This window comes from Myodes glareolus, chromosome 5 (genome assembly GCF_982192425.1).
Source record: "Myodes glareolus chromosome 5, mMyoGla1.1, whole genome shotgun sequence".
Taxonomy (NCBI): Eukaryota; Metazoa; Chordata; class Mammalia; order Rodentia; family Cricetidae; genus Myodes; species Myodes glareolus.
In genome coordinates this window covers 60,602,165-60,746,343 of record NC_142030.1, presented here as the reverse complement: position 1 = coordinate 60,746,343, position 144,179 = coordinate 60,602,165, and the positions used below count along the sequence as shown (strand labels likewise).

At 40.0% G+C, this 144,179-nt stretch overlaps 2 long non-coding RNA genes across 7 annotated transcripts; one reads left to right on the top strand and one right to left on the bottom strand.

The window, feature by feature from the left end:
- Window positions 1–6,273: 6,273 nt before the first annotated feature.
- LOC125391773 (uncharacterized) lies at window positions 6,274–24,891 on the top strand. Of its 5 annotated transcripts, XR_015001355.2 has the most exons (6): window positions 6,274–6,347; window positions 6,780–6,899; window positions 8,633–8,777; window positions 18,039–18,157; window positions 20,606–20,849; window positions 23,226–24,891. It is a non-coding gene; the product is annotated as an uncharacterized LOC125391773 (long non-coding RNA). The 5 variants fall into 5 exon arrangements; XR_015001354.1 differs by lacking the exon at window positions 23,226–24,891 and having other exon boundaries at window positions 20,606–21,029; XR_015001357.2 differs by lacking the exons at window positions 20,606–20,849; window positions 23,226–24,891 and adding an exon at window positions 18,637–20,031.
- Window positions 24,892–54,127: 29,236 nt separating this feature from the next.
- LOC125391582 (uncharacterized) lies at window positions 54,128–126,733 on the bottom strand. Of its 2 annotated transcripts, none has more exons than XR_015737893.1 (4): window positions 126,473–126,733; window positions 81,732–81,884; window positions 60,186–60,269; window positions 54,128–59,707 (listed from the first exon to the last, which is right to left on the bottom strand). It is a non-coding gene; the product is annotated as an uncharacterized LOC125391582 (long non-coding RNA). The 2 variants fall into 2 exon arrangements; XR_015737894.1 differs by having other exon boundaries at window positions 60,186–60,255.
- Between the last annotated feature and the right edge of the window lie 17,446 nt (window positions 126,734–144,179).

The window sequence follows — 144,179 nt, the reverse complement described above, 5'->3', positions numbered from 1 at the left end:
TTTTGACCCATCACCATGTTCATGAAAGTGTCCATATGTTTTACTATACTTAACTCATCTTTTTTGAGGAGCATCCAAGAAAACTAGTTTAATTTGCTTCATAATCACACCCTGTTTAGGACCCTCAAAGCACGTCACCCCGCTTGGTCATTTTCCTCATTCACCAGGCATGCTTCTAAATGATCGTGACAGCTGTTAACACACACATCCACTCTCAGAGTGAATCTGTGCACCACTGAGCAGATACCAAATAATGCGTTAAAGGCCCCAGTGGCAGCACACAAAGAGAACTGCCCAAAATACTTTTGGACCAAGAAGCAACAACATCATTGGGATAAATATGCTCTGTCTTAAGGCAATTCTTTCTCCCACACATACATGGGGAACAATTTTCTTTAAACACGCTAAGCTTACATTTAGAAAAGGAGCTGTCAAACTGGTATGGAATCATTTAGGACCTTAAAAGAAAGACCAGTTTGCAGATACCATGGGCTCTAAGTTTCAAAAAGTCTGATGAGCCTGCAGTGGAGTTTCTTCACCTGTGAACTTTAACAAGCTCCCGCAAGGGATCCTTGTATGGTGACTGCTAGTCTGGTGCCCACAGGGCGCTGAATTGGCAACAACACTCATTACCATGCGCTATGTGACCAGGAATGTAACTTTCTAATGTATGTTTTCTTTCCTTAAACCACTTTGATATAGCTTATGACTGTGTTTGGGAACTAAATTATTTCAGTTTCAACTCAACTATAGAAGTCAAACATTTCTGTATGACTTTCAGCGAGTAATTCCTCTAGAATTACAAATAAACCCCTCAGATCCAGAGTTGAAACGTCTCCATATGTCCAGGACTTTGGACTGATGGCTCAGTCCCTGTTTGATGTTTTTGGGAAGGAAGCATGATTCTGTGGAGGAAGGGGAGTAAATATGAAGAGGTCCTAGCTTGGGGAGCCCTTCTGTTCTAAACAGGGAGATGAAAAGTATGTAAGGAAACCAATAAACCTTACCACAGCATAAAATAATGTCATTTCTTTGCATTTGTAAGTATGTGGGGTGTGTGTGTGTGTGTGTGTGTGTGTGTGTGTAATAGCTGTGTGAATATATGTCTGCACACATGCTTGCAGAGGTTAATGGAGGAAGTCAGGTCCTGGTCAGGTGCCTTGCAATATCATTGTCCACCTTATTATCTGAAGGTCAAGTCTCTTACTGAATTCGCTGTATCAGATTTGGCTAGGCTGGCTGTCTAGGATCTACTTGTCTTTGCCCCTCGGCACTGGCATTATGACATATGCAGGCATACCTGACTTTTTTTGTACATGGTGATAAGTATTGGATTCCTGGTTATTGGGGTTTCCTCTGCTGATGCAATAAGCCAAAACAGACTGAATTAATAAATACAGATTTAATAGACAGCAAAGCAACTCCCAAGTGACTCTCAGAAAGGGAGAAGAGAAATCACGTGGCAGGCCTGGCAAACAAATCTTAAATACCCTGTATCTGTAGTCTTGAGCTGCTCCAAGGTGTGCTCTCTGAGAGTGAGGTTTGGGATGCCAGGAGTGAGATTGACACTTGCATCCTCATGTTTACCCAGCAAGTGTTCTTGGCATTGAACTTGGCCTCAACACAACAATGGCATTTCAAAAGGGCATTGGCGCCTCCTGAGAAGTGTTCTGTTTTGTGGTTTCCTAGCTCTTTGTCCCCCGAGGTGATGATAGTTGTTGCGAATAAAACTCAGGCCACATATTTTGGAAATACTGAACTAACCTTAAAGAGTTTGTTTTGAGACATCTGTGCTGGTGGTCAGTGCAGAGACTTGACTTGCAAACCAAGCACTCTACTAAGGTGCTACTGCTCAGCCCTTCCTCAGAATCCTTAACATGGTGATTAGCCCGTCACCCTGAGTTTAAAGATCTCATAGATTTTAGAGGCCTCCAAAATCTTCATCATAGGAGGGTGCAGAGAAGGAGGTAAGAAACAAAACAAAAATCCCCAGCTTCCTCAGTGGGGTTAGGAAATTAGGGCTGTTGTTATGCCTCAACAGTTAAATGGCCTCTCTCTCTCTCTCTTTTTCTCTCTCTCAAAGTAAAGAAAATACACACTTTCAAACCAGGAGGTGGTGGCACACACCTTTAATCCCAGCACTCAGGAGGCAGAGGCAAGCGGATCTCTGTGAGTTCAAGGCCAGCCTGGTCTACAAGAGCTCGTTTCTAGGGCCGGCTCCAAAGCTACAAGAAAAAGAAAAAAGAAAAAGAAAAAGAAAACAAAATACCGCTTTCTCTGCGACAGTCCAGAGAAGATCTCTAGGAAAAGTAAAGCACTTTTCCGTGTTTTAGTCCGTATCACAAGGGCATGATCCTCCACATTGCGGACTTTGACATGAGAGTTACCAGTCATAAAGGGAAGGGGCAGATAAACATGTCAATGCCCCAGAGTAGAGGTGGCAGCAGAGATGAATGGTCATTTAGTCGCTAAGAGTATAAAGCCTGGATCTGAGGATGCTGGCTGTAAACCTAGCCTTTGTTTGATTACCTGTGAAACTCTGGACAGTTTTACTTCCTGAATCTACTTTTGTCACCTTCTCCTATTAGTGCGTGATCTACATCGCTGACACACAGTGAGATCAGGCCTAGAGGACTTGCCACAGTTCTGACTCGGCTAATGTTGCTGGTAAGTTTTTAGTTTTCTCTTCTGGCAACAGATGTTTGTAGCCATTTCAACGGTTTGACCCTACATCTCTAATAAGTTGCCAAAAGAGAATTTTCCATCTCTGGCCCTTTGAACCACACCCTGCTTTAATCATGAACCAGATTTCAACACCACCTCTGAAAGGTCACCACCCACCACAGATTTCTCCCTGTAGTTTTAAATTTCATTGCATTAAAAGCAATCCATCAGCCAAACGGATACTTAGTGCCTCCACTAAGATATTATATTGTTATAGGATCTCACTTTAATCATAAAGAGGAAAGATGTGATTGAGAAATCGAGGGAGTGAGGACATTTATAACATCCTTGATAACTTCAAGACAGCATTCCACACGTCCTGTAAGGGAAGGGAAACTCACACTTCATAAAGCCATCTCTCCAGAGACTACAATATCACCAAAATGTCAGTGTTACCCAAGCCCTCCATCTCTCCAGAGGCTACAATATCACCAAAATGTCGGTGTTACCCAAGACCTCCATGTGTTCAAAGACTACAATATCACCAGTATGTCCTTGTCACCTAAGACCTCCAAGTAAGCTTGCTCCCTAACCTAACCCGTCCTGCCTCTCCCCCTCTCCTGTTTCTCTTACAAATTGCTTTCAATGATGAAATATTGTAGCCTTAAAGTTCTTATTCTGATACTTAATGATACTGTTTTATTCCATTTCAGTTTTGCTTGTGAAACACACCACACCCAGTTTATAATGTAATTAGCCCAGAACACTGGAAACTAATTCTGAATGGGTCTTGTAGACTTAGTTATTTACCAGCTATGTGTTTCTTGTGCAATGATGGAAAACTAAATTCATATTAAATTAAGGAGGAGGAGGAACAAAGAAGGAAAGGCAGGCAAGCTGGAGAGCTGGGAGATAGTTCCGTTGGTAAAACACTTGGTTTGCAAGCACGAAGACCAAAACTCAGTCCCGAGAACTTGGGTTAAAATAAACAAACAACCAATAACAACAAACTGAACTTGTAGTTCCTGTCTGGGGGAGATGGAGATGGTCACATCTTTCCTCCTTGGTAGCCAGCTAGCTTCTAGCCTAATTGTTGAGCCCAGATCAGTGAGAGACCCTCTTTCAGAAAAACAAGGTAGATAAATCCTGAGGAATGTACCTAAAGCTATCCTGTGCCCTCCAAATTCACACACATACACACACACACACACACACACACACACGAAAACAAAAACATAATAATGCCAAAACTTCTGGAATATAATGTAGGCAGTTCTAATAAGCAAGTTCATAACTCTAAATGTCTTCATTCAAATATCAGAGAGAACTCAAATAAATAAACACTTCAATACTCTGAAAAATGTGAATAAACCAAATTGAGAACAAATGATGGGAATAAATAATTAAGACCAGGACAAAATTGGTGAAACAACAACAAAAACTCAATACAAATAAACAGTGAAATGAAGAGTTTGTTCACTGAAAGGAAAAAAATTATGGGTAAACCCTCACGTAACCAAAAAGAAAGTCTCTATTTGATAACATTGGTGATTTGACTGGACATTATGATAGATATCAAACAAATTTAGAGATTTATAAATGCATACCTTGAAAACCCATATTTCAGTACATTGAAAAACCTAAAAAATGAATTTCTAGGTGCATTTGACCCACCAAACTTAAACCTAGATGAAGTCAACAATTTAACAGACCGGTATCAAGTAATGAGATTATGGAAATAATAAAACACTCTTATGGTTATAAAAATCCCAGTTCCAGATGAGTTCACTGCAGAATTATACCAAAGCTTAGAAAAGAATCAAAACTAGTGTTTATCAAATTATTCCATAAAATAGAAAACAGAGAAACACTGCCAGCCATCTTTTACAAAGCATATATTTTTCTAATAATCAAACTAGGCTAGAATACTAACCCCAAAGGAAAACTATTGACAAATAAATAAGAGTAGATTGTGAAGTTCTCAAAAAAATACAAACTGAATACAGGAAAGCGACAAAAATATTATTCACCATGGCCAAATTAGCTTTATTCCATAAAAATCAAAGATAGTTCAACCAGTGCAAATCAATAAATGTACTAAATCATATGCAGAAGTCACACAGTCATCTCAATGAATGGAAAAAGGACAAAATGCAGCAGCCTTTTGTGACAAAATCTGGAGAATCTAGTTATACAGGAGATACATTTCAAAATAATAAAAGCAGAACATCATAGGATCACAGCAAAAGTCATACTAAATAGAGAAAAGCTTGAAGCATTGTCTTTAAAATCAGGAACAAGGCAAGGACGTCTACTCTTTCTGCTCTTATTCAACACATAGTACTTATAAAAGATAAATAAAATAGGAAAAGAAGTCAAGGTACCCCTATTTGAGACAATTTAATTCTAAACATAAAAGACATCACCTGAAAATTCCTACTACTGATAGACACAGTCAGCAAATGGACTCAGGATACAAATGTATATACAATTTTTTTTAAATATAGCAACACCAAACATACAGAGAGAAAAACTGGGGGCAAATCCCAATTTACAATAACCTCAAAGAAAATATAACATCATAGAGTAACCTAATGAGGAAGTGAGAGACATCCACAACGGAAATTCTAAACCTTAAAAACTTGAAAAGATCCTAGAAGATGGAAATACCTCTCATGCTCATCAACTAAAGATTAATATTCCTCTAGGTCTTGGAACTGGTGATGTAAATGCCCATTTAGTGCTGAAGCACTGTTAAGCCAGTGGGCTGAAGACAACGTGTGCTTCAGATGCAAGACAGAGAGATGGGGACAGATCTGAGCTGGAGGCTCCCTCCATACTGAACAGAGGCCGTGGTCCCAGAGGATGTTTTGCACGCTGTTGGGGCAAGGAGACAAGTCATAAATGATCTAACCTAGAGGGCCCATGAGCTACAATATGGACCTGCCGGGCAAGTTAGACCTACTAGTGGTGGGTTAGCTCTTCTGGAGGTAGGGAGCTTCATCCTGATTGGATCTGAGACTCGCTGCACAGGAAGGAATCCATGCCTGACACTGTAAGCACAGGCCCTAAGCACAAGAGGTGAGTACACACTACTGATGCTTTACTAAATGGACATGGTGTCAAGGTAGTGGGAGTGAAATCCAAGAGGAGTTAGGCAGAGGAGTGATCAAAATACTTGGATGAAATTCATGACATTCTCAAAGAAAAACGCTATATTAAAAAAAAAAGACATCGGAATGAGACCCAGGAACACCTGGTTATAGAAAAACTAAGTGGAGATTGCATTTGTTTGGAAAATGTTAAGCTTGCATTGTGTTTAGCATTGTACTATACATCAAAAATTACTGAGAAGCAAAACCCAGAATGAGTTATCTTCCTTGGTGAGTGTGGGTTTATGACCCTGCATGGGGTTCTTCAGAGGCCAAATTCTAAACTGATCATCAGTGCATTTAGTTGTAACAATGGGGTGGGAGAAAAGGATAATTTTCGTCTTTGGATTGGGACACACTTTTTTTTAAAAATTAAGTCTGACTTTGATACTTGATGATAGGAATTTGGACTGTGACCAGTTTGGGGAGCTTAAAATAAACTGCTGTAAACAGATGGGTGCACGTATCTGAGTAGACTTGCATTTTTGTTTCTCTCAAGGAAAGACGAACACTGGGCTTGCTAGGCTGTAGGTAAGTACGCACATGCTTGACCGTGTAAGTTATTTGGCTAACATGCAGGAGTGACTGTGTGATTTTACATCTCGCCAGCAACTTACGAGCCCCACTTGCTTCATTCCCAAATGTTTCTCGTTCTAGCGGATATGTATTTGCGTTTTTCTAGTGCCCCATATTCCTGAGTGCGGCTAAACGCTAAATTTGCCATCTGCAAATCTGTTTGATGAAGTGTTTTTTTAAATATTTTGCTAGCTAAAAAATGACATTATCACTGAAAGACAAGTGTTCTTTACATATTTTAGACATGTGTCATATTATTTATTTACTTGAAACTATTTCTCCCAGTTTATGCCTTTCCCTTTTCTTTAAATACATATTTAAGTATACATATAAATATATATTAGATATATATGTCTTATATTTGTGTTTCTGTGTATGTGTACATAGGTATTGTGTGGACAGATACACTGCTGCTTGAATGTGGAGGTCAGAGAATAACTTGAAGGAGTCAACTCTATCTTTACCATGTGGACGCAGGGGACTGAACTCTGGTCATCCGTCTTGGTGGTTAGTGCCTTTACCCACTGAGCAATCTTGCCTGTTTCCCAATATTTTTTAAAAAGATCTTTTTATTAATAATGTTTTTCAGAGTACAGGTTTTTAATTAAAGTGAGTTCCAGTGTGTTAATTGTGTTTTTAATTAAAATGAGTTCATTGTGTGTTTGTACATGTGTGCACATGTGTGTTCATTCAAGTGTATCTGTGTTTAGTTGTAGATTCCAAAGAATTTTCTCACATATTTTTCTAGAAGTGTGTCAGTTTTTATGTGTGTTAGGGTATATGATACATTTCAAGTTAATATTTTTATATAAATAAAGTAATGGTTATATTTTTGTCTGTTTTTTGCATGAATATATAGTTGTTTCAGTAACATTTGTTGATTAAAGATATATATTCCCTGATGAGCTATCTTGGGACCATGGACATCACATACACAACATTAACAACAACAAAGGATAGCCTTTTGTCCGTCTTTTGTTTCTAAACTTCCAAGTCTGCTTCATTTACATATACATCTATGATTTGATAATACCATAGTAAGTGTAACTTTTTTAAAAAGTCTTATAAACAGGCACTCTAATTCTTGTATTTCTTACTTCTATCAATATACATGCATGTTAGTAAATAATATATAAGCAGACAATATATATGTAATATTCATGTTGTCTATGTATGTAGCTATATTGCTATTTTAAACCCTTTTATTTTATTCTAAAGTAAGTATTAAATAATATAACTTTACCATAAGCAATTCTGTAACTGAGCCCCAGGAAAAAAAAACTTTAAGTTTGGGTTAATTAATACATAATAAGAGGTCTGTATTTCAAGTTTATGCTTTGATAAATTTGTAGTCATATTTATACCAAAACCATCATTACAACCAAGAAAAGGAACATAAATTCCCATTGTCTCCAAGTATTTCTGTATTCTCCTTGTAATCCCTTCCTGGGCCCTTCCTTCTTTTTCTGCATTCTACTGGGAAATCACTAATCCGCTCTTTGTAGCTAGAAATTGACTCCTTTTCAGTACACAATACCTAACTTTCTTTCATGGAGTATTACGATTTGTCCATGATTCAGTGTTTACTAATAGTTCATTTTTTGGATCATTTTACCAGTGTTGATTGACATTGGGTTGTGATTATTTTTAGGTTATTACATGTACAGTTGACATTAGTATTTGTTTATTAAAGATGCATAAGCCTCTGTGTCCACGAGTACATACTCTAATTGGTGAGCTCAAATACAAACCAGAAAAATAGAACCCAGAGCGTCTTAAATGGACAGGACAGATAGCAGCGTGCTGGTACGTGAGCCATCAGGCAGCTTCTACGCAGTACAACCAATATGAGACTTGTCAAAGCGAGAAGCCGTCGCGAGCCACAGAGACAGAGAGAATGTGTACTGGTTTCTCTCTTTCTGAATGCCTTCTTTTTAAAGACAGTTCAAGGCATGTATACCATTCTTGTCTCTATCTGGCAATCTAGCGACTGATACGTTTTAACTCCACATTAAAAAAAAAAAAAGTCTTGCCTCACCTGTAGCCTGAGTACAGACCTGTGCTTGGCTCTTCAGGACAGACTGACCTTCTAACAGGTCCCTTGGGTTAGTGTAGGAAAAGCTTCCACCTATTCCGACTGTAAATAAAGCCTCTAGGCTCAATGGGATTCCACCTGTCTCCCTTGCCTGACACATAATACAGCAGAGACAGAATTGTCTGTTTTGTTTTCGTTTTTTAAGAAATGCCCTAGTCTCTTTCTCTGGAGCACCAGGCGTTTCATGCAGACTCCGGGCATCTGGTAAAGCTGCAGATTAACTGTGTTCATCAGTTTGGATGAAGAAGACCCAAGCATCACTCTCTGAAGAATTTTAACTTGGAATTAAGGTGCATTACTTCTCTTTCTTGTGCATTCAATAATATAAGGCTTGTCCTTTTCTGTTCTAAGGGTCCACACGTGAGTGGATCTCAAGCAACTGCGCATATGCTCAGAAACTCCTGTTGCAGTTTATAATTGTTTGTTCCTTGGCCTATTGCAGAAATTCAAAGCTGGGTTTTATCGCTGTCAGTGGGTTCTTACGTGAGTTTTGTGTCTTTGATATTTTCTCAAGTCGTTTACACGTTCAAGACTTTCTCACAAATAAACCATGAAAATTTTAAACAAACTGGCCCCGAAAGTCTTGGGTCCACTTGGGAACAATACATTTATTCTTTAAAAAGTCCAATAATAACTGGCGTGATTGAAAATTGTTTCAAAGTATTGACGTGGTATATGTGATAATTCTACATAATTTGAAAGTGATCAGCTATGGAATACGTTTTCTATTGCTTGTCTGGACAAACAAAGAGGATGAATTTATGCTTGATGTGTTGTTAACTCACGCTCAAAACTTTTATTTGTGGCTTTCCATTTAAGCGAAAACCAAACAGAATCCTGCTTACTGAACATCATGAAATACTAACAAGTTCTCCATTTTTGAGTCTAGTAGATCATCTTGACTACATCTTTGTTTTTCCTCCCAGGGAAAAGTCAGATTAGCAATTATAAGTGCATTACACAGGCATTTATACAATTATGACAGAATAATGTATTTTTAAACCACAAGCCCAGTAGAATAATTTAATAAATATCACACATAGAACCTAAGTATCTGAACACCGGAGTAGCTAAGGGAATGAGAGTGATGGAAATCTGCAGGGTACGTTTTGCAGCCACCGAACTTGTACAGAGGATAAAGTTCAAGGCACTATTAGAGAAAACAAATTATCTCCAACCTGACCACCACAATCAAGTTGTAGCTTTTTCATACACCCAGAGTCTGAATGAACCACAGATACCCAGCGGAATTAAAATGTACCACTTTGGCAAAGGGTGGGGATGTTTAGCGTTTTGTTTTCTAAAAGGCTTACAATGGAAAGATACAAGGAATGTCTTAAAACAGAATGCTTAAAAGGGTCATCAACTGATCATACTGTTCAAAACCTAACACTAGTCACTTTATGAACTTGGTTTAAAGTTCAATTTGATAAAGCATGCTGAGCGTTCATTGTGTTTATTCAAAGCATGGAGCCAATTAACACTATCATCACTCCAGCTTTCGAGCGCTCTGGGCTAGTGGAAAACAGAGAAGCGTTTCAGAAGAGCTATTTAGCTGGACAGAAATCCAAGAGAACTCAACACATAAGGGTAGGAATGCTTTACAAAACAACTTTCTGACTTTCCTGTGCTTGTTCTAACAGCCTCTGGGCCATGTGGGAAAGCTAATGGCTAACCGTCTCAGGGCAGTCCCGTCCAAGGATGAGAACAAACACTGGCAACACAGAAACCATCCTCTCCTTGGCCGTTCATGTCACACAACAGACATGAAAAGGCCACTTGGGTTCCTATTTGAAAGTCTATCCTATATTATTCCAGGAGAGAAAGCCAGAATATAGACGGGCATAACACACTCTGGGTTTACCAATGAAAGGGGCAGAAACATGTCTGGAATGGGATCATAGTTCCAACAAAAGGTCCCTGGAGGCTCCATTCAACTCTAAATGGCAAAGAAAAGCTCAACGTCAGTGGTACTTGACCTAAGCCCTTTGGAGCTACAAGCCTTACACCTATTAGAAACCTTGAGGACTAAGTTCTGCCTGTAGAAATTTTGTGGTGATGTAATGTGCTGGACCCAGCGAGCACTAAGTTGTCACTGATATGCTGGGGAGACTTTCAGGGAGAGTGTGACAATTTGGAGGTGGCCCCAAGAAAACTGGCATGTTTACATAGTCATGTCCAGTTTACCTATGTCAGAAGACACGTTGACAGACCCGAGAGAAGGAATTACACATGGTTGCTGGTTATCCAGGCTGCTGGAAATGCCACTAGCCTGGCCAGTCAAAGAAAAACACATGTGGCTGCCAGAAGTAACAAAGTAATGGGTTTTCCACGTGAAGCCATCGGTTCTGGACAATCTGGTATTTTTAGAGGAAAGACTCATGCATAGTAGGTACTGTGGCTATTCAGTGCTGAACTCCTGAGGCTCATGGATTCAGGATGGGGTGGACTGGTGGCTGGTGAAGAAATGAAGCATCAATGCAGAGAATTTGTGCTCCCAGAGGAGCAGTAAGTTGCAAATATTGGGAAAATATTTAATAACTCGTACTTTGAAGCATGACATGTCAAAATCTGTGGATTCCTTATGGCACCAATACCCTGGAATGAACGCATGTTTCAGAGTGAGAAGCAAGAGCTTAGGAAATGTAAACATACTTTTCCTTCAATTAACAGCCATAACTATGTTACTTAGAAATGGAAACACAAGTTATGTGTAAAGTATACAAGATTTTCACACAGATGCATATGTCCTAAGGGTCTTTGGCCAAACAATGTTAAGTTGGGATCTATTAGTTCACTGTGACTGCCCATATTGCTAGAACTTCCTGTAGGACCAGTTTAATACTTGGATGCCATGATTTCTCTCTCTCTCTCTCTCTCTCTCTCTCTCTCTCTATATATATATATATATATATATATATATATATGTGTGTGTGTGTGTGTGTGTGTGTGTGTGTGTGTGTGTGTGTGTATTTCAAAATATTTCTAGTTTGATAGTTTCTTTTATTTTTGAGATAATAATAGAATTACACCTTTCCCCCTTCCTTTCTTCAGATTTCTTTTATGAAAATATCTTTTCACAGCTTACATTGTAAAAATTTTCAGATACAAGCAAACTAAATTTTTTAAAGGTATATAGGCTTAAAATTCCCCCAAACACTAAATATCTGACATACTCTTGGAAATGTGGAGTCTCATAGTACTCGCTAGACTAAAGCAGAACATTTTGCAACAAGTCAGTGCCTAAGAAAGCCTCAGACTGATCTATAGTACATTTTTTCCTCATTGACAAAGCTTATATAAAAGATAGTCATAGTAATCTGTTTTATTTCTCTTGGAGCTAGATGCACCATTTAGTCCCAGAGTGCTAGATGTCACCATTCAATAAAGTAGTCAGCACTCTCTCTGTCTGAATATTCATGATCCCAGATGCCTAGGAAATGTGACATCGTACAACAGAAACCCCTGAAAGCTTCTTTTCTGTGGAAACTAGTTCCAGGCTTGAGTCTGGGATTTTAGGCAGTATTTAGCTGTAGGTCCACTGCCCTAGCTAACACACTCTTTGTTATCAGCACTGGAAAGTTTCATAATTCTAGTGTGTTCCTATTATGTCAAATTGTTCATTTAGAACAGAATACACTGTGCATTGTATTCTCCTTTCTTAATACAACATCCTAGATAACCTCCCATTTCCAGTCACTGTCAAAGGTCAAACACATCTCCTGAAGCTATTCCTTTGGATTAATACCTATTTTGCACATTCATGAAAGTTATAATAGACAAGTTTTAGAAATTATTAGGTTGGGTAACGACAAGCAGAAGAAAGATTTATATTTACCAGGAAAGATTTGACATGAAGAACCATGATAAACAGACAAGCCTATATATGTATAGATCATAATGCAACATGAATTATGGATTTTATTATTGTAATGCCATGTTTAATGATGAATATTCACTATAATTCAAGACAGGCTATATGGGAAGAATATGACTATACCCAAGGTTAAGTGTCCAGTGGCTAAACAGACGAAACTATGATAAACCCTAGATAGAATAAAATCAGGGGAGAAGCTTAAAAGATTGTGAGAAGCAAACAAATCTAAGTAGAAGAGAATGACTTGGTTTCTAACAAGGGTTTGGATCTGTTCTTGCAGTCAAATTATCAAACATTGAATTGTAGTGAAGAAAGCAAAGGTGACATGTGAGGTCGCACTGTCGCATGGCTTCTTAGCATGTTTCGCAGTGTTGCACAGCTTTTTAGCATGTTTCAGGCAGTATCTTACCTCTTTAACCACTGCCGACAGAGGTTTCTGCTGACTTGATCAGTCCCGTCTGGTTCTGCTCTCTACCTTCTCTGCTATGCTCTAGCCTCAGGGCCTCCTTTCCCCTGGACATGTCCATCCTTCAGGTCCTTCCTTAGGCGGGTGGCAAGTACTGTTCTCCACTCAGTGATCCCTGTGTTTCCTTCACACTCTGTCCTCTAGCGTTGTGACTGGCTCCATCACATTGTAAAGGCATAGCTACACTTCTCTGTAACACAGTCTGGAAGTCTTTCATTGACCTTCTAGAATCCCAGCCACTGCCTAGACCTCTCTCTTTTTCATTCCTTTCATTTTCTTCATAACATGTATGATGTAACTTTGTCGGTTCTCTGTTTCCTACAATTATATGGAAACTAAATATTGAACTCAGAAACTTAGTCCATCTATATCTTTTTTTCTGACAGTTGATGTCAGGTACATGGAAAATAGCCAATAAATATCCACACAAATAAAAGCATAAATGGGTTAAATAGATTCTAATGTGGGGAATCCAAAGCCAGTGTTGAGCCAACAAAGCCAGGGCTTTTAAGAATACAAGCAAGAAAGGCCTGTATTCACATTGTCCGTGCCACAAGCAACCCAACAAATCCATAAGGCGAGTCTGCTTTGCTTGCCCTTATTTATCACTCACAGCAAGCCTTTCATCTTACGGCTCCTGTAATTTCTCTTGGACACGCTACAAAAGACACATGGAAACCTGAACTCTGTCCATGGGAACCAGCAGACGGTTAACCACACTTCCACTAAAATTGCTTGGTTTTTTTGACTTGTTTAGACTGGCTATTTGTCAGTTGGTCACCCTGAGAACAGAAACTTTGCATTCAATGGTGATAGTTCTCCCTGCCTGAATCAGTGGCTGCATTTAAGTGGTTAGAGAGACATAATCTTCAACTTAAACACAGGCATCTCTGAGGGAAGAAAGGCAGGCCATGAAGGTCATTGCTCTGTGGTTGGAATCAGATACCTGGGTGCAGAGGGGAAGACTTAAGGGAGACCATGCAGAGAAGTTTAGGAGTTTAAGACAAGAGGTGGTCTGGGGCTCACATAACAATCGAGAAAGAAAGAAAAGTTTGCAGGATGGGTGAGAGAAGTATGGGTTTGCTGACAAAATCCTGTCATTCAATATTATTTAAAAATATTTTAGGTTAGGCAAGGTTTCAAGTGAAAGCCATTCATTTTTTGTTTGTTTTTATCCATCAAAATATTTAACAATAAACCTATAAAAGTGGGCTATGGAATCCTCAGTCCTAGCTGCTGTTCAAATCGTAAAGACTTCCCTTCACATTTCTATGCATCATCCAGAGTCATATATATGTTCATCTTACTGAACTAGATACGAGGAACTATGGGAACAAAGAACAGAGTACTTTTTTTGCTGGGCCTTCCTCCTGCCTCCTTCCTTCACCCGTTCCTTGCTTCCCCTTTACTTTTCTTCTCTTCCTCTCCCCATCTTTTTTCTTCTTCTATCTCCCTCCCTATCTTATAAGTTATCTTATAAGAATAAAGTTTTGTAAGAACTTTAAATGTACAGATTTGAATATAATAACATTTTTCTCTTAAGCAGAAGAGAGGATTGAGTGTAATGCAAGTAAAGAGATTTTGTTCATCAGCACCTGTGTGCATTCTCCACCCAGTGCTCTGAGGGAACAGGGGACTGAAAGACATCTGTTAGCCATCTAATAGTCATGTCTTCTTGATCTGTCTCTTAAAATTACAGTTATTAGAAACCTCTGCCATCCACTTCCTGTTGGCCAAGACACCTGTCATGAGCGCTTTACATCCAGAATCAATAGACACTGGTTTGTAGAACACGCATAACTTTTCTATGCCATTCATAAAGATAGAAGGTTCAAGAGTCAAAAGTGAGGAATTCTTGTCTCTGCCACTCATGTTTCATGATCTTCAAAACGTTAATAATATCATCAACCCCATGAGACTGTTGCATGGCTGAGGCCATTTAAAGTGTGTAAGCATTAGCCAATCGATAAATGCAACCATAAGGAAGAATTAAGGAAGGTAATGGTTTCTAGAGGAAGTCTTTACTAGGATTTCACAAATGGATTTCTATAGATATGTTTATTAATTAAAAGAATTCCACATGTGTCGTTAAGTAGCTTACACATATTCTATATTGGCTGTGTATCCTATTACCAGGTCTAACATTTCACTCCTTCTCAACAGCTTTGTAGTGTCAGGGTAGAAAAATGCCAAGTGCATTTGTTGTTCTAAATCGGAATGAATTTGTTCCACTTAGGATATTGGAAGAAAAACTGTGCTGTGCATTTGTAGCCTTGGTAGAGTATGTCAATGTGGGTAACAAGAGAATGAACCTCTTCTCTTTTGCCAGTGTATTAGTTTCTTTTCTTTGCCTATTACTGGGATACCATACTCTGACAAAGGCTACTAAAGGGAGAAAGGATTTGTGCTCATAGCTCAGGGTGGGAAAGTGAAGGCAGCAAGAGCTTGAAGGAACTGATCACATATCATCCACCTTCAGGGAGCAGAAAGGGATGAATGGAGATTGCTACTCACCTCCCTTTCCCTACTTACAACTCAGCGTCCTAGAGAGGAAATGGTGCCACACACAATGAACAGCACAGAAAACAATCTTCCCACAGAAAACAATCACAATAATAACACCCCCTCAGGTATGCCCAGAGGCCCGTCTTTCAGGTAAGTCTATATTTAATTAAGACAACAATGGACACTAAGAATCATGCAATCATTCAAGAACCCTATGGGGACCAAGGTGACTAAATGAGTAAAGGTACCAGTTGCCAAGCCTGATGACCTCACTTGGGACCCACAGTGTGGAAAAAGAGAACCTACTTCTGCAAGTTATCCTCTGACTTCCACACATGCTTCATGGTCTATTCATGACTGCATATATGCATGTGTGCACACATACACACAAATAAACAAACGGCTAAATCTAAAAATGAATTCTGAGAGACCTGTACATTCTCTTTATCATGTTTTTAAAAGTTATCTTTTTATCTCTGGCCAACATTTGCCATCAATGACATGTTCATTGTTCAAGAACACTTATGTTCTTGGAAGTAGACATCTTTGCTTTTTTTTTTATAACACCCTTGACTTCTAAAATTGTTGTTGAAGCTGGATATCTCCACATATCTCCAATTCTCTGTCTAGTTATATCAAGAAATCAGTATTCTTTGAGTTATTGTCACTATCCAGATCACTGAAAAGGAAGAGGCCACTGGAAGGTGTTGTGTTTATGCCACCTAGATCTATAATCTCTGCCCTCCCTCCTTGCATGGCTACTTACACATACGTGGTGGGTTTGGGTGAGAATGGCCTCCATTGGTTCAAATATTTGAATACTTGGTCCGCAGCTTGTGGAATTGTTTGGAAAGAATTAGAAGGCTTGGGTGTGACCTTGTTGGTGGAGGTGTATCACTGGAGTGGGCCTTGAGGTTTCAAAAGATTTGAGGCATTCCCAGGGCTCTTTATCTGCCTTGTAACTTGTGCCTCACGATGTGAGCTCTCAGCCACTGTTCGAGTTCCACGTCTGTCTGCCCACTTCCATGCTCCTGACCATAAGGACAGTTAAAAACTCTAAACATCTGGAAATGTAAGTCCAAAATAAGCTTTTTCTTCTACAGGTTGTCTTGGTCATGATGTCTTACCACAGCAATAGAAAAAGTTACTAACATAATATTATTTCAGAACTTATATCCTAATCTCATGAAATCATGTACCACTAAGGCAGTAAACAGCTTCCAATCCTCACTCCCAAAACATCAATGTCTAGAGCACAAAGAAATCTATCCTTGCTTCCTCAAAAAATCCCAAGTCAAGAAAACAAAACTCTTATCTAATTTAAAATAAGAAAATTAAGTACTTATAGTTGCAAAACTTGATAAAAATCAACATTAATTTATTTTGTTTTATAGCCATCAAGCTGGCCATTGTCTTCCTATTCCATTTTTCTTTTTATTTTAGATGCTTAGTACTGTATAGTATGTTACAGGAAACATTGTATTAAAAAATCTAAGGAAACTTGACTTAAGAGTAAAAGTAGAGATTATTGAGGAATTATAAACATAAATTCCTAAAAGCTGGTCAATGAAGGTCAAGGGGAATAGCCTTGTAGACCCTCTTTCTATACAACTCATAGGGTAGTTACTTATAAAGCCTCGATGAGTAAAATGGAAAGTTATGGAGGAAGACTTTGCAACATCAACTTTGGGTCCAAATACATGTGTGCTCACATTTACTTGTACCTATACACGTGTGTGCTCCCACACATGCAAACATACACACACACAGACACAGGCAAATGAGCATTAAAATAATCTCAAGTTGGAAAGATGGCTTGGCTGATAAAGCTATTGCTTTGCAGGCCTGGGGACATGAGCTCGGATCCCTACCACACATGTAAAAAACCTGGCATGACAGCACACACCTGTAATCCCGATGCTAGGTCAGCAGGGGAAAAAGAGTTCCAGAGGTTTCCTGGATGGTCAGTCTCGCCAAATAAGTGAACTCCAGGTTCAGTGAGAGGCCCTATGTCAAAAGAATGAGGTGGAGACTAACTAAGGAAGATGCCCAACAGTGACACCCAGTCTCCACACACGCCATGTGTGCTTGCATACACACATGGGCATGTACACATGCACAAATGTTAGTTCCCCCAACATGCACACAAATGCATTCAGTTCATGCATTTAATAAAAAGATGTCAATCAAATGTCTTGCATATGGTGTCCTGCACTGGGCAATATGGGCACAAGTATAAATAAAATCTAATTGTTTTGTCTCCTGAATAAGGGAGACAATTTCACTTCAGGACTATATTCAGAGATAACTTATTATCACTATTATTATTATTTCTATATATAATGTATATCCACATACATAAATGCATGCATATATTTAGTGCATGTGACTATGTGGGTAGCCATGCTGACAATAGCCAAAGATGTCTATTGCCTCCCTCTGTCATTCATGCCTGATTGCCATGAGACAGAGTTTCTCAATGAAGCTCTTTCAGGTAGGCTGGGTGGCAAGAGAGCTCCTGGGATCCACCTCCATGTACAAGTTCTGCCCAGCATTGGGGTTACAGGAAAGTGCAGTCACACCTAGCTTGTGACCTGGGTGCTGGAGATTTGAACTCATGGCCTCATACGTGCACAGGGAGTACTTAAACCATTCTTCCAGATTTCCTCTTAGTAGATTATTACACTTATTGTGTTTTTACAGGTGAGTCTGCACGCAAGTGTACACAGGTGTTCACACAGAGGCATAGATGTGGAGGTCAGAGGCAACATGCGGGAGCGGTTCTGTCCTTCAGCCATGTGGGTCCCAGGGATAAAACTCAGGTAAGAGCTCTTATCCTGCAAGCTGTCTTGCCCAGCCCTGCTCTTGACAGGACCTTGTTATGCGGCTCAGGCTGCCCAACAAACCGTGATGGCTCCATGTCTCATCAGAAACCCTATTTATTATGTATTTTGTTCCCCTGATGCGTTGAATTTCCACCACATGGGGTCTTCTCTAGTTACCAGGTTTGCCTTTCTCATAAAATAATTTCCTGGGCAGATGCAGGATGTAGTAAACATTTGGTCTGTCTGCTTAGAGCTGTTCTCCCAAATCAAGCACTGTGATGCACCATAGGTATACGCCACTGACGTCTGCTCTGAGAAAGATGGAGACCCAAGGATCAGAAAATAACTGTGTCCATGTCTCCCTTTCCTTCTCTAAATACTTGGAAAGTTCACGTTTCACTTGCTATTTTAGCCTTAGACAGAGCTGACCAAACTTTGACAGAAGCAAGGCGATAAGATCCCTTCACTTCCTCCAGATGGTGAGGCTATGGCCTGGCAGTGGCTTCTGGGTGTGCTGATTCACTGAGAGCATCAAGGAGCAGTGACAGTCGTGGAGGAGGAGAAGAAAAAGAAAGGGAGGAAGTGGTGGGGGGAGGGAGAGACAACAGTGACTGCTCTGGCCTGCTTCTGAAATGAAGGCATAGTTTTGTTTTATAGTCTGCTTAAAGAAATTTCAGAAAGAACTCCAGAATAAATGTAAGTGCACACACACACTGAGCAACCAAGGAGCATTTTCTCAGACTGTGTTTCCTGAGGAAAATTTGAAATTTTTTGCTTCTGGCCAGACTGGCCTCTATCCCTGCCCATCTAACTTTGCCAAAGCTTTGATCCTAAAGAAACACCTCTGTATTTCACGTCCAAACCCACAATAGCAGACCCTGAGGTAGATGGATTTCACATTTGTGATATTCCTAGTTCGCACGGACTTTCCCAAACCACACTCTCTGGGCATGAGGTGCACACCTCACGTCTACCCCCATCTTCTAACTTTGGCCAAAATTTCCATCACACACACCATACGCTATCTTCTTTTCCCCTTCAGTCAAACTTCCTGTCTATTAACCGTGCTGCAAGAGTTTCTAAGATTTCAACTCTTTCCTGTAAGTATTTCCCTCTGAAATCAGAACCAAGATAGAATTATCTTCCATACTTGGAATTTGAAGATGAAGCCCCCACCTGCACTCATACCCCAAATGACAACTCCAACACACTGGGTTCAGGTGTTGCCTCAAACAGTTTTGAAAGAACTTTGCATTTCTTGGTGTGAAATTGTCTACTTATTTTCTAAAGAGCAAAAGCAGGTTAGGCAGAAAGATCCATGCCTGACACCCCACAGTGGTATGCAAGAGGCAGGACATGGGAGAACCTGCTGATTCTCCAAGAATGATTGATGGACCCTGCACCCAGAGCTTCCTTGCTGTGTGGACTTCAAATAAAATCTGGCTTCTACGGTATTTTAGTGGTTACTCCCTTTATGACCATGGATTTCTTTTTGTTCTTGGTCTGAGATGGATGTTAAAATAGTTTGAAAATACTTCTTCTATTCTAATACTTAGCCCTTCCATTCAGATATGTTTTCCCTCCCCCACACACGAACAAGACATACATCGTGAACAGAGCCTGGAGGGAAGGGACCTTTCTGCTTTCATCTGACCTGAGATGCATTTGCTGTCATTTATGATCCACAACAACCTTGCCTGACTGTAATTTACTCTCTGTAAGACTAAGTTCTGAATGTATGTCCTCAGCTTGTACTCGCAAGCTGAGCTGAGGACACAGTCCACATATTGTTTCTGCCCCTTTTCCCCGAAGTGTATTCAATTTAAACATGAAAATGAAGTCAAGGAGTGTATTTATTTTTGTAATGAACACTAAGGATTTAAATTTTTATCTGTTCCCTTCTTCCCTTCTTTCTTTCTTTAATTACATTTCTCACTGCTTTTTAAAGATTATTTTTGTTTTGTTTTTCCTCAGCTTTATGTTGGAGAAGAGGAGTAAGGTGGAACCTAAGAGTTTAGCATTGCCTCAGAGATTCTTTCGAATCATATGAGTTCCCTCTCCTTACATTTTCCTTACATTAAAGTGGTTAGTTATTTCATTATTAGTCACTGGAATATTTTTTTGAATGGAAACAAACCGTGTGATTCCTCAGAGGAATATGAAAATTGTTACCAGCATAAGCAGCCTGTGAAAAACATGGGTAAAAACCCAAGTGTCCAAAGGAAAATTTCTAAGAAGCTCCTTTTAAAAAATTGTTAAATACAGTGATTGGCTTTAGGATATTTATTCCCTTTCATCTCTTGAGATCGTTTCTGTTCAATGATATTCAAAAATAAATGTTGGTTTCTTTATTCACAATGTTTAGGCTGAAAACCAAGCAAGATAAATACTTACAATTCCTCCTAACCTAAAATGGAAACAAACATTTGACATTTTAAATTCCAGGCACCTTCTCTACCCAGATAATTTAGCATAAACAGGATCAACGGTGTTGTGCTTCTCAGAAACATGCTGTTTATCCTGCTGTGAGAGTCATTGACACCAATACAGAAGCAGCTACGGTGCAGAATAGACCACCTTACAATGGGATGCTGTTGCATTGTGACTTGTTCACACTGTCCTCTAGGACCAGACAATAGGCGGCCTTAAGCACTGGCGCAAAGGGCAGCTTTGGAGAAGAGGACAACAGGTGAGAACAGTGTGGCTCTGGGAGTAGCTGGGCTTTACAGGCAGAAACACTTTTCAAACCTTAATGGACGCTCTCAGGTGATTCTTCTCAAAGCTGAACCAACATAAATGTGATGTAATACTGTAACCATTTCCCGAAACCGACAGATTGGCAGAAATAAATGTCATTTCATTCTTCTGATATGATTTTTTGTTTTCAGCAATGTTGAATCATCTTTTTCTCTACCCTATTGACTATGTGTCTCTTTTAAAATGAACTGCTAATCACCTTCTTTTGACCATGATCATATATATATATATATATATATATATATATATATATATATATATATATATATATATTTACCCCTAGCGTCATCTCCTGATTCATGGAACCTTTTTCTGTTAAATATAGCAATTCATCTTTCTTCCTCTGAATTTTATTTATGATATTTTTACAACGAACCAAAGTTTTGCACTGTCTACAGCTAAATCCCCAGCAGTTCTTTTTTTTTTCTTTCCTCCTTTTATGGAAGACCTCAACAATTTTGAGGAAATTAAGTCAACTTTGCATAAGTCAGACTTAAGGGGTGTAAGAACTCTTGTAGGATTTCCATGTGTCTCTACACACATGACGCTTACTATCAAACTGCTTCCATGGACCAGCGTTTTTTCCAGAGTTTTAGCCAGGAGGCTGTGCTATTTCATATGAATTAATTCAGTCTTTCCAATTTTTGAAAAAAATAGACTTAATGGAATATCTTCCAATTCTAAGGTTTCCTACCACATTTTTTCCCTCAAAGGTTTGGTGCTGCTGTTCATTGACTTTATTAGAATCTAATAAAACCTGGTGTCATATTATATATTCTGTTATTTTAAATTTAATATGTCAATATTAAGCAGTGTTGTGCAAAGATCTCTATTACTTCCAGATGTTCTACCAACTGACAAGTTCAAGGATCTCTGGTGCATGTTATGTTTGCCACAGTGAAAACTAATAGGAGATAATGTTCAAGACAGAAAATGAGATCAGCGAAGACTGAGAGTTCTATCCTAAGCACCACTCACACGTTGCTTTCATTAATGCCCCATCCTTCAGTTGTAAGCACCGCTGATGCCTGTGTCCTGTGTGTAGGACGGCCACACTTTGCAAAGGCAAAGGTCTCCTGCCACAAAATTGTTATTCTTTACATTAGATACATAGAAGGGAAAAGGAATCTTATTTATTTATCTTGGTCATGTTTTAAATGCATCCAAAGGCAGGCTTTATTGTTGCATTGGGTTTGTGAAGAACACATATAAAGTCACCCGCCGGCTGGCCCACAAAAGAGACTTTGAAACTGTGTGCTATAAAATACATGCTTTGCCTAACTCAGTAGCCAGTTTACTCAACAGGTCATTAAAAGCCAATTCAGAGGATCTCTCATGCGATTAGGTCCACAACAGGTACTTTGCTGGTGATCCTAGAAGAAGAAAACAAAACAAAACTAAACAAAAATAAAATAAAGTTTACAAAGAGCAGAAAGCTCACTCCTGAAACCCAGATTTCCTACAACACTAATACTCCTATGGAGAACAGGTAACGTGATAAAACGGTCCCACTTCCAATCCCCCAGCCCAAATCCAGTACCCCTCCTGCCCTCCAAGTATCAATCATCGGCCCAGCCAGGCAAATGAACTTTTAATCAATAACAGCTACTGTTTCTTGTACCAAGACTGTTTATGATTTAAAAGGGGGGGGGGGAACTAAATCAATCCTGATGTGAATGTTTTCCCTCTTGAAGAGAAAAAGTAACACCCAGTGTAAAGACAAGGGGTGTGACAATATATGTGTGTTTGTGTGTACATACACACATATATAGGGATATATATGTATATTTGAATTTTTGTTCACTTTGACTTTATTAATAACAATAACAGAAAAATAACATTGGCTCCATGGACTGATGAGTCATGTCAGCCAAGTGCTTTCAATCTTTGTCTCCATGCCATTCTAATTCCTGTTTACATTCATACGTTGGCATAGACAACTAGAAGTACAGGACAATTTAGGAACATCTGCTGAGAGACAGCAGCTGTGTTGGGAGAGTCTGCAGCTGTTCAGATGTAGGTATGAAGGATTAATCAGCTTCAGTGTAGGAGAAACAACAGAGGGACGTGTAGACTATGTTGTAGATGAGTCTGATCATATATGCCACACTGGCGATGTTAGTGTGTCAACCCCACAAAAGCATTTCTACTCTAGTTGGAAATTCTTGCCCCTTTCTCTATCCATTTTCCAAAGGTAGCCCTTTCAAGGTAAGCCATTCAAGGCTGGAGTTCTGCCAATAAACACCGTACCAGACCTTTAAGCCCCCGGGAACTCTGATTCTGTTCTGTGTGTCTTCCATTCTTCTAGGCTTCATCATCCATGACCTTCGGACTCATTAAATCCAAATAACACTAGTGGTTGGTCTTGCCGCATCTTGAGTCTCCCTCTAGCCAGGGACAAATCAAATTGGACTTCTTATGAAAGCTGGCTGCATTACTTTGGCATGTTTGCACAAAACCAGAAATAACTTCCCTGAAGATTACTGAAATGAAATCATCCTTCACCTAATTGAGAAGAACGACACAGGCTTATGCCCAATTTTAAAGAGTAATATGATTGGGGGAACGATGATGGGAGTGATTTCTTGACTGTTCTCTTTTACAGTTTGTTGAAATGGAACAAATCAATCCTGTCCCGATTATTTATAAAACCTTAACACCAATGGGGTGGGGTGAACTAATGAAACCAGGCGCAAGGGATGTGGAAACTTCCATTTCTAAACTGCTGGTACACAGACACATATTAGTGTCTTGTAGCTTTTAAGCATCGAAGAAACGCATTTTCTACCTCCAACAAACTGTTGGTGAATCTCAAGCCTTTGCACATAATTACTCATCACTATAGCTGGCAGCCAGGCAAAGGGGCTGCAAGCAGCCTGTGGTTTCGAAGAACCATAAAGACACTGGTATCTAGATTAAGGGGACTATCTCCTTATGCCCCAAGGTTGTTAAGTGTTAAGGGGAAGCTGTTATGGTTTCTCTTTGCAGAAATTCTGTGTTTTAATCTCGATTAAAAGAGGGCAACATTCGACCTATTACCCACACTCTGATGTTGCTCTCATTGTAAGACACATGGGTGTCTCTGGAAAGGTCTTCTCTAACTGGTGCCTTCTCGTCTCCTACAATGCTCACACATGTCTCAGACAAAGGGTAAACCATGTTCTTTCGATGCCCCACCTCCGTCCTCTGAAACTCCAATGATGCCCATCATTCTCACCCTTTAGTTTTCACTACTTGGACAGAAGTTCAGCTGTTCAAGTGGCAAGATCACAGAGATCCTAAATTGGTTGACAGCCCTCAGATTAGGAGAAGAAATTCATGAGGCTCATCAGTAACAAGCATGTGGGATTTCTTTTGCAGAGTTTCATGAGAATGGACCTCCATAATGGTGCTTAATGAGTAACTTGAGGTCAAATAGTTTACACAAAGTACAGTCCTACAAAGGGTCTTTATTTGAGCTGAAGCTGTCCTGCCCGCCTTTATGGAGTGAACACTCATGAAATACATTTCTCCTATGGGAGCTCCTAACTGGATGATTTGTAGTCTATCATGAAATTATTTTAAGCTCCCCAAGTGCACAATGGTAGCAGATCAAAGACAAGAGAAACTTATCTGAATATTGCCAAGTCCGTTGATTCCCCTCAATAGTCATATTTTCCAAAACACCACTCCTGGCATGTAGACTACAGATGGACTCCTGGAGTTTCCAAAGTGTAGTGAGTTGAGATGAATGACATGCATTGAAAGAGATAACATAGGTGAGTTTTTTCAATATATAGAAGTACGAGTAGAAACAAAATCTTCTCCAAGCTTTGAGTAAAGCAAATACCGTGAGTCATCCAAAAGCTTAAGATTGACCAGTTCCCCAGCAGCCTCATTCTGCCGGAGAAAAGCACATGGTGTTCAGCAGTGCCATGAATGTACAATGTCTCCAGTCATAGTTGATAACTGAGAAAGCATAAAATGTTACTATCCTGCTACAAGTTTATTTGAAAATAAAATTTCATGTCTTCCAAAATGATAATAGATTAGATTTATCTGGTGTTACTGTGTTCTTGCGGTTGTTTGCAATAGAGTTGAGCAGGTTTAAAGAAGGGCGAGTGCCTACTAAAAAACATAAGGCTACTTTAATTGGCAATAGTACATGATGAAAATGAAAGTCACTTTTGATCTCTTTCTCTCTTGCCTTTTCCCCTTCTTCTCCTTCTTCTCCTTCTCCTTCTCCCTCTCCCTTCCTCTCCCTCTCCCTGTCCCTCTCCCTCTCCTTCTCCCTCTCTCTCTCTCTCTCTCTCTTTCTCTCTCTCTCTCTCTCTCTCTCACTCATTGGTCTTCTTTTATCTTCCATTATCCCTACTGGCATAACTTCAAGATTTATCAGCTAAGCTAAAGATGAGATAGAATTGTATCAAGAATTTGTTCCTGGTCCAGTAAGAGGGTCACCCATGCTCAAAGAACTGTAGCTTGCTCAATAAGACTAGGAATTTAAAATGTTAATCCTGAAGGATTAACATATATCTGTTATGTATACAGATAATGTATATCTGATATACATCAGATATCAGCTATGAATATAAATACTTAGATAATAAAATATAAAGTATACTATTTTTAAATCCCCATACTTTTGATAAATAAATTTAAATGAAATTTCAATATGGGCACATACTATCTATATATTTTACTGATATTGTGTAATACAATTCTATTTGGTAATAGCCTTTAACTACACACACTTCCATCCAACTAAATATCCACTAAAATTCTGTTACTTAATAGGCTATGAAATGACTACTAAAGGAAGGCATTATAATTTCTTAGCTATAATTAAATTATACAATGTTTCTCATTTAATTTTTCACTTAAAAACAAAGTTACATTAGACAACTTTGTAGCCAAGACAATCTGTGTTTGTGTATTTTTCCTTAGGATGCATTTCAACATCTGGAATTACTGAATCAGAAAGGAGTGTAAAGTCAAATCCTCTGAAGAACACCGCCACTGCCAGCCCTCGAAATTCTTCATTTGATACTCGAGTTGCTGAGGCCGGCCTGTTTCACTTAATATGATTCTGTACATTTTCCTTCAAACAAAATGATTTCAATATTCTTTATGACTAAATAAGACTTGATTACATATTTATACACGCCATGTTTACCACGTGCTTGTCATCAGTGTATCTGGTAATCGACACCTGAGCTGTTTGTGAAAAGCACGGTGGTAAACACAGATATTTGGGTGTTTCTGTAGAAACTTGTCTTTGATTCAGAAGTTTATATACTCAGAAGTAATACAGCTGGACCATAGAGTAATTGCATTTTTTTAAAATTGATTTTTATTGAGCTCTACATTTTTCCCTGTTCCCCTCCCTGCCTCTCCCCTCCCATTCAACCCTCTCCCATGGTCCTCATGCTCCCAATTTACTCTGGAGATCTTGTCTTTTTCTACTTCCAACGTAGATTAGATCCATGTGTTTCTCTCTTTGAGTCCTCATTGTTGTCTAGGTTCTCTGGGACTGTAATTTGTGGGCTGATTTTCTTTGCTTTATGTTTAAAAAACACTTATGATGAGTACATGGGATAATTGTCTTTCTGGGTCTGAGTTACCTCACTTAATATGATGTTTTCTAGCTCCATCCATTTTCCTGCAAATTTCAAGATATTGCTATTTTTTTCTGCTGTGTAGTAATCCATTGTGTAAATGTATCATATTTTCCTTATCCATTCTTTGGTCAATGGGCTTTTAGGTTGCCTCCAGGTTCTGGCTATAACAAACAAAGCTGCTATGAACACAGTTGAGCACATGTCCTTGTGGCACAATAGAGCATTCGTTGGATATATACCCAAAAGTGGTATTACTGGGTCTTGAGGAAGGTTGTTTCCTTATTTTCTGAGAAATCACCATACTAATATCCAAAGGGGCTGTACCAGCTTGCACTCCCACCAGCAATGCAGAAGTGTTCCCTTTACCCCACAACCTCTCCAGCATAAGTTGTCATCAATGTTTTTGATCTTGGACATTCTTATAGGTGTAAGATGGAATCCCAGAGTTGTTTTGATTTGAATTTCTCTGATTACTAAGAATGTTGAGCATTTCTTTAAGTGTCTTTCAGCCATTTTAGATTTCTCTGCACTCATAATTTAGCATCATAGCCATTGGAAAGTTGGGAAGATTTGGTAAAATGGATGTAGAGTGCTTACCAAGCTTGAAAACATTCCGCAGTTCATTTCCTTCCAACAGATTACAGATGTTGGGAATATTTTTCTAGACAACAGAACTCAGTTTCCTGAGGATACTCAAGTCTTCCCTACAACCAAGGAGCTTCTCCAGGTGTGCTGAAGAAGAGAAGAGAAAATTTTTAAACATTCAAAATAGAAGGGATACAGCTGAGTGCTGGATAATGCAGGAGGATGGCTTATTTTTTATTTATTATGTGGTTTATAAGCTATTAGAAGACAAGATTTCAGTATCTCCCAACATTAAAAAAAATGATAAATACCTATGAAAATGGACTGCTACTTGCCCTGATTCGATCATTACATGGTGTACATTGCATTATCCTGCTGTGCCATATAAAAATATTCAATTATATAACTTCTTTCAAAATTAAAAAAAATATGAACACAAAGTGATTCTTACCTTCATTGTGGCTCTTAGGTACATTATACAGCAGCAGAAGAGGTTGAAATGCTCTAAGAAGGAAGTGGAGATGGGAATGCCACCTATAGACACAGATTGGAGACAAATGTCAGCAATATCACATCTGAAATAGACAGAAAATATCATGCAAAAGCAGCCAGATAATCGTCAGATTATCTTAGGGAGCCAAAGCATAGATTCTCTTTATGACTTGACTCAACTTCAGAAGACATGTTCCAGGTGACGTTTCGCTGAGCATATAACAGAACTTGGTGACTGAATTGATAAAAGGGAAGGTTTAAAGCAAGTGTTCAGTTTACAGACTGTGACATTACAAAAATATTTGTATTTTAAAAGTATAGGCAGTCCTCATTAGTAGTGGATTCTGTGCTTATTTGCTGCAGCTAGTTTGTAATTCCCAAATCCATATCTGTAATGGACCATGGCAGCATTCTGATCTGTGTGTCCTTCTCAGAGATTATTAAATAGCACGCTTGAAATTCAATGCTTTTAATGAGGAGTTCGGGAGTAAAATACCCATGATAGGCTGGGTGGTGGTGGCACATGCCTTTAATCCCAGCACTTGGGGGGCAGAGGCAGGTGGGTCTCTGTGAGTTCGAGGCCAGCCTGGTCTACAAGAGCTAGGTCCAGGACAGGCTCCAAAGCTACAGAGAAACCCAGCTTTGGAAAACCCAAACAAAACAAAACAAAATCCTATGATAGATAAGCGTCATTCATGTATCTATGACTGTGGTCATGAGTTCAACTTTAATAAATCAAAGAACTTAGTAATTCAATTGTTTTTTAAAACAAAGAAGACATAAAATACAGTTGTGTATTGATCAGTTAATGAGAACAAGCTCAGAGGCATGTAGGAACCTGTTGTAGGAGGAAGCTTGTGAGTTCCCGGCTGCTCAGCCTGGAAATAATTAAACAGAAACCATATTATTTGTAATACTGTTTGGCCAATAACTTAAGCTTATTTATGGCTAACTCTTATATCCTAAACTAGCTCATCTCCATTAATCTGTGTATTGCCACATGGCTGTGGCTTACTGGCAAAATTCCGACCAGCCTCAGTCTCTGGTGGGGCTACATGGCTTCTTGCCGACTCCCACTCCTTTTTCCCAGCATTCAGTTTAGTTTTCCCTGCCTTGTTCTCCTCTGCCCTCTCAGCAGACCAAGACAGTTTCTTTATTCACCAATGGTATTCTCATCACAGAGGGAAATCCCACATCAGGAACCTAGTCCTCTATTTCCCCTACAAGAAATGGTTTAGTGTTTACTAATTCAATCTTGATAGCTGTCTTCTTTATTGCTCTTCCTGTTTTTCTTTCACTAGGAAAATTGCTATTATGGTTTCAATATTTTATGTCCACCACAGATATATGTTCTTGAATGTTTGATTCCCAGGTAGTGGCACTGTTTACAAAGATTCTAGAACTGATTTGTGGCCTAGCTAAAAGTCACAGGCTTTGAAGACTAGATCCACCTTAGGTTCTGACAAAACATCTCTGACTCCTCATCGGTCAAGATGTGAGGATTGTCTTCCACATGCTCCAGGTGCCACGGACTTGCTCCTGCCTTCCGTTCTATGACAGATGGAAACCATGAAGTGAAATAAATTCCTCTGATAGGTGGCTTTATTAGATATTTTGTCACAGTCAGGAGTAAAGAAACCGCAATGGTTAGCTTTCACACCAACTCTCAAAGGAGGATTGTCTAGATTAAGTTGCCCTGAGGGCATGTCTGTGAGGGGATTATCTTGACTGATAGTTAACTGGACTGGGAGGACTCACCCATGATAGGTGGCACTGTTTCTGGGCAAGGTCTGCCTGGATGTATGACAGTGGAGAAAGCATCTTATTTTCTTTAATTAAAAAATTCCTTTTCATTTTAATACTAGCCCCAGTTCCTCCTTCATCCTCTTCTCCTGCCTCCCCACTCCCCATCCCACCTGCAATCCACTTTTCAGAGGGGTCAGGCATCCCTTGGGGAGTCAACAGAGAAAGCAGTCTAAGTACCGGAAGGCACACATTAATTCTTAATTCGTTGTTCTCTGCTCTTCACTGTGGATGTGGCGTGGCTTGCTGCTTTAAGTTCCTGCTACCTCAATTCTCTGCAGTGATGGACTGGAACTTGGAATTCTGAGCCAAATAAGCCTTCCCACTCCCCTTTAGCTGTTTTACAATAGTATTTTATCATGGCAGGAGGCAAAAGACCTAAGATAATAGTACACAACATTGAGCCTGTGAAGTACAGCTTTTGCTGGGTATTTTGTCACAGATGATAGAACAAAAGAGAGTTTTACTGATAATTTAATTCAACTCCATAATTTTGCATATGTAAAATGAACCGTACATGGCTTATGGTTTTGCTCTACATCTAGATGTGTTTGTTGGCTTGCAGATATTAAGTTGCTGGACTGTGTCCCAGATACAAGAGTTTAAAGAAAAAGGTATCTTTTGCTTCATGTTTGCAGGTGGGAACGTGCTATGACAAAGGACCCCTATCAGGACTAAATGAGATCAATCCATGTAATGATATTTTTGTTCTTTTAAAATATTTACAATCATCGTAAGTATGTCTTACTTAGACAAGTAAGGCAACAAAGCTCCCTTCTTTAATATAATTTTTCTTAATGTCCCAAGGATTCTGCGGAACTGAATCTTAAATTAAGGCAAATAGGAGAAATGTGGTAAACTTAGACAAAATTAGGTCATTAAGAGAAATATGAGTTGTGTGATAAACTATTCAGAGAAGCATAAAAGTGTGTGAACTAAATAATAGTATCAAATTCAATGAACACTCACAAATCTGTTTAGTGTAAAATGTACTACTCATGTGCCAATTTTTAATCTTTCAAGGTCTGTATTATGGTAACACTGTTATAATCTCAATTTCATTCTGATTTCCAGTTAGGAAATAGTGAAAGAACAGCAATGCACAGAACCATAGGCAGAATCTGTCCTAAACGGTCTTTTTTTTTAATCGCTAATTTTTTTCGGGGGGACATTCTTATTTGCCCTGCAATGTGTTTTTTAAAAAATAATTTCTAGAAACACTAAGAGTAAACACTTCAAATGGTATATCAGTACACAGCTCATTGTCTAAGGATGGAAATCCAAGGTCTAGCTTTTGGGGTCAGAGCAGAAAGCCAGTTCAACCTTATCTACCCCCAGTGATGGGGGCACTGGTTCGGTGGCCCCAGAATAATCAACCAATGTACTTGTAATATGGATGGAAATAAAATCCCTCAACTTGTAGGACGTTGAAAGACTTGGCGCTAAGTTCAGATCTTCATTAATGTGAAGCTTTGTTTAACACCTGCACAACTTCTCAAATAGTGTTAATTATCAATTACCCTTGGCAGTGCTTTGTTAATGTATTTTATTCTTCTGAGAAATGGGGGACGCTTACCATAAGCAAAACTGATATGGACTGCTGCAGGCATTGTCTTGTTCGTTTGTCTTAGAAAACCATCAAAATGAGTAGTTTTAGCTTCATTTCATGGGTAAAGAGATAGAGACAGAGATCCTGCAGCTAACTAGTAGAGCAGTGTTCATACACAAAGGCATCAGGATGTAATATTTATATTTCATCCACTTTTCACTATCAGCTCAGATTTGAAATGTCTCCTAAAGATGCAATGTTAAAGGTGTAGTCCCAAGCCCTAGTACTATTGGGAGGAAGGGCCCACTTAAACGAATGAAAATTCTAGTAGAAACTCTCTCCTCTCTCTCCTCTCTCTCCTCTCTCTCTCCTCTCTCTCTCTCTCTCTCTCTCTCTCTCTCTCTCTCTGTCTCCTCTTCTTCCCCCCTCAGCATTTTCTCTCACTTTCTCCTACTTCCTAGTCATTTGTGTTCAAGCATCATTTTTTTGCTCAAGCATCCTTCCTTCCCAAATGGTCCTAACAGTCTGTTGTCTTGCTATTATCTCAAGAACAATGGGGCCAACATACATGGACTAAAATCTCCAAAGACACAAACTAAAGAAACTTTGCCTGTAAGTTGATCATCTTTGATTACTTGAGCTATTTTTATTGCAGAACCAGAAATCTCTCTAAAATATTCCCATACATGTGTTTTCCATGTGAGAATCCATACCTCACTTTTCATTTTCTTAGTCATAGGCCGTGTGTATCAGAATCACCTGGGACACTTAATGATGCCAACTCCTGGATTCCATCCCTGAACTGTGGGTCAGAATATTGGTGAATGAGGTTCCAGAATCTACTTGGTTAATGAGATTTTCAAGTAACAAACTTCTCATGCACTTTGGAAGTTAAGACACATTGATCTATGTATTCATATACTTCAAAAGGAGTGGAGAAAAATAGAATATCATAAAACTTACATACGAGATATTGGTGTTTATAGCAGGTGTTTTCAGTGAATGGCCTGCCCATATACCTTGAGCCATGATCATGTTATTCAAGATATGCAGCTTCAAGTGTTGGTTTCTGCATGCCTTAGATGGAACTCTATTTACACATATAGTGAAAGTAGCAGAAAACTGCTTCTATCATAAACATGTCTTCCATGATTGATAACCAATGACTGATTAGAAATAGTGTGCAAATCTTCCAGTACTTTGACTACTTGGGCAGGTGATTCTGTGGTTTGGTATTATGTATTGTAATATCTCTGAATAATATTCAGAGACCCCCATAATATTTCATCCCAGTTGTTTTGCTGGTGGTTAGCTTAGGATGTCACCAATTCTTCTCTGTCCTCTTCTTCTTTCTCACTCTTCTGTTTTCATCCCAGGCTCCACACTTGCCCATTATCTCTAGCCTGCCTCTCAATCCTTGTCTCTGCATCTGCTTCTAGGGCCAGAAACCAGAACGCATTCAACTAAACACCCTCCGACGGCAGCATTTACTTCTATATGTAAGGTTACCAGGAGACGTTGTGGAGGGAAATTAAAACATTCCATTCTCCCAAGGAGGGCAGGAATGCCCGGAAAGTTAAGGACCTGAGGGTAAGAGAGATGTTTGCAGAGCACCTTGCTGGTTATGGAGACCAGAGAAAGACTGGGTCCTGGCCAGAAGCATTCCTCAAACCAATATTTTTGTGAATGAGGCGAATCTTTGAACATATCAACCTCTGAGCAAATTTGTAGCTTGACTTCTCCTTCCTTATCCCTCTGCTGGGCTGTGGCCCAATAAATAATTGTTTACTCATTTTCTTGCTTCCACCCATCATATTCAATCCCTGTATTCTACTTCTGATTTTTACGACTACCCTCTGGAAAGTATCCATAACGCTCCCTTTTATGTTGTTTGTAAAAACACATGGGATACCTTATTTATTTTGGTTAGGGATCTTCTGTTTCCCCTAATAATTCTTTTTTTTTCCAAAATAATTCCCGTGTCTTCTATTTAAATTTCAAATGCTGTTTCTTCTACAAAATCTTGTCCATTTTGGATCTTCTCAAGTATATTTTTAAGTCTGTAATTTCTACAGACACATCAAACCTCAGTCATCTTTTCAATATGCTAGGGATAATCATGTCTTAAAGTATTTTCCATGATAATTATCACCAATTTTATGAAAAAAAAATCCTGTGTATCTGCCTCTCTTGGTGTCGCCACTTAAAACCCAGGAGTTTTTAAAAATGTTACTTATTTTGCCCAACAGTCTCGTTTCCGTATCTAACACTAGTTTTCTTCTTCTTTGTTCTTGTTGCCTGAGACTGAAGTAAAAATTGGAAGAGAATGATTACAATCCCCAGAAGAAGACAAAAGTTGATACTTTGCATATACTCAATCACATCCGCTCCCCCTTGGAGAATGCCCTACGCGGAGCAAAGGCTTCCTCTACCTGTCAGAACAACAAGCAAACCCGATTCTTGTCTCAGAGCTACTGTGTGAGCTATTTTTGGCGGCTTGTGTCGTTAGCAGGACCAGGGAAAGTGAGCGGACTTCCCAAAGGAGCCGCCTAAACTCTACACAGGGCACCAGAGGAAACCAAGGACAGCATCCTGCTTAAAGAAAACCCAGGGAGCTCTGGAAAAGAATGGATGAGCCATAGATTTGGCCTTGGATACCGTCACAGAAGTAGAGAAATACGAGTTGTAGATCTGTGAAGGAAATGAGCCTGGTTTCAATATCATAGCGTCCAGCAATGCATAGCGAGCTGAAGTTCAAGAAAATGAGCTACAATCTGGGAAACACATGAAGAATGACTAGTGAGTGATTTATAATCCTCTTCTTGGCAACAAGGAAAGTGTTAGGTGAAGAGTAATGTGGAGCGGGGATCTATCTTGTCCTATAGCAATCTGTAACTGTTCGGTTCTTGTGGGATTTAGATGCCAAGCTCCATTGTCAAGTCTAGTGTCAGGTTCCACGTCTACTTGTGTGAGCCTCCAGATTTTTCCTAGGTCATTTACTTCTAAAAGTTGCCTAGATCTGTACCCAAGAAAAGTAGTTACCACCTTTTCGCCTCAAAATTGTACAGTCAGTTTCCCCTCCATCCAATTAGAGTTGAGATGCTCAGCTTAACTTTTATGATTTAAATATCTTTTCCAAAATACTGTGGCAGCCCACACACCTGCTTGTAGTGTATGCAAATCACCATGAACACAACTGGTAATTTCTGCATAGGGAAACATTTAAAAGCTGAGAAAACAATAAAGAGAATTCAATCCGTAGGGTGAAAAATGCCACAAAGCCAGTTTGATGGCTCTCTTTTTCTACCATGCCTTTGAGTAAGGGCATCACTGAAAGAGGCCAGACAAAGCAGATGCATTCTATTCCTATCAAATTTTGGATAAATTTTTGACTGGAAAAAATAAACACTGTCAGAAGGTTTGTGCCTTAAGAAAGTTGGTGAGCAGTAAGGGCATGGGGTAGCTCTGTCTCTGCATGCCATCACGTAGCTCCTCCTCCTCCTCCTCTCTCTCTCTCTTTTTAACTCACTGGAAGTGACAGGCCTTGGACTATGTACAACCGTGGATATATGGGAATGATGTTCCCCACATGGCTGAAGGGAAATGGTTCCGACATGTGCATTCCTGAGGCCAGCTGAATGGTGTGGTCTTGGGGAATTCCTCTATGTTTGAATCAAGGTAGTCACGGGGTGGTGCTGCATAAGCATAGTTTAGAAATGCCCTATCGAGGCTAAGCATGCATATTCGGCTTCAGTAAGAAGGGAAAGAACAACTTTCAGCCATGCTTAACCATCTTCCTCTGTGGGTTTGCTACATTATCATTTTACAAATATTTCTTCATCAGATGACTGAAAGGATATAGCTTATTTTGTACAGTACTTAATATATGTAAATCAAGAAAGAAATAGAAACACCTCATACCCATATCACCCAAAGATGGGATATTATTTCCTATACAGTCTATCAGCCTCTGATCTTTTTCTATGTATAATCAGTTATATGCATAGCTTTATATCTATATGGTATACATGTTTTCTATCCTTTAATTTTTTTTTATAAAATACAATACTGCAAATGTTTTAGGAGATTAATATTTCTTTAAACAGTTGTTATTTAATGGGCTGTAGTATTTTGTTTTATAACTATGTAGGAATTATTTTAAATGTTCACATTTTTGAATGTTAAATTTGTCTCTGTTGTTTTACAAGTTTGCCTTACAGAGTGAAGGACATTCTCTAACAGAAATCTTTGCTGTGCTTGTGATAATTTCCCTAAAGCATGCCATTTTCTAGAGGTATTGTCATTTCTAAGTAAAGGTGACTTGACTAAAACCTGAATCAGGAAATTCGTTTTCCTCCTGTTCCACATGCTCTGTTAATATAGGACCATCATTCCTGCATAGACTCTTTTTCTATCTGTCCATTGATTTCAAAATAATGGGCCTTAAAACTAATGTTCAGAATCTTTCTAGATGATTCCTCTACACTAATGTTTCATCTTGATTGTTCATCACCTCAAAGGCCAGCACCTATTCTTAATATATAAAACATCCCCCTGACTGGGGCTCGCCCCTGCACAGACATCGCTCCCGCGCTCAGGTTTCCTTCGACTACGGAGAAGCATCCTGCTTGGGTCCTGAAAGCTGCTTCCTGGAACGAAGGCCCCTTTCCCTCAGATCTCCTATTTGATCACAGCTTGGTTCACCTGCTTGTAATAGAATTCCAAAGGCGTGGCTCCCCAGAGCCTCCTGAAGGCACTGCCTGGTGAACGGCGCAGCGTGAGACTCACACCTGCAACACATTTACTAAGGCATCTAAAAGAAAAAAACACCCTAGCCCAGGCCCAGGGAGGCAGAGATGGAAAAGAGCGTGGATCTGGTTTACATGTATGAATTATTACTCTTGAAAGGGAAACGAGGAGGAAGCTGAGCTACCGTGCAATCAAGCCTGGGTGACGGCAGTGGGTTTACCAGGGTCAAGGTAGAAGCGAAGCCTTCGGAGAGTTTTCTGGTTCAGCTGTGTGACTTTATGACAAGGGATTAATTTTCTGGGTCCCCTACTACCCAACAGCAAATAAAAGTGCATATTACCTGATCCCTTATTGTCACAATAGTATCTGTATAAATTTAAAATTTCATACTCAGTGTCTTGCATTCCTTGGAGAAAAAGGAGTTAACACAGGACCATAGTTCCTAGAACAAGAACTCAGATAAATCTGGCGCTGCCTTTGGCTCTAGTGCCTAAATACATAACAGCTCTGTAATTTATTGTTGGCCTAGAAGCTTCATGATGACATGAGGCAAGCCTCAAAGCACCAGTTCCTTTAAGATATAGCCAAGGGAAGAGATATCAAACACTCCCCACTGCTTGATTGGCATTATTTCCACATTCCTCAGTTTCCACTTTTGCTTTAATTTCTCTGCCAGAGCCACAAAACATAATTTCCCATATTTTTATTATTATTGTTGTTGTTGTTATCATTGTCATGCACACGGGTTCCTTACCCCAGTAAAAGTAGTGATCTCTATGTCCAAGCTGAAGCACGTAGTGGGCGTAACTAGCTCTGAGTAGGTCTTAGGGGGCAGTGAGGAACTCTGAAGTCCCTGCAACTTGTGACCATCACAGCCACTCTTTGAGACAGGCACGATCCTTTTCTCCTGCGAAGAACTCTGCTTTTCAGGTGAAGAAATTAAAGCCTAAAATTTCGAAATTACACTACAGTTGAGATTCTGAGACCAAGAGAGAATTTTCTTTTTAACACATTGTGGTTTTACCTTCTGGAAGAATCTATCCAGTAAAAGGAATAGTCTGTTTCTGTTTTTTTTTTCTTTCTACTCAACTCAACCAGAAACATAAAATATGTGGCTTTTAATTTTTAGAAAGTGTTCAGTTCTAGGCTGTGGTCATCTCCCTGTTCTGTTGCAGATATTAAGCTGGCCTGGGCTTGTAAAATGTTGTGCATTTGGTATGGAAATTACCCAGGAGTGCCGCTCTTCACCCTGGCATGCCATCTATGTTGGAGTCAGGCGTTTGGGCTGTAACCTCTCCTTTTATGTTGCAGAAGAATTCTCTCTTTCCACGGACTTTATTTCTCATCCACTGGAAATGTGTTCTTTTGCATTCCTCAGACCTGGAGCCCAAACTCCACCAGGTGAATTCAATTTATTACTTGTGCTGACCGCAGCACGGTTTTGCCTTCCCTCCCTTTTGTTTTTAAAGGGACGGTGTTCTCCTGATGGACTGTTATGACACATTTAGAGGAAAATAATATTTTATTTAAGGACACTTTGAAAATAATCCTTAAAATGAAACAAAATGGCATGAATAAATGCAAAATATATATGTATGCGATTTATACAGTTCTTATGACTTAAGACCTCAGTCACAGCTCGTGGCTAAAATGCTAAGAACAAAGAGATTTGTTTCTCAATTTAAATTCTCTTGACATATTTTTGAAAATTAGTTTTAGCAGTATTTGTTTTCTGGTCATCTTCACGGGTGTAACTTGTTTCAGGATGGCTTCAAGTGCTGTTTGGAGACAGATCTGACCCCTATGTTTCCAGCTGGGACCCTACATTCCCAGGAAACCTCAGAGCTTAAAGAAAACCAGAAAGTCATTTTAGGATGTAAGTTTTAACTACTACACCTAATCAAAGATTGAAAACATAGGAATTTTTGATGAAACAGTGTTGAAGTCCAAGAAATCATTTACTTACTGTCTGTGAACTAAAGGATTATTCGGGCAAGGAAAAGCCAAATGGGAAATGAAAGTCCTTGGCCGAAGAGGAAGATTAGAGCTCCTTGAAACCGAACTTATTGGTGCTATTTTTCCACCACTTTGATTTTCTCTCTATGTATTTCATTAACAGATATCTGATGCTTATCAATGTCCTCCAACTCCAATGTCATTCCTGGAGCTCAGGAGGGATCTGGTGCCCAGCAATGGTCCTTTCCATGAGCTTTCATGACAATGCAGGTGGCCCTCTGACTTGCTTTAAAAACAATCTTGTAACACACAAGATTAGGATAAGGCCACAGATTGGACTCAAAAGATGGAAAAGGAAACTTCAAACTAAAAGTGATGCAAATTTTAACGGTCATGGTGAATTGTCGCTATTACCATAACTACCATAAAACAGCTATTATTTGGGATTATGTTCATTTATCGGTTCAACAAAGCCTCACAATAACATTACTTCTATTTTCCAATGAAGAAAATGCTTAAAGATTAAATGACACACTCTAGGGCAGGGCCTCAGATGTGACTCACTCCAGGCAGGACAAACCCTGTGTTATCTTCCTGGAGTTGTCTTACACCAGAAATCACAATAGGAGGCAACAGAAAGCAGCTTGGAAGATACTCAGCTGGTAAAACACATGCCCTGTAAGCAAAAGAACTTAATTTAATCCCAAGTACCCACAAAAAATAAAATAATAAAAGCACAGGCATAGTAGAGCTATATTGTAATCTCATTGTCCAAGAGAAGACAGGAAGGACCTGGCCAGTGTGACTCAGTCTCTCTCTCTCTCTCTCTCTCTCTCTCTCTCTCTCTCTCTCTCTCTCCCTGGTTTGCTCTTGCTCTCCCTCTCCTGGTGTGGGAGGTCCTTCTGTATATGTGTTGCTTTTATTGGTTAATGAATAAATAATCTGCCTTGGCCTGTGATAGGACAGAGTAGAGCTAGGTGGGGGAAACTAAACTAAATGCTGGGGGAAAGAAGGCAGAGTTGAGAGATGCCATGGAGTCACCAGAGGAGAAAGACAAAAGCCATCAGTTGGAACCTTGCTGGTAGGCCATGAACCACATGGTAAAATATAAAATAATAGAAATGTGTTAGTTTAAGATACAAGAATTAGCCAAAAATACACTTAAGCTATTGGCCAAGCAGTGTTTCAAATGATATGGTTTCTGAGTGATTATTTCAGGATTGAGCAGCCAGGAGGGAACTAATAGCTTTCTGCCTACACTCTCCCTCTCTTCTTCCCTCCCTCTCTCTCTCTGTCTCTCTCCAGTACCTGATGAAAATGCCTCCCACATACGTGAACATTCGCACACAAAGGCAACATGTAGAGCATGTTGTGAGAACGACACAAACAAGCTGTTTCCATGAGTGTGGTGGATAAGGAACTTAGTGACTGCCTACTGTATGCCATGATGCATGTTTCTCAAAACTTTATCAATCAGTGAGAAATTATCATAGCATTTTATATTCAGTCTAATCTTTCAGAGTTGTTAAAAAATAAACACAGCAAATGTTAGCTGTTATTATTCTCACTATTACTTTAAAAAATATTAATGATGGTTCTAGAGTGATGGATCAATGCTTAGGAGCCGGTATTTAAATCTGAGAGAAATCTGGTTGGAACTAGAACTTGCTCAAGTTTGCCTACTGGAGAGATCTTTCTGGCTTGCTCTGTGGCCACAGAGCCTCGGGGAGACGGAAAGCACTTTCAATTCAATGACTTGGGAAAGCTTCACTGAGAAGGTAGCCCTAGAGTCTGACCTTGCAAGATGAACTAGAGTTTCAGGGGTGGGAATGATGAGGAAGGCACTCTGATTGTTGCCTGGGCCATTTAACCTCACTGAAATGATGTCTATAATTCAACAAAACTCAAATCTCTCAAGACTTCAGCCTTTAAAACTCTTGCCAAAATAAATATCAGGCTGGATAAAGAAAAATGTCCCTGGATTCCTTCAAGGCACTGGTGTGAAATGTGTAGGAATAGCTTGTGTGTCCAGGGTGGGAACAGAGGTTGGATGGAAAGCTTGCTGTCCCATAGAGAACATGATGTCCCGACAAAGTGACCGTGGATATCTCATGCACTCAGTGTTAACACGAGCTGGCAAGAGGTCATGGCTCAGCACACCCAACCCTGTTCTGTGGTGTGGTGTGAGTGGGTATCTCCAGCCATGAGCCTTCCTGGAGAAAATGAAGTGTTGAAGTGTAGCTCCTGAGTCCTCAGAGTCATACCCCCAGACTGCAAATCCCCAATCAGCAAATCGTCCTTGCAATGCTAGTTCACCTTGGAACTAACAGCAGCCTGTTTCCCATCAATAAAATCAGGGACCAAGGAACAGAGTCAAGGCTGAATCTCTTCTCTTGAATGGCAGGCCAGCCTTTCTCTCCAGACAGAACCCTGTAAGCCTCAAGACACTTCAGAGAGACTGACTTCCACCAAGCATCTCCACACTGCTGCCCAGAGCAAACCCTGAGAGAATGGGCCTGTTAGAGAATCCCCTTTTCTTTCGCCTTAGAAATTTTACTTATAGTTGATCTCTCTATGGGCAAGTTCTTTGTTCTTCAACCTGATGTGTCTTTAGCTATTTCATTCATTTATCCCTCCATCCCGCAAGTACTTACGAGCTACTTCTTTGGTTTCCACGGTGACAATGATGAAAATGAAGACAAACACCTGTACCTGAACTGAGCTTGCCTCATGGGGGTGAGGTTTGGTAGTCTATAAGGAAGACAAATGTGTAAAACTATGACATTTTGTAAGTAGCAGTGCTATGGAAAAAGGAGAGAGAAAGGAAGATGGTAAGGGAGAGGGGTTCCATTTAGGGGATGGGTGGTCTAGAGACACCTCTAAGAAGGATGTCTAGGAAAAGGCTTCACAGAGAGAGTATTAATGTAAAAGACAGATGCCGATATCAGGTGTCCATGGCATAGGGAGGAACCAAGAAGCTGATTAGGAAGCAACTTCAGTTATCCAGAGTGATAGACCCAATAAATTCCAATGACATTTTTTGCCCTGAAGTTGTATTAGTCAGGGATCTCTAGAGGAAGATAATTCATAGGATGAGTGTATAATACAAGGATTTATTAAACCGTCTTGCCCAATATGGGTTAGGTTGTCCAACCCTATGGTCACTTGTACTTTGAAGAAGTTGAGAACCCAGTAGCAGCTCAATCCATGAGGCTGGATGTCTCCGTAGTCCCAATCTGTTTATGAAAGCCTGGAAGAGTCCTGCAGAGCCTTGAGTCTTTCGACCAGGCTAGAAGGCTGAAGGAGCTGGATTCCAATGTTGGCACAAGTTTACAAAGGTGCCAACAGAGTTAGATGCATGTACCACCAGGGAAAGAAGGCCAGCGGGCAAAAGCCGCCCTACCTTTCCCTCGGAAGGGAGGGAAGTGATACTCCCCCTTCACTCAGATTTCTTTATATCTGACTAGCTCTCAGTGTTTGACCCACATTGGGGGATGGTCTTCCCCTGTGAGACAATCTTTCCAGGAAGTACCCTCAGGTACGTGTCCTTTACCCCCTATCTAATCAAGTTGGCTATAAAAGTAACCTTCACAGAAGGGTCCCTCTCAAGCACACTGTTGGGTACCTAATCCTCAAGTGCCTATGTCAATGACAAAGGCACGGCCTTTAAGCAAAAATTGAACCTAGATATGTCTGAGTGGGTGGGAACCCTGTGACGGACTTAGTGGCTTTGTAATAAGAAATAGTTGAAGATGCAGTTCAGTAACAGAGCACTTGCCTAGCGTTCAAAGAGTCCTGCCTCAATTTCCAACACCATATGGGAGGAAATGTGGAAAAGTGCTTGTTTGTATAACACACACACACACACACACACACACACACACACTCAATCAAAAATAGAAGAGAAGAGAGAATCAAGCTGACAACTGTGGCATACCCCGGGATGACTTCTGCCATGTACTGGTACACAAAGAAGGCCCTCAGTAGACACTGGTGTCCTGCCTTAGACTCCCCAGTCTCCAGAACCAGGAACTAAGAAACTCTATATTTTCCTTGAGTAACATAGTCTACAGCAACTGAAAACTAACTCTATTACCTAAGCTATGTAACTTTTTCTCCCCAAGTATATTATGCATGAAACAAACTCCACTGTGTATTCCCACTGCTACATGACCCTGTTATTTCTGAAAAAATGTCAGCTCTGACCAAAAGAATCACAGTAAATCTGGATTGATAGAAAGCAAATACACCATCCTGGTCCTCTCAGCATCCAACATAGCACGCCTATCATACGTCATGCTCCACTTCAGAGACTGGAAAAAACAGAAAATCAATGGCATTCCTTGGACTCCCTCGTTGCTCCATTTTTCTAGTTATTTAAGTCTCACAAGCACACACATTGCTGCAGCATTGGAGATGCAAGTAAAGAGGAAGACATGATAATTAAGTAAAGAACAATGGGATTTTCTAGAAAATCTGGTGGGGTGAGACGTGAGTTCTTTAATGGTGAGTCTACTATCACAGGTACCAAACTGTCAATGCAAAACCACAATTCTCATCTTTAAGTGCTTATGTAGTTGTTTACTCTAGAGCCAAATATGAGTGGCCACGGCCCAGGGACACAGATTAAGGAATTTATGTTCCAACATGGTAACAATGTGTGAGGATTTTTAGCAACAAAATGACAAAGCTTACAGATCACGGCACTTTGTCAAATACATCAGGAGTGATACCTCTTGGGTGGGATACAGAAAAGCGGGAAATTCCTGTGCTAGACCTCAGATAACCTCGGTCATAGCCTTTTCATTAGTAAAAGCTATTCATCTATCAAGTACATAATTTTAAAAACTTTCACTGGATAGTCCCTAGACTATCAGCCAGAGAGGTGGGCAAGGAATGACTATTAAGGGGTTGAAAATAGCCTAAGGTAAGTTACACTTTGCCTCTGTATGTACTTGCAGAATTCCAACCTGGTCATGATTATTGAAATTCTAATTAGCTAATCTGTCCTGTAGACACTTCAATGTGATTTGCGATTTCTTTCTCGAAAATGGTTCTCAGAGCACTGAACCTTACCCAGTGTTTCTCTAGGATGCACTGTCTTGGGCTAGCACCTCCATGCTTGGTATCTTGGCCCAGTGAAAGTTGTCAGTGATCGATTTTAAAATACCTTCTAATTAAATGAGTCCAAGATGGGCAGAGATGTGGCCCTCTGGTCTTAGTTTCAGGCTTCAAAGGGAGGGTGTGGAGGGACAAAGTGATCATCAGTGTTCTGACATCCTCCTGAGAATTTTCTAGAAATATTTGAAAGAATTTTCTAGAGTTCTCTGGTCATAAAGCCTGGTGTAAGTGTCCAGATATTTTTACAAGGTGACTCAGAAGTATAGTAGTCTAGCTGGACACAGTTCCATTCCTGTTAATTAAGATGAAAAGCAGATATTGGGCAAGCAGTTTTCCCTCCCTTTTATTAAAATGGATCCTTTTTTTCATATAACATATCCTGATTACAGTTTTCCCTTCCTCTACTCCTCCCACTTCCTCCCTACCTCCCCTTCCATCTGGATCCATTCCTGTCTCTTATTAGAAAAGAACATGCACCTAAGAGATAACAACAAAACCTGACAAAATAAAATATAATAAAGTAAAACAAAAAACATCGTACTGACGTTGAACTAGGTGAGCCAGCAGGAAGAAAAGAGCCCCCAAGAGAAAGCACAATTATCAGAGACCCACTCATCCTCACACTTAGGAGTCCCATAAAAACACTAAACTGAATTCTATAAAACATATAGTAAGGGCCTGGTGGAGATCTCTCTAGGCCCCCTTTCTTGCTGCCTCAGTCCTGTGAGTTTATATGAGCTTTGCTTATATTGACTTAGAGGGACTTGTTCTGGTGTCCTCCATCCCTTTTGGATCTTACAATCTTTATGCCTCTTCTTCTTAGGAATTCACTGAGACTGAGCTTTGAGGAGAGGGAGTTGATGGACACATCCCACTTATAGCTGTATGTCCCAAGGCCTGCCTCTCTCTCTCTCTCTCTCTCTCTCTCTCTCTCTCTCTCTCTCTCTCTCTCTCTCTCTCTCTGTTGAATGCCTGTCTGTGCATCTCTGTATTTCTACCCATCAGCTGCAGAAGAAAGTCTCTCTGAGGATGGCTTAATACAGTTCCATGATATAGCAGAATATTATTAGGAGTCATTTTATAGATACTTTTTAGACCAGTAGTATTTGGGTTTTTCCTAGGTAGCCAGGCTCTCTGGTCTCTGGTTCCTGGTCACCCAAGCAGTGTTGGGTATGGGTTTCATCTGTAGAGGGGACCTTAAGCCAAATCAGCATTGGTTGATAAATCCCTGGGCAGGGAGTTTTCAATCTCCCCACAGACGTCTGTGAGGCTCTAGATACAGAGCGCTGAACTGCTTCTTAGAAATGTTTATAGAAAATGAAAAGTACACCATGAAGAAAAATGAAATGTACACAGTCAAACGTTGAGTGGAGCCACAAAATTATCTCTTTGCACGCATGAAAGTTTTCAATAAAATGTTGAGTACCAACAATTTACCAGAACTGCTTCTAGATAGAATGAAGTCAAGTAGTCAGAGCTCTATTCTCTGGAGAGTCTAGCTACAAAATGTGCCCCCATGGGCTCTGAGCCGCTGTCTCAAGTAAAAGCTCAGGTTTGAATTTTAATTTTAATCTGAAGCCTTCATTTTGACACAGGGTAGTGGACTAAGGAGTCTGTGTTCTGCTGGAGGCATCAAGAATTAGTGAGAATATAATGGCACTGCCAGCGCATGCGAGCAGGCCACATTTCCCACTGTAATTAGCATTTCCCAGTAGTATACATCTCCAGAGAAGAGATAGGAGGAGTCGGGTGGAAACAAACTTAACAAAACAATGATTTAGTTGGTGAGGTTTGCCAAGTTTGGGTTGTATTTTCCCAGATAGAAGGAAGGCAGCAGGTCTGAAAAAACAAGGGTAGGAGAGAGTGGGAGGAGCTGGGAGTGGCTCATTTAGTTCTCAAGTGAACGAGCAGCAGTGGCCTGAGATAACTTGGGGTAATGAGAAGGCCAGACCATGACACCATATAAAACTAAAATTTTATCTGATTATGAAAGGAATCACCAAAAACTTCAGAGCAAGGATGGGATGTTAGAAAAGCAACCCAAAAGGAGGAAACTATTCACCCAGGATCAGCACCCAGCAAGGACATGTTAAATGTTGAATAGAGTGACAATTATTGTTCCTGGATTTTAAGCATCCATTTGGAAGCCATGTAGGTTATGAGCACAAGAAAGAGAGATTGATAAAAAGGATTTGAATAGCTGGAAATGGGTATGAAGAGACAAAGAGAAATATCCCCCAAATGCAAAGAAAGAAAGGTAGGAAGGAAAGAAAGAAAGGAAGGAAGGAAGGAAGGAAGGAAGGAAGGAAGGAAGGAAAGAAAGAAAGAAAGAAAGAAAGAAAGAAAGAAAGAGAGAAAGAAAGAAAAAGGGAAATATGAATATGCAGACTGACCAGGAGACAGGGTAGAAAGAAGGAACTAGAAATCTCAGCATGATTATTTAGGAATATAATGGAGCTATTGACTGAGTAAAGAAGGGGTTGTATTGTTCAAGGATCTCTAGAGTAACAGAACTTATAGAAGGAATCTCTCTCATATATATATACATATATATGTATATATACATATGCATATACATATATAAGAGACTCCAATAAATTCCCATGTATTGGGAATTTACACACACATGCACACACACACACGCACACACATACACACATACATATATACATACACACAAGGGAATTTATTGGGCTGACTTATGGGTTGCAATCTAACAATGGCTAACCATGAATAAAAAGTCCAAGAATCTAGTAGTTGCTCAGTCACATGAGTCTAGGTGTCACATATATGTTGGAATCACAGAGAAGTAGACTCCAATGCCAGTGGGGAAAAATGCATGTACTGGCAAGGTGAGGGCAAGCAGGGGAAGAACAAACATACCAACTTCCTTCTTCCATTGTCCTTCTAGCAGAATGTATATCAGCTCCTTTTATTGTCTTATTACTAAATAGATCTTGGGGTCAGATATTAGGGCATTAACCTGAAAGATCAACAGAATGACAGGGAAAAGGATCAGCAGCCTTCCTCTCTACCTTCTCAGAAAAGGCCCTTGAATCTTTCCAAGCTCCTCCTTATTCCTCTCTGTGTCTCTCCATCTTCCTCTGAGTCAGTCAGAAAACCCTATGATAACCCGTCTGAATCAAGGTTTAACTCTATTGACTGTCTTGGAGCAACAAAACAAATCTCACAACACTAAGTTGTGGCCCAGATTAAAGGTGTGCTTTCCAGCCTCGATCTCTGGATCAAAGGCATGTTCTCTTCTTGCTTGGAGATCTGGATCACAAGTGTGCCCTCAATTTCTGGACTGTAGTTCATTCCAGACATAGACAAGTTGACAACCTAGAATAGTCATCACAGGGGTGAACAAGGGAACTCTTACAGGGAACAGTGGGTGCCCATAAGACATCAAGATGAAGAAGCCTCCTAAGTCTTCAGGCTAACCTGAAACAGAGATCATTTTAAGAGATGAATCCAAACTTGTAAGTTCAGCTCAGAGATCAGAGGTAGCAAAAAGTTCCGTTTCCTCTACATTCCTAGAAAGTAGAGTGGAGTCGAGAGCAAAGGGGTTGAGAGATGTGCTTTTGTCTTTCTTTGGTTTTGTATGTTTGTTTTGTACTTGTTTTATACTTACTCAACTTGATTATGTCAAAGCCTCATCTAGTCCCTTTCCCTACCCATATACTCAAGAAACATCATTTAGTGATTTTCTTTAGAAATACCAATAAGCTGTAGAATGCAGCCAAGACAGAGCCTGATTTGAATCTCCTTTCTGCCCTTTGGGGGTTGCGAGCTTTAATGTGGGACAAGTGAAGGCTCCTTATGACCTTCAGTTTTTCTCATGGTTAAAATGTGGTTAAAAACAGTGTTCATAAGGCTGTTAGACATAATGCATGTCAAGGTTTCTAGATATTATCTGGAGTCCAAGAGTGGTAGACATGGTTAGACACATGCTCGAGCCAAAGGTGAGTGTGCAAGCCAGTCATCACAACTCAGGGAAGCCACAGTTTCCAATAACAATTAATGGAGTCTTCATTTAAGTTATTTGGTAAAAACCAATATTACCAACAAAGCAATGGTCTTCACTATCTCTGAGGGGACACAGAAGACACAGTGTTAGGAAAAATGCCACTAATTATTGTCACATTACCCCTTTAAAACTGCTGTCTTTTATCACATGAATTAATTCCTTCATTTTGAGGTCTTCTCTCCCTCTCCGACAATTCAGTTTTCCCAAAGAACCACTGACCACTGTCTCTATCCTTCCAGAAGCCTCCTCTTCCTGCGTAATTCCTCCCTGAAGATTGTACCTATAAAAATGCGAACGTAAGGGATTCAGTTACCATTTTTAATAGCTCACATATCTTAGGTTGCCATGTTATTGTACAGGGAGACCTGTAACCACCCAAACACCATCAAAAACATACCAATGTAATTTGCAGGAAAACCCCTGACAAGTCCCTTTGGGCCTGTTGGATTGAAGCTTGGTACCAGAATGCATTTGCAAGTCTATTTTTTCTGGTGAAAATTTCCTTGTTTACATAAGAATGTATTCAAACTCTTACAGTAGTGGGACTTCTTCCTCAACCCTCTCCCTGGGGTGCAGCTCTATAACGGATCGGCGGTTTTGATGACTTCCTGAAGTTCTGTCTCCTGGAAGACAGGGTCAGTAGAGAGTAAAACAGGGGTGAAGGAGTAGGGAGGGTACCTTGGGAACACTGGTAACGCAGAAACTGAGCTCTGCCAAATGGGAATAGCAACCAAGGAGTTATACAGATCTAGGAAGAATCTGAGCTGGGCTAGTGGTGGTGCCTCAGGACTGTAATCCCATTACTAGTGAAGTAAGGCAGGAGGATTGGTGTGAGTTCAAGGCCAGCCTGACCTACTTACTGAGTGTCAGGCCGGGTAACCTGTGTAATAGAGTAAAACCCGGTCAAACACAACAAAACAAATGAAGTATCAACCTCTCTTCTGGTGCCCAAATGATGTTCACAAAACTTAGGGAACATGTTATGCAGCAGAGGCTCCGGCCTTTCCCCTTTCTGGTCCTGTTCCATCACTACATGTGCCTGCAGCTAAGATGGATGGAGCCTCTCCACAAGGTTCTTGAGACTGCTCAGAAGGCCTTGGCCTTTACTTTGGTGCCTACCTCTGCTGCTCTCTCAAATGTTCCGCACGGAACCTGTCCTTTAAAAATGCAGCATGATTTATATCCACCCTCTTGCTTTGCACGAGCTGTTTCTTTCAACTGCCAAAATCTGACCCAGTTAAAACTCAGTCTCAGGGAAGACTTCCCAGTGCATACCAGCAGCAACATAGACTGGCCCAACCACCTCCTCCCCTTTGGTCCCTGGCACTTTGTATTAGGGCTGTTTTGTAGCATTGCGCACAAAAGTCTATAATTATTTTTATATGTCCCTTTCTTCTATTGTTTTAGGTTCCCTTCAGAGGCCAAGAAACACATTTTATAAGTTTTATGTACTCCAATTCTTCAAAACTAATGAATGAACTACAGAATGAATCAGTGAGCCTACCTACTTGTGTGACAGTCCAGTAAGGAAGAGGAGTCCCACCCTCTACCTTCACTTGGTCCAGACTGTCCAACCGACTAAGTCACACTGTAGAGCGTTCACTGGTAGCTTATAACAACAGATTGTCTGGGAAAGATCTTCTAATACAGGTATACTTTGACGGAGTGAAAGAGACCCTCTAAATTGCCGTGTGCCCACTATGAAAATTTCCCAAAGAGAAAACACAGCCATGCAGCATCTTCAGTGAGAGTGGAGGGGAGGCTATGGGAGGAAACAGGGCACAGGGTCGCCTTTGCAACAGAGACCAGCTTTGTGGCTGGGAAGTTCTTCTATTTGAGAGTCATGTGCTCTGGAATGTGCAAGGAAAAACATATTCAGTTGGGTATTGACTCAGAAAGGCCTGGAATTGATGCCTAGGGATGGTCTTCAAGGTCCTGGGGCACTCCGAGTCATAGTGGTCTGAGCCCAATTGCACACGCCCCGGCATGTATCAGTACAAGCCTTAAATCAGAACCACCCGTGCCGCTCCACCTCCTCCCCTCTCTCTGGCTCTCAGCCCTCCCCCTCCCACCCCCCTTCGCTGCTGGCTCATTAAGGCCTTTCCCAGTACAGAGACACTGCGTTTTGGGGACTGGAGGAGTGTTTGATATTTTCCCCTCTGCGTGTCAAGGGCATTTACAGTCGGCGTCAGAATGTTATGTCGGTCTGAGGAGGCACTTTGAAGTGTTAGTGGTAGAGGCCACATGTGCAGGCAAGATGTGCCTCCTCCTGATCCCTGGATCCTGAGGTTCCCTGCTCAGTTCTTTCCCAGCATCATGTGACAATGAGCAACACCACTTAACCCTTTACTTCTTGGCACAGTAGCTGCTTCTTAGGCTTGTTATTTAGAGAAAGCACACTGTCTCTTCCTGCCTCCAGGCTACAGGGATTGCTTGGAGGACACTCTCCTTGTCTTCTGCTCACTCTGTGGAACTTTTGGGGGGCTGTTTTTGCTACCATTCCGCATATATGTATGTGTGAAAAGCATTGCAGATAGCAGCAAACATTTTAATACTGTGTAGACAGTATGAAGCAATGCGATAAAAATGATGCCGTTCTCGTTAGCTCCAAGTCATGGCAGGCCAATTCATAGAGCTGATGGGCTATTTGATCATTCCGTTCCTCAATCCCACAATGCCCACTAAGAACAGACCACTATACCAATTACCTTCTTATTATTTAGAACTCATAATATCCTTGTCAGTCAACACTATTAATTGCATCCAAAATTCAGATAAATCAATAATGAGCAAAGATCACACTAGAAAATGGAGGGTCTTGAACAAAGGCTCCCCCAAACCATTCTACTCTAATTAGTTTCGGTTTCACTGACCTCTGTAGTGAAACATTTCTGTTCATCATTTCTGTTCAAGGCTGGGTCAGGTCAGTGACCTTTCCCTCTCCTGAAACAATCCATGGGATGCCCTGATCCCACATTCTCCCAGGTCCAAATCAGGAGCACTTCATAAATAGCATCGGCACAAAGGAATGAGTGAACGGCATGACAAGGATGCTGAGTCTAAGGTTGCAGCATCTCTGATGAAAAAGTCTTCCCTGAACCTTCCCCAATACCAACAGGACCCCTTCCCAAAGCTGTCAGGGATTCAGTCCTTTGGAGCCAAGAATCCACGTTTCCCTGTCTAGAACTCCTCTCAGATAACACGGCTCTCAGGCTTCCTATGCCTCTTTTCCTCCTATGCCACAGATCCTGAGCCTTTCAAAGACTGGGCACAGTTAAAAAACAAAGAGCAAACAAACAAGAAGTCAGGTAATATTACTGGCTTTGTTGGAAAGACTTTGCTCTGCTGTGTACATGTCAAAATATCTCTTGCGACATCACCCTGTTGGACTCCTGTGAAGATCATCACCTAGCAGAACAGTGAGCAGGACAGAGGTGAGAGCCCACTACTGCAAGGCCAAAGCCTTTTGTTTTGCACATTGTTCCCAGCAGGTCTGCCAGCATCAGTAGGAGTAAGGGTACCCTGACTCCCTCTTCCTTCTGCCCTCATTTCCTTCTCCATCTCCCCTCTCTCCCTCTCTTCACCTTTCTGCGCCCTCCCCCTTCCCGTTGGAATGAGAATCCTTTCTTGTCACTCTGTCTAGAAAATTAAATGTTTAGTGTGGAATAGTTTCCAAGATGCATGATCTCTGAAAGGCCACTTTAGCTCAAGGCTTGAACAGTGTTTTCAGCTAGGGTTACTACCCTGTGTCACCCATATGTCTTTCGTCATAGAGTCCTGACCGGGTCCTTCCCTCGTGAGGCTTTGGGCCTTGACCCAGCTTTATCCTTGGTGGAAGCTACTTCATTTGTGTCCAGTGTACCAGAAAGAAAAAAAAATATTTTTTTTTCTGTTGCCAAATGAATTCATCGAAGTATTTTTATTTGTTTTAGGGTTGAGCTGGCAGCTGATTCTCACAGGACAGCAGATTGGCAGGCAATTGAATTTTAAATTAGGTATTTTTTCATAATTCTTCCGACTCATAAATCTAAACAAAATCAACATTTTAAATGTCAAAATTGTGAAGACGTGGAGGGACCTGTTCTTTGTGGCTTTTGATTAATAAGGACAGTTGATGGCCCTTTGCCTGCAGGCCTGCACCACTAGCCAGGATGCCTAACTTTGTATTCGCTTATGTTTTCCTTTACATTTCTGTCTCCTTTTGATTCGTTTTCACCTGGTTCTGACCTTGCACCTTTTCTCAATGTCCTTGTGTCGCTAGATGTTCCTATGTGGGCTTAAGTCAGAGGACACTGTTCACTCCCAAACAAATAAACTCCACAGCAACTCTTCCTTTTCAGTTATTATCTTTGATATTAACTTCTTATCTTTGATGTTTTCTCCTTTTTTTCTAATTTTTCTTGCTCTTCAATTTCCTCTGCTTCTAATCCAGAAGCATAAAAGTAGCCATTATTTGGGTAATGAACTTATGCTTTGTATAAGTTGAATATATTGAAGCCATGTCGCTTAATCACAATCGGAATCCTTAAAAGTAAGTGATGGTGGTCTCCTGTGCCCGCCCCCTGCTTGTTCATCTTTTGTTTGAAGTGCACTTGGCTTGTCCTCTGATTCTTAGCAATTCTCCTGCCTCTGTTTCCCAGAATGGGACTGCATTTCAGATATATGCCATTTATAATGCCTGGCCTTTTATTTTAAAGCAGGGTTTTCTGGAGCCTGGACTTGCCTGGAATTCACTTTGTATCTGAGGCAGGTCTTGAACTCCTGATGCTCTTGTCTCTTTCTCCCGAGCTCTGGGATTTCAGGGATGCATCCATCAAACTGTTTTCCCCCAGCTGTTATCATTTTGTGAAAGGAATCCTAATGTCTTGTCCAAGCTAGTGAGCGCTTTAGAGTGGGAACATTCTAGTGAGCCACACAATCTTACAAACCCCTAGCTCCCATCCTTTGCAGTGAACTGACTCTGTGGTCTTTATTCAGCTAAGCAGACTCCTTGCTCTCTTGCTGACTGAAGGCTTGACTGTCTTAGTCTTCACAAGTCTTGGGCTCTGTGAGTGGCAGTTTAGGGTCTAAATACCTGGGGCCTGACCTTGGCAGCTGGGCTCATGCTTCTGTGGGTCGTAGGTCCAAGTAAAGGCAAGCCAATGTCAACAGGCGTGTAGAGGAAGGAAGAAGCCCTTCAGTTTAGCTAGATACACTTACATTGTATAAATACAGTTGGTATTCAACACAGTCACTTTATTTTACCTTTGGATAAATTCTCACATGCACAAAAAAGAAAAGAAAACACCATTAAAGAAAACATATTAACTTACAACAGATTTACTCTAGTGTAAAATTTGAGCAGTGTGATAATTACTAAAAATTATTTAATTGCTACAGTTTTTAATGAGAAAGTAAGAATTGACTAGACTAGCATTGCATAGCATAAAGAAATGAATGCATGACATTCTCATGTTTCAAGGCATAAGGTCAAGGGCTACAGAATTTGGAAAGTGTGAAATATTAGCTCTAGGAGTAGCTTGGAGGGGTCTTCCTTTTATTTCAGTAGTTTCAGGGATACTAAACAATTATCTATTCAAATTCATTTTGGCAAGATTGTGCTAATTGAAGCTCTATTTATAAAGATTTTGATGATAACTTTGTCTACTACAAAATTAAAGTTTTTAAAATCATGGTAAATTCAATTTCCTTATTGGCTTGAAAGAAGATACATAGAGTATGGATCCAGTGTTGCTACGGAGAATCAAACAGAGAAATGAGCATCCCATGGACCTTTTCTTTTATTATTTTGTAAATCAAATGAAGGTATGTAAAACAATGGTATGTGTATTTGATAAGCAGTAGACTATTTAATATCTTTATCTGGCTCTGAAATTTTTGTTGTTTCTACCCAAATCAACCATATCAAATATTTATTTTAACTAGTTTTATTTAATACATAACTCTTTATTTGTGGCTCACATTTACGAAATCATCCTGTAAGTTTTTTCCTGACTCTTGGACAAGGAGCAAGGAGCCCATCAAAATGGCAGACAGTTATGAATTGCAGGGTGATTCTGGGTATTATTTCTATGCACAGAGTTTTGGTTCACATTTCTGTCTTTGTGGATCTGTTATTGCTACACAAGTAACTGTTCCCAAAGATTTGACTGATCTTTTATTGACCAGGGTCAGGGGCCATGAGAGACACAGCAGGTGATAACAAGTTCAACAGGCCAACTTACCAGATGAGTGATTCTCTGATAGGAAGCCCCACCTGGAAAGGTTGTGGAGTGACTGGCTGTGAAAACCAGGTCCTCTTGTCTATAATTTCTCTCATGAGTCACTTAATTTCTTCCCTAAGGATTCATTTCTTCCCTAAAAATAGCTTTGATATCTTCCCACTGCTTGTATATTTATCTCATGAAAATATTACATCTGCTGGGCACATATATCTATGGGTGGTGACTTTTTATTTAGCTATATAGTTTTGCTATATGGAATATATAGTGGGACATGCTTTATAACTGTCCTACGAGGACTTTAGACACTTAAAAACCTGTTTTGTTCCTTTTTACTCTGATTAATATAAAAAATAATCATTTCTCCCCAGTCTAACACAAACTGCACACAATCAGCTCACTTTTACGTCAGAGCAAGTTCAAACTAAACTAAAGACTTTTTATAAATAGATCATAAGTTTGAAACCTTACAGCTATGCCTAAGGTCAGAGCCACAGTTGTCCAACCAAGGTTACTAAAGAAAGCATGTCAATTTCTTACTTGCAAGTTTGTTAACAAAAGACCTATGTCTCACAGCCTTTTTCACTGTACTCCTGCCCTTTGGTCGTGATCTCACTTCTGGAACTTTGGTCCCTTGTGTAGTAGCCATGGCAATGGCTCAACTCCCTATCACTTGCCCTAGAAATGTGCTCTTGACCAATGAGAAAGTCTTGTAGTTTCTTTTTTCCTTCTTTTTTTTTTGTCTTAGTCAGTGTTTTATTGCTGTGAAAAGTTACCATGACCATGGCAACTCTTACAAGAGAAAGCATTTAACTGGGACTTGCTCATGGTTTTAGAGGTTCTGTCCATTAGCATCATGGTGGGGAGCATGACGATACAGTGGCACACATGGTGCAGGAGAAGTAGCTTGAAAGTCCTACATCTTGCAGGCAACAGAAACTGGACTGTAACACTTGGTGGTATCTTTTTTTTCCACTTTTTTATTATTTTTTTTAAAAGAAAATAGTCTTTTTTCGTTTTACAAGCCAGTCCCAGTTTCCACTCCCTCCCCTTGTCCCATCCCCTACAACCCCTCCCTCCTCCCGCCTCATCCCCCATCCACTCCTCAGAGAGGGTAAGGCACATTGCTCTGGGAAAGGTCCAAGGATCTCCCTACTATATATAGGCTGAGCAAGGTATCCATTCAAAGAGAACAGGTTCCCAAAAAACCAGTACAAGCAGTAGGGATAAATCCTGGTGCCATGCAACTGTCACCCACATTCAGAGGGACTGGTTTGGACCTATGCTATTTCCTTCCCTGTCCAGCTGGAGTTGGTGATCTCCCATTAGCTCAGGTAAACTGTTTCAGTGGGTGTCCCCATCATGGTCTGGACCTCTTTGCTCATATTCTCCCTCCCCCTTTCTTCAACTGGTCTTTGGAAACTCAGTTCAGTGCTCCAATGCAGGTCTCTGCCTCTGTTTCCATCAGTTGCTGGATGAAGGTTCTATGGTGATATTTAAGATATTCATTACTCTAACTACAAGGCAAGGCCAGTTCAGCCACCCTCCCCTTTATTGCTGAGGGTCTTAGCTGTGGTCATCCTTGTAGATTCCTGGGAATTTCTCTACTGCCAGGTTTCTTGTGAGCCCCAAATGGCTCCCTCAATCAAGATATCGCTTTCCTTGCTCTCCATCTCTATTCTTCCTCCATCTCAACTATCCCAGTCCCTCAAGGTCTCTTCCCTCTTCTCCTTCTCCCCTCATCTTCTGCTTCTACCCTCCCTACTCCCCCCATCCCCATGCTCGCAATTGTGTCAGATGATTTTGTCTATTTCACTTTTCCAGGTGGATCTATGAATGTTGTTCTTAGGGTTCACATTGTTACTTAGCTTCTCTATGATCATGAACCATAAGGCTCAATATTCTTTGTTTTACAGCTGGTATCCTATTATGAGTGAATACATACCATGTTCATCTTTCTGGGTCTGGGTTACCTCACTCAGGATGGTTTTTTCTAGATCCATCCATTTACATGCAAATTTCAAGATGTCATTGTTTTTTTGCCACTAAGTAGTGCTCTAATGTACAACTGTGCCACGTTTTCTTTATCTATTCTTCAGTCCAGGAGCATTTTGGTTGTTTCCAGGTTCTGGCTATTACAAATAATGCTGCTATGAACATAGTCTTTGTAGTATGATTGAGCATCTTTTCGGTATATGCCCAAGAGTGGTATTGCTGGGTCCTGAGGTAGGTTGATTCCCAAATTTCTGAGAAATCATCATGCTGATTTTCCAAAGTGGCTGTCCAAGTTTGCATTTCCACCAGCAATGGAGGCGTGATCCCCTTATTACACATCCTCTCCAACATAAGCTGGTATTTTTGATCTTAGCTATTCTGACTGGTGTAAGAGTTGTTTTGATTTGCATTTCCCTGATGGCTAAGGATGTTGAACATGTCCTTAAGTGTTTTTTGGCCATTTGAGATTCTTCTGTTGAGAATTCTCTGTTTAGTTCTCTACCACTATTTTTTAATTGGGTTATTTGGATTTTGATGTCTAATTTCTTGAGTTCTTTAGTTATTGATTTTTATTGAGCTCTATATTTTTCCTGCTTTTCTCCCTTCTTTTCCCCTCCCCTTCAACCTTCTCCCATGGTCCCCATGCTCCCAATTTACTCAGGAGATCTTCTCTTTTGCTACTTCCCATGTAGATGAGATCCATGTATGTCTCCCTTAGGGTCCTCATTGTTGTCTAGGTTCTCTGGGTTTTGATTTGTAGGCTGGTTTTCTTTGATTTATATTTAAAAAGCACTTATGAGTGAGTAATGAGATATTTGTCTTTCTGGGTCTGGGTTACTGTAGGGTCCACAGATCTACCCCTTCTCCCAGCGTTCATAATGAGGATAGCTTGTAGTTTCTGGCAAAACATCTTGTTGCAGTTTTTGATAAAATATATTGTTTGTTCCTGTGCTTGCTCTAACCACACTGCTCGTTAGCTACAGGGAAGTTGTTTGCTCTGTCTTGAGCCTGGTAATTTCCCACCTGCCTGGGAAATTTCCACTGTGCAGCAGTTAGGTGTATAAGGCTTTCTCTAAGCATGAATAAATGGTATTCTGCATTCTCTCTTTATAAATGACCCATGTCTCTTGTGTGCTTTAATCTCCAGCCCCTTGCCTGACTCAGGAACTGTCACGTAGCACAGGCACTACAGGTTATCTCCCTCAATATGATGTTTTCTAGCTCCATTCATTTGCCTGCAAATTTTAAGATGTCATTATTTTTTTCTGCTGTGTAGCACTCCATTATGTAAATATATCACATTTTTCTTATCCATTCTTCAGTCAAGGGGCATTTAGGTTGTTTCCAGGTTCTGGCTATGACAAACAATGCTGTTGTGAACATAGTTGAGCACATGTCCTTATGGTATGATTGAGCATCCTTTGGATATACACCCAAAAGTGGTATTACTGGGTCTTGAGGAAGGTTGTTTCCTAATTTTCTGAGAAACCGCCATACTCATATCCAAAGGGGTTGTACCAGCTTACACTCTCACCAGCAATGCAGAAATGTTCCCTTAACTCCACAACCTCTCCAGTATAAGTTGTCATCGGTGTTTTTGGTCTTGGCCTTTCTTATAGGTGTAAGATGGAATCTCAGAGTTGTTTTGATTTGCATTTTTCTGATGACAAAAGATGTTGAGCATTTCCTTAAGTATCTTTCAACCATTTTAGATTCCTCTATTGAGAGTTCTCTGTTTAGATCTGTACTCCATTTTTTATTGGATTATTTGTTCTTTTGATGACTAATTTCTTGAGTTCTCTGTATATTTTGGAGATCAGCCCTCTGTTTGATATGGGTCTGGTAAAGATCTTTTCCCATTCTGTAGGTTGCTGTTTGGTCTTGTTGACTGTGCCCTTTGCTTTACAGAATCTTTTCAATTTCAGGAAGTTCCATTTATTAATTGTTTCTCTCAGTGTCTGTGCTACTGGGTTTATATTTAGAAAGTGGTCTCCTGTGCCAATGTGTTCAAGTGTTCTTTCTACTTTCTCTTCTATGAGGTTCAGTGTGGCTGACTTTATGTTGAGGTCTTTGATCTGTCAACTCTAGAGTTTTGGAAGTTCCTTACAAATATTTCCTGCTTACTTAAGTAATATTATACCCTTCTGGAGTCTTTGATGGAGTTGAAGAACAGATATAGTTTTCCTTAGTTATGATAAAAGATAAAGTAGATATAAATATTGTAATTCTTGCTTGATAACTATTTTGTTATATGTAATTTTACTATGTTGAAGTTAAAGCCTTCCTTTTTGTTTAAACAGAAAAGAGGATGATTTGGGAGGTCATTCTGTCTATGTGTTGCTTTTATTGATTAATGAATAAAGAAACTGCCTTGGCCTGAACTTAGGTAGTTGGGGAAGACTAAACTGAATGCTGGGAGAAAGAAGGGCAGAGTCAGAGAGACAACATGGAGCCACCACCAGAGATAGACATGCTGGAACTTTGCTGGTAGGCCACTACCTCATGGTAAAGCTCAGATTACTAGAAATGGATTAAATTAAGATATATGAATTAACCAATAAGAAGTTAGAGTTAAAGGTCCAAGCAGTGTTTTATAGTTTTGTGTGAATATTTTGAGTCTAAGCTAGCTGGGAAGCAGGGAACCAACAAGCAGCTTCCTTGCTACATTTGGGTAGAATTTCTGTAGATGTCTGATAAGTCCATTTGACATGACATCTGTGAATTCTCTTATTTCTCTGTTAAGGTTTTGTCTGGTTGACCTGTCCATGTGGGAGAGTGGGGTGTCGAAGTCTCCTCCAATTAGTGTGTGGGGTTTGATGTGTGATTTAAGCTTTTGCAGTGTTTCTTTTATATAACTGGACCATTTTGTATTTGGGGCATAGATGTTCAGGACTGAGATTTCATCTTGATGAATTGTTCCTGTTATGAGTATAAAGTGTCCTTCTCTGTCTCTTTTGATTGGTTTTAGTTTGAAGTCTATTTTGTTAGATATTATGATAGCTACACCTGCTTGTTTTTTAGGTTCATTTGATTGGGAAAATACTTTTCAAACCCTTTACTTTGAGGTAATATCTGTCTTTGAGGATGAGGTATATTTTTTTGTATACAGCAGAAGGCTGGATCCTGCTTTTGTACCCATTCTCATAGCCTGTGTCCTTTTATAGGTGAATTAAATCCATTGATATTAAGAGATACTAATGATCAATGATTGTTAACTCCTCTTATTTTTCTGTGGTAATGTGTATGTGTTTCCCCTCTTTGGGTTTTCTTGGTGTGAGGTTATCTGTTGCTTGTGTTTTTGTGGATGCAGTTCGCTTCCTTGGGTTGGAGTTTTCCTTCGAGGACTTTCTGTAGGGCTTGATTTGTGGATAGACATTGCTTAAGTCTGATTTTGTCATGGAATATCTTTTGTTCTCCATCAACAGTGATTGAAAGATTTGATGAGAATAGTAGTCTGTGCTTGTATCCATGATCTCTGAGTGTATGCAGCACATCTTCCCAGGACCTTCTGGCTTTCATGGTTTCCACTGAGAAGTTGGATGTAATTCTGATAGGTCTATGATGTGGGAGTCCCCTCTGTGTGCTGTGATTACCATTAATGAATAAAGAAACTGCTTTGAACCTATAGCAAGGCAGAACTTAGGTAGGCTGGGAAAGCTATGCTGAATGCTGGGAGGAAGAAGGGTGGAGTCAGAGAGATACCATGGAGTCATCGGAGACAGACACTGGGAATTTTACCCAGTAAGCCACTGCCATGTGGCAATATACAGATTAATAGAAATGGGTTAAATTAAGATGTAAGAGTTAGATAATAAAAAGTTAGAGCTAATGGGCCAAGCAGTGATTTAATTAATACAGTTTCTGTGTGATTATTTTGGGTAGGTTTGGTCTTTTCATGGTGCCACAGATTTCCTGGATGTTTTGGGTTTGTTGGATTTAATGTTTTCTTTGACCAATGAATCTATTTCCTCTATAATATCTTCAAAACTTTAGATTCTCTCTTACAGCTTTTGTATACTGTTGATAATGCTTGCCTCTATAGTTCCCATTCATTTACCCAGATTTTCCATTTCCAGAATTCCCTCAGTTTGGGTTTTCTTTATTGCCTCTATTTCAGTCTTCACATCTTGAACTATTTGCTTCACCTGTGTAATTGTTTTTTCCTTGATTTCTTTGAAAAATTTATTAATTTCTTCCAATTTTTTGTTTGTCTTTTCATCCATTTTTATGGAAGTTTTTCATTTCCTCTTTAAAGGTCTCCATCATCTTCATAAAGTTATGTTTAAAATTGTTTTCTTCTGCTTCTTCTGATTTAGGATAATCAAATCTTCCTGTTGTGTAACCACTGCATTCTGATGTTTCCATGTTGCTCTTTAGATTGTTGGATGAATTCTTGCATTGGTGCCTATCATCTTTTCCTTCATCTGATGCCAGTTGTGTCTTTGTGTCATGTTCCAATTCTTGAACTAGCTGTCTGTGTCCTGGGAATTATTCCTGGTCTGCTCTGTACTGTCACTGTCTGTGTCTCAGGGAACCACTAAGGCCTCTCTTGGCCCTCTCTCTTGGCCTGTACTCTTGGTCTGCTCTCTTGGTCCACTCTGTGCAGTCTCAGCTTGTACTTCATAGTTCCTTTTCTGGTCTTCTCTCTTGGTCCTCTCTGTGTAGTTGTAGCTTGTGTTCAATGTGTCTCTGAGGTTGTGGGAAAAGTGATGGAGGGTTTAGGGGCTTGGAACTTTCAGGAATCTGAGGGATGTGATAGAGGTTTTGGAGCAGCCTACCTACAAGAAACTTACCTGCTGGCTGGCTATAGAAACCCAGGCCAGTATGGGAGGGACCCAGGGTTTTGCCCCAGGATGGAGGGCCTAGAGAATGGGTTGTCCTGCTAGGTAGCTGGTCACTCACCTTTTGGTCCTCTCTGTGTAGTAACAGGCTGTGTATCAAAGTTCCCCTGAGGTTACAGGGGAATAGGTGAGTTTGGGGGCAGGATGGGACTTGTAGCTTACAGGGTCCAATGGATGAAATGGGGATATTAGAGCAGACTACCTGCAGAAAACTCTCCTATTGGCTGGTTAAAGAAACCGAGGTAGGTGGGGGGGGTGGCTGGAGTTTTATCTGGGTATGGAAGACCCAGAAAGTGGGGTGTCCTGCCAGGTGACTGGTCACTCACCTCTTCATCCTCTCTGAGTAGTAGCAGGCTGTGTTTCAACTCTTGTAATTTCTTCATCACATCAAGGCTCCTGAAGGAGAAGAGCTTTTAGAATAGAGGAAGAATAAATTAGGAGAAGGCACTAGAAAGTAGAAGTAGGACAGGATATTAGAATAAAAGCAAAAGGTTAAAGAGACTTTCTTGAAAAAGCACATGTGAGAAAGTTTATTCATTTGTCCTCGGATTTCTCTTAGTCTTCCCCTTGCTGTAGCATTCTCTCTGAACCCAGAGGAGGCACTGAGGCTGGTCCTCCAAGGCCCTCTTTAGACGCGCAAACTAAATCCATCAGGAGTTGGGAGCTTCTTCTAAACTGATGAACATGTAGAAAGATCTGAAGACCATGTCATTACCATCACAGGGATGTCGGATCCAAGTAAGAGCAAGCAGACTAGTATGAAACAGGATCCTATCAGTGTGCAATGAAGTCTTACCTTTTTATTTTGCTAAACTTGAACACTCAGTTATTTTTCAAGATATTCTAAATGCAATTTTCTTAATTTCATTTTCAGTTTGTTTATTACTACTCTATAGAAATTAATTTTTCTTTTGTTTATATTAATTTTGTATCTTCCAGGTTTGTCAAATTGTTTGTTAGTTCTTTTAGGTTTTTAGTGCATTCCTTAGGACTATCTAAATATAAATTACATTATTTGCAAATAGAGGTATTTGTATGTCCTTCTTTTTAATCTGTTTATATTTTAGTTTTGCTCATCTAATTGCTTTGGCTAGAATCTCCAATGGAAATGTTAAAGATAGGTACTTTCAACTTATTCTGTACTTTAAAGATGAGCATTCAGTTTTTTTAACCATTAAAGAGAGAGAAACAGTTTAATAAAATAATTAAATTAAAAAATAATGTGAGCCATTTTTTATTTTGTTGTAGAGCTTAGTTATTGTGTTGAAAATGCATCCTGAATTGCATGTTTGTGTTTATTTTTACTGGCAACATTGAGGCACACTCCAAGAATAAGTAACTAGATATGAATTAAGAAGTTGGTGGTTTTCTCATAAGACTTAAATGTTCTGATTTAAATTGTCATTTAAAACTGTCATTATATAATAGAAGATAAATGAAAAGTTCATGATGATAATTCTTTCGTTTATTTGTAATAGCACCTTTGTTTTTTCTGACCTTTGAAGGTGCACTAAATTTGTTTAAAAATCATAAGACATTTCTAACCAAAGAACATTAAAGTCTGTACATGGTTCTGAGCAGTTGCAAGGGACAAATGGATCAATACCTTCCTCTCTATGACCCACACAATATTATCGGGACTAAAAAAATCAGGGTGCCTATATTTATCAGGTGGAAAGAGTGTTTTTACAAAAACATCAGCAATAAAAAACTAAAATTTATTCTGTTTCAAATTTTTATTGCTAATTTTTGCACACCTGCTCTTTCATGGACCAGAGTTCAGTTCCCAGCTCGTACATTGCTGGTTTCACAAACTTCTGTAACTCCAGGAGATCTGATCCACGCTCATGTTCTCTGCAGGCATATATATATATATATATATATATATATATATATATATATATATATATATATATATACATATATATATACACACACACACACACATACATACATACACACACACTCTTGAAAAATAGAAAAAAATTTATTTTTTTAATAAAAAAAACTAAAGACAATCAAAGTATATAGATAAACAAGAAGTGCTTGGGCTTATTATATCCTCCCCCCATCAGCCACTGGATTAAAGAATTGATCCTGAGATGGAGGTTAGTGTTTGAGAAACTAATTCAAACGCCTTCCTTTCCCATAGTCTTACCACCCCAATCTGTAATAGACAGGCTTTTTCTAAAGATATGTAAACCTCCAAATTGCTCAGAACTTGGAGTGGAGTGAAGGAGAGACATTCAGAGGATACTGTTCTGATATATAGCCCTCTGAAAGGCATTGACTATACACAGCACCCCTAATCACTTCCTTGTCTTTCTGAAAGTAGTATAGATTCCTGCATTTGTTTCTAATACATTCCAAATCAAATGTGGAGCAACCTTTGCCTGCAGCAGAGGGCACCTGAGTTAAAGAATGAGAAGAGAAGCGGGGCTGTAGTTCAGAAGGCAAGAGCGGTCAGCTGAGAAGGAGTCGGGACAGTGAACTTGGTAGGAACCAAGGCTCTAAGCCTATGCAACACTTTTTGCTTTCACACTGAAAACTTCAAAACAAATTCTGAGATAAGATTGTTGAGAATGTTAATGCAGTGACTCCAGAGCATTGCTCTCCTTTGTGAGTCCTTTACTAGCAAAGGGCCCTCTGCCGTAGTCTTGACTGTGCACCCATGAAATCTTGTTTGCCTAGCAGCCAACATTAGGAAGCTCACTTACCCTCGGAGTACAAAGATCCCTAAAAATTAATTCTACAATATTGTAAAGACGCAATGAAATCCCACTTCCAACCCACTGAGATAATAGTCGTAGTAATGACAATGGACACTGGTGGCAGCGGAAGGGATATTAGAACCCTCCCAAGACTGGTGGCAGGGAAATTAAATGGAGCGACACTTTGGAGAACAGTGTTCATGATAAAAGAAGTCACAATCTGATTCTGTAATTTTGGTTTTAAATATGCTCCTAAAATAGATGGAAATAAAGTATATGCAAAACCATATGCATGAATATACATAACAGCATGACTCATAACAGCCAAAGGATAGAAACAACTCAGGTGTTCATAACCTGGTAAATGACTAACAAAATGTGGTAGCTGCCTTCATACATGAGAAATATTCCAAATACAAGATCCAGAAAGACAAAGAGAAAACTGCTAGATGCCTAGCAAGGGTAAACAAGTGTAAAGTTACTGTGTATTTTTATTGACTTTTTTGTGTGTTGGCTCTATAACTCTTCTTCATACCAGCTGACATAATAATTTTATATGCCCTACTACATCTTACAAGCGAGGATTAATATTTTTAAAAAAAGCTATCTGAGAAGATAGAGAGAGAATTATTTCAGATTTCTATAATGCCAAGATTTCATTCTATATCTTATCTCATTCAATTACCCCAATTACCAGGTTAGTTGTGTATTTGTTTGTTTATTTTTCTAATTATTTTACTTTATTTAGAGAAAAAGAATCTAATATACCTGTTTAAGTGACATGAGCAGACAACCATGCCCATAGTCTCACCACTAGGGCATACTCTCTATCTGAGAAGACTTTTAAACAAGAAATGAAAGAGCCTCTCACAGCCTAGGTCATGAGGTTATAAGACACCTGGGCAGATGGGACAAGTCTGAGTGTTGTGGGAGCAGAGAAACTAAATAAAACAGCTACCCATATCTTCCTGAGACAACATGAGTCTAGGAAGTCAGTCCTACCAGGATTGGTAAAACTGTGTTAAGAGGAGTCAAGAGACATTGATTCAATGTGGACTTTAGGATGGCAAGACGGTCTGTGTTCAGAAAATACTGTCTTCATCTATATACAATATCTCAAAATAGATGCCAGCAGTGTCATGCTTTCTTTAAATTTTTCTTTTAAGAGGTAAACCCATTCAAATTATTATGAAATTCGCTCCTTTATCACCTCTTTCCTAAAGGTAATTTATTTTTCATGTAACACCTTTCCTTTCAGGTTAGCATGTATGCATGAATTACAGATATTCCTGTACATCTCCCCAAGCTGTAAAACTCTGCAGCAATAAAACCATTCCATGTAAATGTCTATAGTGTATTCTTGAGTTTTCATTACAAAATGGGAGTTTTATGTATGTTGTACTTAATCTACAATTTATCACTTCATTATGCAATAGCTCACATTTCCATAGTCAGAATAAGTAAGCTGTGTTCCCTATATTGACAAGGCAAACTGAGCTAAAAAATCATCCTTCAGCTCTTTGTCTTGGGTTATGCATAAGAACTTTTCAAGGACAGGTTCAAGAAGCACACTTAATGAGTTTTGGCATTTCTCCTTTCATCAACATTTCAGTTGTCACCAAAAGCAGTTGTACCAAAGTAAAGGCCACAGTTATGGAGTGTAATTTCATTGATTTTTTTTTTGACATTCTCTTGTACACTAGATATTACCTGCTAATCTGTAACTGGAATTCCTCCAATTCCAGTGACTTTGGGACTTTTTATTCTTCACATTTAATAATCATTTGGGATTCTTTTAATGGATTAGTTTGTATCTTTCTCATCTTTTTAATTTGTTTGTCTTTTAAATATACATTTGTCACATATATATTCTGCATACAAATAGTTTTTCAGTGTGGTATCCAGTGGTCCTGCTTTTATTGATACCCAGTTTTCTTTTTCCCTTAGGGCACATGAATGACTGAATTTCTCAGTTCCTTGCAGTAAAGAAAAGCCATTGTTCCAGTTCTGTTGATGAACTGTGAGTAGCAGTGACCTAAGATGCCTCTACAACAGAAGATTTAGCTGTCAGAATAAATGTTCTTTTCTCAGGCATGAGTCTTGATGAGGATGGGCAAGTGGGTGCTCCATTACCCTGTGCCTCTGAGCTGACAGTGTGAGTCAGATCATCTGGGGAATCACTGTGGACATACAACATGTCCAAGTAACAAACTTTTATTGCCTTAAGACATTGAGATTTTGTTGCCTTTATGTCATGGGTAAGATTGGTTTCTTATTTCATAAATGACTTTTATTTATATATTACACTTAATTTTTTAAATTTAAGATTTTATTTAGCATCAATTTTATTAACATGCATTTGCATACATGTATGTTTGTGTATCACATGTGTGCATGCCTGTAGAGTCCAAAAGAGGGCACCAGGTCCCTTGGGATGGATATAGCAGATTATTGTAAAATGCAATGCGGGTGCTAAAAATTGAACCTGGGTCCTCTGGAAGAGAAACCAATGATTTTAGCTGCTGACCCCTCTCCAACTCCTACATTTTACTTTTTAATATTTGGTTTTTATTTGTTTGTTTATTTGAAATGCTGGTCATTGGACCCAAGGCCTTAAGCATGTGAGACAAATACACCACTACTGAACTCTATCCTCTGGTTAAAAGTTGTTATATTAATTACATTTATTTACCTTTTTTAATGTGTGTACACACATATGCCACAATGCACACTGGAAGTCAGAGAACAACTTGCAATGGTAAGTTCTCTCCTTCCATGATGTGGGCCCCCCAAAATCAAACTCAGGTCATCAGCTTGTCAGTAAGCACCTTTACCTGCTGAGCCATCTCACCAACTTTCCCTCTGTTTTTATTTCAATATTATCAAAATATTAATCATTGCAATTTTATGTTTTACTTTGGAAACTCTTTTCAAAGTCATATTTTCACTAAAAACTTGTATGTGTCTGAATTTACTTTTGTGTGTGAGGTAAGATAATCTTATTTTTATAAGTGGACTCCAATTTTATAGGCTCTGTTTATAAGACAGCTATTTGTGGTATCTTTTGTTCACCTTTCTTCCTGTGAAGTAGACCTCAAGTCTAATAATAGAACCTGTGGTTATATCCATGAGTGCCATGCAGCGTTGTGCAGCAATGGACACACTGTGCCTGGCAGCTTGGTCTTGTGGTTTGTAAGGTTCAGAACAGGATGGCGCTTTGATGCCCTTTCTTCCCCCAGCAGCTGGAGTAGGAATCTGAGGTTATGAAAACTGGCAGCAGGGAGGACTCAAGATCCATCTTGCTTCCTCTTCATCTTGCAACCAAGTTTCGATGGACAACTAATACTAATGACAGATACCTGTTGACAGTGGTTTCTGTCCCTCTGGGTCCTGCAGTCATTCAGTCCCAAAGAAACACACAGAGGCCTACATTAATTTTAAACTTGTTGGCCTCTTAGCTTAGACTTTCTTCCTCTCTACCCTTTAATTAGAGATGCAACCCTCTAAGGTATTGTTGGATCTCTAGGTCTTTGTGCTAATTCCCAGCTTCCCAGATACAACCTCATTGTCATTTGTTTGTTCATGGCCAAGAGCAAGTATATCTTTAGCTGAATGAAAGACACGTCCATAACTACAGGTAATACCCACCATTTTCCTTTCCCCTCTCATTATCATCTCTTCTTTGTTTATGGAACCTGAGGATTGCCTACTTCTTGCTACAACTTTAAGTAAAGATTTTCTGTATTTTGTCCAGAACTTTTCTAAGGGATGCCATCACAGAATATGCAGTATGAAAGTTATTAAACCTCATTAAAATTGTTTAATTCAACATTTAAAATATTTTACAGTGAAAAAGTAGTAAAGTTTGCATGAAATCCATTTTGTGTTAATGCTAAAAATAAAGAAAAAGTGTGGAACATCCTTGCCTTATTGTTTCTGAGTGTGTTTATATTTCGTAAGGTCAAGCAGACGCAGACAAGCTACTTCATTTCCTGTTGTGAAAAGGATTTCCAGACCTTTCAGTTTACAACATAACATGTTTCTAGAGCACTTATCAGTTACTGAATCTGAATCTAAGTTGACCCCACAGATGCACAAGTTAAGAAATGCCAGGCTGGGCAGTGGTGGCTCAGACCTTTAATCCCAGCACTTGGGACACAGAGGCAGGTGGATCTCTATGAGTCTGAGACCAGCCTGGTCTACAGAACAAGTTCCAGGACAGCCAGAGCTGTTACACAGGGAAACCCTATCTCACCCGCTCAAAAAGAGGAGTCAGCTCCAAGTGTATTACAGAGTATTAAATAAAAATTTAATTTAGTAATGAAGGTAATGTGTACCCCAACAGCATTCCTGAAAGGAATAAGCAAAAGAAAATTGCACAGCTTATTAACTGGTCAAAGTCAGTGCCACGATAAATTGTGTTATAAATACATCAAAACACTAACAATATTCAAATTCTATTTGGTCACTAATTATGGATCACCCAAGAAGCAACTACGTTTGACTCAAAATATAACCTTTATGGTATCATATTGCATACTTTTTTATAGAAACTCTGGTTGCTATTGTGAGCAATGAGATCAATCCTCCAAGGCTAAGTAAATACTTTGAATTATATCCTTATATGTAAGACCCTGGAATTTCTTTTATTGATTATATTACTTAATGATGAAGAGCAAACACAGAATGTCACACCATACTTTGTGATCTTGTATCAGTTTTCTTTCTCCTCTTTAGTTTTCTGTTTCTTACCGTAAAGCTCTATAAAAAACATTGTGCCAGGACTTGAAAAGACGACACTACGCCATGAGGGCTCTGGACTGACTTGCGGAAAACCTCCTCAGACAGTCACGCTTTGCCCTTCTTTCCTTTCAGGTTTCTCAAGTCTAATCACTGAGTTATCTGGCCATAAAGAAAGCCTTGCACAGAGAAATTCTGCTGATCCTCCAGAAAGTGACCACCACGTTCTCTTGGCCATGCTGCGTACAGCACCTGTGGGGACTGTTCCCACGAAAACCGTGGTTAGTAGCTCTGTCAAGTGATTTGGGCTTGATTCTGACACCAGAAGGAATATAAGCCAGGATTCTACACCCCAATCTGCTTGACATAATTACACAATGTTACTTTCTCAGAAGGCAAGATTAAAACTCTTGGCCAATAGTGTATCTTAATTTTTACATCTTACCTCCTAGATGGTACTGGCTTCAGTTGACTTCATCTCAAATTACTTTATTTAAAAAAAAAAAAACTATTTATTTTACTTTTCAAGACTATAATTTCACCATTTCTCCCTTCCCTTTTTTTTTTCTTCAAACCCTCCCATACATCCCTCTTGCTCTCTTTCAAATCAATGGCCTCTTTTACATTAATCACTGTTATATACATATATGTATATATATATATATACATACATATACATATTTTTCTAAATATATAAATACAGTCTGCTTAGTCTATACAATGTTACTTGTGGATGTGCTTTCAGGGCTGACCAGTTGGTATTGGATAACTAATTGGTGTAGTTTTACCTGGAAATGATATTTCTCGTGCTCTCAGCATACTTTAGCTACCTGTAGTTCTCTGTATAAACTTGAGGCCTGATTGGGCTCTCCCCTGTCAACCTTATTATTTCTGTTGTTGTCCTTGTTTAACTTCTGTTTGTGTAGTCGTGTTGGTGAGACCAATACAGTAGTTCTCAGCCTATGGGTTACAACCCTTGGGCTCTGTGGAATATTCCTTTACACCGTGCGGATATATATCACCGTGGTTGGTTTAATAAAGAAGCTCTCTGGGCAATAGCTGGGCAAGAAGAGATGAGGAAAGAGAGCCAGACTAGGAGAATGCTGAAAAGAAGAAGGACGGGATCAGAGGAGTCGCCAGCAGACACAGGGAAGCAAGATGGGCATGCCATACTGAAAAAAGGTGCCAAGCCACATGGCAAAACGTAGATAAGAAATATGGGTTAATTTAAAATGTAACAGTTACCTAGTAAGAGCCTGAGCTATTGGTGAATCATTTATGATTAATATAAGCCTCAGTGTGTTTATTTGGGAGCTGACTAAAGGACAGAAACTGTCACCTAGAGGGTCAACAAGCCCGTTCACTGTGATCACCTAAGAACATCAAAAACAGATATTTACATTACAATTCATAACAGTAGCATAATTGAAGTTATGAAGCATCAGCAAAAATATATTAATTTTTAGGTAGTGCTGGCTAAAATAGCCTTCTCAGAAAGGACTGACTTACACAAATGAAGAACAATTTTTTTTTTCCTGGAAGGAAAATATTTGACACAGCAAGACAACAAAGAGTTAGAGGCTTTTCACAACTAAACAAAACACTGTGACTAGTGGAGACAAGTTGGGCTTTTGCTTGTGTGTTTCTGTTGTTGAATTACCCTGTCTACATCACAGGCTATGCGTGACAAGGTCTACAGAAAGCCAAGGAAAACCCAGATTGCACTTCGTTACCATATCTTGCTTTCAGGAGGAAGTTAGCATGGTCAATCTCTCCAACTTCGTCAGCCAGTACAGACCACTAAGACCTTTATACCACTCAGTGGCATCACTTCCCACCATCTATGCCACCCTTTTTTTTAAACAGCATTTTCTTTAAACCCATAAATTGCTACAACATCTGAAGTGGTAGAAATTTGTAACTTCAAGTTACTATGCTTCTTAGTTAGGGTGTCTATTGCTGTAAAGAGACAACATGACCATGGCAACTCTTCTAAAGGAACATATATTAATTGGGGCAGAATTACAGTTCAGAGATTCAGTCCGTTACATCTTAGCAGGAAGTCTGGTGTCACACAGACGGACAGGGTGCTGGAGAAGTATCTGAGAGTTCTACATCCAGATCTGAGGGCATCAGGAAGAAACAGTGAACCACTAGGCCGGACTTGAGCTTCTGAAATCTCAGAGCCTACCCTCCAGTGACATTTCCCCCAATCGACCATACCTACTCTAACAAAGCCAAATCTCTTAATAGTGCCATTCCCTATGGGCCTATAGGACCTCTTGTGGGATAATCTTTTTCATACACTGTGAATGTGTGTCGCTCTGATTGGTTTAATAAAAAGCTGAATAGACAATAGCTAGACATCATTTCCAGGCAGAGAGGAAGCTGGGAAAAAGAAAGTAGAGTTGCCAGCCAAATGGGGAATAGCCGAGATGGGCATAATGGAGATGAGGCAGCAAGCACGTGGAAGAATGTAGATTTAAAAATATGAGATCCCCAGATTGTTCTCTGGACAGAGGAGAGGGTGCCTCAAACGGCCTTGGCCCATAACCATAATGATGAATATTTTGCTTATCACCATAGAACCTTCATCTGGCGATGGATGGAGATAGAGACAGAGACCCACATCGGAACACTGGACTTAACTCCCTAGGTCCAAACGAGAAGCAGAAGGAAAGAGAACGTGAGCAAAGAAGGCAAGACCAGAGGGAACCTTCATCCGAGGATGGATGGCGATACAGACGGAGACCCACATTGGAGCACCGGACTGAGCCCCCCAAGGTCCAAATGAGGAGCAGAAGGAGGAAGAAAATGAAAAAGAAAATCAGGACTGCGAGGGATGCGATCACCCACTGATACAAGGGGACGGATCTAATGAGAGTTTACCAAGGCCAGTTGGACTGGGACTGAACGAGGACGCGATCCAACCAGATTCTCTGAATGAGGCCGGATTCTCTGAATGTGGCTGGCCCGGAGTCTTTCTGAAAAGCCATTGACAATGACACTGGGACTTGTTTCCTCTGCATATACTGGATTTTGCGGATCCAGTCTGTCTGGACACTCACCTTCCTGGACCTGGAGGGAGGGGGGAGGAACTTGAACTTCCCACAGGGCAGGAAACCCTGACTGCTCTTAGGGATGGAGAGGGAGGAGGAGAGGGAGTTGGGGAGTGGGAGAGTGGTGGGAGGAGGGGCGGAAATGGAAACTTTTATAATTTAATAAAATTACTTTCAAAAAATATGGGTTAATTTAGATTATAAAAGCTAGTTAAAAATAAAACCTAAGCTAAGGCCGAGCTTTCATAATTAATAAGTTTCTTTGTGGTTATTTGGGAACTGGCAAGCGGGACAGAGAAAGACTGGTTACACATGTAGGTAGAAAAAAGGAAGTGTTTTGGAATATTTTTTATAATGTGTAAAGATGTGTCACTGTGATTGGTTTAGTAAAAGCTAGACAGTCAATAAGTAGGCAGAAAGTATAACAGGGACTTCAGGACAGAGAGAGCTCTAGGAAAAAGAAAGGCTGAGTCACCAGCCAAATGCAGAGGAAGCAGGATGAGCAGTACAAAGTAAAGGTAAGTAAGCTACATAAAAAGGAGGCAGCTGAAAAGACATGGGTTAGCTTAAGTTATAGAATAGTTAGAAACAAGCCTAAGCTAATGGTCGAGCTTCACAATTAATAAGTCTCTGTGTTGTTTATTCAGGAACCACAGTCCCAGTGAAAAAGTCCAACTACGGGGCCATTTTCATTCAAACCACCCCACTGTTCATCTGCATTAATTCACGCTAGGGAAAAATTATGGATCTAGAAGCATAGATTTTTATGGGACAAGAAGCATTGCGATAATGCACCTCACTTCTGTTTAGAATCCTCTGATCAAAGTAAGTCGCATAGCATGGGTTTAATAGAGGCTGGAAAACAATAGCTGCATGTCAAGGGGAAGAAGCAGATTGTTTTGGCAAACAACAAACCACCATTTAAATCCCATCATCTGCATTAATCCGGTTTTCCCAATTGTAAATTTATAAAGATTCGGAGGATGCTGCAGTTCTCTCAAGTTCTATCCTGTTGCCAGCTGAAGGAAATGGGAGGCTGTAATAGTCTGTGTCAGGGGAATTAATTTGCATAGAGAGGGTCTGTAAGCTACATGTGTGTTCTACTCTTTACAGTTTCCTAGGGTGCGTCAGAAACCAAGGCCAGATCATAAAGAGAGAAGCAGAAGCAGGGTCCTCACAATATGTCAGGGGAGGGATAGAGGAGGCAGCCAGACCAGCGTTGCTGAAGCCAACCTGGCTGTGGCTGCTGATGTTTAACACATGGGTATGGTAAATTGGGTCAAAACCAGGTCCAGCTGAATTGTTACAAATAAACTTCAATTGTCTCCATGTAGACTTTTAATACTTACACATTAAGTAGAAACTTACCTTAGACCCCTGAACTTATTCTTGATGTTTTGTTGTCTACAGAAATCAGTTTCCATGAGAATGTGGAGGTAGATTCATGTGGCTTCGTGAGTATAAATGAGTTAACTAACGGCAGGTCGTGTAGATTTCAGAATTCAAGTAGTGGTGTATCCCACTGAGGTCACCTGGCATAGACCATTCAATTATACCCTCTGACAATACACTAGATCTATAGAACCGAAGAGGCAACATGCTCTTTCTTGAAAAGAGAACATTGGGATGCATTGGTAATATACAGCTCTAAAAACTGAGAAGGACTAAGGCATACATTTGGTTTCTAGCTCTATGTTTATCTGCTTGAATTCATCAAAGCACTTTGCAGGCTTTGTGTAGAGGCGGATAAAGGTCGCTCAGAGAAGATGATGGAAGATGAGTCTCAGAAGAACATTGGATTACAGACGGGAGCGATTATGCAAGAATGACAGAACTAAGGAAGGTCACACATTTGGAGAGGAGAGTCATCTGACTCCACTGGAAACTCTTCAGTCATTACTCAATAAATATTTATCGACTGTCTCTTATGTGCCAGATATCAGGACAGTCACTTGTGATACATACCTGAGCAAAACAGATCATAGCATCCCCAAACCGAGCAAAACCCCGACCTGGCTCCCCTCATGGTAGGCAGAGGACAGGAAATGTAAGAGAAGAGGTTGGGTAAGTGTAAAAAGATTGAGGACTGTGTTTGGGGGGCGTTGAACCCTTTGCCAATAATCTGGATTTGCAATGATGATTTGAAATTTTGAATTATGTGAAAACAAAAGCTCTAGGGATGGATATTGTTCCCCAGAGAAACAATAAATCAAAGAAGAAGATTGCAAGGATGTAAGAAGCGGGGGCATGGCAGAAACAAAAAGGAATGCTGGTTGCTGAGCCCTTGGAACAGGAGGATCAGTTGTCTTTGCCCCACCTCTTTGCATTCAGAAGAGCTTAAAACACAAGCAGGAAGGTTTTCTATCTCCTTTTAAAGGAACTGGTGAAAGAGAGTAGGAAATGGCATATGGATTTCAAAGGGATTAAAAAACTTTAGAAAAATAACATAAAATACTTCCCAAAAGTTTTGTAAGCGTAGTAACTATTAGGTGAACTTTTCCTGGGGAAACATAAACAAGTGTCCATTCACCCTAGTTGGGGAAACCAAACTAAGGACTCACCCAGATCTAGCTTGGTGAGTTAGTGAGTCTCTTGGGATTAGTGTAGGTACAGGTTATTTACGGGTGTACAGTGTCCCCAAAATAACCATATCACTGAAAACTTTCATCCATGCAGAAATGAAGACTTGCTCGTAGCTGCATAGGTAGATTCCTCTGTCCACTTTTTCTGTCTTCTCTCGATCTTCCCAAGGCAGCATGCATTATGGGCAGCATCAGTTATGGCTCACAAGAAGGCTCAGCAAGGACCGGCTGAAATCTCAGGTGGAAATCTAACGATCCTCCTGACTCTCTCCTTCCACAAGAGAGCATCAACTAGTGTGACCTTGTCTGTCCCTTACAGCTGGTCCCGGCTGCTCTGATGATGATGTCTGATGTGCTTTCAGGATAGAGCTCCACAGAGAAACTGTCAGCAGCCATCTTCGTTACCTCTCAGTGGATCCATGTCTTTCCCTTCTCTGCCTTGCTTTGCGCTTGTGTGGAAGATGGACCTCAATAAACTAAACTCCCTGGGTTTCATTCCCTTTGTTCTAGGGTCACACCAGTCAATGGGAGAGATTAGTGGTATGCAAAGGGCAAAGGGATTGAGAAATAAGGGAAAGCCTTCTCCATGCTCTCTGCGGACCCATAGACTAACAGGTTAATTTACTTCTCACAGGCGACTCCAGTTCTTTCTTGGTTCTGCAGACACTCCTCTCTCCATCCGCCTCTCTACTTCAGCTGGAGCCTGGATGCTTTGTCAACTACGTTTAGCTCCCTTAATGTCCCCCACAGGGTTACATGGCTTCGCTTAAGATCACTTTATTAAATTAACACTTTCAGTGTGATATTTACTACCAGGAACCAGACAAGTTAAATGACTAAAGTCTTTTTAAGAGTTGGAAATCCAAGTAGGAGAAGTCTGCAAGTTCACAGAAAATAAAAGCTAGAGTAGAAATTCTTTTTCTTTTGAGTTATAAGGGCAAACGCCATGAAGAAAGCACAGACAACGTCTCTTTTATTGCATCTAGGAATGAGAACGAACCTCGCTTATGTTTATTTCAATAAAATTAGCCAACAGGACAGAAGAGAATAGAAAGATAAGTCTAAGACATGGTATCTAGTTGATCACTATTGTAGAGAAGTCAGATTCAACAATACTGGCTAAATAAATAAATAAATAAGCAAAAATTTTAAAAAAGGATATGTTGATGGGATTGAGGCAAAATGTAATCACCATAGAAAATGGAGATACATTTAGAAAACAAGAAAGTAGGGTGGGGACTACATCCAAAGGCTTCTGTCTTCTGGGTGTAAGATGTAGCAATATTTGCTAAGTTTTCCACAGAAAAGTGTTCATTATTCGAAGGAAACAGGAAAAGAGAGAAGGTTTCATTGCTGTGAGTTAAACTTTGCTCTGAGATGTTATCCGGAGATTAGGGAGGCACTAAACACACACTTGACCCTGTTGCTATGAATAGGACAGTTAGAAGAAGCCAGCGGCCCTAACTTACCCTGGAAGCTGCCACACCAACGGAGGTGCTATGAAGTCTACCTGGGTAGGGCAGAGTGGGGCCAAATAAAGGAGCTGATCCAAGCGTTTATCGTCTGCTTGGTGCCCAGTCCCATAGGAAGCACAATATAGGCTTCACAAGAACAGGAAATAAAATTCATACTTTGGAAGAGCACATAAGCTAGCTGGGACAGTAGAGACACATGAATGGCTTTGCTCTGTAGGTCATATACTGAAGTGTAGAAACGACTGTTGGAACCAAGTTCAAACTGGATCCTACATCTTGAATGCCAGTCACTAAGTATCAGATACAATAGTCAGTCATCTCAGCTTCCTTGTTTGAAAATAGAGAAAGTAGAATGTATGGCTTCCTCAGTGCCATTCCATTATAAAGATACTCATGAATATTAAAAGACACATCTTGGGCCAAGACTGATAGACTACAGTGGAAGACACACAGCATCTTGTGAATCAAAAGGGAGAGAGTGATCAATAAATGGGCACAGCAGAGCATGTCACAGGAACACGTGAAATTGTCCTGATTTTGCTAACATTATAAATCATAACATTTTATTATAAGCAAAACTATAAAGTTTATATGAACACATACCAACACAAATAAAGGACTGGGGAAAAAAAACAGCACATAGAGAGGAAACCAGTGTTTCAGGAATTCCAGAAATTTGAGAATTATAAAAAAATTTTGACTCCCCTCTATATTCACCCGGGGAATGGGGTCAGGCTCACTGACTTGTTCCCCAATTACTAGGGTAAGTAAAGAAAAAATAGCAACTTTGTACCAGGCAGAGGTTATGTTCATTAGTGATGAGCTGTGGGCACTAAGGACTTCAATGTGGTGGGACGAGGAGGGGTTTCATCTCTGTGGTCTTACTTCTCCAAGTTTATAAGCCCAACATAACTACAGGAAGACATCAGAAAAACTCAGCCTGGTGCATCCTAGACAACACTACCTGGGGCGTTTTTGTGCCATAGGAAAGTGGAGGTGTGGGGCTGACAAACTGCCACAGACCAGACAAAACAAACTAGAAAAATGTAACAGCCAAATGCAATGTGCTACCCTGAGTTGGATTCTGGAACAGAATAAGGCTATTAAAATAATGAAAATCAAACAAAGTCTAGAGTTTAGTTAATTTTAAAAAATGATGGTTTCTAAAGACAGCTCCAGCTGGAAGCTATAAGAATAGCACTTATTATCTAATTGCTTCAAAACTTTACATATTATTTGCAAAGAGCCATGAACACATGCAGTAAGAGAATCATTACAGTAGGGTGTAAGGCTTTAATCAACTTTTTTTTTTTCCTCTGTCTTCTCTGACTTTCCTAGCTGTCTATTTCAGAAGTGTAGTATGTAGTTAGCAAAAGCAATTTTTGGAGTGACCCAATATAAGTGAAAGTCTGTTGTCTTTTGTCTGTTGCTTTCCCAGACAGGTGACCCCTCCCCCATTGGTAGAAAGGACAACACTCTTGAACCAGCAGGTTTCCTTCCTGTGCAGCCTTCAGTGTCTGGGGCTTCTGTACTGAACCATCAAAAGTAGCCAGCTGTGAAACTGTTGCTATAGTGATGGTCATGGTGGCAGGGCTACCTTGGCTCATCTGGTTTTCCTGGGCAGTTTCTTTGCCTTAAAAAAAAAATCAGCAGTTTATAGAGCCCCCATGTGAAATCACGCTGGCTCTGATTCATGACATTTTCCTGAGACTTTATAATGTTTCTTTTTTCTAAATAAGCAATTTCAGGTCAGGTAAAAATGTGAGTAAATCATGCCTGGCTCTTGTTCCAGATGTATCAATTTCTGTTCATTTCTTTCCCCTCCTTTTTATGGCTTTGGTACAACAAAAATAAGCAAAGCCTCCACTCTGGAGCCTCTCTGAGTATGTAATATGTACGCGGTATACTGTGCACGGGGTGAGTTCCCTACCTTGGCCATTACCAACCTTAGCATTTTCTCTGGCAATTATCTGAAACAGAGTAATAATATGGAGTAATGATTTTGGCATGCATGAGACCCTGGGAGGATCAAAGAGGTTGATGTGACAGTTCATGAAACAGGGAGGAAGCAAACCGTCCCCCCCTGCCAACACTAACATAGCCCTGCGCCTGAGAGTGTGGGAGAACCCAGTTGCCAAGTGTCTGCCTGCATTTTCTTTGAGGGGGCCAGCCCAGTGCAGGTCAGGAAAATTATGGCTTTTATCGAGCAGACACTGTGGCTCTCTTTGAGGATGGCCAAAGCCTCCTTCACTGCTGGTAACTGCAACACATGTGGTCTTTTAAAGAGAGAGCATGAATATTTTCATTAACTGGCAAAGAGGTACCCACATGAGACTTCATTTCTTTGTAGCACATAGGGCAAGGGTAGAAAAGGGCAGAATGTTTGTAAAGAAATTATGAGTGAGGGCTCCGGAGACAGACTGCCTGAGGTTTAATCTTGGCCCTTTGAGTTACGGTATCCTACCATGTAGGCAAACTGTAACCTCTCTGCCTGCAGTCCTCCATCATTGAGAGGAACATAAAAGCAACCACGTGGCATGTGGTCCTGGCAATTGACAATATGTGATGTAACCACTACGCTGGCACATGTCAGCCGCTACCATGACTTTTGTTTTGGGTACTTAAATTCAAGCCAGAAAGCAACCAGGTTTGTCTGAGGGTTTGCGACCTGCTTTTTTAGACTCTTAATTCTTGAAACATTCACTGGGTCATAAAATGTGCTAGACATTGTGCCAAGTGCTGTGATAAATGGTTGGGGCACAAACAAACAAATCCCGTTCTTCACCATAGAGAATTTATGTTCTGTTGGGAAAAAATGTGCCCACAAAAGGCTCTACTGTGTGGCTGAATGGTTTTCCCTAATTGTGAAATACTGTGGAACTTCAGAGATAGAAAGAAAACATCCCCTAGCCAGTAGAAGGTTCAGTCCTTGTGAAGGAGATAACTGTTGGCTAGATCTTGAGAAACAAGTGCAATCTTTTTCACACAGGGAAAAAGGTGATGAAGGGCTAGAGAGACAGAGGTGAGCATCCGAATCATGGTCTCAATCTAGGAATTCTTGATGGAGAGAGGTCCACAGAGGTAACAGGAGTGGTTAGAGGTCAGCCTTGGCGGGACCTAGCTAAAGGACTGTTCACTTTTCTTTCATTAAGATGTTAGTGCTGGGTGGTGGTGGTGCACCCCTTTAATCCCAGCATTCAGCAGACACAGGCAGATGGATCTCTGCTGGTCCTGGTCTACAGAGCAAATTCCAGGACAGTCAGGACTACACAGGGAAACCCAGTTCAAAAGAGGGGGTGAGAAATTAGTGGGGTTCTGAATCTGGGATTAGAATCATGCTTTGAAAAAAGAGTTGGAGCAAATACCTGCCATAATGGCCACATTCCTACATACAGCACAGGAAAACATTTCCTTGCCTGGCACTATGCATAGACACACTTCAAATAAGGAATCATAAAATTGAACAAAGTGTCATAATAAAACAACAGTTCTGCAAAGTCAGGGGTTTTACAATTGTGCAATACTTCTACCACAGGTTTATAGAACATGTTGTAATTATGTTCACTGTTTTCAACAAAAATGGGATTTTCAGCCAGTAGTTAGTTCCCTTCTTAAAAGATTTATTCCACACAAAGAGAAGCCAGACTCCTAAGATTTCTCTTCTTCAAAAGCTGTTTCTTTACCTCCGTGTGTTTTGATAGTAGATCTGGCCCTTGGACCTGTGACACTGCATATAAAATATTTCTAACACAATATTTTGGCTAAGGGCTGTTATTTTGGTTATACAAATGCATGAGAGAAGGTCTCAGCAAAGAAAGTTTTTAAAACATTTTTTGAAAGTAAATTTGAAACTCCACTCCCAATTTAAGTCACAAAAGACAGAGAATAATTTTTCCAAGGCTAAATTTTGTATACATATTATACACAGGACACATGGTCCATTGCTTTCTGTTTTTCAAACTATTTCTAAAAGTCCTTATTCGCATTCTGTCCTTTCTTCCCTTCTCTCTTTTCTTGCACTAATAAATGCTTGATAAGTGTTTCCTTTCTGCTCCATGATAAACTGTGGGTTTATATATCCATGTTCATCAACCTAGGTGTCACAACTTCACTGCCAATGACAAACGAAAATGCCCCTGAGTTAAACACCGTGATGTTTTCGTAAGAGCTCCCGTCCAATAGACTGCTTTATTTTGTTGAGACCGCCTCCCTAGAGCCTTAGTAAGCTGCCCAGGCTAGTCCTGAATTCACGATATTGTCCAGCTCTGATCCCCAAGTCTAAAAATTATAGGTATGCGGTACACATCTGATTAAAGCTCACTCTTTAATCAGAGGGATTTTATTCAGAGGCAAAGTGAAAAGACAGAACAAATGTGATGTAAAATAGAATTAGGCTGTCTAAATAACACTACTCAAAAAGTCTGAATGAGACTACTCAAGCTCTCTGAATGAGGCTACTCAGGGCCCTTGGCTACTGCCCCAGGTTTCATTTCATGGGTTTAGGAAAAGGAGGAGTCAGTTGCTGGGTATGGGGTAAAGGTAGTCTTTCAACTTTGATTGATGGGTTCAAGTTACATAATCCATCATTCATTGATCATGTCCTTTCCCATGATGTACTTGATTTTAATCAATGTACTCACAATTATGCATAGGCATAAGAGAGGAAGTAGGAGTGTTTTCCTCAAAGTTTATTCGAAGGACAGTTTGCCTTACTGTACATGCATCCCAAACTAGTTCAGGATGGATTGTCCTATTTCTCTTAGTTTTGAGATATGTTTTGGGTTATGATTGATCACAAAGGGGAAGTTGCCAAGGGATTGTTGAGAGGAGAGACCTACTGGATTGTTTGGATGAGGGCGGATGTGAAACTCCTGTCAGGTAAGGGAGCCAGGTTGCTAAGGGCATGGTAAGGATAGATGTGTATAGTCCAAGCCAAGTGGAGTACCTTATTTCTAAACCTTCTTAATGCTTGCTTGAGACAATGTTGCCATGTATTGCAACATTAGTAAAACACATATTGACAAACAATTGTGAACTCCTTAGATCAAAGGATTAGCATAATTTTAACAACAAAAATAGTAACAAAGCTAATGCATGAGAACTGTGTTGACTGACTCCATTTCTTGATGGAGTTTTCCCACATTCTTACAGAATCAAGAGTTTTTTAAAAAATTTTGGATAAGCATTTAATTGACTGATGAGAGTGCCACAATCCTGCGCACCCTATCCCTAAATTAAATAGAAGAAGAGCAGTGTTTCAAACTATCATGAGAAAACACACTTAAGAGAGAAAGTACTGACCTTCAAGTCAGCTGTGGGACTTTGAACTTCAAGGCTGAACTGCTCTATCTACCTCTTGAGGAAATTAGAACACAAGATCCGTATGACATTTTGCAAGAAAAAAAAATGTGAAATCCTTAAAATCTCTTGGGGATAAATAATTTCCAGTGTAAATTTCCAGCCACTAATTTGTTAGTGTGTGTGTGTGTGTGTATGTGTGTGTGTGTGTGTGATGAGTTGTACGTGTGTCTATCTATGGGTATGCAGCTGCCCACGGAGGCCGGAAGAGGCAATCAGATACCTGATGTGGAAGTCACAGGTGGTTGTTAAATATGAATGTGGGTGCTGGGAAACACTTCGGGGCCTCTGAAAAGGAAATATATGCTCTCAACTGTTGAGTCATCTCTAGAACCTCCAACCACTAATTTAAAAGTACTTAGACATTAAAGTAGACATAATCTCTGCATTTATGCCCTCATTCTTTCAAAACTCACATCTTTTGATGGGTTAACTAAAGAACACAGTGTTTTCTCAAGAGTCTTTGCCTTGAGCAAAGTTCTGCTCCAGTTCCACCTCCTCTGTTTTACTTACTGCACACTTTACTGAGATTTTTTTTTAATTTGTTTTTGTTGTTGTTGTTGTTGTTTTGGGGTTTTTGTGTTGTTTTGTTTTGCACCATAGTTGAAGTCTCCAAACTATTTATTACCTGAAGTGCTCCCGAACTTGTTCTCAGAGACCGAGCTTGAGAGCACCTGAAAGAGCACTCCTGAAACCCAGACTCTTATTTTCAGAAGCAGCTGAATTCAGGTCCCAGAGTCTGGTCAGCTGTCTATCATCAAAGCCTTATTTAGCCAGGAACAGTTCCACTGCTGTTCTCAAGCAACTGTTCGGGTTAAATCAAGTGAAAATGAGAAACAGAAGCCGAGTCATATTGTCCCATAGCATTGTTGTAGGGTTTAAGATAAGGACGTGAGGGCCCTGTTGGGTATCCAGGAGGCAACAAAGGCTACTTGAGTTTATCTGGCTGCCCTCTCATTGTCCACCATTCCTACTGAAGATGAATATACGATCCTTCTGAGTTACCAGGCTTGCTCTTGCCTCCGAGCCTTTGCCTTTGTTGTTCTTTCTATTTCAAACCCCCATACCAATTTCTCAAAATGTTTTCTGAGATTCAACAAATGTCTTTGGGCCACGTTCAACGTACTGATACTGATGCTATGGATACATGGAGGAATGAAGCAGGACAAAGCTTGTGTCTTTTCAGGTGTTCTGCAGACACCTGAGCACCCTCAGTGCTGCCCCCTGCTGAACAACACAGTCTGGAAGGAAAGAACGTGCCTGTCCAAGAAAAACCACACTACAGCCTGGCACCAAGCAAAAGTACAACATACAATGGGTGTTCGCAAGGTGCTGAGCAAATGCTACCGAGAACTGGAATTGCATGGTGAGAAGCCATACAGCACCTTGCTGGTGTTTATAAACTAATTACGACATAGAGAGGGAAAAAAATCTGAGCCAAGAGGAACTAAATTCTATGGATATTCATTCAGCGTCTTGTTCTCAAAAGTCACAGAGCATCTGTTTGAGCCTAGATGAACGTTTAGGCTTATCCTAGATCTTCACGCTTATGCAAAGATTAAAACATTATTTTAGATAGTTGCAAGGAAGCTAATAAGAGAGAAAAGAAAATGTCCTGGGACCATCCCCAAAGACGTCCAGAGACGTTGAAAGATAGGTTACTGCTACGTAGATGGTGCTTACAGCAGAAGGACAAATCCAAGAATGAGAGAGAAACCTAAAGTTAAATCAAATAAATCACAATTCTTAATTTATTAAGAGATTAGTGAGTAGCAAGTCAGTAATTATGTGTTGAGCTCAGAATCAGAGTAGTTACAGGAAACACACCCTCCCCAAGGACAATGACAGTTTTGTTTCTAGGGGTTGAGACTGAGAGAACAAGTTAGGCATTGAGCAAAAAGGAAGAGCTCTCTACTTTGAGGCTTCAAGAGGAGGAGATACACGTACCTGAGGACTCTGTGCTCGAAGAGAGGGCTTCTGGAAGTGAGTTCAGGTGTTCTGGTCTCTTACGGAGAACTGTAGGCATGGATAAAATAGGAGGGAGGTGGGGGGACTGAGATTGGGCCAAATGCCTTCTCTTCAAAAAGATAACAGCAAAACCTATGAACAAGAAGAAGGGGAATAGGAGAGAAACTGGGTTAATTCTGGGGACTATAAAAGCTGGACACACTCACATCATATATGAGATATCTTTCAACTACATCCTTTCCTTCCTTCCAATCCACAGAAATCACTACGAGGGAAGTACGCAAATAACAACAAACCAATATAGTATGTTCTAAATGAGGTATGAGAGAGACAGAAAGCGCTCCACTTACAACTGCAGAAGGCAGACAAATGGGGGTGTTTTAAGTCGCATTTTTAAGTAGCAGTCTTCTGAATACAGAGAGGAGATGCAGAGAGGAATTTGAAACTAAGGTAGTCACGGGTATGCAGGAATGGAAATGCTAAAAGCAGTCATCAAAGCTCAGCAAGTCTGGTGTTTGTAGAGATGGCATGATGCTAAAGAAAATTTAAAGAAAAAAATGAATGTAATATTTATAAATTAGGTGGACTGTTGCTGTGGGTTTGACATGAACTGTCCTTCAAAGGCCCACGTGCTTCCTGAGCTCATATGCACTGCACTGCTATGAGCTCCACTCCTGTTCCCTCATCTCCGGTCATGTCTTTCCGTCATGACGGGCTGCGCACCCCTGCAATGGTAAACGGTAAACTTTTCCCCCTCTGAATTGCTTTTGTTGGATTATTTTACCACTTCCACAGAAAACTAGCTAAGGCAACCATTGTGAAATCATTATTCTTTCTTAGCGAGTAGAAAGGATGAAATGAAAGGGGGGGTGGGGGGAATGACCATGAAGTCTAACTTTATTTCCTCTAAGCTTGTGTCTTTTGTTAGCCCTGATTTTCCATGTCTGTTGTGTTTGCTCGACAATGGAAGTCCACTTCAGTCTGAGGAAGGCAGAAGAGCAAACAAGAGTAGAAGACAGGATTTCCTTAATGCCGGGGCCATTGTCTCCTGCGGTAAAGCTTCAAATGAAGGCGCTGTCCGGCCCACACACAAACAGGCTTCTGTTTTCCGTCTGCATGTGGCCAGCCCACTACCCAACCGAGGGAAGAAAAATGGGAAAGAGGCCCCATTCCAGGCTCAGCACATCACCGGAAATATTGGAAAATATAGCTGGGAGTTTGAGCCTGAGCCTCCGGCGTCTTCTGTCTGTTAACCTTGACCACAGATAGAAGAGAGGCAAGCCTTCTTCTGCAGACACTGCTGGTCCTCAGCTGGGAACTCCATTTACAGTCGTTCCAGATTCCCCTGGTTGCTCATCTTAATTTGATTTGACACTGGGTTCCATTGCCTTTCGCAAGAGAGATCTTGGGAGGCTTGCAGACCTGTGTGGCTCAGAGAAGATCACACTGCACTCAGCGGGGAAGGAACGGAACTGCACACTTCCAACTTTCGCAGCTTGTCTGCCGACGGAGACTGTGCTGCAACGTACTCTTGAAATCATTTGGGTGGGCCTTGTTTCTGAGGAAATAAAGAGACCTCAGAACCTCCCAAGTGACTGAAAGAATGATTTCCAGATAGTCAAGTGGAGTGGCCTTCTGGCTACATGCGCTGAATGTGCTTGGCAGTCTTTCCATCTGGCTGGCCAGTATCCTGAGGTTAGCAAAGCAGAAAGCCGATCTGTGGGGAGCTGGAAGACGTGTACATGTGCCAGAATTTTTGACAAACTCTCAGTTAATTGTTTTCTGTGATTCTTCTCCTGAGACACAATCTCTGTGCACCAGGCACTGAGAGCTATTCCCTCCCACAACTTCAAATCTCAAGGGAAACTTCATAATTACACACATTTGGGCCAAGCATCTACCCCACAGGAAATAGATGGATCAGCCCCTGGGGATAAAAGAAAGATGCGGGGCATGAGAAAATAGAAAGCTCCTGAGTGGGAAAGGAGAGGAAATAACATATGTGAAGCCGGAGAGTGTATAGGCACATGAGAAACGCAGAGTTTCTTATAAGAATACATTGTGGGCAGTGGAGGCCTGGGTACACTGATGGGAAATTTGCATTGTTCTGTAACTGGTAAATAATTTAGTACTTGGAAACCTTAACATTCCAGGAAGGGATTCAATTTGGGATCTGTTACTGGAAATAGTGGCATGTACAATGGCTTCCAAAACAGATTGTGCATATGTAGAGGAAACCAGGATCCAAAATTAAAATCTATGTCCTTCACAAATGTTCTCTTCCCACTTTTGAAAATGTTGCCTCTCTTTTTATGACTTGCAGCATTCTCTAGTTTTATTTAGCTTCTGCATCATTTGTCAAATGTGTAAAGTGATACATTGTACAGGGTGTCTTGATCGTCTGCTCTGCCTGAGTAGGAAAGGGTTAAAAGATGGAACCTTCTGAATAAAGGTAATTCGATCAGAGTGTTCTCTGTAACTTGGTAGGGTTGCTCACTAGACCAAGGGGCTGGAATGGCAAAGAAGACCCCAGCACTACTGCTTTAGAATTGACTTTGGTGGGCATGGCTATTTTTATTTTTGTCAAAATTGCTCAATCTAGAGATTTATGCACTATATATAAAATTCAACATTCCTGTTTCTGCAAACCACTGAGTTCATTTTTGTTTGCTTCCATCAAGAGTTGAATTCATAAACACTGATAACAATAATATCCTAAACAAATTTTACAGACAGACCTCAATATAAGCCCCAATGGGAAAAAGAAGAGGCTGAGAATATTGAGGTCTAGGATTCCTTCTTTTCGCAAGTCACATTTTCAAAGATAACAGAAACTATCAAAAAAACCCACTACACATAAAAGCCACGGAAATCAAAAATATAGAGAGAAGCTGAAATATGTCTGGTTAATAGATTACAAAACACCAACTGAGAGAACTGGCGTATAAGAGAGACGAGGCCAAGATCAAACAAGAAAAACATCAACAAGCAAGCAAAAGCCCTGGTTAAACAGGAAAATTTCATTAGGGAACAAATGAATCGGACAGAAAGTAGTCTTGGTAAATTCCAATTGGTTTTTGTTGTTTTGTTTTGGTTTGGTTTTGTTTGTTTGTTTGTTTGACTTGGTTTGGTTTTTTTGGCCAGTACAGTAGAGTACATGACTTAAAATGAAATAAAAGGAAGAAAAATGTCTGACAGGAAGAGAAAAAGAGAAAGAAATTTGGCTGCTCTTTCCTTTAAAAAAGTGTTAAATAAATTCCCCATTCATCTTAATTTCTCTTGGTGGGGAATAAGTGAGGTTGTTGGGGTTCTTTTTCTGCTTGCTTTTAACCATGGAACAGTTGAGTCTCAGACAGAAATACTGACCAGGAAGGTTTGTTAGCTAAAAGAACTCACAAAAGTTCTGGAACAAACACAGGATGTTTGTATTTAGAGCACACACCCTTTGTTCTTCAGTAAGTGGTAGGAAGGCCTTCTGGTATGCTTTGTTTGAAAAAATTAAAAACAATCTCAATGAAGCTCCTCGCAGACATGTGTCATGGGCTTGTTCTTACTGAATTCTTCCACATTAGCAAACCAAGTTGCTCTCCTTTTCATTCTTTTGGCCACGGGACAGATGGAATTCACCGAAGTCTCCACCACAGACGTTCTCAGATGGTGCTAATAAAAAGAACAAACCCAAACCAGAATTGGTGGTCCACACTGCAAGAGTTGCTAAACGTCATCACAAAGCAGTAATTATCCTGTAGCAGGCTTGGTGGCTCAACGTTCCCGAAACGCAAATGTCAAGGGCACACAGTCTTCGCGATGTTGCTAATGCGAGCTTATGTTTTGTGTTGGGTGGTCTTGTGTTCTGCCTGGTGGTCTTGTTTCTGCCTGCTATGACAGCACTAATGATTTCATGGAACCCCCTCCACCCCCATCCTACATAGTGTTCACTTGTCTCCCTTTGGTAATTCACAGCCAGGCATAAAAGGCAGACTACCCAGAAATGACAGTGCAGTGTTCCAGACGGGCTCTCTCTTGGTGGTGACAGTTCCAAATCAAGCTGGCTCAGTGCTTAAGTCAAAGCATTTTTCTAAGTTCTGGTTCAAAACACAGCCTTAGATCTGGAAAATCAAGACTGATCTCCTCTTGCCTCTTCCATCAGTGCTTGTAATAAATACTCAACTGTTGGGCTTCAGCTAGCAATTTATGATAGATGGCACAAAATAGGATCCAATTCTCTCTTTCCCAGATGCAAGAAACTCATCTTTTGGTTAGAGACCTCACTACCTTTTACTGAGGGAAGGAGGACCATTTTGAAAACTTTGTTACTACATTCATTCAGGATTTATTTCCCTATGTCCCACAAAAACTAGCAAAGAGGGTTTCTAACTACGCGTGGTAACAATGTAATTTCCATTCAGACAATCAAAGTGTCTAAAAATTAAAACAGGCTACCTTCCCAGCTTCAACTCTAAATCCCCTATTAGGGTGTTCTTCAGCATAAGCTGACCTATAAGTCTATGCTTACCTGGTGATCAGATCATGAATTTAACCTCAGTAGACTTCTGTGAGCCATAAGCAGATTTGGCTTTGGGGCAATCAGTGCTAGAGCTTCATTCACCTGCTCATCCCAAGGTGATCTCGCTATACTGTCTGACTCCAGCATTCACTAATCATATTACTGCATTTTACCTTCTGTCTCAGTTAGGGTTTCTATTGCTGTGATGAAACACCATGACCAAAAGCAACTTGTGGGAGAAAAGGGTTTATTTAACTTATTTTTCCACATCATAGTTCATCATCGAGGGCAGTCAGAGGAGAACCTGGAGGCAAGAGCTGATGCAGAAGCCATGGAGGGGTGCTGCTTACTGGCTTGCTCCTCTGGCTTGCTCAGCCTACTTTCTTTTAGAACCCTGGACCACCAGCCCAGGGTGGCCCCACCCACAATGTACTGGGCCCTCCCATTTCAATCACTCATTAAGAAAAGACCCTACCGGCTTGCCTACCACCAGATTTTATCAAGGAATATTCTCAGTCAAAGTTCTCTCCTCTCAGATGATTAGATTGTACCAAGTTGACATAAAAACTAGCTGAATGTAGCTGAATTTTCATAATCATTTTACTAACAAAAAATGGAGTTCAGATAACCTTTATAAAGCCAAAGAAATGACATTTTGGCTGGCAATTCAGGGAACTACCATAACATTCATAAGAAAAGCCTTCTATAGACACTGTCATGCCAATTCACCGCACCCTTCTTACTTCATTAATAGTTGTTCACTTCCAGTTTGTTTCTTTAAAAAAAAAGCCACTATCTAACATGTTCATCATAAACATAATGTCGATGCCTGGAGCAAGCACAGAGTTAATACATTTATTTATTAAGGAGATTATTAACCTAATACTTGGCCTCATTGTAGGGAAAAAGAGGTAATTATAATAATATCAATAAGAGCTTTTTTCTCCCAAGGTCTTCCTCACTTAGCATGTGGCTGGGCACAGAGAAGATGCCCAGTAGATTCTGTTTGATTAGTCGGTTTTTCAAGTGTTAGTGTGACCGGAAGAATAAGACTACTGAAATGAGTGCTTGCCAACAGTCCAGTCGATGTACTGTTTGTTCTTTTAGGAAATAAAAGAACAACACCTGCCAACACTGCCAACACCTTTCTTCCTTTCCACTTGGGACCAAGAAGATTCCAGTCACAACTAGAAGGAATCAATGTGAAAGAATTACATACCACTCCAACCCTCCTATCCTACTGGCAATCCTGAGACACGTGGTTTTTACATCAGGAGAAGATATATTAAAAAGAGGATCATAGTGACTGAGGTTTAGTACTTCTGCTCTCCAAAGAGAAGCAGTAAGGCATGCTTAGTCCTTAACAATTGACAGTTACAGCTCAGGATCTATGCAAAAGGAATATACGAAAGCATTCTAATTATTTTCCGACAACAGCCTACAAGACAGAAGTGTTAGACATCTATTTACAGGTATTGAACCAGTTATTGAGTGTACAGTGAGAAAATTGTATACCTCCCATTATCAACTTATACTCTTTTACCACTGGGTAGCTCAAAGAATGAGCTCAATTGTGGATTCACAGGGGAAGGCAACCGGTAGAAAGACAAATCTGAGAGCAGAACAGTAAAGCATTTTAAGAAACAAAGAGTTAGAGTTCGTCAGGCTCATAGACAAAATTAGAAACTTGGGATTCAGCATTTGTTCAACAGACTCAGAACTTAGGTCTCCAAGGAGTTGAGTATCAAGCTAAGAACTGCGAAGCACAGCTGTGTGAAGAAACTACAGCTTTATGAAGGACACTCACTGTATGGAGTATGTAAAGATAAAATAAGCATGTGGATTGGTACAAGAGAAGGCAGAGGTGCTCATGCTTGAAGGAGAGGCTCATGGCACTGCGTTATCCCCTGAAAGGCTCCAGGGAAATCCTAGGGGAGATGAGGTTTAAGGTCAGTGTGAAATAGAAGGAATGTAAAGAGGCATGATGGGGATAAAAAGCACCCCAGATGGAATTAATATAAGAAAGGCACAGACATGGGAAATCTATATCTATTATAGAAATGGAAATGAGCCCCCAACTCTGCTTCTTGTCTAGCGTTTAAGGTATGCAATGGAGAAAAGCAAGAAATGAGGCAAAAGAGGCCAAAATGTGGCTAGCTCCTAGGCAGCCTGTACTGTTAAAACATACTATTTAGACTCCAAAAAGCAGTCTTTGGAAGCTACCTAAAATACGAGGATGGGACATAAATTTGGGCATCACTATAAATGCTAGTAAACATCTTTGGAAAGAATATGGCAGTTGAAATGTTGTGTTGCCTGTCTGGGTTCATTAAGGCTATAATAGGAAGCACTAAGGTAACTTATAAGTAGCAGAAATGTATTTATAGCAAGACTGGAGGTTGAAGAGTCTAAGACCACATCAGATTTGACCTGGTAAAAATTTTATTCCAGTATAATAGGTAGTAACCATGTTCTCCCAAGGCAGAGGAGCAAGGAATTGTAGAGCATTAACACCCTTTGTAAAGGTATCCCAGGACCACTTTCAAAGGCTTCGTCTCTTAATACTATCACTTTGGTATTAATATATTAATTTTGAGTGGATATAAATGTTCAGACCTATAAGCAGATGTTTCTGTCCCACCTGCCAGTTCCCAAATAACTGACTCAGAGGTTGAATATGAATTATAAATGCTCAGTCTATAACTCAGACTTCTAACTAGCTAACTCTTACACTTTAAGTTAACCCATATTTTTCTTATCTATGCCTTGCCATGTGATTTAGTACTATTTCTCAGTCTGGCATGCTCTTCCACCTAATCTGATCCTGCCTGCTATAGGGCAGTCAGCTTCTTTATTAAACCAATCACAGTGACATATATTCGCACAGTGTAGAGGATGATTTCTCATCACAGACCATAGCAAAGCTATGGAATGTGATAGACACCCATTTCAGATCACTTGACCGTTCATTCTGTAAAGATGACTGTGGAAGGATGAGAGCACAAACTGGGACTGAGGTATGGATGACTCGTAAAACAGTAGACTGAGGTAGTCTACTGAGGTAGACCAGTAGTCTCAGGAGTGGAAAAGACAGACACAGGACAGTGAGTGACTCAAGGACAGCAGTCACACATAGAACCCAATGGCAGAACAAGGACAATGGAAGTAGAAGAAAATATCAGGAAATTAAGAGATTTCGGGTCTGGAAACTCTTCCAGGGAGAGTTCCTCTAATGAGAGCCTTTAGACAAATGGGACCTTGTAGCATTTCCTCATAATTCTTCCAGATCGTCCTTCTACGTATCAAAGAGACTATGAGCAGCATTTTTGGTCCCATCAGCAGAGCAGACCACAATAACAGACTAGTCCCCCAATGGTATGGACTCCCTTCTCAAGATTGCTTCACAAATCGCTCATTGTTCAGCATGCAGTCTGTGAACAACTACCATTTGTTAGGACAAAATCTATGAACTCACAAGAGTTTTGTAAATAGATTGAAAAAATGACTACCTTTCTGGATTTTTTTTATAAAAATAAAATTGATGGGGGATATCCTTCTGTATCTGTGTTGTTTTTATTGGTTGATGAATAAAGCTATTTTGGCCAATGGCTTAGCAGAGTAAAATCAGATGGAAAATCCAAACCGAGATATAGAGAGAGAGCAGGCAGAGTCAGAGAGGCCGTGTAGCTGCCAGAGGAGAAGGACACGGGAACCTTACCGGTAGGCTGCAGCCCCAATGTGATACACAGATTAATAGAAATGGGTTAATTTAAGATTAAAAGGTAGCTAGGAATATGCCTGAGTCATTGGCCAACAGTGTTGTAATTAATATAGTTTCTGTGTGATTATTCAGGTCTGGGCAGCCGGGAAATGAATGAGCAGTCTCTGCCTACATAAAATGTTGATATAATGATTAATTCCAAATGTAAAATGTAATTGAAGGCAATGAATCCTCCAAGATGGATAAAATAGAACATTTCATCGCAGGAGGATTCTAGAAGCCTTTTTAATAAGGACATTACCACCATTCATAAAGGTCCTCCTAGACCACTTTCAAAGGTTCTACCTCCTAATACTATCCCTTTGAGAATTAAGATAAGAATTTTGAGATGTAACTTAAACAAATTGTACAATGTAGTTGATGGTAATAAATCCTATAAAATAGGTAAAATGAACCAGTCATGAGGCTCACAAGGATGGAGTTGGACTTGCAGCAATACACAGCTCTGAAAATGTAGTCAGGGCAAGCCTGCTTGAAGCATGTAATTTGAGCAAAACCAAAAGAAACACAAATTGGTAATGTATGAGGGTATCTGAAGACAGAATACCTCGGGTAGAACTTCTAGCTCATTAAGGCAAGAATGTCCTTGCTGTGTTCTAGAATAGCAAAGATGAGACCCATGTGACTATGGCAGTAAGTTAGAGAGAGAATATGAGAAGACAAGATTTCTAAAAATACAGAAACAGCAGATTATCAAGGCTCTTTCATTTCTAGGGTTGGCTTTTTGAGTGGCTGGTATATGTAGCTACTAGAGGAGTTTAGATCAAAAGGTGACGTGATCTTATTTGTATTTTAAAAGCATAGCTGTGGCTTCTGTGCTGAAAATAGACTTTATAGAGCAAGTGTGGAATCAAGGAGACCACTTGGGAGGCAATTATAGTAATCCAAGTGGGGGAAGAGCATGCCTTGGCTCAAATGAATGGTAATAAAGATAGTGAGATGTGCTGTGATTCTAAAGACATTCTGATAGTAGTGCCAACAGGATTTCGTGATGAATAAGATACAGACTCAAAGGAGTCAGCATGATTCGATATTGTTGATCCAAGTAACCTTTAAGATAAAGACACTGAAAATTGAGGTGTGGAAGATTACACGGGGGCAAATTTAGACTGTGATTATGAATTCAACCCTTATATAATATGGATCTATGAATACATGGGTATTTGGAATTCAGGAGAAAAAGGCTACACACAAATTATGGAATGTAGTATATAATGGCATTTAAAATTATAAGAGAATTACAAGAAATTAAAAGAAAATTATTAAGAGAACAGATAGAGAAGAGTATCTGGGTTTTTATGACATTAATCATACTAAAAGAGGAGGGATAGCTAAAGTACTATGCCAATGCACACAGGAAGACAAAAAGAACTGGAATACATTATTTTTAAGCAAAGTAACCCAGACTCTGATGTTTTTCTCTTACATGTGGATCCTAGTCTTTGTTAAATATGTATATCTAGGTGGGAGTAAATGTGAAGAAAGTCCAGAAAACTAGAACGAGGCTGTGTGACTGTAAAAAAGAGAGACTCTAAGAAGGTGGTGGTGGGAAGGCAACAATAGAGCAAGGTAGAAATGGTGAATACTTCTTGGTGAAAGGACCAGGAAAAAGGTTATACTGCAAGATGCAGGGGACGGGAACCTAACAAAACAAAACACATATGAAAAATACTGAATTGTGAAAAAGTTAATGAGCTTAAGAGTTACAATACTATAACATTCTCAAACAATTAAATGAGTTAAAGCTAGTCAAATTATGAAATTGATTTTTTTTAGAAATTCAATTTAAGTAATGTTAAGTCATATGGAATTAAATACATTTGGAGGTATAGATTTTGGAGGGCTTAGGTTGTGGAAAATGATCTCAGATAAACTGAAACAAATACACAAATTTTCAAAATACGTTATTGAATAGACTTCAAAATTTTATAATTAAAAAAAAAACAGGTTTTGTGAGTCACCTTTCCCAGATAAGTGTGGCTCCCACCCCTCATCAAAACCTCCCTTTACATCAAATGGAGACTTGAAAATCACAACTAGGTACAATGCAGAGATACACTCAGTATAGGTATCCCGGTGCCAAGAGAAATATCTACATTACAGCTTGGGCTTCCAAGGAAGAGGAAGCAGAAAGACTCCAAGAGCCAGAATACCAGGACGTCTACTTTGAAACAGTCTCTCATAAAAATGACTGCATGAACAAGATCTGAACAATGCTAGTATCAGTAGACACAGTAATGCTAAAGGGGTTATCTCTTGGGATCACACCCCTAGACCAGGGACCAAAAGCACTGATGACTACTGAGAGAGAGGGAGAATCAGCTTCTCTTATCCCTAATTGGTTGTTCAATATAAAGTGCTTAGCCCTGAAACTATATACACACAGACAAGAACAGCAACAATACCAAAACCAGCCAGACTCAGCAGGTTGCATTCATATATTTGTGCATATATATGATTGAGGTTTATGTTGGGGTGCCAACCCCCTAAACTTCTCAGAAATCAGAAGGGCAACTATATCAGGTAAAAACTGACTAAAAGATCTGAGGGTAAATAAATTAATTCACATAATTTTTATCATATGCCATTTATTCTTTCTATGTTCTCTCCAATGTTCTCTTGATGTTTTCCTTTCGGTGTTTCTCGCTGTTCCTTGCTGTTCTTTTTTGATGTTTCTTCTTCATTGTTCCTCCAAATCCCACAGTTTCCAGTTTATTTATGCACACAGACATAGCTAGCAATTCCACAGGCAATAACAATGGTACCAAGCATACATTTCTTAGGGCTAACAAGATGGATGGAGACTGACTAAATAGGTGCCTATGTCTCAGAAAGGTGCCTCACATACTCAGTAAGTACAGGGGCAGGGGCAGAGGAAGAGAGAGAGAGAATTTTATGTGTATACTATGCAATGAATTATGCCTATTTCCTTTCTTATACAGAATATGTGGTACCCTCAGTACATCAGCACATGGCTACATTTGTAGTAGGGTCTTTAAAGAGGTAACTGAGCTAGGATGGGGAGTGTTAGGGTGACTTAATCCAATCTGACTGGTTTGCTTATAAGGGGGAAAAGATTCTGTCAGATAGAAAGACAACAGGAATGTCCCTACACATAGGAAACAAATGAGAACATCACAAGAAGACAGCCGTATGTAAAACAAGGAGAGAGACTCCAGTAGAAACGAAATCTGCCAACTGAATTGGGAGAAATAAATGTTGATTGTTTAAAGCCATCCAGTGGCTGATATGTCACCCCTAGAAAATGAGTGTATTTCATTTTTAAGTTGTAAGAAACAGTAACATGCTTGTGTGCTTTGAGGAAATTATCTAGATGCAAAAGCTGTATTACCAATAAGGTGGAAGTGATTGATGGAAGGAGTGTTTGTTGAGGTGATGCATGCCTTCTTGGATGTGCACAAAAGAGAACCCTTTTACACTGCTAGTGGGAATGTAAACTAGTCCTAAGAAAGGCTAAAAATAAATGTACCATATGATCTAGCTATATTACTTCTGAGTGTTTGCCTAATAAGCACCAAGTCAAAATACCACTTGCCATTAAGTGTTTATTATAGAACTACATACGATATTTGAATTATAAAATTAGCCCAGGTGTTCAATAACAAGTTTGCACGATACACAAGAACACGAACCATACTTTGTAACCATACTTACATAAAGAAAAAGATGAAGATGTGCTACTTGTGGGCAAAGAGAGACAACTGGAGATAATCATACTGAGTGAAGCAAGCCAGACTCAGAAATAAAAATATCATGTTTTCTCTCACTGTGGTTCCTAACTTTTATACGGTCACATAAAATCATATATGTGTAGATTAAATGAGAAAAGCAGAAAGAAGTGCTTGTTTGGAAGGTGTAAGTGGGTGGGATCTGGCCTCAGTCACAGCTCCTAAAACAAACATTTCCTGCTCTCCTAACAGGTAGTTATTGCTGCTGAATGGTAAACTTGAACAGAGGACGAGACACCGCCAACCAGGATTTCCATTCCAGAAAAAGAGAAATGGATTTAAGTGGAATGAAATGAATCGGAATGGAACTTGAAAAGAGACTGAGAAAAAGTCTGAGTTTGGAAACCCAGTCAGTTAGAGATGTTTTGTGACCGTTGAAACTGAAATAATTTAGTAAGACCCAGTGAAAGAGAAGGAATGTCTATAAGCGATTCTTCTCTTTAGGACGATATCTTCCCCAAAAGAGTTTACCGCTGTTTCTTGCAACAGCATCCATTTTTTGAAAGGCAAAATGCAGAAGGTACTTACCAAGGTGCCATCATTTAGGCTGAGAAAAGTGGTTCAACAAAGGGGAAGATGGTCAAGAGAAAGTCTCAGGAAATGTAATGCAGAGTGAAAATGGCTCTGCGCCTTCCGGATGTTTAACTCTGGGCCAGAACAAAAAGATAATGAAGCAATCACACACGGAGTTTTGAGACTAGAAAAATGGACCATTTCACTACGAAGTCTCATGATACCCCAGGAAGCCAGGAAATTTATAAAGACTTGCCCCACTGCAATGGCAGAAGACAGTTTGTATAATGAGCCTAATGGAATGGATTAATACTAATGATATTTTGAATTGGCTCAACATGTCACAATGAGTCAATACTAAAATAAGGACTGGAACCCAGGACTTCTGGCTCCTAGCCAGGACGCTACTCTCATAACTGCAGTCTCTGTGATTTTTGTTTGGATCCTGAGCTCATTCTCAGTCTTTCTCGTGTGCTCTCTGGCTTTCTCTCCCTCTTTTCTCCTCCCCCACCTTTCTCTCTCACATCCCACAGGGGACCCCTGTGCATGTCATCCATAAAGCCCTCTACAGTGCTGCCCCTTTGTTGCTCACTGCTTCAAGTACCCAAGGAGATATTATGGCAGCAAACCGGGGCTCAACATTAAGGGAGACAATTGAAGGTCACTCAGCTGAAAATAATTCATATTTATCCACAGCTTCCTTTACCAGAGCATCTGGTTTCCGTTAATCAGCATTGTGTCCTCTGGTTCTTACCGTGGTGGCCTGTAACATGAGGGGCCAGCTTGTTGGGGTATCTGTCCCACCCAGTACCCCACAACCGGCATACCCCAAGGAAAAATCACACACAGGACTCCATAAGATTATAAACTGATTGGCCCATTAGCTCAGTCTTCTTATTAACTAATTCTTACATCTTACGGTAACCCATAATTCTACTCTGTGTTAGCCATATGGCTTGGTACCTTTTTCAGCTGTCAGCTCACTTGTTGCCTCTCAGGTGATCTGGGCAGGAGTGACGGAGGGAGCTTCCTGTTTTCCCAGAATACTCCCAGTCTCTTTGCTCCACCTCTACTTCCTGTCTGGCTTTCCCACCTATACTGCCTGCCTGGCCAATCAGCGTTTTATTAAAATATGATTGACAGAATACAGACAATTCTTCCACACCATTTCCCTCTTTTTTTTTTAAACAAAGGAAAATACCCATAGTCCATTTGTTGGGAATGTGGACTTAGTATTTCAGGCTACTTCCTGCTGTTTGGGGGCACTGATAGTCTTATGGGGACCTAAAGAAAATTTAGAGTTATAATCAAGTCCTGACTGGAGTATCCTGTGAGTCTTGATCATCTCAGGCAGCAGTCTTGAATCTGTTCTGGATATAGAACTCAAATATCTGGGCCATCTGTTCCTACCAGAGATTTCTCAGGTGGCCTTCCTTGATCATACTGAATTTTTCTTAACTCAGAATGAATCCACAACCTCTCATTTTCTGTGGAAACAAAAGCAAAATCTCTTCTCCAAAGTAACATACCTTTTGACTTCAGTTTTGAAGCCAAGGTATTTTCAAAATACCTATCTTGGTTTAGTTCAGCAGCATTTATAAACAACAGTCCTTTAGCAACCGTTGCTCCTTCCTCAGCATTCAAACAATTCAAAGAGAGCATAATAGCATACAGTATCAAGATTCTCTGTATATTTTCCATCTTTGTGTGGCTTTACTTTAACCTCTATTTCTTATATTTTTACTTTTACTTTTTGAGACAGGTAGGTTCTCTGTATATCAGACCATCGAAGAGGCAGGATGTAACCTGCCCAGCTGAGAAAGGTACTGAGCCGTGTGGCTAACATAGATAAGGATAATGGGGTAACAAAAGTTATAAGAGCTAATAAGTAGCCTGACCTAATGGGCCAATCAGCTTTAAAACTTATAGAGATCTTTGTTTGATTGATTTTCTCTGGGACTCGCCAACTGTGGGGTACCGGGCGGGAACAGATACCCCAACAAGCCGGTCCCTCATGTTACAGTGGCCTATGGCAACCACATTTTTGCTAAAGCAGATGAGTATTTCCTTACATCTGTTGCTGAGATGTCTGAAACTCCTGCTTGTACCAAGCTGTGTTCAGCATTAAGATCGTCACTGAATGAAGCTTTGGGGTGTTAGGTACCACTGGTGTAGGATGGTGTAGGACTGCCACTGGGCGGCCTCTCTTGGCTTGTATGTCCACGGACATAAACAGTAGAATTACAAATAAGGAAAGCTAAGGTCTGTGACTTCATCTTACTGATTCCTTCTAGAACTTGACATTCCAGTGTCATTTGTATTTATTCTATTTATGTAGCTATGTTTTGCTTTTATACCCCTGGATGTAGAAACTACTGAATCACTAAAGTGCTGTGCATCCCTGTCCTGAGTAGGTGCTATTTCTTCATATGCAATATCATTTTGTTTTACTGGTAAGCCTGGGGGTGGAATTCAAGACCCTAAGCATGTTACAGAAATACTCTACCACTGAGCAACAACATCTGGCCTCAAGGAACTCTTTGCTAGTTCTTTTTACTTTCGTGTGTGTAAGGTAATCGCACTGCACTATGAGTTGACTTACATCTCTATTTAAACATAAACTTTCTCAGCCTGTTTATTAGTAAATGTTCATCCTCCTCTGCCAGACATAGAGGCGCACATCTTTAATCAAAGCACTCAGGAAGCAGAAGGAGTCCGTAATCCGAGTTCAAGGCCAGCCTGGTCTACAGTGCTCCAGGACAGCTAGGGCTATGCAGAGAAACTGTCTTCACTCTCCCACAAAATGCTTCCTCTAGTTTTACCTGATCATCATCTATGAAACATACCACACAATTGAAATGAAGACATGAGAAAAGAAAGGTTTAGAAACAAACATAGCTTACCAAAAGCTAAGGCAGAAAAAGTTCTGTAAGCATAAATGTTGAGGAACAGAATTTTTAAATATAATACGTAGCGGTGAACTTATCTTAGAATAAATTTTGTTGCTGTTATCAATAGCAGTAGTTGATAACCAGTGTTGTCTATAAATGTGTTTATTAACTTATTTTATGTGTGACATATGTTTGAATGCTTATATAATCCACAGCACACAGGTGGTGGTCAGAAGACAACTTGCAGGAGTAGGTTCTCTCCTTCTACCATGTCGGTTCCACTAGCAGAGCTATCGCAGTAGACCATCAAGTGTTTTCTGCATGCCAGAATGAATTTTTTAAATGCAGTGTCTTACTTAATTCTCACACAAATCGAAAAATAATATCCTTGTGTCCATTTTCAGAATGGAAACTGAGTCTTAACAAATGTGTTCATTGAGTTTCAACAGGAAGCTGATGATTCACTCAAGATAGGGGAACATTTACCAAAAACTTTACCAGAGAGCAAAAGATGTCAAGGATTAACACAGTACCTTGCTGCTGGGAGTGCTGGGACCATTGCCATCCCTAAACCTGTTGGAAAGATGGGAAGGATCTCTAAAATCCAGAAAGAGAGTTGAGTAAAGAAAGACTGTCTTCCAGAAAATCCCTTTGCAAAAAGATGCAGCCTGTCTAAAGGAAATCTTAGCAAAAAGTGGGGAGCCATACACCCCACATCTCATTCTCCACATTCTCTGCTGAGGCTCTTTATTAGCTGAAATCAGCCAGAGTGCCAGATTATGGGAGCATGAGGTTAGACTGCAAGAATAGAGCAAGATTAAGAGAATAATAAAATATAAAAAATTGTAAAAGAGTAAAATGTAAAAAAAATAGTAAAATAGTAAAAATTATGATCTTTCCATTTTTTTTTTTTACAACAGGTCACTGTGTGGGTAAAAGTCCCTAAGGACTGAAGCAGAAATTTAAATCCACAATCATCTGACTTTGGAACCCAGACTCTGGACCAGCATGCACTACTGCCAGTGGTTTTAGCAGAGGGCATGACCCGTATGAGAGGCCCAGAGAGGGGATGTGAAAGGAGATGGATTTTTCTGCAGGTACCAATAACTTCTGGAAATACTTTCCCCTGTGTCTAGTCTCTAGCTTCTCAAAAAGCATCTGCAGTAGATGTGCCCTCTTTCTCACAAAGTATTTAATATTGTCAGCTATGTTGTTCTGACCTATCCTGGAACAGAAGTGAGGCATCCCACCTTACATTTAGACACTGTGCCTGCTCTTACAGTATTTACAGCATTGTGGAGAGCTGCCTGCCTTTATGACACTCACTGTTAATGCAGGGTCAGGGGAAAAGGAGCTATTGTACTTTCTATTATTAACTTACTATTGCTACTTCACCCAAGGGTTCCTCATGTGTGGAAGGAGTCACTAAAACACAAAAGAAATTATTAGCAATGTACCAGGGGATTCTTCCATACTGTAATTTTCGGTCAATGACGCATGATGGCAAAGAGTGTACAAATGTGTACATGCTGACAAGTCCCTGGAGGGTCGGAGAGATGCACACAGTAGCTTACACAGCAGTCAGGAATTTCCATGACAAAGTCAAAGGTAATAAACAGAACTCTAAGGTGGAGAACGAAGCAAGAGAACAGGAGTCAAGCATAAAATGCAGAAGAGCAAGAGTTCAAAACTCGGTTTGTAAGGAGCAGTGTGGAAAGAAGTCCGTAATTACAACAGCACTTCTGATTTCACTGACATAGTACAATGGAACATCAGACTGAATTTAAAATTAAATTGTCAAACTAAAATTTCAACAGGTCAGAAAAACACGGTGCTGTTTATTTCTTATAATGTGGAATACAAAAAGAAATGGAAACCATGGGAAAAGATTTAAGAGACAAGTCTGGAACGTGCAACTAATAAGAAAGGAATTTAAGAAAATCAATAATTTAAAAGAACCCATTCTCTTTGGGTGGATACCTTGTTCAGCCTAGGTGTAGTAGGGAGGGCCTTGGACCTTCCCCAAACAATGTGCCTTACCCTCTCTGAGGAGTGGATGGGGGTGGAATGGAGCTTAGGTGGAGGGGATGGGAGGAAGGGAGGGAATGGGAACTGGGATTGGTATGTGAAATGAAAAAAGATACTTTGTTTTCTTTTAAAAGAAAAGAAATGTTAAAAAAGATAAAATAAAGCTTTTTAAACAAAGGGCAAAGTCAAAGGGATTATCTTATCAAATATGAAGCGACATAAATTTGAAAAAACCCATAGCTAGAAATGGTAAGAAGTTTATATATAAAAAGTAGGAAAGGTAGATAATAGAGCTTTCATGGGTAAAAATAAATAACCTGTTTATCAATAAAATCATATGCTAAAGAACAGTGCCTTCATGCTCATGGTAAAAATAAATGTTGAGATTGTAGAACAGTTTAGAAAAATTAAAAGTTTGATAATAGAAAAAGAAATGTCAAGAAATTCCTACAGTTTTGGCTTCAAGGTCTAAGTGTAAAATAGAACCATTGACTGAGGTAGAAAATCCTGAAGAAGATGATTCAGAAAGTATAATGGTAGATGACTTCAGTGTGAGATACTGAAGAAGCAATCCAGTGAACATGAATGGTAGGTAGCTGGGCAGTTTAGGTTAATGGAGAACAGTCTGGCATTAAAAAATGTCATGCTAAGCAGTAGGAAAGGAATAAACAGTTCCTGATTAAACGCTCTTTGAGTCATAATATCAAAATATCAACAAAATGTTCTAGGATAAATAAGGTAGGATAATAAGTAATACTATTTATACAAAGTCTTTCTCAATCTTCCTAGTCTGTGTTGTTTTGATTCATAACCGGTGTTGTATTTAAGAATGCATTCCATTCAACCACAATAATTTCAAAATATCACATGCTTTGTGATACCTCAACTCTGTGAAATTGGTGCAAGGTCTCTCCCTAATCCAGACCTCTTACACATCACAGCTAATCGTTGTATAAAATGTGCTAAAATTTGAACAAAACCTCATTTAATTTTGAACTTTTTGTGTTTCTTATTTCCTCCTTTCTACCCTGTTTTCCTCTTAACACTCATCACAGAATCACAAACTTTATACCAGCAATCCAGGACTATAGCAGCAGCACAGGCAAAGAATACTTTCTTAAGGAGCCAAGATAAGATCTTAGTGTTAGCGAAAAGTTGGAAAGATTTGCTGATATTTAGCTCACTCCGTAGATTACTTCTTCATAAGGACATGGCTTTAGAATAACAGTTAGGCTCTTCCTCGATAAAAGTCAGTGTCTTGTCCATCAAAAGACAGTTCTGATCTGTCTATGTATTTCTACTGTCATAACTGGGAGAAACCTGTCACAAGTTAATCAGACTCATAAAAGAGTAGTCGACCAACAATAACAACCTGTGCTTCACTATGCTTATCTTAAGTGATATTCCCTCCAGAGTCTATATAGTGAACAAAGAATTGGGAAATGGAAATAAATATGACCTTGTGCATAATTTGTATTTGTGTTAACAGTGGGGCTATAGGTTATTCTCCCTGTCCCATGCCACCCTGGAGTGGAGCCTTTGCATCCTCAACTTCAGTGTCTTGACTTGCCCATTGTAGTTCTTTTTGCTACTTGTGCAGATTGAACATCCTCTATGACCTTAACTTTTTCTCTACATAAAGTATAATACAGCTGGGTTCCGATTACTAAAATTGAAATCATATTCTAGGACTGCCTACATGAAATTGCACCCAGGTGACCTCAGCTGGAGCTTGTGTGCTCCTAAGTACTTCATGCACACATTACAGCCAGTCTCAGGCTTACTTACTCCCACAGATAGCACAATATGCTTCCTCTCTTTCCAAGTTAAGCACTCACTGCTGTCCCCACTGTAATTGCTGCATTCAACAGAAGAAGGAAACTGTACCGATACTTCCTAGGCATGTTGAGTCAATATTCTCCCTCTGCTTCTTTTTTTCTGCTTTCTCTCTCCCTCAAATGCAAATTCACTTTCCTTAGTTACCCAACAGCCACAGAAATGTAAAAGAAAAACAAACAGCATTTTGTTTCAAACATCAAGGTTGTCAGTCAAAGTACATATCAGTTAAAATATTTGGAAAAGGACATTATGAAATGGGTGTTTGTACAAACTTTCCATTCAATAATTTTCAGATATTTTCTGTCAGTGCTTCATCTTGCCAAACATCTTGCAAGTTTTACTTTGATATAGCACACAGAAAGCTTATATTTTAACCAGTTCACTCAGATAACTGACGTTCTCATGCTCTCTCATAAGTACCTCTGTTACTGTGCCTTTCATCCCACTACAATGTTACCTTTTAATTCAGAAAATCTGCGGGGGGGGGGCGATGAAGCTGCAGAATAAAACACCTGGTATGGAGATTTCCTGATGATTCAATGTGCTAGGACAGGTATGAGGGCCATCAGCCTTCAGTAGACATTTCTAGACGCCTTCCCTAGATCTCACAGATCATTTCTTTTCCTTTTTAGAGTCAGAAAGACAGAATGATTATTAATTTGCTTAAGAAGGAAGAAAGAAAGAAAGAAAGAAAGAAAGAAAGAAAGAAAGAAAGAAAGAAAGAAAAAAAGAGAAAAAAACCACTGACCTGGACAGATCAATAATGATGTGGAAGCGGAGAAAAGATTGTATAATACTAGAAAGACAGGCAGCAAAGACCAGAAGGGTTGTGCAGTCCATTTCCTGAGTATTCCAGATTTCCCAGTTGTCAGGGGCCAATTTCATTTAGGCTCCCGACATCATTTTCACTTAGGTTTGCGTCCTGGCGGGAAGTCTGGAAAAGCTATTTCGAAGTTGACTCTTCCTCTGGCAGTCCCACATGTGCAGAGAAACCCATGCACAGACGGGACTGGCACACCCATGGAGAAGCCACATGTGTACTAAGAACACATGGTCAGGCAGACAATAAAAACACCCAGTTGCAGCAGAACGACTCCAACCCCAGATTCCTCATTCTGCAGAGAGCACATGTGCCTAGGTTCTCACAAGCACACAGACACACAGACACTCACACCGAGGCCACGGCTCATCCATGCTCAGCTGTGACTTTGTCCTGTGTGTCACATATGAATGTAGAATTATCTCTAATGAGAATTTCTCCATTTGGTCTCATTTTACAAAATTCTCTTGAAATCTCAACTTGCAGATTCCTCAAAATAATTGTATGAAAGGGAAATAAGGCACAGTACCCTAAGCACCAGAGGGAAAGAAAATCGGGAGTACAGTTGTCAGGGTTTACAGTGGCCCGTTCAGATATGTCCATCACTGGACATCTGCCTGATATGGCGATATTGGAAGTCACTTGTCGCTAGTTGGCTGGCAATAGTAAGAGAAGACAATATGTGTGTCTATGGAAAGAAAGCCAACTCTAGAATCAATGGATTTAGATCTATATTGAGGAATTTGATTAATTATTCTTAAACTTGGGTGAGAAATATATCCATTTACTGAACAATGAATGCTACTTGCCAGTATTATTGTGAAAGTACGGTATAAAGACACACATGACAACTGAAGCCCTAGCTTCATGAACATGTGTTCCACTTTTATTACTGAAGTTGTTCTCAAAAGATTCTGCAAACTCCTTAGGTCAAAGATAATGGCTTTTATTACAGAGAGTTTTAATTAAGAAAGGTTCTAAGTTCACTATTTTCTCACATAAAAAGAGTAACATTGGAAGGGAATACATGTTGAGGAAATAAATGAATGAATGAGATGAATAAATGTTATTTTACATATTCATCATTGTTTATATGCATTATAGCAAGGGCTTCAATAAGGAAGGTACATGGTTTGTAAAAAGAGAATATAATCACCGAAAGTCATGAGATAGACTAGAAAGATTTAAAGAATTGAATAAATTTGCAAAATAATTTGGAAGGAAGAATTCCAGATAAGTAGAATTAAAACACATGTAATTTAGTAAATATTTCATTAAGCAAGCTACCCAGTGGTCCCAGTAATCTATTGCCTCATAGTGATGTACTCTAAAATTTAGCGTTTTAAAATGACATATTTCAGCATCATCCCTTTTGGAAACTAAACTACATGGGTCTTGCTCAGAATGTCTCATGTAGTGTAATCAAATGGTGGTTGAGTCTGATTTCCTCATTCAAGTGCTGGGGATGAATTGGGTTACTAATCTGATCACCTATATGTGGCTCCCCTAAGACAGTGTAGACTTTTCTAGGTAGCATGGTAAATTGAATTCAATAGCAACTGTTCCAAAGGGATCAGGTGGGAATGAATGATATTTGTATGACCCTGACATGGAAAATACACAAAAGTCACTTTTGGACTCAATCACTTCACTGGTAGTGGTAGTCACAAAGGCCCACCAGATCTAAAGATGGGTATAGATCCTCAGGTCCCAACATGAGAAGTTATAGTGTCAAATTGCGATAAACATGAAAAATGTAACGGCTGCCAGTGTTGGATAATATAACTTGTTACAGGATACTAAAAGGGCAAGGTTGAGTTCTGTCTTATATGTATTGTAGTCCCATTGCCTTTAACACATAAAAATGGAAAGTAGTAAGTTTGGTACTGGAATTTGTAGGACATCTGACAATGACCAAGATAATATAATAAATGAAGTCACTGGACTCGATGTTATACATGAAACACAAAAGCCAAGCAAAAAATAAAGAATAGAAGGAAGGGAAGGGAAATCAAGGAGAGGAGAGGGTTGGTACAGATATGAAGCAAAGGATTAACAGGAAAGAAAGAAATGGAGAAGAGGGGATTAAGGAGGCTTTGGTTTTCTATGACTGTCAAACAAGTTTACATCTTCTGGAATCCCAGGTGCTCTTGGCTCATAACAACCCAGCTCTAACATCTGCTGTATTTACATGGATGTCTCTCCTATATGAGTGTCTACACTAAGTAATTCTCATCTTTTGGGGACACCAGTAGCATTTGATTCAGGCCCACTCTGATTCAGCATGAGTTCATATTATCTTAGATAACTACCTCTACCACGACAGTATTTCCAAAGAAGGTCACATCTTAAGCTAGTGGAAACTAGGTCTTCACATCCCTCTGACACATGAGGTGGGATATTTCACAGTTTGGCCCATATGAGAAAAAGAAAATGGGGAAGAGGAGATCAAAGAGCCAATCCTCAACGATATCCCAATGTACATTGACACAGATGGAGAGAGATACCACTGGAAAAGACAAGAAAAAAACAAACAGAGGAAAACATGTAGCAAGGTTTGAGAAGTGGAAGAAAGATGCAGATAAAACTCTTGATTCGACAAATATGGAAGATTCCAATTGAGTCATAAGTTGAGCAAGTAGAAGTTTATGGGATCACACTTAGTAAGCTGTTGGAGTAGGAGCTAATTTGTGGGACATTAATGAATAAAAGGAAGTTAAAGAGGTGGGCTGGGGTTATTTCAGAGTGAACTGTCTAAGCTTATTTTTCTGTGCAGTTGACTCTAATGATCTGGTGTTTGTGTTAGTTAAATCCATGATGAAATACTGAAGGGAAGGCTTGGAAGTGAGAAAGAGAACAGAAGAACATAACCGTGGCAAACAGAGCTGGAACAGGCACATTAGGAACCTTCTGCGGTCTCCCCAGAACTGAGTAAGTGGCTTCCTGGGTGTTGGAGTCCACAATAAATACTGGAGTGAGAGCTGTGCATGCAGAAATGCGCAGATGCAAAGAGAAAACGAGTAATTAACTTCAGAAATACTACCAAAAATGTGGAGGATGGAGAGATGACACGGATGCCAGGAGACAAAGGATGTGGCCAGAGCTAGGCTTAATTGTTTATTTCCTTGATGCCTAGGGAGCATCCAAGCAGAGTCAGTTCTGGGAAACTCCTTCAAACTGTGGTTTTTACAAGTAAGAGATGGAGTGAGTCAGACTTTTCGGCACTGTGGGATACCAGTTCCACCTTCCAGAGACTTCTTGGCTTTTCTCTGAATCTCCTGCTTCCCTTCCATATTTAATTCTCATGCTTCTCTTTTCCATGAGATCTTTGTGGCTTTTACTTTTTTTCTAACTTTGTTGTTAGTCCAGCAATGCTACAAACAGGATACTCTAACCCACTCCCTCTGAGACTAATACTTTGTTTACAAAATGGAGAGCAGTAGTGTCCACCTTTAGCCATATATTCTCAGCCATAATTATGTATATAAAACGAGTTGCCCCCAAAGTAAATTAAGGTATAATCATCCTTGAAAACTAGGCCTTGAAATGGACAGAAAAGACAAAACTTAAGCTGTCATTTTGCAGGCAGAATGTGGACAATACAATGATCTTTTAACCTGTCCTTGCAGATTAACTGATTCTTTAGTCTTAAGACAGCTGCTAATAAATTTGGTTTGGGAACATTATTTAGAGAAAGTTTAGTTCTGCTGTGTGAGGACAAAATGGCTTTGCTAATTTGTCTCCTTTCTGAGATTAAACAAGAAAAGACTGCAATTTAGTTCATGTATGTCAAAGATCATGGGGAAAAATACCTTCAAATTCTGATAAAGGAGAATTAGAAAAAGTATAGCTAGGTACCTCATATTAAATTTATAACTATAATCATACAAAATATAAGGAATGCTACAACTTGGGATGCCACAGATGATCATGAGCAAGAGAGAAGACTCTGAGCCAGACTCTGTAGGATCAAGTTCCAGCTCTTCTGAAGCAAATTATTCAGTGTATCTGAGACTTAACATCCACTGTGACAAAGCAAGGAGGTGATAATGAGAGTTAAATAGACAGAATTTCAGAGCTGGAAAGACGACTCTGGGCTTACTTCCAGATGATCTGAGTTTGGTCCTAGTACCATCCTGTACAGCCACCTGTAACACCAGCTCCAAGAGATTCTGATACTTTGTGCTATCCTCTGTGGGTACCTGCATACACACACACACACACACACACACACACACACACACACATACACACACACACACATGCATACACAGAGAGAGAGACTTACATACCCATAAAATAAAAACAAATACCTTTTTAAAAGGACAGTAATTTAAAATTAATAAAGATTTTCAAGCAACATCTGACACATAGTACACTAATAAACTATGTTATTTTACAAATTGACTATTATCTAATTACCTTCAATTATTTAGTTTTGTCTAGATTCCATATAAAATTGTGTTTATCACAAACAACACAATGTTTTAAAATATACATGCATAATGGTAGAGATGAAGATCTTGCTCTTCCAGAGGACCTGGGTTAAGTTTTCAGCACCTACATGTTAGCTTGTAACTCTAGTTCTTAGGGTTCCCATTCCCTCTTCTGGCCTCCATAAGCAGCAGATATGCACACGATACATGGCATACATTCAGACAAAACACCTATACACATATAATAAATCTTTAAAAAGTAAAATAACTATAATATTGAAATCATTATATCTAACTAATTAAAATAAAACATTTTACCTCAAGCAGTTCATCTCTTCCAGAATACCGTTTTTCATGTAATAGTAACTATGTTTTAAAATAGATATCTGGAGCTCATTCTTCTACCTAATTGGATTTTTGAGTCCCTTAATGAAGATCTCCCTCCATCCTTTGGTATCTACCATGTCATTCTCCACTTCTATAAAAATCGATGATTTTTTTAATTGCATATATAAATAAGATTATGTGATAGTGGTCTTTTTGTGCCTAGTTTATTTTATTAATATGCTGTTTTAGCATGTTCATTCATGTTGTTACAAATGACAGAATTCACTTCTTTCTATGTTCCTAAACCACATTTCTTATGAATATATAATTTCTTCGTCTGCCCTTCATGGGTGGGTGCTGCCTCAGTTACTTTTCTTTTTTTTTTTAAGTAATTTTATTAAATTATAAAAGTTTCCATTTACGCCCCTCTCCCCAACACCCTCCCACTCCCCCCTCCCTCTCCTCCTCCCTCTTTGTCCCTAAGGTCAGTCAGGGTTTCAAGCCCTGTGGGAAGTTAAAGATCGTCCCCCCTCCCTCCAGGTCCAGGAAGGTGAGTATCCAAACAGACTGGATCCCAAAAATCCAGTATATGCAGAGGAAACTAGTCCCAGTGACATTGTCAATGGCTTCTCAGAAAGACTCCGGGCCAGCCACATTCAGAAAATCCGGCGACATTCAGAGAATCTGGTTGGATCCCGTGCTCGTTCAGTCGCAGTCAAACTGCCCTTGGTAAACTCTCATTAGATCCGACCCCTTGTATCAGTGGGTGATAGCATCCCTCGCAGTCCTTCGTCATTTTCTTCGTCCTTCTGCTCCTCATTTGGACCTTGGGGGGCTCAGTCCGGTGCTCCAATGTGGGTCTCCGTCTGTATCGCCATCCATCGCCAGATGAAGGATCTATGGTGATAAGCAAAATATTCATCAGTATGGTTATGGGCCAAGGCCGGTTCAGGCACCCTCTCCTCTGTCCAGAGAACAATCTGGGGATCTCTCCTTGGACCTGGGATCCCATATATAATCAAGTTTCCTATAAACCCTAAAATGACTCCCTTAGTTGAAATATATTCTTCCCTGATCCCATATTCATCCTTCCTCCCTTCCCCCCATCCCGGTCAACCAAGCTTTCTCCATTCCTCCCCTACTCCCTTCTCTCTAACCCTCTCCCCTTCCAACAACCCTCCTACCCCCCCATGCACCCAAGGTTACCTGGGACTCTTGACTACTTCCTACCTCCTGGCGGATAGCTAAATAATCTTCATCAGGTTCGTCTTCTTATTTAGCTTCTCTAGGATCACGAATAATAGGCTCAAAGACCTTTAAATTATGGTTAGAATCCACTTATGAGTGAATACATACCGTGTTCCTCTTTTTGGGTCTGGCTTACCTCACTCAGTAAAGCGTTTTCTATGTCCATCCATTCGCATGTAAAATTCAAGATGTCATTATTTTTTACCGCTGAGTAAAACTCTAATGTGTATATGTTCCACACCTTTTTTAACCATTCTTCTATTGAGGGGCACCTAGGCTGTTTCCAGGTTCTGGCTATTACAAATAGTGCTGCTATGAACATAGTTGAACAAATGCTTTTGTAGTATGCTAGGAAATCTCTAGGGTATATTCCCAAGAATGGAATTGCTGGGTCCTGAGGGAGATTGACTCCCAGTTTCCTGAGAAACCGCCACACTGATTTCCACAGTGGCTGCACAAGTTTGCATTCCCACCAACAATGGATGAGTGTTCCCCTCACCCCACATCCTCTCCAGCATAGGCTATCATTGGTGTTTTTGACTTTAGCTATTCTGACAGGTGTAAGATGGTATCTCAAAGTGGCTTTAATTTGCATTTCCCTGATCATTAAGGAGGTTGAGCATGACCTTAAGTGTCTTCTGGCCATTCGAAGTTCATCTGTTGTGAATTCTCTGTTCAGTTCAGTACCCCATTTTTTAATTGGGTTAATTAGAGTTTTAGTGCCTAGTTTCTTGAGTTCTTTGTATATTTTGGAGATCAGACCTTTGTCTGATGAGGGGTTGGTGAAGATCTTCTCCCAGTCAGAAGGCAGGCTTTTTGTCTTACTGACAGTGTCCTTTGCTTTACAGAAGCTTCTCAGTTTCAGTAGATCCCATTTATTCATTGTTTCTCTTATTGTCTGTGCAGCTGGGGTCCTGCTTAGGAAGAGGCCTCCTGTGCCTAAATCTTATAGACTACTTCCCACTTTCTCTTCTATCAGGTTCAAGGTGGACGGATTAATGTTGATGTCTTTAATCCATTTGGACCTGAGTTTTGTGCATGGTGATAGGTATGGATCTACTTTCATCCTTCTACAGGTTGACATCCAGTTATGCCAGCACCATTTGTTAAAGATGCTTTCCTTCTTCCATTGTATACCTTTAGCTCCCTTGTCAAAAATTAGGTGCTCATAGGTTTGTGGGTTAATATCCGGGACTTCTATTTGATTCCAAAGGTCGATTTCTCTGTTCTTATGCCAATACCAAGCTGTTTTCAATACTGTAGCTCTGTAATAGAGTTTGAAGTCAGGGATGGTAATGCCTCCTGAAGTTCCTTTATTGTATAAGATTGTTTTGGCTATCCTGGGTTTTTTGTTTTGCCATATAAACTTGATTATTGTTTTCTCAAGGTCTGTGAAGAAGTTTGATGGGATTTTGATGGGGATTGCATTGAATCTATAGATTGCTTTTGGTAGAATTGCCATTTTTACTATGTTGATCCTCCCAATCCAAGAACAAGGGAGATCTTTCCATTTTCTGGTATCCTCCTCAATTTCTTTCTTCAAAGACTTAAAGTTCTTGTCAAATAGGTCTTTCACTTCCTTGGTTAGAGTAACCCCAAGATATTTTATGCTATTTGTGGCTATCGTGAAAGGTGATGTTTCTCTGATTTCCCTCTCAGCTTCTTTATCCTTTGTGTATAGGAGGGCCACTGATTTTTTGGAGTTGATCTTGTATCCTGCCACGTTACTAAAGGTGTTTATCACCTGTAGGAGTTCTTTGGTAGAGTTTTGGGGGTCACTTATGTACACTATCATATCGTCAGCAAATAACGAAAGTTTAACTTCATCCTTTCCAATTCGAATCCCCTTGATCTCCTTATGTTGTCTTATTGCTATTGCTAGAACTTCAAGCTCTATATTGAAGAAGTATGGAGAGAGTGGACAGCCTTGTCGTGTTCCTGATTTTAGTGGAAAGGCTTTGAGTTTCTCTCCATTCAATTTTATGTTAGCTGTCGGCTTGCTGTATATTGCTTTTATTATATTTAGGTATGATCCTTGTATCCCCAGTCTCTCCAACACCTTTATCATAAATGGGTGTTGAATTTTGTCAAATGCTTTTCCAGCATCCAATGAAATGATCATATGGTTTTTTTCTTTCAGTTTATTTATATGATGGATTACATTGATAGATTTGCATATGTTGAACCAGCCCTGCATCTCTGGGATGAAGCCTACTTGATCATAATGAATAATTTTTCTAATGTGTTCCTGGATTCGGTTTGCCAGGATTTTATTGAGAATTTTCGCGTCGATGTTCATGAGTGAGATTGGCCTGTAATTCTCTTTCTTGGTTGTGTCTTTATGTGGTTTTGGTATTAAGGTAACTGTAGCTTCATAAAAGGAGTTTGGCAATGACTCTTCTGTTTCTATATTATGGACTACATTAAGGAGTATAGGAATTAGCTCTTCCTGGAAGTTCTGGTAGAATTCTGCATTGAAACCATCTGGTCCTGGGCTTTTTTTGGCAGGGAGATTTCTGATAACAGCTTCTAATTCTTCGCGACTAACAGGTCTATTTAGATTGTTCACCTGTTCTTGGTTCAACTTTGGTATATGGTACTTATCTAAAAAAATGTCCATTTCTTTTACATTTTCCAACATTGTGGCATATAAACTTTCGTAGTAAGATCTAATGATTCTCTGAATTTCCTCTGTGTCTGTGGTTATATCCCCCTTTTCATTTCTGATCCTATTAATTTGCAAGTTCTCTCTCTGCCGTTTGATTAGTTTGGATAGGGGTTTGTCAATCTTGTTGATTTTCTCCAAGAACCAGCTTTTTGATTCATTGATTCTTTGGATTGTTTTCTCTGTTTCTATTTTGTTGATTTCAGCCCTCAGTTTGATTATTTCCAGTCTTCTACTCCTCCTGGGTGAATCAGCTTCTTTTTTTTCTAGAGCTTTCAAGTGTGCTGTTAGGTCTCCAATGTGTGCTTTCTCCGTTTTCTTTAGTTGGGCACCTATTGCTATGAACTTTCCTCTTAGCACTGCTTTCATAGTGTCCCATAGGTTTGAGTATGTTGTGTCTTTGTTTTCATTAAATTCAAGGAAGACTTTAATTTCTTTCTTAATTTCGTCCCTGACCCAGGGGTGATTTAGTAGTTGACTGTTCAACTTCCATGAGTTTGTTGACTTCCTGGGGGTAGCGTTGTTGTTGAATTCTAATTTTACTGCATGGTGGTCTGACAAGACACAGGTGGTTACTAATATTTTTTTGTATCTGTGGGAGTTTGCTTTGTTACCGAGTATGTGTCCAATCTTCAAGAAGGTTCCATGAACTGCAGAGAAGAAGGTATATTCTTTCCTATTTGGGTGGAGTGTTCTATAGATGTCTGTTAAGTCCATTTGATTCAATACCTCCAATAAATCTCTTAATTCTCTGTTGGATTTCTGTCTGATTGACCTGTCCATTGGTGAGAGAGGAGTGTTGAAGTCTCCTACTATTAGCGTGTTTGGTTTGATGACTGCCTTAAGTTCTAGAAGAGTTTCTTTTACATATGTGGGTGCCTTTACATTAGGGGCATAGATATTCAGGATTGAGACTTCTTCCTGATGAGTTGTTCCTGTTATGAGTATGAAATGTCCATCTCCATTTTAGTTTGAAGTCGATTTTGTTAGATATTAGAATGGCCACACCCGCTTGTTTCTTAGGTCCATTTGCTTGGAAAACCTTTTCCCAACCCTTTACTCTGAGTAGGTGTCTGTCTTTGTGGTTGAGGTGTGTTTCTTGTAAACAGCAGAATGTTGGATCCTGTTTTCGTAACCAATCTCTAAGTCTGTGCCTCTTTATAGGTGAATTGAGTCCATTGATATTAAGAGATATTAATGACCATTGGTTGTTGACTCCAGTCATTTTTTTGGGAGGGGTAATAGAGTGTATATGTTTTCCTTCTTTGAATTGTGCTAGTGAAGGGTCGCTAGATGTCTGAATTATTGTAGTCAGTGTTGGCAATGTTGGATTCCTTGGGATGTAATTTTCCTTCTAGTATTCTCTGTAAGGCTGGATTAGTAGTTACGTATTGTTTAAATTTGTTTTTATCCTGAAATATTTTGTTTTCTCCGTTGATAGTGAACGAAAGCTTAGCTGGGTAAAGTAGTCTGGGCTTGCATCCACGGTCCCTTAATTTCTGCAGTACCTCTATCCAGGACCTTCTGGCTTTCATGGTTTCTATAGAGAAGTCTGGTGTAAGTCTGATAGGTTTACCTTTATAGGTTACTTGACCTTTTTCCTTTGCAGCTCTTAATATCCTTTCTTTAATCTGACTGCTTTGTGTTTTGATTATTATATGGCGAGGGGATGTTTTTTTCTGATCCAATCTATTTGGTGTTCTGTATGCTTCTTGCACCTTCATAGGAATATCCCTCTTTAGGATGGGAAAGTTTTCTTCTATAATTTTGTTGAATATATCTTCTGGACCTTTGATCTGCAATTCTTCTCCTTCTTCTACTCCTATTATTCTTAGATTTGGTTTTTTTATTATGTCCCATATTTCCTGAATGTTTTGTGATGAGAATTTGTTGGATTTGCTTTTCTTTGGTCAGGGCATTTATTTTCTCTATGGTGTCTTCATAATCTGAGATTCGTTCTTCTATCTCTTGTATTCTATTGGTTAAGCTTGATTCTGTAGTCTCCGTTCGTTTACCTAGGTTTTCCATATCCAGCCGGCCCTCGGATTGTGTTTTCCTCACTGCCTCCATTTCAGTTTTCAATTCTTGAACTGATTCCATTACCTGTTTGATTGCTTTTTCTTGGTTTCCCAGGGTATCATTTACGAATTTACTCATTTCTTCAACCTTTTTGTTATATTTGTCTTCCATTTCTTTACTCATTTCTTCCATCTTTTTGTTATATTTGTCTTCTAATTCTTTAAGTGAGTTATTCATACCCTGTTTAAGAGACTCTATTGCTTTCATAATGACACTGTTTTCCACTTCTTCCGGAATAGGGCGTTCAAGTCCTTCTGTCGTAAGATCGCTGGGATCTGGTGTTTTCATGTTGTTTTTCAGATTGTTGGAGGAATTTTTGCCTTGGCGCCTGCCCATCTCTTCCTTCAGATGCCCTCCAATGGCTCTTCCCTCCGCTGGGTCTTCTTCTACTGGATTAGTGTCCCTTGCTAACCAGGAATCACTTTGCCTGCAGTCTTAGCTCACTGCAGGCAGGCTCTTAGAACCAAGGGACTTCCTTCCCTTTGCACTCACCACCTGTCCGGACCCGCGGTGCCCACCCCGGCTGAGATGGAGGAATTTAAACCCCGAAAAAGGGAGAGAGGATGGGAGGGGTTCCAGGCCGAAAGCTGGGATGGCGTAGCAGGAGAGAGGGATTAGCTGGGGGAAGCTGCCCCTGTGGAGCAGCCAGGGAGATAAGGATGGCGGGAATACCGTGTGTACCTAACCTGAGTTGTATGGCCCTCAGTTACTTTTCTTATTACTGTGATAAATTATCTAACATGAAGAACTTAAGAAAGAAAAGGCCCATGTGAGTTCCTTCCCTTCTGTTTTTTTTTGTCCTATTTCAGAGCTGTGGTTTTTGTTTTATCTTATTATATTTTATTATTATTCCTTAAAAGCCCTATTGTTTTCTTTCTTTTAAAGAATTGTATTTTAAATACCAATCTAGTTTCTTTATGTAGGTACTTAGTGCTATGAACTTTTCTCTTAGCATTGCTTTCAAAGTGTCCCATAAGTTTGGGTGTGTTGTGCATTCATTTTTATTGAATTTTAGAAAGACATTAAATTCTTTCTTTATTTCTTCCTTGACCCAGGGATGATTCATTTAAGCATTGTTCAATTTCTATGTATTTGTAGGCTTTCTGTAATCAGTCTTGTTGTTGAATTCTAACTTTAACCCATGGTGATCCAATAAGATACCGGGAGTTATTACAATTTTTTGTATCTGTTGAGATTGGTTTTGTTACAGAGTATGTGGTCAGTTTTAGAGAAGGTTTCATGAGGTGCTAAGAAGAAGGTATATTGTTTTGTGTTTGGTTGGAAAGTTCTATAGATGCCCATTAAACCCATTTGAGTCATAATTTCTGCTAGTTCCTTTAATTCTCTCTTGTTTCTGTCTGGCACTCCTGTCCAGTGATGAAAATGAGGTGTTGAAGTCTCCCACTATTAGTGTGTGGAGTTTGATGTGTGATTTGAGCTTTGGTAATGTTTCTTTTACAAATGTGGGTGCCCTTGTATTTGGGGCATAGATGTTCAGAATTAAGACTTCATCTTGATGAATTTTTCCTATGATGAATATGAAATGTCCTTCTTTATCTCTTTTGATTAATTTTAGTTTTAAATCTATTTTGTTAGATATCAGGTTGTTTCTTAGGTCCATTTGATTGGAAAATTTTTTCCTAACTCTTTACTCTGAGGTCATGTCTGTCTTGGAAGCTGAGGTGTGTTTCTTGTATGCAGCGGGAGGACAGATCCTGTTTTTGTATCCATTCTGTTAGTCTGTGTCTTTTTATAGGTGAATTGAAACTGTTAATATTAAGAATTATTAATGACCAGTAACTGTTAGTACCTGTTATTTTTGCTTTTGGTGGTGGTGGTGGTATTGTGTGAGTGTTTTCCTTCTTTGGGTTTTGCTGGTGTGGGATTATCTATTGCCTGTATTTTTGTGGGTATAGTTAGCTTCCTTCGGTTGGAGTTTTTCTTCTAGTACTTTCTGTAGGGCTGAATTTATAAATAGGTGTTGTTTAAATCTTGTTTTGTCGTGGAATATCTTGTTTTCTCCATCTATGGTGATTGAAATCTTTGCAAAGTATAGTAGTCTCAGCTAGCATGCATAGTCTCTTACTGTCTGCAGAACAACTATCCATGACCTTTTGGCTTTCATAGTTTCCATTGTGAAGTCAGGTGTAATTCTAATAGGTCTGTCTTTATATGTTACTTGACCCTTTTCCATTGCAGCTCTTTATATTCTTTATTGTCTGTGTTTTGTGTTTTGGTTATTGTGTGGCAAGAGGACTTTTTTTTTTTTGATCCAGTCTATTTGGTGTTTTGTAAGCTTCTTGTAGTTTCAGAGGTATATCCTTCTTTAGGTTGGGAAAACTTTCTCCTATGATTTTGTTGAATATATTTTTTGTACCTTTAAGCTGAACTTCTCCTTTTTCTATCTCTGTTATTCTTAGGTTTGGTTTATTCATGGTGTGCCAGATTTCCTAGATGTTTTCTTTAACAAAAAAATGGATTTAACATTTTCTTTGACCAATGAATCTATTTCCTCTATCGTATATTCAACACTTGAGATTCTCTCTTCCATCTCTTATATTCTGTTGGTTGTGCTTGCATCTGTAGTTCCTGATCATTTGTCCATATTTTTCATTTCCAGAATTCCCTCGGCTTGTGTTTTCTTTATTGCCTCTGTTTCAGTTTTCAAGTCTTGAATTGTTTCCTTCACCTGTTTAACATTTTTTTCTTGACTTTTTTTGTTTTCTTTAAGGGATTTGTTTTTTTCTTTCATTGTTTTATTTGTCTTTTCCTCCACTTCTTTAAGGGTCTGTGCTTCAGGGGGTCCCTCTTCCTTCAATTGGTGCAGATGGGGCCTGTGGCTTAGGTGGTTCCTCTTCCTCCAGATGCAGGTGGGCCATGCCTCTGGTGAATGCAGGTAAGGTTCTTAAACTCCTCCAGGTAAAGGTGGGGCCAAGGGTCTGGTGGATGCAAATGCTGTGAGGACCATTGGGAGTGTGAGGAGTTAATCCCAGGTCTCTAGGGCTTTGCTGGGTGGTGGGTGCAGGATGTACCTCTAGGGATTAGGGCCTAAAGAACAGGATCCTCTAGCAGGGGACACTCATCTCTCCAGGTGCATTTGGGGCCCAGGTTCTGGTGGGCACAAAGGCTGCGTGTGATAGTTTGGTGTCTGGGGAGGTTGCTCTCAGTTTTCTGGGGCTTCACTGGGTATGGGTGTGTGCAGCACAGGATGTGTCTCCGAGATCTATGGCTGAGAGGGTAGGGCTGTCCTTCCTGGAGCCCAGGCACCCAGCTCTCCAAGTGTAGGCGGAGCCAAGGCTACATCTCAGAAGCCTTAGGGAAGCCTTAGTCCGGAAGGTGGGGAGGCTGCTCTTGGGGCTCTGGGGCTCTGGTGGGTGTGAGTGGGCCACAGAATGTGCCTTTAGGTACTATGGCTTAGAAAGAAGGGCCCTCCAGCTTGGGAGCCAGATACTCCCCTCTCCTTGTGGGGGCAGGGCCAAGACTCAGGTGGTCTCATACTGTGGGGAACCGGGGCTTCAGTGGGTGAGGGGAAGGACTAGGATATGACTCCACGACTATGGCCTAGAGGGTAGTGCCTGTTTGTTTTCTAATGAGAGACAGGAAGGGGGTGGATCCGGATGTGAAGGGGGGGGGAGGGCTGGGAGGAGTTAAGGCAAACTATAAGCAGGATATATTTTTTTAAAGGAGTACTATAATCAAGATAAAAGGGAGCTATTTTCAGTAAAAGGGGAAAAGAGGTTTCTTTTCTTTTGTTTTTAAGACACAAATAATTTCTCAGTAGAGTTTCCTTAAGAGACTCAGGGCTTAAATAGAATTAAATAAAGCTCTTAAAATCTATTTTAATGTTCTGCACTAACCAGAATTGCAATGTCATCTCTCTTAGTCTTATTTATATTATTACTTAAATTTTTATAAAATATTTTTAGGCTAAAAGAGAAATCCTATCTAATGTCCGTTAGCTAACACGGTTTCCCTGAATATTTATATCGACCGTATTTAATTCCCTGTTCATTTCACTACTGCATGTATTCAGCTTTTACAGATGAGATTAGCAGTCTTAACAATCGTCACTTTATTTTGGCAATAATAAATAGACACAGAATGGTAAGGTATTGACATGTAGATAAATAAGAAAAAAGTGGCACTTTGAGCTAGCCCTGGACTGCTCAGCTGCTTGCCAGGATGGTGTTACTGACATGGGAGTGTGGGGTAGACATGACGCTGTTCCATGTAATCACTATGTCATTACACATGGTCAGTTTCTGGATGCCAGGCAAGACTGAGGTAAACATCAAGCCTTCCAAAACCAGATCTCTACTCTGACGTTGCATAGTGGACCTGGGCTGGAAGGTGAGACCAGTTTTTGGAACACTGTGTTTCCATTTACATTCCCAATTTATTAAGCTTAAAAGCAATTCTCATAATTACTTTTATTTGAATTTTTAAATTAGGACAGATATATCTTTTTGCTCAGTTCAAATATCCTTCTATTAAGTCTTTTTCACCTTATATAGAATTTTACACACATGAGTACAATTAGTTTGAATGGTATGGTGAATCGCTGTGTGACATCATCCAGCTTCCACAAGGATCAACTCTGGGCCAAGGCTTTGTTTATGTCCCTAACACACACTCCCCCATGCTAAACTGTCCTGAAGTAATTCCTTGACATCACAATATTTCACTCATAGAACTTATAAGCCCTATCATACCACCACCATGTATGAAAATGTTAACTCCTCAATAATTTGTATTAGTTAGTCAGTATTAAATTTCTTTGAATGTCTCAGAAAAAAGAAAAGTTTAAGGGATGTATTTCATTATGGTGAGCACAGAATCAGAAGACTAACTATCTGGTCACATTGTATTCATAGTCAGGAGGTGGGGAGGACGGGATGGAGGTCAGAGAGAGAGGGGGAGACAGAGAAAGACAGGGACACAGAGAGAGACAGAGACACACAGAAAGAATGGAAATGAATGGACAAGAAGCAGGGCAAGACTATAAAACTCCAACGCCCAGTCTAATAACACACGTCCCCTGCCAGGGCTTTGCAATCTTCCCAAATAGTTCTATGATCTGGAGACCAAGTTTTGAAACACAGAGCCTGTGGGGGCATTTCTCGTTTAGACCGCAACAGATCCATAGATTGGCTCTAAATCTCATCTGGGCACAGGCAGAAAAGGAAGAAGAAACTGTCCAAAAGAGTGGTCTGGAACTTTCCTCTCATGTCTTCTGGTAAATTCATAGTTTCAAATCTTTCACGTCAGTATTTAACACATTTGGGGTTGACTTTTGTATGTGGTAGGAGATAAATCATTCTTCTTCACGTGGACATCTGCTTTTCTTAACAGCTTTTTGAAGAGACCCTTTCTTCTCCTGTATTCTTGGCACCTTAATCTAATCAGTTAGGTGTGGATTTATTGCTGGGCTATTTAATCTATTGCATTGTTCTCTATTCTTGCTTTGTGCCAGCATAATAAGTATGTTGGTTCTGAGAGTCTTATTGCATACTCTAAAGTCAGAAAGTATAATGCCTGCAGCTTTGTTCTTTATACTTAAGATTGATGTGTTTTGGCGGGGCAGTGGTGGCGCACTCCTTTAACCCCAGCTCTGGCAGATGCAGGGAGGCAGGAAATCTCTGTGAATTCAAGGCCAGCCTGGTCTACCTAGTGAGTTCCAGGCTCCAGAGCAGCATAGAGAAACTCTGACTTGATAAAACAAGCAAGTTTGCTGTTTCTTTGAAATTTTCTGTAAATTGAATTCTTAAAACAATTCAGTTTAGTAGTACTGCTTTAAATTTATAAGACTAAATTTCATATAGCATAGTATATTTTCAACAGTACCTAACAAAATGAAACCTTTCCATTGAAAGCATCCATTCTATTTTTAGCCATTTTTCTCATGTGCCCATTTTGTTTTATTTTGGGAAAGAGACCTCACTTATGTTGCTCGGGCTACTCTCAAACTTCTGAGTTGAAGTGATCTTTTCACCTCAGCCTCTCAAATGCTAGGACTACAGATATCTACAGACATGTACCACCATGCCAGTCTCTCTCTCTCTCTCTCTCTCTCTCTCTCTCTCTCTCTCTTAACAATATTAAGTGTGTTAAATATATTTTAGTGTAGCTCTTTGTAAATGCTGTTTATATTTTACTCAAATATCCAACAATATAAACAGAATGTATTTAGTCTTTATAAAAGGAAAGAAAGTGAAGTTAACTTTTAAAAGCAGATTTCTTTTTAAACTTGGCTTTGACAAATGCACACATTATTCTTTTCCACAATAAAGTACAACCAAGAATAGTATTCTGGACATTAGATCTGATGCAATTAAGGATCCAAATTTCTACTATATTTAACATGTGACCTTAAAGAAATTGGCAGTGTGTCCTTGCCTTCCTTTGGTAAGTATATAGGTTATATTTAATGACTGGCTTTCCTTTGAAGGAATTTCTAGCCCACTGCCAACATCGTTAAATGCACCATTGGTCTAACCTCATATTATGCACACACATGCATACACATACACACACACACACACACACACACACTTACCAACACCATCTAGAAAAGCTTCCAGTTGCAAATAACATAACAGATTCCTAAGTATATATGGATTGTCTGCAAGTAAGTGTCTTCTGATTTTGCTTTAGGAAGTCAAAAATTGCAGTTCTTTCTCCTTAAGATTCAAGGGACTCCACGATCATAAATTCTTGTTTCCACAGTTATCTTAGATGAAAAACACACAGAAAGAAAGGGAGACGAAGATGAAGACAGAGAGGAAGAAGAAAGGTAGTAAGAATGGGAGAAGAAGTAAAAGAAAAAAGAGTGGGAGAGGCGGGGAAGGGGAGAGAAAGGGGGAGGGAGAAAGTGGGGGGAGGGAAACCGGAGAGAAAACTTCCTATTAGTGTCATCATTTGAAATCAACCACTTGGAGTTACAAAGGAAGATGGAATTATTGGAAGAGTTCACATAATTGTCTTAGATTAAGCATGATTTATCATATATATATATATATATATATATATATATATATACACACACACACACACACACACACACACACACACACAACCTGGAAAAAAATCATGGCTTTATTATCCAAGAAAAAGAAAGTGTAATCATGATTAATAATGTCTGTCATAATACTTACTTCTTCCTGAGGTGTAGAAGGCAAGAGACCTATTCATTTTCCTATCATATGCCACTTAATTTTCTAAATACTGTAAAATGGTAATTTGTAAATATTGTTTGCTTCCTACATCTCATAAATAAGAAAAATAAGCCTTAATCACAGCCACACAACTGGAAATATGACCGTGACTGGGAAGTAAACTTGAGGCTCCCATTCTCTCTCCAGTGCCACACCTCTCACTATCTTACCACCTGCACCCTATCAGTGCCTCATCCCACCTGGCTTTGTTCAGACTTAATCACACAGTTTCAATCATAATCACTCTGCAAAAAGTCAAAGTCATGTGAAACACATAACCTTTAAACATGTTGAGTGTCTATCATATGTGTAAATCATAATGATCATTAAAAAACCACTATTTTAATCCTTACTTCCAATTCCTTAACCCTACCTGCCTCTAAAATGAGGGTTACATGAATCCCTACCTAACAGGTTTTTAAAAAGCAAAGGTTAACTTTGCAATTTTGTTTCAGCGGTAAAAATGATTTCAAAACCAAAGACATCAACCCCACAGAACCCTGGGAGCATTTGGTTCTTGTAAGAGACATCACAGTATTCTTAATTTGTGGACTAAACAAAGACAGCCACGGGAGCTGACCCTCAATCACTGAGGACTTAGTATGTGAATGGCATTCTTCAAAATTCTTTCAGTTCAATAGTGTAAAGGACAGACGAGTTTCCTGACATTTGAGATTCCACTCTAACAGAGAAGAAAGGCATTATATGTATAAATAAAGTGGGGAAGTTTAACTAAAATTATTGATCTATAAAGAATCCTTGGAATCTTACTAGATTTACTCTAGCCTTAAAAGGCATTTTAGCAGAAGTACCTTGCATGAGTAGACAATGGTGTTCCCCAAAGATGGACTATTAAATGACAATCTCAGTGTCAGGCACAGTTATCTCCCTACAAGTTATGGATCAGAGAAACCTCAGAAGCACTCAAAGTAACACAGACTATTGCCATTGCTTTGGGCTGCCCACTAAAGCTAGATGACAACAGCCTATTGCTGGACACCACACACACCTTGTGACCTCTAATGTAATTGGTCTTGAACCAACCAGGAAACTCTCCCACTGCTAGCTAGCTTTCATGGAGTTAGAGGGTGCTGTGCAGTCTTCCAGAGCAGAGAAGACATCAGTGATCTTACCCAGCAGTGGACTCCGAATGCTACTGCACTGCTAATCTGCCAGGAAAGATGTGTGCATAGATGGACGAGGGGAATTCCTGTTGTGCAAATAACCAATTTCATTCAAATCAGATTTAAAGGCTACTCCACAGGAAGGAATTCATCCCTGATACTGTAAGCACTTGGTCAAACACCCATAGCTCAGAGAGTCATAGGCCTTAGAGAGAAACTTAATACTGTTGTTTTGCCAAGTAGACACATTATCAAATTGTCTTCCAAATATTTGCATTTATACCCATTGTTCTGTGAAGCACTCAGTCTTAGTCGAGAAGCTTCTTGTTGCAGTGGATAACAGTTAATGTGCAGACTCCCAACTGCTCAAAGTGCTGAAAATAAGCAATTCAATGATCATCCATAGATGGGACATCTACATCCCCATCCCCCTCCAAGATTCGGGGGACACTGAGCAAGATGGGGCAGGAAAACGTAAGAGCCAGAGGATGAGGAGTGTTATGAAATGTGTTCTGGACACAACATGGCTGCTGCACACATGCACTCCCACCAACTGCGGTTCCTTGTAGAAGATCAAGACAGATAAAAATTCTAGCATGAATGGGGGTGGCTACTGAGGCCCCTCCCCCATGTGAAAACTATGGGCAATTGATGGCTACCTGAAGAGGGAAAGTTACTTTTCTTCTGGGTTCTGAACACTGGGAGCTTTCTCATGACTCAGTGGATGCCCCCACAACTGTGCACACATGAGCAGCACTAGTTGAATTCAGGGGGCTACAAAACAGAGACATATGTTTAGGGGGTGTTCAGAGAGAACTGGGGGTATATGATCAACATATATTGGACACGTATTTGGAATTATCTAAGAATAAATAAAAATACTTTAAGATAATTTTAGATAGTATGAGTGTTATAAAAAAGTAAACAAGATAGTGAGATAAAAATGTACATAGACTAATTTTGATGAAATGTTTATGAATAATCGAGCCTTGATGGCTAGTAGACAGCCAGGTCATATGTGGGTAACAGATCTCCAGGTAGGGGACTTGGGCCTGGATATGGGATATTTATTTATTTTTTTTAGAACAGAAAACGTTCTGGAGTAAAGGGATTCAGGATGAGCTGATAAGAAACAAGAACGATATATTTTGTCCAACATGCAGCGAGAGTTTGATAAATTTTATGTTAATGGGGAGGGTAATATAGTCTGCCTTTTAGAACTCACACCAGCAGCCTTGTGTAGACTAAAGAGGGCACAGAAGAGACCTACAGAGGTCAGGGAAGTGATTTGGCCACAGCCAGTAGAAACTGAGTAAGAATGGACTCCAAATGGATGGGCACTCGGATACAACTCATGTGTTCTTATTCATCTTATTTCATTGAGTTTGCAACACCGTGGTAACATATCATGCACACAGGCGTGTTCTCTGCTAAACTGTGGTCACTGTTCTTGCAGCCTTCTGTAATGAATTCCTTACCGTTCTGACAAAACTCAACCAGCTATGTCGCCTTTCCTCTTTCTTGAGAGGACGAGGCAGTCCTGAAGCAGTCAGTTCATTCAAACAACTTCTGTTAGAGCTCCCCATCCTTCCAGGGGAAATCCAAATCCAGTCTCGTATCTTTTTATAGACACAGCCTGTCAGAGGTTTAGCTTTGCATAATTTGCTATAATGAGTTGTAAGTGTCTCCCTTTTCCTCTGAGTTCATGAAATTAGGATAATAGAAGTTAAGAGTCTCCCCCTGAAAGAGCTGTGTTCTGGGGTTAATCAGCGTGTTCCTAATTGAAATTATGAGCGGAGTGAGGAGAAACACATGCTGGTTTTGGAAGCCCTCCCTTGCAAATTTACTGCATCTGAACGTCCCCTTCTCCTGGAGAAACCATCTTAATTTAATTGCAGGGTGAATCAATCATCATGTTGTTCTTTACAGTGAAATTTAGATGAAGACAATTACCTAACCTTTTCCTACTTTGCTCTTTTGTTACCCAAACCCTTCAACTGTTTGGTCAATCATCCTCAGAATGTGCTTTGGCGCAGCAAGGGTAGACTTCTTAAATTATAGTGGGAAGGAACCGAGTTGAACCAGACGAATATCTATGCAGATAATTTCTATTTTCACCAACTTGAATGGAGATGACTTTATCCATAAGGCACAGGAGAAAACTAGGGTTGAGCAGTTGTATGGATAATTGAGCAATAGATAGCTGACGTTCAAAGCGGTAAATCCTGGGCTCACAGATCTTTATAGATCTAAAAAATCCTGTTTTAAGGAATATTCTGTTTGTAAATATTCAGAGTATTGAAAATGGATCTTCACAGGTAATCAATGTGTTTGAACACTTTTGAGTATAATATCTAATGTAAAGATTCCTGCGGTGGTTTAAGTGAGATGTCACCTATGTGTCTCAGGCATTTAGATACTTGGTCCCCAGGTGGCAGTTACTTGGGAAGAATTAGGAGTTGTGGCCTTGCTGGAGGAAGTATGCCACTGAGGGTGACCTTTGAGGTTTCAAAAAACTTATCCCCTTCACAGTGTACTCTCTGGGTCCCCTTTGTGTTGTTGAGGTGTGAGTTCTTGGCTGTCCTTGCTGGGAGGTCTCTGCTCTACCCTCAGGGACTCTAAACCTCTGGAAACAAAACACTTTCTAAGTTGCCTTGATTGTGGTGTTTCACCAGAGCACTGGAAAGGAACCAATACAACTCAAGGAGTGGAAAGATGGCAGAAAATAGCTGATGATTTTTAAATCCAGGTAAGTTAACTCTAATCAAAACCCATGTAAACTCTTGACCTTGGTGTTCTAATAAGTCCCAGGCACAGTGAAGACTGATCCAAACAGCAGTAACAGTGAACCGGTGTGGTGGGAGAAGCTTCCTATAGGTCCCTGTCGGAATTCTTCCCCAGAATAATTTATGATTATAATAATATTATAGTCAGAATGATTTATAAAATCTTGGGAACATTTTTCTTTGATTCCAGACTTTAATACCAAAATAAATATCTGACTATTAAAGATGGCTAACCACTACTTGAATTTTCTGTATTGCTTTCTGTTAATTAAAGAGATTAAAACACAAAGGAGTTGCTTATCAGGCTGTATCTGCAACAGCAAAGGACTCTCCTAACTTGTTTATCATAGACTTTCTTGATACGGTTTTACTTTTTGAGCCTTAGATCCAATTGCTGGTTTAATACGTGTATTGGGAGTGCTATGAATGCTGCTGAGATGCCCCTGCCCATCCTCTTCCCCATTGCTATCCCCATGTTCTTGCAAGGCCTCCCCATTTTCACACCATTTGTGTAACTTGTCAGTTTCAAAAGCAATAGTCACAATAAACCCAGCACAACTGGGTTTTCTGACAGCACAACTCTGCTGCACATCCCTACACACCATTGACTGCAAGACAATCATCCCAGCTGCCAACTTGGTTTTCATGGGTTTGGAGGGCACTGGCATTCATGGAACACTGTGAACCAAGAAGAAAGCTGTTGCTAAGTGCCTCAAATTACTATTTTCGTATGTCTTGACTGCTATAACAAGGAGGAAAATCTTCACAATTTGGAAGGCTTTCTGAAAATTAGCCCCTATGCACCAAACCTTTGATCTTTTGATCAAACTGTCATTCTCTTGAAAAATTCAGTTCTCTTGTGAATTTTCCAGCCTGCTCCCCAAACAATTGGTTACATAAGTTCTGAAAGCCAGACCCACAGAACTGTCCTGTGTTTTGGAAAGTTCCCTAAATAGACTTAGGTTACGATAGCACCAGCACGCAGTCTGAGGAGTAGAGCCCCGTGTTCCCAATCACCCAGCTCCATTTCTCTTTCCCTTGGCATCTCTTTCTCCTCCCCATTCCCCTTCTTTCAATGTTTCCTCCGCACTCACGGTTCCCACCATCACTGCTGGGGCCTTGCCCAGCCTCTGGCTACACCAGCCTTGCTTAGGCAAGACTACTGCACCTCATCCAAAGACAAAAGAAGCTTCCACAATTAATATAAACCCAGGGGAGACATTAGGTGTTACAGCAGAGTAAAGTTCTGGGTGTTGGTGTCCTCCAAGGACAGCGTTCTCATAATCTTACAAAACTTGTGCTGTAGGGTGTTTGGGAAGAATGCATTTTTTTAACTGTTGTTTCAGATTAAAACTACATAGCACTTCAAGTCAGATAATTAAAAACCAAATCAGTTTATACTTACCTCTTGCTATTTCTCAATTTTCTGGAATATTGACCAAAATGTAACTTTTTGATAGTAGGGTTTACTTCCTAAATAAATCAAATTATTTGTCATTTTGAAGTGAGTATGAGCAATGCCAGGAACAATGTTATAGGCCTGACATTTGATAATATAAATTAGCACAGCACCGTTTATCTGAGGTGTTCTAGCACTTTCCTTCTCTTGTCTGTGATAGTCTGTGACATTTCATAATTAGAGTCTCTCATGGAGCATAAAGTAGAAGTAATTAAGGTTGGTAAATAACTTATCTCTAATAAATTTATATAGACTGGTTAAAAGGCATCTGATTCTTCAATAACAAAAACCATTTGCCAATGGCAATAAAGTTTACAGAGTAACCAAATATTTTTTAAGTCAGGATTCACAACGATTAAAACATACCAGAATCCTCTCCCACAGGATCTCACCATGACCAGAGTCCAGAGATCTCTGCGAGCCATCCTACTGTCTGCAAGACATCCTACCGTCTCTCATCTCTCATTGTGCTCTTGTCTCTTACTACACCTGTGAGAATGTCTGTGAACTGTCTTAACACCTCCAACAAGCTGGATCTTCAAACGATTATACTTCCTTTTGAACATACAAAACATTTCCAAAGATTACCAAACACGGTTTAAAAAAAATGATTTCTAGACTTCCATGTGTATTTATTTTCCTAAAAAGCAATTACCCAGGTTTGTGCCTTCCACGGTCTCCACAGCCCTCCCTCTTTTCATTCTTCTTTTCACACACATAGTCTGTCTTCACAGAATGTCCATCATGACTCCCTCTCTGTGGGGTCAGTTCACTGTCCTGGGATGCTACACTTTCCGGCAACGCAAAGAAAGGAAGAATTTAAAGTATCTGTGTCATCTCATTTCATCCAGCCACACAAATCCTTACATATGCTACAGTGTGGACTTAAATGTAATCAATTAAGAATACATACCCCAGACAAACATGAATCAGAAAGAAGAAATAAAATACGAAAAGCAGCCAAGCAAGTTATCCAGTGTCGCAAGTGCTACTGAGTGGGCCCTCTGGCCTTACTTGGAGGTCTGCAAGTAAATGACACTCAGGATTGCAGTTCACTGCTTTGTCCGAACTAAGTTTATTGTGTAGGCACTTCAAGATCTTACAATTGTTCTGTCACAGCTAATAAGCAGGTATCACCATCACAAGCAAGGATATAATATCACACAAGCAACATCACACAAGCACATATATATTTCTAAACCCTAGGTAGGGCATTTACTATATTCTATCTAATAAGGCCTTGGGGTGTACAACCTGATGATGGTTCGTGGTTCTCGACGTAGACCTCTGGATCAGCAAGTCTTGATCCGCAGGCAAGAGCTTGTTCTCTGGCTCTTGGAAGATCTCTGGTCCAATGTCTCGTTGATTGATTGATTAATTGATTGATTGATTGATTGATTGATTCTCGATGCTGTAGAGTTTCTCTGGCGCCTCTCCGACAGAGTCTCTAGCAGATCATCTTGAGAATGTCTTGTGGTCTTTTTGACTCACTTTTTATACTATTCTTCAGCCTCACTTCACTTTTTCCTACGTCACACTCCAGATTAACACTCCTGTCTGCCTGTACGTCACTCTTATCATTGCTGCACACATTTCTGCTAGTGCCGTTTCTCCTGGACTTGCCCCAGACTTGTCCTAACAGACTCATCTAGGTTTTGTCCTTACAGACTCATAGCATCCAGTTATAACAGTACAAAGACCCAAGACCTTATGAGACACCTGTGCCTCACCCTTGTGTGTGTGTGTGTGTGTGTGTGTGTGTGTATGTGTGTGTGTGATAGAGTACTTACCCACTGCACTGCTGCAGTAAAAGGTTTTCCAAAGCATAGGATGCCCCAATCTGCTTGATTTGCTCAAAAAGAGCTAATTCTTTATTAATAACATTCTAATTGGTAGTACCCTAAATGATCTAAGGAGAACAGTTGACAACCCCCTTCTATTTGTTTATTCCAGAGAACTCAATGAATGGTCCTCATATTTGTTGAGAAGAGCATTGAATGGCTAAACAGAGTTAATGATGGGCAAGGGTAAAATCAACCTTCCTTGGGCTTACCCAACTGATAGGATTTCTTTCCACGGAGATTGTATTATCACTAAATAAGTATGGTGTGATAATTAATATAATATGATTTTAATTTTAGTTTGTCCGACTGTTTCACAATTTTCAACTTTCCCCCTTTCCCTTCACTGTCCCATGTCCTCATTCCTGTTCCTTTCTTGGTGGTGGTTTAGGCTCAGAAACTATGACACAGAAAGCTCTTCATCTGTGCAACTAAGAGAAAGTCAAAAACAGAACCTGGGATAGGGAGAAGAAATAAAACCCCATTCTTTATATTCTGCCTCTGAAAAAGACCTGTGTGAAATCCATAGTCTATACACATTTGGGTTAATATTCAGATATATGGGCTCCATCAGAGGCCCCCTCCTTTCTGATTCTCCCACACACACACATAACTCTTTTCCTGGAAATAGTATGTAAAGGGGAAGCAATAGCATTTGGAAAATGACATCAAGGAGAAATTGCAAGGAGAATCTGGCTTGGATTTCGTAGGGTCAGGGTCAGATGTGAGTGCAGGAAGTTATTGGTGTCCTCATTTGTAGAGAAATAACACCCAGGATGACTCCCATGACATCTATGTGTTCTTCTTAGTTTGTTACACAAAAGCACAAGACTAGCTGTCCTGTGGCCCTCGTCCTCCAAACCTGTCCATGGAGAGTGAGGAAGACAGAAGAATGAAATGTGTAAAATGTCAGTCTGAAGGAAGTTCTTCCAGTCGTCAATGTATAAACCTTTTCTTTCTCCTCCATAATCTGCTTTTCACACATTATCTGCTTGAGATATGTTCTCATCTGACCAGAACTAAATGTAGCAGGTTGAGTAATAAAAAATGTGTATTATTTTTTCCAATTGATGAAAATTACTGTAGGTTGCCACAGTCATCTGAATTTCTGTATTGTGTAGCAGAAACCAGACACAGAGTATTAAATCCAGCCAAGTGTAGCTGTGTCCAAAGCTACCATTCTAACTCATCAAAACTAAGAGTGATAAAAAATAAGTTAGAATCAGCTATGCTAAAAAAAAACTGAAGTATCTTCAGTTCTTTGTGGAAAACCTCATAAAGCATTTTTAATATGAGAAAGCCATCAAAAGATGTTATGATTTTATAGTCAACGGAATGTAGACTCATCTTGGAAATAAATCTCTGGGCAGTATGTAATGAAATTGCTAGATTAGGGATGCCCACCTTAGCTCCTAGACCAAATGAGAAGGAAAAGGCAACCTCTGCGCCAACATCCGTCACTCACTGTTGTCTAACCATAGATGTCACCAGCTGCCTCCATGCCCTGCCAACCACCACTTCTGCACCTTCATAGACGTCTCTCAAAATGTGAACAGAAAAAAATCCTGTCCCCTAAGCTGTTTTCTATCAGAATATTTTATTACAGGAAGGAGACAAGTGACTTAAGGAAAGAGCACACAATCAAAACAATTGAACAAAATTTTGTGGTATCTATGGCACACTTAAATATTGTTTTGTTTTCGCATTGATCAGATTTTTTTTTAGTTGTTATTTAATGGGTTTCTTTTCTTTTAAATGTAAATCTCTAAATTCTCAGGGTAGCGTTCTTAATTCTTGAAGTTACCCAGGCTTTAAGCCTTACTACATTCAATGATTCTCTGCTTCCTAAGCCAAGGCCTGACAGAGAGACAGCAGTGATTCATCCATCTCCTGCCTCCTCCCCCATATTGTGAGCTTTGCTTCTTCCGCAGGAGAACGAAGAATGGTTTCAGTCGTGTGCAAAAACTATGAGCGTGTATTTCTTTTTCACTGAACAGAGTTGAACAAGACTTCACTCTCGGCATTTCCAGATGCACTTAAGATGAAATAATAATGTTGAGCCAGTCTCCCTGCTTTAAATTAAGCACTTCAGGAAGAGACATTAAACCTCTCGGACCACCAGAGTGTATCGATGCTTTAGTACATAGACCATAACCCTCACTTGCTTAGTAACAGCGTAAAGAAAAGGTAAGCTCCGTAAATGAGGCTGTTTTATGACCCATTTAAATAATCTGAAAAGGAAATTAATACTTTTATTACTTTTCATAAGAGGAAAACGTCCTTAAAAATCTGCAAGAGTTCTTTATGTTATACTACATGCAGAACTGCCCCGTCTGAAAACACAGATCCAGAGGAACAGTGGACGATCAGCGCAATGAACCACGGCCACACAAGCAAACTGGGAAAAGATAAAAAAAAAAAAAATACGGTAGGCTGGAAACTAATCCCAGAGTCCAGAAAGATGCTTCTACTGGAGACAAGGAAATAAAGCCCAACTAAACCTTATGGCTCCATTCTTTGGAAGAATGCAAATATTTGATGGGTCTACAAAGGTGGGACGAGGGTCTGGAGGAGGTCGAACGGTATCTAACCCCTACCCCATGTCAGTCACATTGTTGAAAACCCTCTCAATCGTCTTGTAGGGCTCTGAAATTTACTCTTCAAAATCTAAGAAATACAGGCAGAATTTGTTTGCCAGAAGAGCAAACTATTTCCCACAACGTTTTCCCTTTCCTCCACAGCAACCGGCTCTTTCCAGGCTGACGCCTGACCTGGAAGTTCACAAAGCACACACCAGCTTCCGCACTCTGGGCTTGCCTGTCCCTTCCCTAGGGATGCTCTTCCTCGAGGGTTCCACCAAGCCTACTTTCTCCCTCTGTCTACATCTCTGTCCAGGGTTCCAGTCTCCCAAGGCTTTCCTCCCCATTTCTGTTACCTTTATTATTGACAACTTGAAAGGAAAAATGATTTGGGGCTCTCCATTTCAGGGCCTTTATTCCTTCATGGCCTTCTCTGTCTTTCATGGGCCTATGATTCCAAGAGCACAGGCAAAGGCTGCTTACCTGATGGCAGCCAGAAAACGGAGGAAGGACAGAGAAAGGTCCTGAGACAAAGGTCCTAAGGACATGTCTCCAATGATGGACTTCTTCCAGATAGGTCTCCCTCACCTATTAAAGTTCCAGAATCTCCAAAAGAGCCAGACAGGTGAGGACCAAGAGCTTGATAAATGAGCATTTTGAGAGACAAGCTACAACATTCCCTGACCCCATGTCCTCTTCCCCTGCGTCATTCTCATAATACACAAATTCTTGTTTCTACTAAAGTATGTGTACCACAAGAGCCGGAGTATCACCGCTGTCTACTGCCATGTCCTTGGCGCCTGATGCTAGCAAGCTGGTGTCAATCATCCTCTACTAAATAATCAGTGGCACTCATGAGAACGTATTTGTCCATTGTCGGCCCTTCTTTCATTCAATCCGGAGTCACACCTCTTGAATTGGAAGACAGGTTTATCTCTTATCGTGGAATGTGATGTTCTTTGCTTTTTGTAGATTTCCTACAGTAGAGAGGGCTTATGACAAAGATAATTCTCAGGAGAAAAAGAAGGAGGAGCAGGAGGAGGAGAAGTGGAATAATTTATAAGAATTCTTTCACCACAGTATTGTTTTCAAAATAGGAAAGGCATGCATCTCAAGGCCTGTAGAACCTGCTTATTGAACCGGCTCTATTGCCATGTACTTATGAATGTACCACAGTACAAAGCAGTTGGAAGACCCCTCTTCCTACTGGTTTCCTTCTTGGCATTGGCCCTGCTGCTAGCCTCAGGCTAACGATCATGACGTGTCCCAAAAGGCACCTAAACAAACAACCTGGCACCTTTTCCATCTTTCCAGTCTCCTGCCAGGACTTTCTGTGAACCCAACACAGCCAGAGTCAGATGGCAAGGGATCCTTTTTCTGTAGTCTATACACGCGTACGTTCCAGAAACATTTATAGCTCTTAATGTAATTTTATTGCTTTAAAGTTTGGTTTCTTAGCATTTCAAGAAGAATTTGTCTGGAGGATTGGTTTACATTAGTTTTGGTGACTCTTTTTTTTTCTTTTGTTAACATAGACAAAATGCAGCACTTAAGAGGAACAGTAAATGGGGGAAGAGCTTTCTTTGCTTGTTTCTAGTGGTTGCACAGAGCCTATGCATTAGCAGGATCCTGCCTGGAGTACTGGCTCCCCCATTCGATGGATGCTTCAAACTGGCATGTTTGCCCAGTGGCCATGCATATATGACCTTGTGTGAAATGAAAATGGTGTGATGATGCCAGGAACGAGTAAAGGAGCACGTACCATGACGTCTGCCATAGTCTCTCAGATCTTCAGTAAGACCCCCAAACTGACAACCTTTGAGGAAAGTGAAACCCAAGCCTACACCCTAGAAGATGGATACAAGACTAAGCGGAAAACCCTACAGGAAAGAGAGCCATTGAAAATTCAGAGACATTCCAGAGACAGATGCATGGGGGCCACATTAGAGTTTAGACCCAATTGGTTTAAATCTGCATAGGAGGGTAGGACCCTGACTGATGCCTGGAATGTGCCCATGCATCTAGAAAGACCTTAGTATTTGAAAAACTTCTATTCCATTTTTGTATAATCTTTATATTTAAGAAATTCATGTTGAAATTTAAATTCCTACCGCTGCAATTTCAGCTCAGCCTAGTAGTTGTAGTAATAACCATAATAGTTCCCAGGTATGAACAAAGGAGTCAGACTGTCTGAGTCTGAATCTCAGCCACGCTTTGCACGAGCTTGGCAAGTTACTTAAACTCTCGGAGTTACAGTTTCTTTGCTCATAAAATGGGACTAAAAAGATTGAGGATTGTGGTGGACATCCGATGAGTGGATGCATACAGAAAGATGCAGGAGTCTCTAACGTTCAGTAAATGCTCAATAATAATTGCTTCCAGCATCATCACTACATAGGAAGTGTTGTACTGTGCAGAATGTCACATGACAGCACTCATGGCACCCTTAGAATTAACTGTGACATAAGATCAAGTCAATATTCCAACAGGCCACACCAGTTGGACTCAGTGGGTAGCTCACAAACAAAGGAGACATGAAGTGAGAAGGGGAACATGTGAGGTGTAACACGAGGGCCTGCTTGTTGGGGTTTCTGTCCTGCCCAGTTCCCACAGCCAGTAAATCCCCAAAGAAAATCACACAGAGAGTCTACATTAGCTATAAACTGATTGGCCTATTAGCTCAGGCTTCTTGTTAACTCTTATAACATATATTAGCCCGTTATTCTAGTATATGTTAGCCACATGGCTCAGTACCTTTTTCAGCAGGGCAGGTTACATCTTCCTTCTTCCATGTCTGGGCAGGACTGTGGAGGAATGGGCTTCCTCCTTCCCAGAATTCTTCTGTTCTCATGGTTCTGCCTCTACTTCCTGTCTGGTTGTTCCACCTATACTTCCTGCCTGGCTACTGGCCAATCGGTGTTTATTTAAAACGTAATTGACAGGATACAGAATTGTCCTACATCAGTGAGGGATATCTGGAGAGAGTAAAAAAGGAGAGTTAGGGTTCTTGAGGGAAGTAGGAGGCATGATTTAGGGTACATGTGATCAAGACACATTGTTTACATATATAAGATTGTTAAATAATAATAAAAAGATATTCTATTTTTTAAAAAATTAGCTGTGTTGTCATTTATATATAAAAAAGTAAAATGAGGATAATCCATAATATATAGCTTATGTTATTTTAGTTTATTCTCCAAATAAAACTATAAATTTATTCTCAAAAAGAAATCTTATTTTCCTGGCAGTTTTTTCTATAGAAGAGCATACTTAAGGCTTATGGCTTTTTGCCTTTGAGTGGTTTGGATTCTCATAGTATGTTTGCTAATCCTCCAACGACTTTCAAGTTATCTAAATGGTGCTATTTAAAACCACTTTCTTGCCATGTTTGGGGGTTGAGTCTCTAATTTGAGGTTAGTATTTAATTCCAGAATAATAGCTTGTTTAAGATCATCTTCAAAGAGACAGAATTGTTTGTTGAATGGTCGTGTGTGTGTGTGTGTGTGTGTGTGTGTGTGTGTGTGTGTGTATTTCTCATTTCCCACTTACTACTGACTCTAATCTCCGATTGAGTTTTCATTCTTTGCTACCAAGTAGTTCAAATTCTTCATTTTGCTTCATTCAAAGGTGCCACTGAAATTAAACTCATGCCAGAGTGCTGTCTTTCTTCTGAGTCTTGCTGCATTTTCATGCCAGCTTCTAAGTCATATGTCCCTTTTTACTCAGTAAATCCTTCTCGTGTTGGTATAAAGTATGCAGGACAGTCTAAAACAAGGGAGAACTACTCCCTAAAAAGTGACTTTTAGACCTAAAGCAAAGAAAAATCAGTCTACAATTCACAAACCCAGAGAACCTAGACAACAAAGAGGACCCTAAGAGAGACATACATGGATCTAATCTACACAGGAAGTAGAAAAAAAAGACAAGAGGAACTCCTGAGTAAATTGGGAGCATAGGGATCATGGGAGAGGGTAGAAGGGAATTGGAAAGGAAGGGAGGGGAGTGAAGAAAAATATATAACTCAATAAAAGCAATTAAAAATATGCTATGCTTCTAAACCGTCTTTCAGAATTCTCCTCATCTTCCTCCCCTTTTCTCCCCTCCTTATCCTCCTTCTCTTCCTCCATCTTTCTCAATATGAGTAACATCTAAGGTTCATACTTCTTACCCCAAGGTCAACAAGTAGCCACAGAGGCAAGGTTTCAGAGACGAGTACTATGTTTGTCCTCAAGTGACTTTTAGGCTGATAAACAGTGGTGCACAAACATGGGTAATATGAACTCATGTTTCCTGTGACTCTGAGTTCCCCAAAATAAGAAGTTATGCCTTTCTCACCATTGGATACTGCTGTGTAGCTGTGGTTATCAGATTCAAAGCAACCTTTTTATTTCCCCATACCGCGCCCCCAGGGTGGCCTCATAGAATCATAGATTTTTTTTTTTTTTAGAGCTGGCCCCCTTCTGCAGATAAGTGAACTAGACTTAGGCCCCTTGCCCTGTATTCACATGACTAGTGCCAAAGCTGAATCAGGCCCAGCCTTCCGACCACTACTGCCTCTCCCGTCAGATCTTGTAGCAACTCTTCATTGGCCAATTTTTTCCACATTGGTCCTTGAGTATCTTGACACTCTGTGATGGTTTAGTATTTTTCTCTCAATCCATGCAGGATGACAGCGTGACCTGGAGATCTGAAGACAAGGATCCACAGATCCTTCACAGAACAAACCACTTCTTTAGGCTTCGTGTCAGTTTGTGGAAGATTAGCTCTGAGAGCTGGTGACCTCGGGCTAGAGGCCTGAGTAGCTGAGTCCATTAAAATTCATGCGTAGAGTCTGGTATGTCATGTGGGAGCTGCAGTCGTTGGAGCCATCCCTGAGGTCACACGGTGTGTTAACCCCTCTGCTTCTCAACGCAGTGATGACGACTTGGATAAACAAGCCCAGATGTAATGAATCCTCAGCTTGGGGAGAAGTCTATCTGGAGGAGACATGAGTGATCACTCCCGAAAGTGCCTAATGCAAGGGACTGGTAGAAGGAGCAAATATTGACGGAAACCTGATAATATTTGCCTTTCCCTTGGTAAAGACAGCTCCCAGATGTTCTATGCACAAAAGGAGCCTGAGGATGAAGTGAATGGGGAGTGAAGGAAAGGAAAGAGGGAAGGAAAAGGAAGGAAGGAGAGGGAGGAGGGAAGGGGAGAGGGAAAGAGGGAAAGGGAGGAATAGAAGGGGTGGGAAGAAGAGAAGGAAATAGAATAAGAAGGAGGGAGGGAGAGAGGGAGACACAGAGAGGCAGAGGGGGAGAGAGAGCTCTTTCACCAAACTGACGCCTGTCAGATAAAAGAGATTGGAGCCATAAATTCCTCTCAGCGTTTCTAATGGGATTTTAATACAGCGTTTGGCCATCATCTTTTCTCATTCTTTTAATGACATACATGCCCAAAGTATAGCCGTGAAGCCTCTGAACTCTGTATATTTCTGTAATACACAAAGAAAACAGCTGTCACATCCATTTGAAGGGACTTTTAAATCCATTACAGTGAGTTCTACAGGTCCAGAATCAGAAGGGAGCATGGCAAAGCCTGTCTGTACATTGTCTATGACGGGGCCTGAACTCCATCCAAGGCAGATTTTTTTTATACTTTTATTAAAAAAAATAATCAAATAAAATACAGGGTTTTTTTAAATAACATTATATTTTTAAACTGGAAATAATTGTATTTTGTATCTTATATGGCATCTGAAAGTGATTTAGTTGAACAATGTGGTTTCTGATTGGTATTTGAATTGGTTCCAGAACATTTTTCGTAATAACCATCATAAAGATCCCAATTATCTGATCCTCTTTCCCCTGTGTCACATGATTTCAGAGGAGGTTTCCAGAGAGAGAGAGAGAGAGAGAGAGAGAGAGAGAGAGAGAGAGAGAGACCTGTCTAGGCTGAGGAGCCAGCTCTCAGCTAGAGTGCACCGTGGCAGCATGCTAGCCTCCTTGTTATTTGGAGTTGTCCAGGATGCATTTACAGTCCCATAAAGGAGGCCTTGGCATTACCAGAATAATTACTTACTAAAACCAGCCTATAAAACCAAAGGGTTGCCTGAGCTAAAAGGCAAACAGGGGACTTTTTTTTTCTCCTTTAGTGCTAACATGTAAAGGTAGTAAAGTGTATTTAGGTTTCTATAAAATCAGCCCTGGGTGCAAAAGGGATGGCTGATTTACCAGGTGCACAGAAAATCAACTCCCTGGGGCTAGAGAGGAGCTAAAGAAAGTGGCCTTGTTAAATATGAAAGAGCCCTCATCTACCAGGAACCCTCATTTGCAATGTGCAGCCCTGGTGGTGTGTTGACTAAGAGCCAGCCCTGGAGTCAACAGCTAAGTGTGATGCTGGTGTGCCCAACAGAAAGGCAGGACCCAAGACAGTGACCCCAACTCTTTGCAGAGCAGAGACAATGTAATGCTTCTTTCATGGGATCACTGAAATAAAGAAGTAAAATAATCTATGAGAAAAGTTGAAAACAATACCTGGAATACAACAGGATATTGTAATAAACAGTAGCTATAATAAATAACAGTTCTTATTGATGGTTAAGGGTATACAATAAATGGTTACCTCTACAAATCCTGAAATAGTTCATTATACAAATAGTAGTTTTTATGAACATATATTAACAACGAGAATGATTGTTCATTTTTATACTTTTATTAGAATCTACTCATTTTATTTTATATCTGCTCTGACTAAATATACATGTATAGCATAATTACTATATGAATTCATACCATTGTGGAGAGATTAAACCTATCTAGTTTATCCATGGATAACATCACATACTTACCCTTCCTATGTGGTTAAGAAAACTTAAAATCTACTCATTGCAGTTTTATACATACAAGGTATCAGTAATCGTCTCACTGTATCATACAATAGATAACTAAAATTTCTTCCTTTCAACTTTTGAATCTTTCACTAGCATCTTCCCTTTCTTCATCACCTAACTCTACCCCAGCGCCCACTCAGTCTTCTGGATTTGTGTAATTACAAAGACGAAACTAGAAGACATTGTGCTAAGTGTAATGAGCCAAACACAGAGAGTGAAATGAAAGGTCTTACTTATATGGGGAATCTAATAAAGAATAAATATCTAGGGGATCTCAAATGTCAACATATATTGCTAATCATTTCAAACAGTTTACCTTCTTAGAGTCTTTCAAAGTCTTCTTTAAGTTGTGGGATCTGGAAAGTGGCAGAATTAGAAATAGTGTTGTCACTTTTAACAGACAAACACAATTGATGTGGGATTTCCCTCTGTATACTGTGAATACCATTGATGAATAAAGAAACTGCTTTGGATTTGTAGCAGAGCAGAACTTACATAGGCAGGGAAAACTAAACTGAATGCTGGGAGAAGGGAGGCGGAGTTGGAGAGAAGGCATGTAGCCAGCCAGAGACAGATGCCGGGAACTTTACCCATGTGCGATACACAGATTAAAGGAGATGGGTTAAATTAAGAGTTAGCCAATAAGAAGCAAGAGCTAATGGGCCAAGCAGTGGTTTAATTAATATAATTTCTATGTGATTATTTCAGTTCTGGGCAGCTAGGATGAACAAGCAGCCTGCTGCTACACGTAGTTATAAAACACAGAATACCTGGTTACACATGGATTTCAGAGAACCAATGCTATGATGTGTTTCTCCAAGTTTCTCCAAGTATCTTCTGTTTCTCCAAGGCTCATGGTCCCCAGCCGGTGGGAAACAGATCATGTGTCTCTGATCTCTTTAATGGAGTCATTACACTGACATATTCATAACTGAATGGGTTGTGAAAACCAGGGCACTTTTGGAGGCAGTGAGTCTGAGACCATATCTCTACAGGGTGTATCTTGTCCCTGGTCCCTCAGCTATGTAACAACAACATAGAAAAGTGTCAGTACAAAAGAGAACAGGTATGGAGAGCTTGCTTTATAGATATTTGCTCTCATAAGAACACACTGCATAATTGCTGCTAATGACAGTGGCCCAAGTCCTAATACCTTCCATAGAGTCCCTCCTCTTAGAGCTCCACCACCTCAGCATCCCACACTAAGGCTCAAGCTCCCAAAGCATGCATAAACTTGTTAAAGATTCACTCCGACCATATCCACTCCTAGCAGGTGGGGAGGGGAAGACCTTGTGGGATTCTCTAGTGGAGATTCATGATGATACCTCTCTGTCATCACATAGCTCTCAAGGTTATTATGGACGTCACCATACCAGTTATCTGGTAGCAAATGGTTAACACATACTACAGTTATCCATGGACCAGGTCTTCAAACAACACAGAATCACTTTAGCTCACATTTTGATAACTCAACCCAGTCATGTGGGCATCTTTAACAGTAAAAGAATCTGAGAAACGCAAACCATCTGTTCTCCCATGAACAAGAGGAATGGATTTCAGTAGAGAGCTTACCAGAAGCAGGTAGAACCACACGGTACAAAGTCTCCCAACACTAGCTGAGAAACTGGGCTGCGTCTCAAGATTCATCACAAAGTTTCTTGAATTTCCTTAGTTATTGAAAAGGCATTTAAGTCCCCTACACTAAGTCTCTTCGGTGTGCATTAGTTAATAACAACTTTTTGGCAGGTAAAATAAAGTTAAAAATTAAATGAAACTACTGGAAAGTGCATACAACAGGAAATCAAAAAGCACAGAATATCTGTGTTGTTTTTTTTTAAAAAAAATCTTTTCTTCTTTATAAAATGAGACCAATAATACCTATGTATCCTGCCTCTCAGAATTTCATTGTTGTGAGAAGCAAACGACACAGGAATAGTGCTCACTGAGGTGCACCGTTACTCATGTTAACAGGACTCCCTGGTGTTTGAAGTTCCTATAATTGCTTGCTCTAGCTTTTTAAGGAGACATTCATCAAAGTATTTGCACATAAAATAAGAAACTCCATGTTCAAAAGTTTGCTCATTCTTTTCTTGTTTTTATTGCTACCTAATATAACAGCAAGTGAGTTATTTGCCTCATGTAAAGAGCTAAACAAACACAATATATATAAGCTTATTATTCAGTGTACAGTTTAATTAGAGAGTTGAGAGTTTGCTGTTTGTTTTTTACTGGTGTAAAGAGGGAAACTACTTTACTCCCTGGTTGTACATGATCTTCTAATGGCTACTGAACCTTTTTCTTCTCATTAGCTAACCAATGTGCTAAAAATGGTAATGAGGAGCACTTAGCAAATGAGAGGCACTGTTTGATGTAACATGTGTTTGTGTATACATGCTCATGGAATATGTACCTTCATCACAGTCTCATTTAGAGGAACCTTCTATTATCACATCTACTTCATAGGCAAGAAAACAGAAAAAAAAAATCGCTGGAAAGCTAAGACACTTGTCCAGAGTCACAGAGCAGGTAGCTGTGCATAAGGCAGACTCGGGGACTCTGACTCCAGAGTCAACGCTCTCTCGGCCCACTCTCTTTCTCTTTTCCATGGGTTGACGATGCAGCTCACTGTGTTCCTAGGAAAACAATTAAGGCTGTCGTCATCACACCACTTTCCCTAGAGTTCTCATGAAGAGCACTAGGGCCAAAGTACTGAAATCAAACAAACAAACAAACAAACAAAAAAACACGCTCATTTGATCTACAGTAATAAAAATGGAGCTAGTTAGATAATCATGGGTGGGTAAGAGAACCTGAAAATTTCTCACCAAACTGCAGTCAGCCTGAGCCTTGCCTAAAAGAGGCAGGACAGTCTTATCCCATTGATGTGCAGAGAAGGAAGTAAGAAGGGGGTCCTTCCTTTGCATTTCTTTTCCACTTCCTTGTCTAGTTAAAGGGAAAGTATTACTTGAACTGAATCATAGAAATTGAGTAGATTCTTGTTGAACTAAGAAGGAAGTGATTCCAAGTAGGGCAAAGAAACAGAAGAAATGGCAGTGCCAAGACAGCATTTTGTTTAGGGGTAAGACTATATAATTTTCTTAGGACTTTCCTTTTGTTTTATTTATTTATTATTCAGTTTTTTGGTGTATATGGGTGTTTTGCCTGCATGTAAATCTGTGAAGCATGTGCATGTCTGGGTGCATGCAAAGGACAAAAAATGGGGGATCAGATCCCATGGAACTGGAATTACACTTGGTTGTAAACTACCACATGGGTGCTGGGATCAACCCCAGGTCCTCCAGAAGAGCATCCAGTGCTCTCATTCATTAAGGAGAACATATGTAGAAGATAAAGTGAGAATAAAGACTGGATCACTGAGAGACAGTTAGCTCAAATTGAGGGTGAATGACAGAAAAAGAGAGGCTTTGGAGAGGAAACAAGATGAGAGAATTGTGAAAGAAAGGCATTAAGGAAGTCAAGAGAAGCGGGGAAATAAGATAAGGACTGAGAACTCTTCCTAGTGCAGTGGAGATCTGGGGCTGATCCTAACTGCAAAAAGTAATAATAAGGGAATAAAATATGGGTAGATAGAGTCATACATGACATGTAAACAAATGATTAGGGTTGTGCTCCAACAAAACGCTATTTATAAAATCAGACAGTGGGTCACATGCTCTGGAGTTTACCAACCTTTGTTCCAAAGCGTAAAATCAAAGTCTTCAACTTACAAAATTGGGCCTGTTGGAATCATCTGTTGAAAACATCTTAGGAAAGACAAAGAAAAGTTATCAGCTATCACCAGTGAAGTGTGAATCATAAAATGTAACTTCTGCGCTGCAAATGAGAAAAGCAAAGAAATATAAAGGCTAGCATTCATCAGTAACCAATCTGGATCCTCAGTAGATAGGTGGAAATTTTTGTTAAAGATCTACTAGAATTTCATAAATCCGGTATGCAAGAATTATTTAATACTACATGCTAAAACCTCCCAAATTTCTTGAAAAACCTTCCCATCTGTTCAAAGACAGTGATATATGAATGGAAGGAGAGGAGGAGGGGGAAGGAGGAGGTAAAGGAGGAGAAGGAACAGGAGGTGCAGGAGGAAGATTGCGACTTCCATAACCTTGAGGTATGTGAAAGAGCAGACAGGGTTCTTAGAAGCAAGGCCTCCTCATTCTGACTTAGGGAACCTCTCCAGTCAACACAGGTGCTGCTTCCCCATCCACAAGCTGGTGTGAGTGAGTGGTCACTGTAACTTTTCTTTTAGTTGGATTCAACTTGGCTTGCCAGGGCTCTGTAATGACCCTTGGCTTTGCCCCTGCTCCTACTGAAGGTAGAGACCCCTCTGAGGTCTGGCAGCGACTGCCATCAGCACTGGTTGAATTGGGATGTCTTACATCTTGTTACAGAACCATTTTGCCTCCACACAGTGACCCGTCACATTTCCTAATCAGACTTTCAGCTCTTTCTACAATCTACACACATGGGAGCCAAGTATACAGATGGTTCCAGAGCCATCTGCAGTGGCTCAGGAAAAGACTCCTCTGAGAGGCCTCTGTCTGAACTCACTGCATCATTTGGTTGATCCAACTGTGACCTGACTTTAAATCTAATGGTTTAAGGCAGGCTCCTTCCAAGTCCCAAACAGTGTCTTCCTGGAATTTACTGTTTATGTAATAGCGAATATGGGAAAGAAATATCTGATTTGTACTGATATGAAATTCTCTCCTACCTGCCTCTCTCCTCCTTTTACCTCATCTTTCTCTCCAGTCCTTCATCTTTGTTTTCTCTACTTCATCTCTCAATCTCTAGAGCTAAAAGAAGAGATAACAGTTCTCTTATCAATTCCAATCGTCCATAGCACTGACCTAGAGAGAATCATTCTCTTCCCTATGTGAACATCCTCCATGCCCTTTGAGCTTAGCTGTTCACATGCTATAGTGAGCCATGAATGCATCAGGATAAAGGCTTCTCAACAATGCTTGGCTTGCTCAGGATCCCACCATTTTGTTCCACATCTATTTCGTGTGGTAGATGGTATTTTATTTCTCCCTGAATTCCTTATGAAACAACCATTATTTTCTTCCAGGTTAATATATGGGATACTGCTATTTGGAGCTTTAAGACAAAGATGCGATAGTCTGAATGATAAACAGAGGAGCACATCCTTCCCAAACATAGCTCTGTCCACTGACTGGAAAGAATCAGATGAAGGTGGACTCGGGAAAGGATGGGATAATGAAGAAGTGGGAGAAGAGGGAGGAGTGGCATGCCAGAGGGATGCTGGGTAAAGCATACATCCAGGACTCAGCCCTGTGCAGAGAAGAAGGAACAGCACAGACACTGCATCCTTGTCTAGTCAAACATTAGAGCAGGGAAAGGGACTGGAGCATGAATCAGACTGCAGTTTAGTAAACCTCTCTGGAGAGAATTATGAAATAATGAGCTAAGGTAATTCTGTACTTGCTAAAGATTGGAACTCAGAATCATGCAATTTCTTTAATGGTACCAGAAGATAATGAACCTTGTTCAGAAATAAGTCAGTTTTATCAACTTGCTTACACAAGTGAACCTTGTTGTCATAAATCCGAGACCAAAAAATGCAACAAAATGCCTCAGGTACTTAGCAACTAAGTAGGAAGTTCATATTTAACTAAAAGATGAGTAATGACTGGCAATCAGGAATGTATGCCTATAATTTAAATACCATCTTTACTACCTACAAAACATCATGGAAAATTCATAAGTAATTTACTCTTGACTTTGAAGAATTCTATATGACTTTAGAAGCATAATTTGTCCCTAATTGTTTTATCCCATGTCTGACCTGAACAGTTCTTCAACATTCACTGACTAGAAAAGAGCTGGAAGGGAGACATCAGTCCTACAATCTAACCTCACATGTCAATACCTCCTCAAAGAGCAATACAAACTCTTTATTTATTGACTACACACAGGAGTCACAGAACAATACCAGGCACTCGGAGGATGCAGAATAACAAGTACCATTATTCCTATCTTCAAGGAGATTAAGGTCTAATGGGAAGGAAATAAAATATGTGAAATCAACATAAATGCATACAGATGTGCAAAGCAATTATGAGAGAGAGTTTATGGAATCAAGAATTAGACTGATTGGTTGGAGGAAAGTGAGATAAACCTCTAAAGAATGGACAAAGGAAATAGAGATTCAGGGTTTAAGTCATGATTGACGCTCTCTCAAGGAAAGTCTTGGTTTCGTGATACTTAATACTTAATCCCACAGCATGCAATCTCCATCATCTAAGATGTACCCTCAAGTACCCAAAGTAGTTGCAAGATTATGTGTCATGATCTACTTCTCTAATAAAAGAATTAAATTCAATATCAGGGAGCTAGCTATACTGTGCTGGCAGATACATATATCCACAGCTATGGTATGGGTAGTATAGAATTTTCCTCTACAGTTCATAAATATGTCTTTTCCCCTGTTTTCCTTCATCATTGCACAATATACATTCTGACAATATAATTTGTATACTGGGACAGCTGCAAAAAAATAGCATCCTGTGATCAGGTTCATACCAGGTTTTTTAGCTGTGTGGTCCCTGGTTCTTTCTGTTCTGTTTCTTCCAGGTTGAAGGACTCAGAATGTTTTTCTACCTATGTCGAAGACTTGAGATATTTTCCAAAAGAGGGAGAAAGTTACCAGAGGAGAATCGGAAATCATATCCTATGTCTAAAAGGAAAACAAGATAAAACATTCCATTAAAAGAAAAAGAAAAAATTATTAATATAGAAGAGTCTAGAAAGAACTTGGAAGGGCTCTGGAATTCTACAGTCTGCTGTAATCATTTGCCTGGCCAAAAACCCACCCAGTAATTCTTTATAATATCTTGAAATAAAGAGCGAGAGAGATGCCCACAGGGGCCAAAAACATTGACTAATAATTCTTGAATCCATCCCCACCGTATTATTCATCTCTGTCAGGGTCAGATTTGGTCACCACATGGCTGGAGGTCTGAGCATGCTGTTCCCAGTTTTATTTTTACAGTAGTTATGGAGCCCTTTCTATTTTCAAGGGCCCTCTTGTCACTTATTACCCACCAGTCCAGACCACCCACCCACATTCCCACACACACTATGTCCAGACACACCCACAAATACTCAGATCTTTTCAATCTTAAGGAGGCTCGGAGTAATCGGAATGCTGTTTGCTCTGAATGACTTTGCTTTACACACTTTGAATTTCCCTCAAATAAATCTGTTTTCCTCTCTGGAAGGTCAGTCTATGCATCTTGGCATTAGGCAAACATTTATATAGCACCTACTGTGTGTAGGGCAGATGGATGTAGAGGCAAAATGAAACTCACCAGGGAGCCGAGCAACCCGAGCTCCCTCTGTGGAGGAAGCACCCTAGTTTCCTGGAAGCCAGTTAGTGTGTGTGTGTGTGAGTGTGTGTGTGTGTGTGTGTGTGTGTGTGTGAGAGAGAGAGAGAGAGAGAGAGAGAGAGAAACAGAGAGAGACACACACACAGAGAAATGAGATACAGAGACAGAAAGAAAGATAAAGATAGAGATCAATAGACACACACACACACACAGAGAGAGGGAGAGAGAGAGAGAGAGAGAGAGAGAGAATGAGATCAGGGAATCCAAACTGAAACTGTTTCCTCTTCTTATTCATGC